This window comes from Cyprinodon tularosa, unplaced genomic scaffold (assembly GCF_016077235.1).
Source record: "Cyprinodon tularosa strain WSP-4 unplaced genomic scaffold, ASM1607723v1 ctg673, whole genome shotgun sequence".
NCBI lineage: Eukaryota > Metazoa > Chordata > Actinopteri > Cyprinodontiformes > Cyprinodontidae > Cyprinodon > Cyprinodon tularosa.
The window spans coordinates 30,534-164,282 of record NW_024039422.1 but is presented as its reverse complement, the minus strand read 5'-3'; the positions used below and the strand labels follow the sequence as shown (position 1 = coordinate 164,282).

Below are 133,749 nucleotides of genomic sequence, written 5' to 3'. Positions count from 1 at the left end.
GTAATATAGGAGGGATATAAAGCAATTTCTTCATACACAGTGTGAAGCTCAGAACTGAAGGATCCAGTATTCAAGGTGGGCAAAACAGATTTCTCAGAAAGTCTATTGAAAACAGAATCGGCGTAAGTTGCATCGGCATCTATGGCAGGAACCTCTACGGGTGCAGACTGCAGGTTAGGTACCAGGTCTATCTGGGAGCGAATGATCACGAACGAGTGAGTAACTAACCTGGTCTTACAGTTCAGTCCGAATCCAGAGATAGGGCATTGTTTTACAGCCGACGTGTGGCAGACTCTGAGGAGGGTCAACCCGCGGAAGGCCCCAGGTCCCGACAACATACCTGGGCGGGTGCTCAAGGAGTGTGCAGGTCAGCTAGCTGGTGTCCTCACGGACATTTTTAACACCTCGCTGGAGCAAGCCACAGTGCCAGCATGCTTCAAGTCTGCCTCCATCATCCCAGTGCCAAAGAAACCTCAAGTCACCTGCTACAACGACTACCGGCCCGTCGCACTGACTCCCATCATGATGAAGTGCTTTGAAAGGCTGGTAAAGGAACACATCGTCTCCAGTCTCCCCCCAACACTCGACCCGTTCCAGTTTGCCTACCGGCGAAACCGCTCCACTGAGGACGCCATCTCCTCTGCTCTTCACCTGAGCCTGGCCCACCTGGAGGAGAAGAACACCCACGTGCGGATGCTGTTCCTGGACTTCAGTTCAGCGTTTAACACCATCATCCCACAGCACCTGGTGGGAAAGCTGGAACATCTGGGCTTCAACACACCCCTTCGAAACTGGCTGCTGGACTTCCTCACCAACAGACCTCAGTCAGTCCGGGTCGGTCAGAACACCTCTGATGTCATCACCCTCAGCACGGGCTCCCCTCAGGGCTGCGTCCTGAGCCCCCTGCTGTTCACCCTGATGACATATGACTGCGTCCCCAGGTTCACCACCAATCACATCGTGAAGTTTGCGGACGACACCACGGTGGTGGGCCTCATCAGGGACGACAACGACCGGGACTACAGAGAGGAGGTGGAGCAGCTGGTGGACTGGTGCAGTGAAAACAGTCTGATCCTGAACGTGGAGAAGACGAAGGAGATCATCGTCGACTTCAGGAAAAACCGCCCCCACCATGCTCCACTGCTCATCAACAGCTCAGCTGTGGAGGTGGTCAGCAGCACAAAGTTCCTGGGGGTGCACATCACAGACAACCTCACCTGTACTGTAAACACTTCATCTCTGGTGAAGAGGGCACAGAAGCGCTTGGACTTTCTGCGGAGGATGAGGAGAGCCCGCCTGCCCCCGCCCATCCTCACAACCTTCTACAGAAGCACCATAGAGAGCGTTCTGACCAGCTGTCTCTCTCTGTGGTGTGGAGGCTGCAGAGCTTCTGACTGGAAGAATGTGAGGAGGGTGGTGAGGACAGCGGAAGGAATCATTGGGGCTCCTCTTCCCTCCATTAAGGACATTTCATCACAGCGCTGTGTGTCCCGAGCCCGTAATATCATCAAAGACCCCTCACACCCCCACCATGGACTGTTCTCCCTGCTGCCCTCTGGAAAGAGGTTCCGCAGCATCCGCTGCAGATCCACCAGGTTGTGCAACAGCTTCTTCCCCACTGCCATCAGACTGTTGAACCTTTGATCCACAATCCGAACTCTGCACCTATTGCACATTATCGGGCATCAAACGCTGCTGAACTTTTAACTTTTAGCCCTTTAAATTGTTCATCTCATTGTATTTTTCAATAACGCATTTTTTGCACAAATGCCATTTTGCACTGAACCACTGCAACTTGCACACTGTCTCTTATCCTCTGCACTGTTCACACTTTGACCACTGCTGCACTTTTTGTATTTTTCTATAACTCGTGCCATTTGAAATATCAATGCAACGTTCATAAGCTGTATGTAACGCAATTTCGTTCTGTATGCACCCTGTGCATACAAAATGACAAATAAAGAAGTCTAAGTCTAAGTCTTTTAGTCGGCTGGCTGCCAACGCGGCACGGGAGATGCCACACAGAGAATCCCAGATGCCGATGTATCCAGAGAGCAAACCCAAAGCCGATGTTGGCACCAAGGTCGGTTGCCAGAGCCAGGAGATCAGAGATCCGTTGAGGTGCCGAAGGAGAATCCAGGACTGACAACACAGAATTTTCACAAAATAGGAAGAGATGGTTGGATTCACAGAGACACTCTGTCCATCAAAGAGACAGCCAAGGGGGAACAAGCTATGGCTCTGTAGCCCCAACTTGTTGGTAAGAGTCTGAACAGTTTATGTCCAGGATGTGTGGGGTCTGTAAAGATTTCAGCTGATCCTAGACCTGTACAAGTCAGCCCTGATGAAACTCTGCAGAACGAATTGTTTGTTGCAACACAAGTTTGTGGTTTGAAGGTTTTCTTTCTTCACACATCTCAAATGGATTTAATTTCAGGCATATACCTGAACACCCAAAAATACATCATCTTATATTTTTGAAAGTCATTTAAAGTTTGCTGCTAGTCTTGAGCCAGAGCAGAAACCTGTTAGCTTGCTGTTATTACTGACCCTGAGATGGAGGTCAGAACAGACTTTCAAGTTCAGGATTTTCTGGTAGAGAGCAGAACTCATGGCTCTGTCTGTCATAGCAAGACATCCAGGAGCTGAAGCAGCAAAGCAGCCCAAGACCATCACACCATGTTTGACTAAAGGTGTGATGTTCTTCTGCTTATGTGTTTGTTTTGTACCAGATCTGATTCCTATCTTGTAAAAAGTTCTCAGTCCCCCTTTGAATATTGCCACAAATGGGAATCATCAGAGTTTTGCTCAATGTGAGACGGTCTGTTGCTTTTCTTTTTGGTCAGCAGTTGGAAGTCTTTAATGGATGGTATTTTTGCTCATTCTCTTTGTTTTTGAATCATTAACCAGCTTATTTACCATGAACATCATTGTTAATTGTTGCTGAGTCATGAGCTAAATGCAGAAATCTTGCATAGTGATCGGTAGAGTTGGTCTTTATCTCAGCAGAGGCATTGGTTTTCCTTTTTTTTTCAAGTATTTCCAGGACATTTGAGCTCAGGTCAGCTGGTAAACAGGAATCCTGTTTCTAATGGAAGTCCTGTTTCTGCTCCGGTGGGACTGACACACACCACACACACACCACACACACTGCCCCACTCAGTCACTCACACCTCGGCCAGCTGCTCAGATTGATTGCAGCTGCAGAGCTCTGAGGCCTGAAGGCTCGCTGTGATCCCTGGATGCTACCCGGACTTCTCGGCTACATCAGTAAGCACTTTGTCACCCTTCATGATGATGCACGCCTCTCTCACACATGCATAAACTTTTCCTTTTCTCCAAACTCACAAAAAAATGACATTTAGAGTCTGAGTGCTTTCACTTTTCTTTTTCTTTTATATAAGGGACATATATTGTCTCTACTAAACTGCTAAGGCACCCACAAACCGTTCAGAACATTTTCTGTACCGTTAAATGTGTGTTTTCTGTGAAAGCCTTCCTTTTTGGACTCACCCACATGCTTCAACCACAGGAACAACAGAGTGGCTTTTTTGTAGGTAGGTAATAAATTCATTCCTTTTCTCCCAGGTTGGTGGGTAATGATATAAACTCACTAGTTCGTTGGAGCTGCAAAGGCGTTTTGGAGACAGATTTTAAATAATTTCTTCTTTCCAACTCAGCTGAGATTAAATAGTGCAAAAAGCATCACATTTTATAACTCCAAAAGGAGGGTTCACATACATTTCTTGCTAATAAAAAACAAATATATTAATTTGCATTTGCTTCCTCCCCTTTTTACTCTACTAGCCCTGAATAAAATCCCAATCATAGAGTCCACCTGTAGAGAAACTGTGGCACAACTGATAATCTACTGACTCTCTGGATGAGCTGCACAGATCCACAGCTCAGGTGGAAGAATCTGTTCACATCCCAAACATCAGCTGTAGAGCTTTAAAAAAGGAAAGTCTTCATAAAAAAGCAGTAAGACAATAATGTTAGGTCTTCTTTGGTGTGTTCCACAGCAGACATTTGGAAGAAGGGGCTTCAAATAGGACCAAAACAGAGACACCAGAATCACTCGACATATGGCAGCATTATGCTGTGACAGAAGAAGAAAAAAACTTTTAATAAAGTAGGCAAAGCCTCAGATAAGCAGTAATTTAAAGTGTATTGCTGTATTAACATACAGATGGAGCTACATGGGATCCAAGCAGTCCACTGTTAGAACCAAATTAGAAGCAAATTTAGGAGAGAAACACCCCCAAATGATACATAGCTGTGAAACACAGCAGTGGCGTCATCATGCTGTGGGAGAAGGACTGTGGCTACATCTGCTGTTTTAGTTAGCTGGTTTTTGCTTTTACGACCAAGCTATATGTTTTCTAATATTTTTCCAATCAGTTTGGTCTGTTTTTCATTTAAAGAGTCGCTGCAGCTTCAGCAGCTAAAACATCTTTTCTCTTTATGGGCTGCTGTCATAACTGTAATGTAAATTAGCTATCTTAACCGGTGTGCAGAGTTACTGTAACTTGATGAGTCTCTTGTTTCGCTGTGGAATTAATTTACCAACTGGGATGATTTATATCCTGAGAACTGGAGAGGGGATTAAAAAAAAAATAAAATCATCAAACTGTTATTCATAAGGGGGCTTCAACGCAGCACTTTAAATGAAACTGTAATTACTTTACTGAAGAAACCAGACTGACTCAGCAACATGAAGAGTTTCTAGTAAAATGTCTGTGTTAATTTCCCTGGATGGTTCAAACCTTTGCCTCCTGATCAAGAATCTGCTGTAGATTTTACCTTCTCCTGCAGAACAGCTAACTCTACATTCAGCTGCCTCTGCGCACCCCCCCCCCCATGCAGTGATTGCAGAGCTGCCGATGGTGTGATTTATTAACCGGGCAACCGACCACTGATAACACTAACCATTCCCAAACAAACCTGGACAGAGGAGGTGCCGAACTGAAATCAGATTAAAAAAGTGCACTTTAGAGTCAGTTGTTCACTTTAAAGGATGCAGAGGAGGGATGGCTGCAGCCACGGTTTGGTTGGATATTGACAGAACATTATTTCAAAGTTGCAGCCATTAAAATGTACACGTTAAAAACTGATTTTCAATATGTAATCAAGTTGCCTTGTCCTTAAATCAATGCAAATGTGCTCCATTGTGTAATAAAATCATTTAAAATCTTTCAAAACAACTTGATGTTATTAACTGAATGTATCTGCAGACGTTTTTTTTTTTTTTATTTAAACTAGTAGTCTTAAATCAGTAGATATATTAAATGCTACCATACATCATATGAATCTGCGTTGGCTCAGCAAAGAGCAATAGATGGTTTATTCATAATGTTTTCACTGCTGCTTTATTTGATACATGAATCCCCCTCAATGCTGTGTGCACAGATGATTAAGAATGCTCTGAAAAGTCTGAGCAATGAAATTTCTACTCTACAGCTCCTTACAACAGCATTAAACAAAAAAGTCAAAATTTATCATAAATAAGCGAAAACATCAAAATAAATAACCCCATAGATACCATACACCTCACAAATTACACAAAGAGCTTAAACCTCGAATTGTATTTGTGCTGAATGGAGCTGAGATTTTCATCATAATAATAATTGAACTTTATTAATCTCACATTGGAGAAATTTACCTCTGCATTTGGTGGTGGGCTGCCATTGTGCCGCACCCAGGAAGCAGTGTGGGGTTAAGGGTCTTGCACAGGGACACTCTGGGACCCTGGGCAAGATAGGGAGCAGTAGCAACTGGCCAATAGAGGGTGTTACGCACCCACCCAATGGCCCTGATTAAGACATAAAAGATCATTATATTATTTTTATAATTTAATTTTAAATTGAAATGCAACATATTTCTAAATATATCAATATATATGTTTTAGAAGTGTAAGATAAATATTTAATCTTTAAAGTCGTAGGTAAGCCGTTGTTTCAACGGTTCCAATTCCGAATTCTCCTGGCTGGTGCACGACTTTACACAAGTGAATAAAGTGAATGTGATTGTTGTGGCAGAAGCGTTGCAAGCAAGTTGTGTTGTGGCCGGTGTCTCGGAAGCATGTTGCTAACCAGTTAGCAACTTAGTGCTCATAGGTTCCCAATGGGAAATTGCATTGGGACCAAGTAGCACTAAATTGGTGACTTAGAAACGACACTGTCAAGGAACGCTATGGACAGAAACATGCAAGAGGAGGAGAGTTTAGTGTCGGAAGTCATGGATGAGTCTCCTCCGGCAAACATTTTTTATTTAGAGCAGGAAATTGGGGACGAAGTTGTTGTGGAAGAGGATGCCGGGGCCGCAGAAGCTTGGTTTGGTGTAGAAGGCTTACAGCTGTACATGTTTGAGCCCTTGCCTCGCAACGCTGGCAGTTCTGTTAGCTCTACGCCTGCTGAAGACACAGACGTCCATCCCCATCAACACTGGGACGGAACTCAATGGTAAAGTAAATGATTCTTATTTCTTATTTCAACCATTGCATATATTAGCTGCGACATATGAATCAAGATGCTATGACAGAAAAAAAAATTGATTGACCGTTGATATATGATTGATCAAATATTAACTAACTGGCCTGTATAAGATAAGAATTTTTTATAAAAATAGAAATGTTCTAACTTTTGGGACAATATGGTCTGATAAAAAGTACATTTATATACATGTTTAAGCCAAAATAATTTGAAATTTAAATATGACTTCCCTATGACTTTAATGACTAGTAAAGCATCATTCAATTTTTTGTGGGATTGCTGGTGTATTTCCACCCTGGGGCACAAAAATCTTTACTCATTGACTCTCGTTAAAAGTGCTCAGTAGCTCCTCTGCAATACAAATGTATAGGAGAGCTCGGGGCGCAGGAGAGCTGTGCCCTAAGGTGTTCAAAAGTGTATTTGCTCACCACCTCCCACCACAGCTCAGGCGTTTTGCGGGTGATTGACAGGTCGAGTCGCGGGAGTAAGAGACGCATTGAAGAGAGAGAGATATGGCACAAGAAACGTCCTTTTCCAGGACCCAGTTTAGCAAGAGGGCTTGGCTAACTGCTTGTAGCGAGGCTAACACTTTATTCTGCTGCCTTGACAGCCTGCCTCCTTTATCAATCGTCAGGATCTGACCCAGCATGGATACAGACAGGTAGGACTGATTTAAAGCACTTTTTAGAAAAAGCAAAGAAGAATAAACAATACGGGATTCACATAGAAAATAATATAATATACTGTACTTTTTTTTTTTTAGATGTTTGTTAATTTGCATACTTGCTCATAAATAAACAGATTCTTCGAAAAATAAACAGTATTTTATATATTAAAAAAATATAAGGCTGACTAAAAACTTCTCCATTATTAAACTGGTACGTTATTTTTTTAGGTCTGTGACATTGGATCATGTAAAACACAGATTAGCCTTTACAAAGCCTCAGAATGGCAAATTTATTAATGAAAAGTAAACCTGTACATGAAATGATATTTTCAGTGTTTTTCTAATGTTTTTGCTGTTGGCATTTATATAAATATACTGGTGTAATAACTTGGGATACGTTTGATTGGTTTTTGGTATATCTGTTTTGAATCTATAGCCCCTCCTGGCTACAATGCGTCTTCCATCAGAGGTTCACCAGATTTTGTGCAAGACGGACCGCTGCAGTAGATCCTTTCTGCCCACTGCTATCAACAACTGCAACAACTCGATTAAAAACAACAAAAATAACTTATGAGCACACGATATTTAAAATGACTGCACATACTTTTGTGCTGTCATCAATGCTTCGGAATCCTTTTAATTCCTCGTCTGACTCTGTCTCCTGCAAAAGGTGCCCTTTTTCCCACATAAGCATCTGATATGGCCAAAATCTCTGTGCATCGCCAATGCAATGGTGCATAGCTTGTCAGCCAGCCTGTACGGTCTGAATAAGTTAAACACAGGACTGTGGTATATGAACAGCAGTCATAGGCAGTGTTGTTTTCCAGGAGTGAGAGGGTCGTATGGAAAGCTGCATTTACATAGTCATCAGTGGAGCAGTTCTGGTGGTATGGAAATTAAAGGGGGTCTAGTGTATCTGGGATAGCCTCTTTACTCTCTTAAAGAACTTCATTAGAACTGAGTTCAGTGAGATGGAGGTTATATTGCTTTTAGACTTTAAGCATGCAGGCACAGATGACTGGGAGAAGAACGGATTAAAAATGTCAAGGCACGGCCAGAATTGTTGTCAGAGTTCGGTAGCCTGGCTAATGTTCAAGTATTTCAGATGGTGAGGATCAGAAGGCCATTGAAATGTTTGAAATAGATCATCTCTTCAGCTGCTTTACACTGAACACACTGCAAAAAAGGGGAGGAAAACACATTTCAGCTGTCTCTGTCCTGCCTTATGTTGTGCTTAAAAGGAATATTTTCTAAGATCTTAAAATCCTGCCAGATCCACCAGATTTGTTGAAAAAAACTCTAACTGCTTCAGAAAATAAAATGAAAGTACAACAACAACTTTCCCTATGGCTTCTACACTGCTAAAAAATAAAGCGAACATATTAACAACACAATATAACTTCAAATTATTCAAACTTCTGTGAAATCAAATTGTCCACTCAGGAAGCAAAACTGGTTGACTCCACGAGGATTGTATGAGGGCCTGACGTCCACAGATGGGGTTCTGCTCACTGCCCAACACTGTGCAGGATGCTTAGCAATTCTCAGAGAACACAAGGGCCACCCTCTGCTCTTCACAGATGAAAGCAGGTTCCCACTGTCCACATGTGACAGATGTGACAGAGTCTGGAGACACCATGGAGAGTGATCTGCTGCCTGCATCATCCTTCGGTAATGGTCAGTAATGGTGTAGGGTGGCCAAAGATAAATAAATTTGATTTCCATTGATGATTTTTTTGTGATTTTTGGTCAGCACACACAACTTTGTACAGAACAAAGTATTCTGCGAGGAAATTTCATTAATTCAGATCTAGGATCTGTTATTTGAATGTCCCCTTTATTTTTTGAGCACTGTACTCAGTCTGCCTCCCCAAAGCAACATGTTTGATGGACCTGTCAATTTGGAGATTAAAGAGCATTAAAAGCTGGAAAAATGTACAATCAAACCAAACCATAATGGTCTCCTATATGTAAACATGAATTTCCCAAATCAAAAAACACCAAAGGAATACTCCATGCTTTGCCTCAGCTTCCTAATCCACCCTCTCTATTAGGTGATGTGGAGTTTGCCGTTTCCCTTTCAGAGCATTCATTATTCATACCAATGAAGGTGTTTGAATTTTCTCTCACTACGTTGAAGTGGAATAAAAATCATATTGAGAACTTTCTGCAAGACTTTTAGACACACATGCTCTCTGTACAATTTGAATGAGAATTAGTTGTTCAGTGAATATAAGACATTTCTTTGTCTCAAAATGTCCAAAGCTAGCGGAGACACAAATGACCTGCAGATGTAATTGCAATTTGTTTTCCTCTTTTTTTTTTTTTACCAATCTAGATTTCAATGTTTAAATTACATTAAAATTGTGTAATTTCCCCACCCCACTAGATGGAGGTATGTTTTTTGGAAACTCAATGATGCTTAAACACTGCCTGCTTTATGAATGGAGGATGGTTGATGATTACTTAGGCTCAGTCTGAATACTCAACATTGTGGATCCTTCCTGATGTTCCATTTCTTCATCTTTCATTGGGTCAACAGTTAGAACACTATCCAGGGAAGGAAAAGAGCTACAGACTGCTGAATCCAGACAGCCTTCAGCCTTACAAATGTCATGCAGTGGACACACACACACCCACCCACACAAAAATAGGGACTACAGCTTTCCGGACAAGAACTATGACAATTTACACAAATGTAGTGAAAGGAAGAAACTCTCCATTATAAAACCCAAAACATATGAATATGAGAACATTAGCTAAATAAATTCTGGGGGGAATTTCAAAATCGTCTGGGATTTAGGTCGACAACAATGCAGCACGTAGCTGGGCCGAGCGTCCCAGTGCTTCCCTCCGCCTGCCTTACCGGTCCCCAGCCCGCCTCCTGGCTCATGGCTCTCTGCTGAGGTCCGGTCCAGTCAGCAGACCAGCAATCAACAAAAAAAGTGTCCTCCTTTTCAGAAATCCAAATCTGATCACCCTACATTTTAAGGAAGAGAAAGATGGCAACAAGGCGCTTTGCAATCATTCCAAAGTGGCAATTACATCCACCGGAGGAAATACATCCAACATGCAGAAACCCCTGCTCACAAAAAATGGCATACATTTTAACGAATGCCATGTTTTTGATGGCTTCCGGACAGAAGCTGAAGTTACGGCCAGCATGGAAGGCAACTCTGGTGGTAAGTAGCTAGTTTTATATAACTGGCTGTGCTTAATGTAGTTCCTAATAAATCATATGCCATTTCTAAAAATAAACCAATTTCCTACCTCTCTTTGGGGTTATTAGGGGAGTGTGCCTTTCTATTTAATCCAGCCCTTCATTGCTAGCATGTTTAATTAGAACTACTGGTACCTGGAATTCTTACATAATTCTAGCTATTGCAATGGATTTAACAAAACCTGATACGAAGTTGCTCCGCAGTTCAGGGAGCAAGAAAAAGGTGACGCTTGTTTATTTAAATCAGGGGGAGATTAGTTTATTTTCCAAAATTGTACAATAATTCTTTTTCATTAGACGGACGCCTTCTCCATTTGATTTAAATGACTGTGATGAGAAACGATAAGAGAATTGATAAGAAATCGAAAACACAAACCATAATAGGAAAACACACAGAGAGAAGGTCATTACAGTGGCATAAAGAAAATGTAATTATTAAAAAACATGAATAATTAAAGTGAAATTAAAAATTGTAATTAAAATGGTAAGAGGATTAGAAAAAAGGAAGTTGGACTAAAAACTTAAACTATTATTGTTTAGATAGTACATTATAGAACATATATATGACCATTTTTGGTTCTGGGTATGCAGAGTAGATTTCATCCAGAAGACTTAAGAGGTCTGGGATATTTACTGACAGCAAGTTTGCCATTTAGTGATTTTTAGTCTAAAAGAAGTATTCTAAAATCTAATGTTGCGAACTGGGCTTATGTGCTCCACTTTCTTAGTCTTAGTGAAGACCCAAGCAGCAGCATTCTAGATCAGCTGCAGCTGTCTGACCATCTAACCTGAAAATACATCATTGTGGTAATGCCTTCTACAATGGATAAACTAACAGATTCGCTTTTTTTAAGGTTGTGTTGAGCCATTAGTCTTTTAACCCTGGAGATGTTCTGTAAGTGATAGAAGGTTGACTTCGCTACTGATATGTCAACAAGGTAGGCCTATTGAAATGAAAAAATGTTGTGTGTGCAACTGGCTGTCATCATGGAGAGTTTGGAAGAGCAGACTGGTCATAAAAAAAAATAAAGTGTGAAGCCGTGGAGTTGGAGTTCTTGGTGGAGGAGCCAAATAAACATCTGCTGTAGAAGCAGTGATCATAAATTGTTGCCAAATGTGTTTCAGAAGGCCAGCATAACCAAACGATTGCAAAGAAGTGAAATGAAGATAGCTAGACCTTCGCAGAGGAACAAAGGAAAAAATCTCCAACAACAAAACAGGCGGGGTATCGACAGAGATGAATCTCTCTCTCTCCAACTGAGCAGTAGATTAAGGTAACAATCTGTTCAGAGCAGATTGTTGGTATCAAGGGATATAACTCATTTGACCCAAACACAAAAAATATTCAATACAAACGGAACGGGCTTTGCATGGAATCTATAAAGGGAAATAAAGGGGAAAAAAAACTTTTTCAAGACCTGCAGAAATTTTGTAATTCTCAGAAATGTTTTATAGTGGTGGCCAGGTAGGGACTGATGGGGGTGTCTGATAGTGGATACACGCTAGAAGATCAGGGCCCATATATACTACAGTGTTTCCCAACCTTTTTTGACTTGTGTACCCCTTTATGAATTTTGTCTTACCATGAGTACCCCTCCGTCAAAAGTATTGATGGTCATGTAAAAGTTTCATGTACAATAACTTATTATAAAATAAAGATATTTTTTCTTTATCTTTTAATTTCAGCATTTATTTCTTAGACATTTTATTCCTTCCATCTCAAATAAAAAAACAACAACATAAATATGTGGCCTGGGAGTTGGAGGAATTGAAATAAATACAAAATAAAACCAACTTATGAAGCTGTATTTATAAAACGGGAGCTTTTCTTATTAACTCCCCTATAATCACACTTAAACTTGAGGAATTTGGAACAAAATGCAGAACAAAAATTATAGTCAGACTGACTTAATTAGTTTTACTTTGTTTTAATCAAAACACCTTAGCATAACTCATCAGCGGCATTATGAGCAGGGGGCTGGATTGGAGATGGCTGAATATGAAATGCAGGTAATGACTGGTCATTTCTGTGTTCATCAGGGGTTATAATGTGATGTTACTTATTTTTCTCTATCATTTCTGTTGTTTTCTTGTTGAACTGTTCAATTTTTCCTTTTGGCCAGTGATGGTTCTACAAAGTATGATTCTTTGCAGAGCTTCATTTATATTTCAAGTCATGCCTGTAAGAAATCATCAGATAATAATGACCTCTTGTATCCCTCGATCAGTGCACCGCAGTGCCCTTTAGGATGTGCAGGGATATTAATCATATAGTCTCTACCAATATCTGTCAGGCTATCTCACCTCATATAGCCTGGCATAAAGGAAAAAAAACTGCCACCAGATGACCCTTGGTTTCACAAAAACAATGGACAAAACACATTTTAAGTCCTAATCCTTACTAACAGGGAGCCAGAGTTTTGACAAAAAATCTTGATCTCAGTCATCATGACCTCAGTTACTGTTAAGCAATCTTTTGGAGAAAATCAACCAACCAGTTTGAACAAGTTCTGTTAAGACTTGACATTAATTACCTCAATGGTTCAGTTAATGAGGCATGCAAGGGTTTTATAATGATACTGCATAAAGGTAATATTTAGCCAAGACAGTTTGTGCATTGTAATTGTGAATTTGCAGAGTGAGTTGCAGAGAGAGTTACATTATAAGTAAAAACAAAAATTCACAAGTAAAATTTCTTACACCTGTTTAAATTTTAAGTAGAAGTACATAAATTGTGTGTTCTACAAGTTGCACATCAAAAACCTCTTACATTCTTAGTTTTGCTCCAAATAGTCCAGAACTATTGTTGCAGAAGTATTTGTGCATTGCAACTTTGGTGTTTTGTAATTGTAAAAGTACACAAATTGCTTTCTGAGAGTTGCACATCAAAAAATATCTTCCATTCAGTTTAGCTCCATTAATCTAAAAATGGTGCAAAAATAATGTAAACATGTGTATTGAAATGTTCGCAATTTTCTTTTCCTTAACACAAATACAAACCAATACTGCCACCTGTGGCCAAAACACAGAACTGCAGCCCTCTACTCATTATCTTAGATTGTGCTCATACTAGACAAGTTTTTTTTTTTTTTTTTTTTTTTTTTTTTACCTTATGTGGACTTGCCATTCGTATTTGAGTTCAGCTAGATCCCGGTGGTTTATGAGTATCCAAAAATTCCATCTTGAATATAATGCTTCGATTGTGTTCTATTGGCACCAATTTACATGAACACGTTTGACATCCCGAGCCGCAGGAATAGCACTGGAGTTACTAATCAGAAGTTAATTCTGGGAAAATTGCTTAGAGGTTTATAGATGCATCAGCGCTGAACCACTGAGGTGTGATTCTGCTCATAAATTTATATAAAGGGTCAAATAAAAAGGCTGTTTCAAAAATAATTTTCTATAAAAACTTACAAAATGTCTCTTTAATAGTCATCCTAAATGACCGTATGTGTTTTTCTGTTTGTACTGTTTGTTTTACCTCTTTATCATAATGAAATTTTGGTTGGTTTTGTAAATGAAAAACATGACAAAGACCAAGGAACTGCATTTTACAAGTTGGCTTTTGTGCATCGAACATTAGAAATGTTTTGAATTCCTTTTTAAAATGTCTAAGAATATTTCACTCACAGTCTATTGTTACTTAAAAGTGACAATATGACTCAAAAAATTTATAAATTATTATTTTGGGGCGTTTTTAACATCTGTCATGTTTAACAGCACAAATATAGATCAGCACTACATGGAAGATAATAATGTAGGATTTTAGTTTTTTTTTTTTTTTATTCATCTTAAAAATATTTGGAGCAACTTAGTGGCCAAGTGGTTTACCATGATATTCAGTTGTTTATTTCATGGGTATCCTTACAAGGTACTGTGCTTGGATTCACCAAGCATCTATGACCAAACCCCTTCTTTTGAAAATGTCTAGGCATTCTGCATGCCAAACACCTATGCCCATTGAAGTGTTTAAAAAACTACAACATTCTGTGTCTTGGTTTAGTGAGTAAACACATGGTAATTTAGTGTATGCTTAACCTCTAAGCTATTCACAGTCAGCTGCTGAATGTGCTATAAATAAAAAGTGCTGCATGTATATGATAAATAACCAGAGTATGAATTGATGTGAGAATGTGTGGATGGTGCTTTAGCATTAAGTGGTGTGAAAAAATCAATGAAGCTTGATAAGCACTCCATAACAGCAGTCTCTTTGATGTTTATCCACCCATTCTGAATTGCCTGTTCAGTTTCTTAGCAGCCTATAAAGCTGGTCTTTATTTATCGACATGTTTTTATCTGATGTTATAAGCCATTGAGGTTGCATTAAAATGTGAAACTAGTTCCACAGCCCTGTGAAAAAACTTGCTTTAGCATGTTTTGTCATGCTTTAATATTTTAGATGATCACATAGAGTGGAATATGGGGCAAAAATCAAGCAAAAATTAAAAAGCCGTTTTTAGAATAATCATTTTATTAAGAGAAAAGGCCATCCAAACCAATGTGGCCCAGTGTGAAAAAGGAATTACACTTCTTGCTAAGCAACGAACCGACTGTAATGATGCATACTTTTGATTTAAAAGTCACTAGCCACTGCCAAACCTGAAAACTGCCTGACATCTTGAGTAATTTTTGCTTTCAAATAGCCTGTCTATCAACATGGTGTAGTCTTGATCTCAAATAAAACAAAACATATTATGCCCTAGCTTCAAGAAATTCAACACTAGATGAAAAAAAATCGTGAACATCTCTCAGTCTAGAATTTGTTATAAAACAGTTTTTAGGGGTTTAGGGCTTCAGTAAAACATTTTGGGGGATTAACCACAAGAGAAAACACGACAGTGATGATCCTTCCCAACAGTGACTCTGCTTACTAAAATAACTGCAGAGGCTTATCAACCACTCCTCCAGGAGGGCATCAAAGCAATAGACTCCATCAGCTTAGTATAGCATGCAGCACAGCATGCTGGTCATCATTTTTGGGCAACAGAACAACCCAGAACAACATCTTACCGTAATCCCTGCAGGCTTTACATATCAGAGTTCATACTCAAATAACCCCCAAGATTCCTTAACATCACCAACATTTCGGCAACACTTTTATGTTTGTCCAGTTAAACTTGAATTGTTTTTTACTAACTCCACACATCTGGATTGCACCTTATGGAGAAAAAGAGCACCCATCCCTCATGCTGCTCAATTTCAAGCAGGGAAATCTGAAAGGTAATCCTGTTTATCTTTGCTCACATATTGATCTATACTCAGTGAAAGAACTTCAGCCGAGAGCCTCTCCAAAGACAACACTGGCAGAAAATGGGTAATACAATTCAAGTTTACACGATTCATAATTTAATACAGAAATCTAAAACTTTATAAAAAAAAATGTAGTGACTGTTTGATGTATATAGTTGTGTTTCACTAAATATCAATATACATGGTTTTGCAACATGGTCTGTTTAACTTTTTTCTTTCACAGTTTAATTAAAGGCAAACTATGAAAAGGATAAAAACATATTTAATGACAAATGAATTTATTGTTATTTCTGAGGTTCACTGTTTCGCATCTGTTTGTTGATGATCAACCTACTTATGTCCCATGCATGTTGAATTGTGGTGAGATTAATCTAAAAGAAAGGAAGGATAAATAAACAAATGTTACTGAGTTGAATTATTCCTGCGTCTCTTTGCAAGGAGCATGCATTTTAAAGTTTGGGCAAAAGCTAAAGTGGCTGGAGAGAGAAAAGAAAATTGACTATGTGACTTAAATTGGAAAAGAAACACTTAACCAAACTAACTTAATTCGTGGGATCTTACTATTATCAATAATTATATTACAGATGTGTTCTGTAGGGTTGCAGGGATAGTTAGAACACTGGCTCTAAAACTGCCTCTTCTCTCCTTACTACGACTTGAGACACATGGCGAATGGGCTCAAAAGCATGAGCAATGTGATTTAGATGCTCTAGTGTCTTTCAGCTTTGTCTTCCATCATATTAAATGTCTTAGGTGTTTTTCAGTTGTGAGGTATAGATTGTATTACCAATGCATTAACCTCCTAGCTGAAACAATGAACAACGCTGTGACATCATCACTCGGAGCACTGCTACATGGTGGAGCCCTTGCCAAATTATTATAAATCTATTCCACATTTTTCTTTTATATTTACATTTTTCACATTTGTAATGTAATCACTGATAATAGAAGACCCAAACTCATGAATGAAGTTAGTTTGGTTTACAATTTCATTTCCACTTTAATAAATGGGAGTTTATTTAAAGGAGTGGTGGCCTAGAGGTTAGAGCATAGAGCTTGGAAAACTGAGGTTGTGAGTTTGAAACCCACTCTCACAGACTGCCACTCTGCCTCTCTGAGCAAGTCCCTTAACTCCCCACGGCTCCCCGTGCACCGCAAATGGCAGCCCTCTGCTCCCCTAGTGGATGGGTTAAATTCAGAGAGTGAATTTTGTTGCACTATTCCTGTGACAGACAGTAAAAAAAAAGAAAAAACACTGGAAAGAATTCTGCAAAGACTTGGTCAAAATTCCTCCACAGTGACTTAAAATTGACATTTCCAGTTATTGCAAACATTTGTTTGCATTTAATGCTGACTTTTTCCACGTATAGCCAGTGTTGTCCCATAAACCATGATCATAATTTTGGACATTGAGAACCAATGTCCATGTTTCATCTTAACATGATAATTAGAGAAGATGATGCAGTTTGGCTTATGGAGCAGCCATGAGACCTCTCTTCTCTGCTACGCAACCCCCTATCAGCCAACTGGCTCCACAGGGCCCAAAAGGCACAGATTTCTAGAATGATCAAGGATAAGTCATGATGGTTGACTTTTCAGAACCAAACTGCTGCAAAAAAGACTTTTTGTAACACATTTGTCTTGAGTTTCATAACTTACAGAGCAAGGAAGTCTCCTGAAGATCCCTTGGTGTGAGCCGCATGGGACAAAGAAACCCCTCTTTTCTGTGAGCCTGCCCTGCAAAGGTGCTGGATGAAAACTCAAGCCTTCCAAAGGGACATGGACAGAGCAGCTCTGGGACAATTAGGGAGAGAATCTAGTTAAACAATATGTCTTGGATGATTTTGATCATTTCATGTGTTTACTGATGAGTAAAGACAAAGCTAACAGGATGTATTGCATGCTACGCTATGCTACAGTAATATTTTTTTTGCTGTTGATATAACATTAAAGTTCATGAGTTCCTCACATGCATTACATTTTGATTACATTTTGATTACCAAGTATGACCAAGAGTCATTTAATGGAATCCTGATGTCTATTCACTGCTAGCTATTTCAAAGAGGGTAAAGAATCATTTGACTAAAGGTTATTTGTTCCTGATGAAGCAAATCATTTAATAAAACATTATTTGGCCAAATAATGTTTTATTCACCTCATGGATTTACATTCTCAATTGATCTGAAAACATTCAAATTGCTCTAAATTAGTGAAAAGCTAATTTGATCATATCCAAAATTATTCTAGATAAACTTTGGTTTTCAAAGACAAATCCATCTTAAACTGTATTATGGTTTTCAACCATGTTTCCCCTTCCCCTTTGTACATAGTAGTTTAGTTTAGTTGTGTTTCACTAGTTTTAGTCAAGAGTTTTTACCTGAAATATGTTTGACTTGGAGCTGAATGTTTTTTGTTAATAAACTCAGATTTTGAACAGAAGTTGTGGTGAATTTATTCCATGCGTGTGCAAATTATCTCACCATGATTTGAGCTCGAATCACTCTTTCATTTATTGTTCTAACACACAGATAGTAGGCCATGTGTTCATAAACAATATATGACAGTCCAAATGATATCTGATTAAAAAGATATTTTCCACCCCTACTGGGGAGGGCAATAAACATCTTAAAGTATCAGAAATATAAATTCCCAGCTGGTTGGGAATTGAATAGAACACCAGGTTGGTTCAGATGAACAAATAAAATGTATTTAACTGGAATTGTTTTTTACGTTTTAATTGATAATATTGAAAAGAAAAACATGTCCAAAATAAAAAAAAGGGAAAAGATTTTTAAGACCCAAATACTTATTCTTTTAAAGCACTGTAAAGAAAATGATGAGGATAAATGAAGAGGCAAAGCTTTAAAAGGAACAACAAACTCTTGTGCTTACAAAGGATGCTGAGGTGTTTTCCCAAAACAACAAACTTTATCACTGAGATAAAAATTCCAGTCTCGTCTTTGAGCTGTTTGTAGTGAAGTACAATGTGACACTAACTTTCACCTCAATTTACACTTTGTTAGATTGCTTTGTTTGTTTCTCCTATCACAGGACACCGCAGGTTAATCAGATGGATCCTTTCCAAAGCAAGGTTTATTTCAGATATATTAGCATTTTATTCTGCGCACTCATCCAACACAACCCCATATGACATCAGAGGTTTTGACAGGAAGCAGGAGACTAATTGACAAAGTCTACCTTCGGCGGGAGAGTTTTTTATGCTTTATTTTATGTCAAGACTTCTAAAAACTCTGCCCTTGTGAGAAACCCAGAGCCAATATCCTGTCTTTTTCTTCCATCCATTTTTCTGCCGGTGGGTTCAGTTCAGTTGAAGATGGAGAGTGAACAAAGCTGAGGCATCAGTGACGTAAATCAGAACCTGAAGCGATGTCATCCTCTCATTGTTCATAAGGATAATTTTCTACTGGTTTTTGAAATTTGAGCCAGAAAATCTGAGGGCAAACAGCCCCACCAGTTTGTTTGTGCCCGCGCCAGAACTGACCAAACACAATCTGGCTGCCATGCCTGACCGCCGGCACTAATGAGTGTAGTTGAGAGGTCCAACATCTTGGCAGAGATGAGCGAGACAGACACAAAGAGCACATGCTGTCATAAGTTCAGTTAGAAACATGAATAATTGCCCTATTTAGCAGCAAACTACACCACAGCTAACATGTTGAAAAAAAGCCAGATCGTCAATGTGACCTGACAAAAGTAAAGGAGAAAAACTTTGGCAAATTGTCTCTGTTAGTGGTAGAGTCTAGGACTGTTTCTTTGAGTGGAAAATGGTTCAAAGAACCATAATCAGAAACTGTTTAGAAAGTGTTTATTATTATTTTTGATTAGATGGGCGGTCAAGAAGTAGCCTCTTCTCCACCTGTCAATGTCAGGGTTTGTTTGAGGTTAGAGGACCCAAATGCAGAGGCAGGGAGGCAGAGGTGAGTTTCTTAAAGATTTAGGCCCCGTCCACACGAAGTCAAAACGAACACGAAACGCTAATATTTTCCAGAACGTTTGTCGTAAAGACGGAGACGTAAAATAAATGCGATCGTCCACACGAATGCATGAAAACGCTGCAAAATGTATGCAAGGCCTGTAAGTGGCGCTGTGGTGCCAAAGCAAAAATAGGCGACGAAATGTTGGGCATGCGCACTAATATTTATACATGGTTGCCCTGCGGGTCCATTTTCGTGGTTCAGTCAAATTCAGGTGCTGAACTATGTCGTCGATATTGCTCTGTTCTTCCTGGAGATATTCCAGAAGAAGAAGATTCTGTTGTAAGCCCGACAGCAGGGTGAGTAGCATTAGCAGCAACCATTCAACACAGTACGGCGCCATTGTTGTTGTGATACTGTGTCGCGCATGCGTGTTTAGAGGCGACGTTAGGACGCATGCGTGAAAAAAAAAAATGCGGTTAGAGCTTAAAGATGGACACGCGAAAACGCCGTTTCAAAATCTTCCCACTCTGAAGGCTGAATAAAAAAAAGATCGTTTACAGACCCCCGAAACGCCAGCTTCGTGTGGATGAGAGGCTGGTTTGGTGAAAAATTTGTGCGTTTAGGCCAGGGTTCGGCTTCGTGTGGACGGGGCCTTAATTGAATGTTCATAAATAACTGAGGCAGGAATTCAAAAATCCAACATGAAAAATGTAAAACAAACCAAAACCATGGAGACATCAGGGGAAAACAATGACAAGGAGCCAAGGTAAGATGAGTTAAGATGAGGAACCAGCCTTGTGGAACTGCACGAGGAGAGTATTTATGGTAAACAGAGAGGACTAACAAGCAGATTGGGAGCAGGTGTGAAGAGAGGAGTCTAGAAAGGAGCTAGGGAAAAGAAGACCAACACAAGAAGGCAACAGAGGGCAACAGATAAAAACCTAAGAACTCAAATATATCCAGAAAACACAACAAAATAGGGATTAAACAGATAAAACTAGAAAACATGGAGCAAAGTAAAACATAACAGAACCAAGACTGTGACAGACAAAGCTAGATTAAAACTGGTTTGGAGAACATGTAAACTCCATATATAAAGATCCTGGGCAAGGATTCCAACCAAGAATCTCCATGCTGTTAGGAAGTAGTCCCCCAAACTGTGCCACCATGGAGCCTATTCACTGCTCTACAGTATATGGTTGGTTATTTTCTGACCTGCAGTTTCATGAATTCTGATGAGGTTCTGAATGGCCAGATAATTGTTCCGATAACAGCTGTTTCTTGTAAACTCCACTTGGCAAAACCTCTGACTTGTTCGTGTATCTAGATACTGAGAAAGGGTGCGGTGGAGTGATTAAGGTGAAATGGAAGAAGACTCACCCAATGATGACTAACCAACATGTAGAAGCCAAAACAAGACAATGGGCAAGAACCAAATAGAAATATATATTCATTCTTAAATTGTTCATACGGGTGATTTAGGAGTAAATTTCATATTCAGAATTGTTCTACTATTTGTAATCTTTCAGGTAAGAACAAATTTCACAATTGCTCCAGACTTGATTTCAGCTGTTATTTAAACCCAGTTCTTCACTAAATGACTATATTTGTTTTTCTTCAAAGAAGTTTTCCATTTGATCATGCTACATCATAGTATTCAATTAAATTCAGTTTATTCATAGCACCAATTCAAAACACGTCATCTCAAGGCACTTTACAGTTTACCAGATCATACAGTCAAATTGATTCAAATTTTTCTATCTAAGGAAAACCAGTGAATTGCATTGACTCTTCAGCAATCCCTCGCTCTAAGCATGCGTGTAGCAACAGTGGAGAGGAAAAACTCCCTTTTAACAGAAACAAACCTCCAGCAGAACCAGGCTCAGTGTGAGCAGCCATCTGCCAATGCCGACTGGGGTTCAAGGAGACGAAGCAGAGATACAAGGTTTAGTGTATCTCTTATACTATATCCGTTGGTTGTGCTGTTCTTTTTAAAATTTTCTCTGCGCAGGTGATGCAGCAGACTAAAGACGTTTTATTATCTGCCTTTTATCTGCTCTTTATTTAATCTTTTCTCCTTTTTCCTGTTTTTCCTGTTTTTCCTTTCCTGTTCTACTTACATTGCAGTGTCCATATAATCTGTAATATGCCCTGCATGAATTATAATACAGCAATTTATATGCATAAATGAAGCGAAACACTATGGCGATAGCTGTACTGCTCCACTTGTGAAAGCAAATTCTGTTGGGCTCTTTTATGACATAAATACAAGTATTCTTATTGCATCATTGCCAGACAGGACACTGTTAAAAAAAAAGAAAAGAAGCAGAGGTACAAAAGGCAACTGTAAAAGGCGGTTCCGTCCAGGAAACACAAGCCAGACAGACAAGCTCCGAGTTGGCTCCCATGTCAGAGGATGAAGAGAGCACATCCAGCCAATTACAGTCAGAGAAACAGGACTACACTGGAAAACAGGCCGATCTCCAGCATCTATAAACAAAGGTGTTGATGGCAGCAGCACAGCTGATACTGTATTTCTCCAGGATGGTGTCATAGCCAAACAGGTGAAGACGAGGCAAAGCTACTGTGAGAAAACGCAGAGAGAACATTACCTAAGAGATTGAACTAACAGATTCTGCAGAGTGGGAGAATAGAGATAGAATAAAGCAGAATATATATTATGCAACTCTGAAATTATAAATTTAAATCATCAATAGCTGCATGCAGCTGACATGTCTGTATCCAGATGACATTGGTTTCATTTCTTGTCATTTCGTCAATTGATAGAGCAATCAGAGATCAATCTACTATTGAAATGACATCTGGAACAGTACACCCGTGTCTTTGTATTAAAGGAGAATTAGCAGTTTTATAAACTCTTACCAATTCACAGTGTTACCAGTTAGTTAATCAAGGAAAAGAAACTGCAATTTGAGGTATCAGAATTGGAGGACTGTCATAAGCTGTAGGACCCAGAATTCAAGGCGAGACAGACTGCAGGAAAGTTTAAAACATTTATAAATACAAACAGAAACAGAGATAAGGCAGGGCATCGCCCAACACTGGTGAATGAGAAACACAGGTAAGTAACCACGATAATCTGATGGAAGATGAATATATATGAGGGTCACTTAACTGTTTTGACACTTCAGTCCAACTCCTAAGAGCGAGACAGGATCTAGCCAATGGACTGCCAGACGAGATGCGGCGGGAAGCACCCCGAGTGAACCAGATGCTGCAGCCCCAGTGAACAGGCAAGAATCCGAGGCAGGTCAGTGAAATGGTTCAGAACAGGATGGTTCTGAGATCCAGGAATCCATAACCTGGTTAGGGTTTTGTTCCAGGAATCCACAGAGCGTTCAGGCAGGTTCAGGGTTCCACGAGTCCAAAAGAGAGTTAGGGCAGACATGGTCAGATGGAAACAGGCAGGCTCAGCAGTTGAGAGGCAGAACAAGACATGACATTAGGAAAACTACAGAACTTTAAAATAGCTCCCTCCACTGAGCCAAAACTGTAACGGGGCCTGCTCAGTGGACAAGAGCCAGGACACGATCAGGAGACACCAAGACAAGACTGAGAACAAGAACATGAACTATGGAAATCAGCCATGATCTAAAACTCAAACAAACATCGTTAATGATCTGGCCCCAACTGCTGGGCTGAGCCATGAATAAAGCAGCAGGAGCAGGTGGATGAGTGATGATTATTAACCGGACCCAGAATGTTTTAGCTTGACCAGAGAGAAGCAGTCTTCCCTCCAAATATTAAAAACAATATGTGAGAAGGAGAAAGGGAGGACCTTGGAAGATAAGGCCCTAAGCCTATGTAAAAGAAAAATTTTTCTTCACAAGTGATTAAAGAAGCTAATTACAAATGCGTTAATAAATCCTATTTAACAACAATTAAAAATGCATAAAATATCACTGTCTTTGACCATCACTGTCAAAGATACAAAACAATGGAGGGGATATTCTTACATATGTTTTGGAATCGAGATATTGAGGTCATTGGAGCTTGATTCATGCTTTTATCCAATCAGTTTTGGATACACAACTTGAATTAAGCACTAGTTTTATAGTTACTTAATGACACACATACACAAAAACTGTAGGTTACCGATTTTGATTACTGCCATTGCAAAAAAATGCATTCTTTTATTTTGGAAGAATGATTCACCTCCGACTTTAAAGTTTTCCGGAATCACCAGCTTCCTTCTTACCTCTGGATAAGCTAAGCTGGAAACAATATAATGGTGCTTATTTTTTAATGATCTCTAGCTGCCCTTGCTCGATAGATTGGAGAGTGTCTAAATTTGCATTGCATTATGTTCAAGTTGCTGCCTGTTGTATTTAATTATGACTCGTACTGTCCATTTGTGTACGTGGAAATGGGAGTGTACATGGATATGAATATATTTCTTCTTTCCTTTTTCCATTATTATTATATGTATATTTTGTTTGAGTGAATGTCTGTTTTCATTTTGTTTTAGAGGGAAGGGAGGGGTTGCACCAAGGAGTACCTGTATCTACTGTGTACAACATTGTATTTCCCTTTGTGAAATAAAAATAAATAAAAATGGTTTAGCCGAACGACATGTTGGTTGATCTTGAACTCATATTAAGTGTTTAGAACATATGTTTTACCTCTTGCCTCAATCAATAGTTTTTATCAACTGTTTCTGGTTCAAAATGATTTTTCTTTTCATATTAAATTCATTCTTTTATTTTATTTTTACTTATGTAACAATGCAACCGTGGCATTTATAGCTCTTGTAATTTATTCCTCACTGCTTGGATTATTACTGGTCCTTTAATTGTGCTGCTGAGCTCTCAGTCAGACCTCGGCTCGTTCCACAAAGCTTTAAAGTTGCTCTTCTTTGTCCTCAATGTCATTTGTATGAATTTTCCTTCACAGAGGCATGAGAATTTGTAGCCTTATATGGAATAACCAGGACGGTAATTATAGAGATTTACATTTCTCTGGAATGCATGCTTACATACGCACAGGTGAAGTGCATGATGTTGATGAAGATCATTTACTACCGCTAACAATGTTTGTTGAATATGATGTGTCGCATTTGTAAAAAAGCCAACGTTAGGAAAAAAAGTAAAAGTAAAAGTAATTTACGACAAGAATAAGAAAGTGTTGTTGCATAAGGCCCAATGTGCCTAATTGAACTATTTAAGCCCAGATCCAAGTGGTTAACATTCATTTTTTGTTTCTTTTTTCTACTGGAATCATCTGCCAGCACTCTGCCACTTCCTCTCTGGAAAGACCACCTTGAGAGACATATTCAGAACTGTCCAGTTCAGAAAGCCTGGTTCACTGAAAGGTGACCCAACCAGACTCGGGCAAACCGTCCCTACACTTCCCCTGATCACACTGCGTTTGCGTGTTCCTGCTGAGGGTCTGCCACATTAAGTACCATCCCAAACCTCATAGTGGGTAGGGTGAATGGACTGTTCAGCCCTTAAAAAGCAAGTCTGCATGCATCAATGTTGGCTTGCTGGAATTCGGCAGCGGGCGATACGATGACATAACAGCGGAGGCAACACCTGCATCCATAAGTTCTGCCGGTTCGCTCTATTTTTGTCACACTGACAGAAAATTACAGATAAGGAAGAAATAAAAAAAAACACGTCATTGATTTCCAAAGGTGAGGTCCTCTTTAAAATAGTTTTGTTGTCTGTATAATTATTTTTTAAGACAAATGTTTGATTGTATGACAACGTGGGCCACAGCTGCACACGTGGTGTCACTGTGCTGCCATAGTAACGTCTGTTTTCCTTTTACATTGGAGGGAAGAAGCTATCCCTTTTTTTTTGTACCTCCCACTTTTAATGAACGGGCCCACCACAGCTGGTAGCGTGATTTCACTGGGAGTGACACTTGATAGTTTAGGGGTAGTGCTTGGGGGGTGGGGCCTAAGAGTGAGGTATCCTTTCAATCTGATGTGATCACTCTTCAATGAGACTGATGTGATGTCTCACTAAATGCATCATGTATAAGGTCTAGCTGTCAGACATTTACTCAACTGCATTCACATTGCATAAGTTAGTTTTATTTATTTGGTATAAATATCCAGTCAATCTAGGTTACTGAGAAAATAAGGTATTACTCAATTGTTGAGTCACAAATTCACTGAGTGAACAGTTTTCAATTCAGTTCAGTTCCTTTATATAGGGCCAATTCTGTCATAGTTTTGGTTCCGTTGTGTTTTCTTTTGAGTCCTCAGTTTTACTTTGCTCCATGTTTTCTGGTTTTAGTTGTTTAATTATTATTTAGTTGTGTTTTCTGGTTATTTTCAGGTTTTTATTTGTTTCCCTCTGCTGCCCTCTTGTGTTCTCCTTTTCACCTAGCTCCTTTCCTGTTCTGCTCTGTTCACACCTGCTCCCAATCTCATCGTTAGTCCTCTCTTTGTTTCAGTCTCCCATAAATACACTCTCTGTTCAGTTCCTCTGTGGTGGTTTCTCATCTAACTTCCTCCAACTCTGTGTCTTTGAGTCTTCCTCCTAGTGATAGTTTTCCCCCTTTACGTCTCCATGGTTTCTTGTTTGTTTCTTTGTTTTCATATTTGACTTTTTTGGATTTTGGATTCCTGCCTCAGTTGTTTGTTTACATTTCATTAAGTCATTAAATCATCAAGAAACTCACCTCGGCCTCCCAGTCTCTGCATTTGGGTCCTCACATCACAACCTAATCCTGACTAATTCACAACACAAGCCACATCTAGATCTGCCTTCTGCCAGGCCAGTAGACTGAAGGCCTAAATAAATAGAGTCTCAGTCTTACAACAGAAGGGAAGCTTGATGATAAAACAGCAATAAACCATACCCTGATCTAAAGAAAATTAAGTACAAGTTGACTGCAAAACAGCCAGCTAATCCATCTCATAATGGCTCAAAATACCTTAAAGGTTTCCCATCCATCTATTCATCCATTTTCTTTCACGCTTATCCAAAGCGGGGCCGCAAGGGGTGCTGGTGCCTATCTCCAGCTGTCTATGGGCAAGAGGTCGGGTACATCCTAGACAGGTCGCCAGTTCATCGCAGGGCAGCACAGAGACAGGAAATACAACCATTCACGCACACACTCACTCCTATGGAGAATTTAGAGAAGCCAGTTAACCTACAGTCATTGTTTTTGGACTGTGGGAGGAAAGCCGGAATACCCAGAGAGAACCCATGCATGCGCAGGGAGAACATGCAAACTCCATGCAGAAAGACCTCCAGCCGGGAATTGAACCCAAAACCTTCTTGATGCAACAGAGCAGCCTGTTAAGGTTTTAAAGTGGCCTATTTAGTTTGAACATAAATTACATACAGATGTGTCATTTAAAACAAAAAGAAACTCCAGTTCCTCAACTGTGATGTTTTAAATAGACTAATTACCAGTTATCACAAATGCTTGATGGCAGCTGCTGCCTCTCAGATGGTTCAACAAGTTATTTTTTTTTAGTTTAGACTGCCTTTCCAGACAGCCTTGGATCGCTTATTTCTGTAATTAAACAAGATCATTACTGATGTTTTATTAACCAGTCAAAGTCTAAAATAGTGCATCAAGCAGTTTTCTCCAAATGTTTATCCTTTTTTTTTAGCTCAAATTCCCAAAAACTATAAAGTTCTGAGAAAATAAATAAGAAACCACATGTTGTTTTTATATTTTTCACAGTAATACGTCAGGTTTCTTGTTCTTTACTCCACAGGTGCAGCCAGGCATGGTTGTTTCATCTTTATTGCTCTTAATAAATCTAGAGCACACTCACACACTCTTATGATTTGTCCGTGTTGGAACTGGGGTATTACTTATATTGTTGCTTTTTGTTTTTTTATTTTATATTTTGAAGATCACTGCACCATCTCCCGGCACCTCCAGCCTCCCCTCTGTCCTGCAGCCCTTTCACTTCTCTGCAGGGAGCACACATTTTCCCTTACAATCGATTTTTATCCCCCACTTCAAGGATGAGTCATTTTCGCTCTCTTTTTTTTTTTTTTTTTGCTTTCTCCGCCTCCTGCCTCTGTCTCTCTTTCTATTTTGTCTACTTATGTAATTATCTAATTGCTTCCTTGTTCCAATCACTCTGGTCAGATCAGATTAAGCCAGATTTCAGAGCGCCCTGTTTGTCGACGAGAAAATGTTTGGCACAGGGGTGTAGGAGACATTCACGAGGCAAATTTAAAAGACAGAGCTGAAACTTTTAACATTGTGCTACTACCGGTAATAGGATTGACTGAAGTGGGGCAGGCGCTGGGAACAAGGAGAAACACTTCCTAGGTCCATGAAGATGACTCATTCATTCACCACACTGCCTTCACTACTGCTTTACCTACAACTATTTAACCCAAAATCATACAATTATTCTTGAGTTCGCAATAAAAAGCATGTAGAAAACATGCATTTACCACTTTTATTTACTCAATTATTGAATTCACTCAGAGACCTTAGTGAAAACTATTGTCTGTGAATGGAGTGCTCATTACAGCACACATTTCCACAGGAGGAGTGGTCTCAAATCTATCTGACCTGATGCAACCAATCAAGTGCTTCTTTAGCTGCAGCAGGTGAGCTTAAGATGTGAGACATTAAACGCCTTTGTGCTAGAAATAGGATCATGTTTAGATAAATGACCACATACAGTAGTTCAGAGAAGAGATGCTCTTTTGAAACAAGGAACAGGATAAAGTAGCAACCGTAACCCAACACAATCTTTTGGAGATCTGGTTTAACACACAGTTTCTTCAAGTTCAAACTAAAATGTACCATGGCCCCTCCACCTGGTGGCAGAAAGGGGAAGCTGCAGTGCAGTGAGGTTTCTGTTTCATCTTTTGCGGACTTTCTACTGTACATCAAGACCATCACTGACCACAAAAAAGACAGGTTTGATTCACTCACAACCATACAGCCACATAACTCTAAGAGGTTTTTGCAGAACACCAAGTGTTGTTACAATATTGTTTTACTTCTTCTGGCTCTGAAAACTTGCAGCAAATTGAGGCCAAGATCTTTTCAATCGAATATGAGGACATCCTGTTAGAAAAAGCCAAGCGCTCTGTGAGGATTCTGAACAATGTCTCTGCTTGAGGTATCTATGTTCTGAGCATAACTTAGTTATGCCAAATGTTGCTAAGACAGTATATGCATCATTTTTCATTTTATACTCTTTGCCACTTTTCCTGCTCAAGATTCTGTAGGCTGAATCCCAAACCACTCCCTAACCACTAACACTTAACTATCAAGTCTCACTCACAATAAAGTCACACTCACAGCTTTGGAAGGTGCCTTGATTAAAGCTGGGGGGGTATAAATAAGAATGGGAGAGCCTCTTTTCCTCTACGGAAAAAGAAAGCAATCGTTGCTAAGGCTAAACAGTGACATCCCATATGCGTCGATGTAGCTTGGGGCACAGGGTGACATAAAATCAAACATTTGCCCCTTGCTTAAAACAAATGTATATGGACTAAAGAAGGACTAAAGAGGACTCTTTGAAATAATTAAGAGCAAAAGAAAACCAGCAGAACTTACATTTAAATGCAAGTGTTTCCTTTGCCATCAAGCCACCGTTGCACCTCCTGCCAAATTCCAGCAAGCCTGCATTTATGCAGACTCACTGTTTAAGGGCTCAACGGTCCACTTGCCCTACCCATTACATGGTTTGGGATGGCACTTAATGTGGCGGACCCTCTGTGGGAACACACAAACGGAAGATTAGTGCTCAGGGTTAGTGCTTGGGAGCCAGTTTGGGATAGGGCCATAATGTTCAGTCTCCTAAAACAGTGCTAAAGTATACTTGAGTGGGAATCAAAGACCCATTCCCCTTGCATATTTTAACTGCGTGTTACTGCTGAGTGTTCCAGTGTGTAGTGTGTCCCAATTCTCCAGAGCAGGCTTTGGCCGCACCCCCTATGCGTCCCTGACCCGCACTCGAGCTTGGAAGGCATCAAAGCAGACTTCACTGAAGTGAATTGCCCACAATTCATTGCTGCGTGTGATGTTTTAAGTCATAAAGTGGAAATGTGGTGACGATTCTGCACCTGTGACTTACAGTTTGATCTTGATAAACATAAAATTCCATCTAAATCATCCACAATTCACAAACAAAATCCTTTTTGCTCTCTTCATTAATACTCAAACAATAATTCTTCTCCACAAGCTCCTGTTTCATCCAGGGGATAATTGGCAACAAAAAGTTAATTTTCATTAAGATCAGGGATTAGGGGAATAGGTTTTGTTAAATATTTATTAGGTGTTAATGGTAATTTTTAGATGACTTAACCAACCTAAATAAAGATGTCGTTAGGTATAATAAAATATGCAAAGCCCTTAAATTCAATTAATCAAGGTTAGTTTGTTTAGATTCATCACATTTTCCTAACCTTCTAAAGGTAACAGAAATATTTATGACATGTATTCTGGTATATGCGTTACGTAATTGGTGATCGTGATTGATAGCATATAACATTTTTATTTGGCTCATTGACAGTCTATAAGTTGAACCTTTGATTTTCAAATGTTCATTGCTGTAAATGAAAAGTAATAACGTCTTATTAAAATATGTTTATGATTTTTAGATGTTTATCTTCTATCAAAACAGTAAAAACATAAAAAATGCAAGGAAAATTTGTAAATATTTTTTTCTAAAATGCCTTTATTTTAATTTCTTCCATCTATTATTTTGATCCAGTTAGACATATTCTTCCGTAGGTTCCTTTTTGTATAGTCTGATGTTTATTTTTGTATCCTTTCCTTATTTCAGATATGTCTTGTACACTGCTAATATTTTTACTTGTTTATGGTAAAAATAAGGCTAAAGAAAATTAGCTCCAGTGCTTGTGCTGAATAACACTTATTTTCAGGTGTACTTATAAAAATAATGAATGTTTTAGTGTAAATGTGTGAATTTAAAAGCATTTCTCATAAAGGTTTAGCAGTAGCATTGCAAAAGCAGGGAATAGGTCCTGTAACTGTTGATGTCTGTTACAATATGCTTGTGACCCGCACATTTGAACCCTTAAGTGAGCTTCCTCCATGTGCAAACTTCATAGAGTGTGAGTATTGGGACTGAGCCATAGTTGGTTGACTATTAAAGTCATTTTAGGATTTGAGAACAGTGGCTGCAGCATGCAAACCCAAACAGAGCAGCCAGAATACTTTTTGTATTTTTCTATAACTCGTGCCATTTGAAATATCAATGCAACGTTCATAAGCTGTATGTAACGCAAAATCGTTCTGTATGCACCCTGTGCATACAAAATGACAAATAAAGAAGTCTAAGTCTAAGTCAGAAGCTGATATATAGCTCATTGCAAATCGCATTTGCAACAGGATCAATAAAATGTTCTCTACAAAGTATTAAACATAGTAGTCATAGAGTTTAAGTAATTTTGTTTTTAAAAAGGCAGATTTGTGTTTAATAGAGAAATCACTTCTAGCTAATATGTTGTGTTAAACTAATTAGATGATGGTTCATGGCTGGTTTATTGTAAGCTACTGCTGATCAACATCGCTTCATTATTTCTAACAATATATTATTTAAAAGTGAGCTCCACTATTCCTGCATTTCCTACACATTGAATAATATGCTTTGAATACTTTTAAGAGAATGACGTAAACAAGAGGTAAAATCCTCTCTGTTCGTGGTTCGGGTCACAACAACCAACTGTGTGTAATGCGTTACTGGAACAGGGTCTAAAGGTCTAATACAACACGTACATCATGACATGACACCATGAAATTGGAGCACCAGACTTCTGGCACATGTCAGGGCACAGTGGGAAATTTCAAGTTTAATTCTTGGTTTGAAACCAGGAGTTTCTACGGTCTTCTCTCTGTGCTGATGCTTCTCCTCTTTAAAAAAAATACCTCCTTACATTATTTTCCAAATATCCAGCCTGACCTGGTTCTAGATGAATTACTATTCTTAGTTATGGCCTCAGATTCATCACCTTTCTTTGAGGTCAATCTTGCGACCTTACGCTTATGGAAGTTTGTCTCCTGACGGTCCTCCGTGCTTCAATAACCTCAGATTGCAAAGACATGAGGAGAAAATAGCTTGGGGGGACTGCTGTTATTGATTGGCATCTGGCTAACGTTCCTTGCCAGGATTTGTTCTTTCCTTCAGGTGGAGGAGAGTTAGATTGTCTGCCTGCTCACCATCCTCTGAGATGTCTCAGGCTTTATTCAGCTGCTGTTAGGTGCTTATCTGCTTCCTCATGTTATTTGCTCATCTATACAAGCATCTCTGTGAGCTAAAGATGACCAGGTCTCACTAATAAACCTATATGGCTCATATTGGAAAATGTTCAATACATTCAGGTGTATTTCAAGAGATAATTATATTATGTGTATTTTGAAATGTACCTTTTTGTCCAGATTAGACCCACACAATATATACAATCACAATAGTCATTACTTTTATTGGAGTTGAAAAGGATTTCTTGAATGCAATACATTGGTCGAATAAAATGGTTAACCTCTTAACATCCACCTAATTTTGGGTAATCCTCGCTTATTTTGCATACCCAAATGGAAAAGCAGATAACTTAGGAACTGTGAGCCCAAATTACATGTGCAATACACTATTTGAATGCTAACACCCTCTAGTTTCCTAATATATAAATATGATATAAATTTGGGTGACTAGAACACAGATAAACCTGCATCAGTTCAAACATGACTCAAAGTTGTTGTTTTTTTATTCTCCGAAATGATAAGTCTTTTTTGAAGAAAAAGCAGGTTTCATTGTATCATATTTGTTCTACATCATGTCAACCACATATGCAGAAAATGTCAGACCTCTAGCTATAACAGTTCCAGAGCTGTGGAGTTTGGAACTTTTGGTGTCAGTTTGGAGCTGCGCACAATGGCTCCACCTGCTGGTAAAAAGTTTACCAGTGAAATTCTATGCATTCTGAGTTATTACCTACACTTAAGATAGGTAATAGATAATACCACTGATATGGTTTCAAGAGGTTAATGTATTAATGTTGTGCCATATGTCATGTCAATGATTTTTGGACATTGAGAACCAGTGTCCATGTGTCCCCCCAGTGTCCCCCCCCCCCCGCTTTTCCACACACTCCCACAGAGGTGTGACTTGACACCTTGACACAAATATTGTGAATTGGTCTGAAAACATTCCGATTTCTCAAAATTATTTAAAAGCTAATTTGATCAAATCAAATAAACTTCTTAAAGTATCAGAAATATAACAGTTATTAACAACATAAATATGGCATCCAACCTGGATTGGCATTGAATATAAATCCACAGCAATGTTCTGCGTTTCTATGGAATATTTGGCCAGATGAAGATTTCCTTTTTAGTTGCAGAGAAGCTAAGCGCACAGAGAGGTGTGACGGCATTATGTACTGTATTCATAATGACCTGTGTGATTTTTTTTTCTTTTAAAAAAATTATTGTGATTAAATATTTTCTGTAAGTTCTCTATTCACCTGGATACCTCTACTGATGTTAGATTCTAAAGAAAGTTTGATGTTAATGTGACAATTTCCTATTCACATTCTTAATTAACACTTTTTAGATTTTAATTTTCTCATCACCAGTGTTGAGGGTAGCCAACTAGTCATTTCTTTAATTAACTTTAAAGCACACTTTTGTATGCCACAGCACAAACAGATGGCTGTGCAGGCACTCCTGCAGATTCATCTTCGCTGATATGAGGCATTGTCTATTTCCAGAGTGTAGATTGGGCATTGAAAATAAAACATTTACTTATTTCCGGAAGACTCAAAAGATTAGAACTGGTTCGCTTATTGATTCTGGATGACCAACATGCTGTTTCTGCTGTTTCTTATGCAGAAACAGCATCAGATTTACACAAAGCAGGTTCTTTTCAAAGGCCAATACATTTATAAAAGTTGAATCGCACATTGCATTGACAGATTTATTTGAACAAAATTGTAATCTAATAGACATGAAGCTTAATATGCATAAAATTAGAAAAAAAACGATCGTATTTTCACGACTATAAGGCGCACTTAAACGTCTTTTTTTTCCCCTCAAAATGTGCGGTGCGCCCTTTGGTGCGGTGCGCCCTATGTGTGTTGTAACTGCGACTTTTGAGACCACCTCATTGAGGAGATGATGAAAGAGTGGCTGAATGTAAGGAGACCAGGTGTTTTTTTTCCACTCATCACCATCGCTGTTAATCTGTAACTCCATGCGTGCCCATCTCACAGCTGATGTGAAAAACATGGGGAAACAAATTAACGCTGTGCTCGCTGTTCAACCGCTCGACATCGGTGTGAACCGGACCCAGCAGGTGCAGCAGAAGCAGCGAGTTTACATGCAAAGTCAATGGTTGACACGCGTATAGGCGCAGCAGAAGGTCCCGCAGCGCATTTTGAGCAGCAGGCGCAGCGCCTCGGGAGCTTCTGACGCACCTCCAACGCGCTGCTGCTGCTCGAGATGGAAAAATTGAAGTTTTGCTGCTGGAAGCGCCGCATCAACCAATCAGAGAAGCTGATCTGGGAGCTGACAGCGAGACAGACACAGCGCTCTGATGACATTAACGCAAATGAAAAAGGCTGGATGGATGAGGAGATGATGAAAGGCAGGTGTATGTGAGGAGACCAGTTGCTTTTTTCCACGCATCACCATCGCTGCGTGCCCATCTCACAGCCGATGTGGAAAAAAAAGGTGAATCAAATGGATGCTGTGCTCGCCGTTATCCCGGGGGTCTGACAAAGGAACTTCAACCGCTCGACATCGGTGTGAAGCGGCCGTTCAAAGTAAGGCTGCGAGCGGCGTGGGAGCGATGGATGACCGACGGAGACCACAGTTTCAGGATAAGTGGAAGGCAGCGCCGGGCAAGTCACGCCACCGTTTGCGGATGGATTGCAGATGCTTGGACTAACGTGTCTGCTGGCTCTGTTGTTCAAGCTTTCGCAAAAGCCGGTGTCGTGCCAAACGAGTTATCCCCGACAGAATTTGTATCCCCTGCGTCGGGAGCGCGCATTCAGCTCCGCCTCATTACCAACACATTAGGCGTGGAAATAAAGATATTTTTCACTTGTTAGTGCTATCGTAAGGGATTCTGCTTAAAACTAGACTAATCACTAAGTATAACACGTTCTGAGAAAGCAAACGGCTCTGTGGTATTCTCCAGATGTGTAACGAAAATATAAGGTTTATGTTATTCGATTGTCGCATGACTGTCGCATGTCTGTCTGTTGAAAATAAAAATCGACCTTTCTGAGTCCATCACAGCTGTCTACTTTTTCGTTGTTATTTTTGTGTGTGGATAGAACCGCATGAATGTATTATATAAAGCTAATTTCAAGTTTGAATAAATGAATAGTGAAGAAAGTTACTGCCAAAATGATCAGATCTAATGAGATTTTAATTCAGCCAAGAACCATATGAAGAACACAAGATGTGTCACTTAAAAAAATAACAATATATGAGGAGTTTTTAAAAAACTACTTTATTGCAATTTTATTAGAATAAGATGTTAAAAAATATTTGGACTTCACATTAAAAGTTTTATTGTTTTCAAGCACTGCAGCCCATTGTTATAAATGCTGACCAGATGGTGTGTCAAAAAGTTTCCTCTCTAAGGAAACCCAGCAGGTTTCAAGTCTCTCTAAGCAGCATTCTCTCCTCCTGAAAGATTGTAGAACCACAGTGGATAGATGTCTGCATTTTTGATGTCTTAGCAGCAATCACTCATATTGAGCATGCATGAAGTGACAGTGGTTTCATATTCATAAGTTACACTGCTATCCTTAGGTTGGGAGAATTGATCTTTGCATATCTTACTGGGTTTTTGAGGCACAAATGGCTCATTTTTTTAAAGTAGGCTGACAGGAAAGGGGTTATGAGACGGAGGAAGAAATGCGGTAAAGGACCTTAGGCTGAGGACTAGGGCCTCTGTATGTAGCACCTGCTGAAAATTTGAAGCTGTTGGCTCTTTCAATGTAAAAGTTACGGGGGGATACAAAAAATATCAGTATCAGCCTGCCAAAATATGTATCCCCTTCTAAAATGAACTGAGAGTATCCCACATTCTAGATTTTTGGCACATAAACACCTCTTATAATCAGCAACAACTGTAGGAATTTTGAAGCTGTTGGCTCTTTCAATGTAAAAGTTACGGGGGGATACAAAAAATATCAGTATCGGCCTGCCAAAAATGTGTCATCCTTTTACAGAGCACAGAGAGTGGTTAAACTGCATGTGTTTTTCAACTGCATCTATATGAAATGCCAAAAACCTTTCAAACTTTCAACAACTGTAATGTTTATTTATTCATATAAACTATATACAGAATAGTCAGAACTACTAAAAATTTTCTAACAAAAACAAGCAGGACAAACAAAGGCCTTCTCTGGTGATGGGTTATTCATGCAGATCTGGCAGGCTGATACTGATATTTTTTGTATCCCCCTGTAACTTTTACATTGAAAGAGCCAACAGCTTCAAATTTTCAGCAGGTGCTACATACAGAGGCCCTAGTCCTCAGCCTAAGGTCCTTTACCGCATTTCTTCCTCCGTCTCATAACCCCTTTCCTGTCAGCCTACTTTAAAAAAATGAGCCAATAGTGCCTCAAAAACCCAGTAAGATATGCAAAGATCAATTCTCCCAACCTAAGGATAGCAGTGTAACTTATGAATATGAAACCACTGTCACTTCATGCATGCTCAATATGAGTGATTGCTGCTAAGACATCAAAAATGCAGACATCTATCCACTGTGGTTCTACAATCTTTCAGGAGGAGAGAATGCTGCTTAGAGAGACTTGAAACCTGCTGGGTTTCCTTAGAGAGGAAACTTTTTGACACACCATCTGGTCAGCATTTATAACAATGGGCTGCAGTGCTTGAAAACAATAAAACTTTTAATGTGAAGTCCAAATATTTTTTAACATCTTATTCTAATAAAATTGCAATAAAGTAGTTTTTTAAAAACTCCTCATATATTGTTATTTTTTTAAGTGACACATCTTGTGTTCTTCATATGGTTCTTGGCTGAATTAAAATCTCATTAGATCTGATCATTTTGGCAGTAACTTTCTTCACTATTCATTTATTCAAACTTGAAATTAGCTTTATATAATAAATTCATGCGGTCCTATCCACACACAAAAATAACAACGAAAAAGTAGACAGCTGTGATGGACTCAGAAAGGTCGATTTTTATTTTCAACAGACAGACATGCGACAGTCATGCGACAATCGAATAACATAAACCTTATATTTTCGTTACACATCTGGAGAATACCACAGAGCCGTTTGCTTTCTCAGAACGTGTTATACTTAGTGATTAGTCTAGTTTTAAGCAGAATCCCTTACGATAGCACTAACAAGTGAAAAATATCTTTATTTCCACGCCTAATGTGTTGGTAATGAGGCGGAGCTGAATGCGCGCTCCCGACGCAGGGGATACAAATTCTGTCGGGGATAACTCGTTTGGCACGACACCGGCATTATTTCTGAGGAGCCGCGCTGCACGGAAAGTGACTCTGACAGCGAAGAAGGGGAAACTGGCATGTCTGATTTAGCGCAGCTGTTTAATTCAGAAACAGAGGATGATGAGTTTGATGGGTTTGATTAATACTTTGTAATAAATACATGAATAAAGCACAATCATACTCAGTTTTGCTCCCGCTCTATTTTTCTACCTGAAAACTTAATTCAACAGCAGCCTCTGGGCCGGGTCTCCTCCTCTTCACCGCGGTGGCTGGCAGGTGTTTTTTCATCTAAATAATCTAAATCTTGCAGCTATATTTGCTGTGATCAGTGGGAATAAAGTAGTTTTAATATGTTTTTAAGTGAGAAAGTCCACCTGAAAACTTAATTGCAGTCAGTTCATCCAGATTATCTATTTCTGTCGGAGGCGCTCAGACCCCCACATGCCAGAGGTGCACCGACAGAAATCCCTTCAACAGCAGCCTCACACGGCGGCTGGCAGGTGTTTTTCATCTAAATAATTTAAACTACAGGCACCAGGATACCGGCAATAAAAGCGAACATATTCCGTCGGCAGGTTTCAGGATTTTAAGTTAATTTAGGAGTGATCACAGCGCTGTGTCATCTGCGATGTGTCTGTCTCATGGCCAGCTGCCAGGTTTGATTAATACTTTGTAATATACTATATATATATATATATATATATATATATATATATATATATATATATATATATATATATATATATATATATATATATATATATATATATATATATATATATATATATATATATATATATATCCGAATGGTTGGCATTCTGTATTAAACAATTTAAGGACTGACTTTGTGAAACTTTGTGTCCAGAAACACTCCAGATCATTTACCCTCTGCAAAACTGCTCTCCATCTCTGTCCGTCTCAGTAGTCACATAGCTGCTCTTCCCAGGGGCCAAAGCGTCCTCTCCTGAACCAAAGATTGGAGACCAAACTCTGTCTGTTGCCCCGTTGGTTCATGTGACTAATTACGTGGATAAATTGATTCTGATGCTTATCCCATCCAGGCCGTTCACGGCTAAACCAAGCCTCCCGGCGGAGCCAGGGAGAGGACCTGAGGAGGACAGAAGAGACAGAGAATGAAAAGACACAGCTGCATCTCCCTCTATCTGTCCAACTCTTTTTTGTATCTGCAATACCTTGAAACCCTTGATTGAAGGTTATGTGCTTTGGCACTGGTGTCTACTCAGGCGTCGGCTTTAGTGGCCTGGCAAAAGAGGAAATCCTTCAAATAGAAAACTAAAAGCATTTCTTTTTGATCTGAGTGAAAAATGTCTCCCATCTCACGCAGTTTGAAGGGGAACCAGATTTGATAAAGGGGGCATGTGAGGCAAAAGCATCTGAGCTTCAAGGAAAAGCTTATAGCCGTTTACTGGATGATCTTCACAAACATGACATCTTTTAAAACACTAAGTCGGACTCTCCCCTGAGACTTTTAGACAGTTGTTCCTGTTCTTGCCTCAAGGAATAAAAGAAAACATTTTCCCGTGGAATTCCTTTCAAACCGAACGCTTTAGAAATGCTTTCATTCACAATGAGCAGGTTACTTAGAGAAAAAGACTTGATTACTATTGAAAGAAGAAAGAAAAGACAGATGGACAGGATTTTATATTTTTACCTTTTGGTTTAAAAGATGCTTAAATTTGGTGACGAGACAAAACCCCATGAGCTAACACTTATTTTCTTAAATTTCTATTTTAAATTTTAAATGACACTTAAAACACCTAGGTGACGGCAACTTTTGATTTTTTAGTTTATTTCATGTAAAATACATTTCAGGGCACTGATAATCTTTGATTTATATTCTGAATTATTCCTAACTCAGAATTGAAAATATATATTTTATTTCATTTTTGCTTTTTCTTTTTTGACTTTGGTCAATGTTTTAGTTTTCCTTCCACCAGCTTTTTATTATAGTTTGCTGGAATTTGAGTCCATTGTTTCTGACAGAACCAGCGTGATCCGGTCCTGCTTTTAGGCATGTTTTGATTGACTTTTTTAAGCTTTGAACACAAAGTTTTAATTTGACTATTGGACCCAATTGCAATGATAAATGTTTGTAGGAGTCAAGGTTAGGTTTTAATAAACAGGAACCCTACCAATCTGGAGTATTTTGCTGATATTTTATTGGTGCATTGCGTAGATAAAACATAAAATTATTGAATTCTTCTGCTTTAGGACAAGTCCCTTATCCTAAAACACGACAATGGACTTGAAGGGACACTTTGGAGGCTTCAAAAACCCCATAGAAATAATTTTTCACTCCAAAGTAAAATTTAGACTTTCTTTAGAGACTTGGACAACTTTTATTGTCATTTCTTTTGTACAGCTTTCAAGACATTTCCATTTCTCAAAAGGGTCATAGAATGATTATATAGTCCTAATGAAAGCCTGGTTAAAAGGCCTAGAAGGAAGCAACAGGTTCTCTTCCTTTTATAGTATGCTCATAAATATTTAGATGAGCTGCGCACTGATTGGTTGGTTTACAGCGAGCGAAGCTGCTGAGGAAAGACGCCTCATAGCAACAAGCACTAACTCACTGAATTGTTAATATGGTAGAGTGACCAGATGTCCTCTTTTTCCCGGACATGTCCTACTTTTCATACCTAAAGAAATGTCTGGGGGAAATTTCAAAATTGTCCAGGATTTTGGTCGACTACAGTGCAGCACATAGTCGAAACACACCGGGAATTCGAACCAAGCTGTCAGCTCCGGGGCTGGTCCAGGAACCCTGGCAGGAAAGCCTGGACATAGGAGGCCCCGTACTTCTCCCCTGCCTGCCTTACCAGCCCCCAGCCCTCCTCCCCCGGCTGAGGATGGACAGCTCATGGCTCTCTGCTGAGGTCCGGTTCAGTTAGCAGCCCAGCAGTCAACACTTCACACCCCCCCTCCCTCGGGGAAGTGAACCAGTGGGCCCTTCTGTATGTCAATTTCGGGGCGTGACAAAAGCAGGCCAGAACCAAATAAGGCAACATCCCAGAGTTTACGTCATTTCCTTGCTTCGTTTGGATTCGCCTGTTTTATGGTGGAAATTTAGAATTGTGAGATTTGCAGAGAAAGGTGTAGATTGGGTTTGAACTTCTCTGTACGTCCATTTCACCCACTGAATTATCATTATTCATCTATGACAATGTAAACTCAGTTTTGCATTCTATGACCCCTTTAAAGTGAAACAGTGAGGGTGAAAAACCATAGTGCAAAAAAAGGCATTGATATGGAAGTTCAGAGGATTGATATATATGGTGCAATCATAGTTTAGTCTGTGATTGGAATTAGAGTTTTTTCAACAGTTCAGATATGGCGGTGGGTAAGAAGCTGTTTCGGAATCTGCTGGCCCTGCAGCGAATGCTGTGAAGCCTCTTCCCAGAGGGCAGCAGGGAGAACAATCTATGGTGGGGGTATGAGGGGTCATTTATGATGTTACGGGCTCGGGACACGCAGCGCTGGGATGAAATGTCTTTAACGGAGGGAAGAGGAGCCCCGATGATCTTCTCTGCCGTTCTCACCACTTTCCTCATGTTCTTCCAGTCTGAGGCACTGCAGCCTCCACACCACACAGTGAGACAGCTGGTCAGAACGCTCCTTATGGTGTTTCTGTAGAAGGTGGTGAGGATGGATGGGGGCAGGTGGGCTCTCTTCATCCTCTGCAGGAAGTAAATGCCCTTTTTGGCCTTTTAACCAGTGAGGTGGTGTTTACATTCCAGTTGAGGTTGTCTGTGATGTGCACCCCCAGGAATTTGGTGCTGTTGTTTACAGCTGAGCTGTTGATGAGCAACTTCTTCCTGAAGTCGGCATTGATCTCCTTCGTCTTCTCTACATTCATAACCTCAAAACATAACTTTGAACCAAAAATGTGTAAGTGATGTTAGGTCTACTCAGTACCATTGCATCCTAAGCCACTTGAAGCACTGATTTAACATCTAAATTATAAATGATATTTAATCCCATATTAAGCAAAGTCTTTCTCAACATTTCTTTTTGCATGGGGGGAATGTTTATTATATTTATTCAGCTAAATTCTTCAATCTGAATGCCTAAAGTAATACCACACCACCAGTATACAACAGCATTTGTGCCCACAGCGGATCATTTGTTTAGTTTCTTCATATCTTTTTTCTATTAAAAGTACAGTTCAAATATTTTATAGAAACTACGGGTCTTTATTTCATAAAGTAGGCAGAAATAGTATCTGGTGAGAAGGGGAAAGCATGTGACAAAGGTCAACGGGTCGGGACTCGAACGTCAAAAACTAAAGCCTTAAATGGGACTTTTAAATGCTGCTCCCTAAAATTGCAGTTTGGAAAATATTCTGATGAATAACACAAACCCCTTTAAGTATGTTCACCACTGTATTACTGCAACCACTAATTATAGACTTGTTTCCCTTTGAGAGTGCATTAGCATACACAAATAGATTAATTAAGTAGCTAAATACATCCACCATAAAAGAATCAACATGAGTGCACATACAATTATATAAGCCAACAAATGATTTAAGCACAATATTGAGATCCTTTCTGGTAGCAGTTCATGGAAAATGTTTTTTGATTATAAACTCTTTACTGTAGGAGTGTAGCAGTACAACCTGCTCTGTCTCTTTCTATTGGCTTTTGTTGATTTACATTTAGCATCTCTTTGTTGAAGTGCCCAAGGATAACATTTAACAAAAAGAAAAAGCTTTCTACACAAAAATGTTTTTGTGTAGAAGATTTTTTTCATACAGACTTTGAGGCTTGAAACTGCAAAGGTTAAAAAAGATTATTTCCAGTTTTTGTTTTTTTGCTCAGGATATCAGTGACTGCTAGAGGTTGGGAAAATGCTTCACATTCACAAAGGGAAGAGCACTAATTATATTTATTATAGTGTTTTACAAATACAGGAAGCTTTCCTTTATATGCACGTGCAGATTACCTGTATCAAATGTGGACTGACCCTATAAATTGGACAAATGCATTGATTCTGACTGCCTCCTAGTTTCTGGGAGCATTTATACTGGAATGTAAGAGGACTGTGAGTGAGTATGTTCATGCACAGTTGTTCCCTCTGTGTTTCCCTGTCATAATCTGTTCACCCGTCAAAAACATAACTTTGGCTTCTTTTTCCCTGGTATCTATACTTTAACTTACTTAAATGGCTTCTCTCAGCAATACCTTTTCTCTCCCTTTTGCAAAAAGGCCACATTTCAAGAGTGCACATAAAATATAGTACAGGTTAAAACTAACTATTAATCTGGAAACTTACTTAAAAATATGTTTTCTATCAGGTGATTTAATTTATTTATGCATTTATTAAATTATAAAAAAAAAAAATTATAGAACTATTTTTGAATAGTCATCCCTACCCTTAAACATGGGGAGGGTATAAAAAAGGTTTTGAAATCTTGTTTTGGGATTGCGCAAAATTCTATGCTGGTGAAGGTTTCCAACCAGGACATGGAAAATCCAAAAGGTTTAGAAGAACAATAACCAAAAACACCCAAAGCTTGGCTTCGATTTGTGAAGTCGAAGACATTTTGGTTATTGTCTGCAGAGCTTCCTAAATAAAGTTGTTTTTTTTTCTCTCCTGGATATTTTACAATTATATTCTCACTGATTGGATTTTACATATTACTGACATTCCCTTAAACCTTCATCACTTCCTATGAAAAGTAGAGCTCTTTCTCCTCTATGTAGATAATCTCTCTCTGCCCTAAAAGGTTTGAAAACAAAACGGCACATAACAGCCTTCTAGAGTTTCTCAATATTTGGTAAATTGGTTGATTTGGTTTATATAACTGAGGTAAGAAACTGCCAGTTTATACAAATACCCCTAAAATGAGAGAAATGTTGCTCCTTGCTTACATAAAGGGATCTATAAAGTATCTTAAAACTTCTTACACTTATTCAGGACTAGGTTGTAATGGCAGCAGTCTCAGCAGAGACTAGCTCTGCTTGGGAAAGCATGAGGTGCTCCCTGGTCAGCACGGAAAAAACAATCCGTCTACCGTGTCCTGGCTCGTCCTTTGGGCCTCCTTCTTGTGAGAAGTGACTGGAACACCTCCCAAAGGAGGGTCCAGTTAGCATCTGAAGAAGATATCCTTGCCACCTCTCGATGTGGACTCATCTCCTCCACCTTTCATACTATTCCAGATATTTTTTTCCACCACTGATTTGAACCAGTGATTGCTTTGTCCAAGTTTTTTTCAAAGTTTTAACCCAGAAAAAAAATCACCCAGCTTTGAAAACTGTTGAAAACTGGCCATGGGGTGAAAACACCCTGCAAATTAAGAGTAGCAAAGTGCAAACGAACTGCAAACACACACATGACGCTAACACTAAAATACAGGAAAAGAGAAAATGTTGCAAGTAGCAAATACAGCTACAAATAGAGATAAGCTGAAAAGAAGTGCTAAATACAGTGAGTGAGGTGCTCAAGACCACTAGGAGGAGAAAATCATCATCTTATCTGTGACCTGACCTTTAGCAAGGCATAAATGAGATGCTCAGAGAGATTAAGTTTATTAAAAGATTCAGAGAAATTTTACCCCGCATCCTGCTTATATTGCGTTTCGTCCAAGTCACTACCGGATTTGTACCTGAAGCACAAATCAGGGACCATCTACCCATATCCAAATGTGCAAGATCACTATTGATCATTCTTTTTCTTTGCAAGCCTAACTCTTGTCTTGTAGACTTGCTTTGCATGTACGTGTTTGCATTGTGTTTGCACCCTTCAGCTATGGTAGTATGCTCAATACATGACAGAACATAAAAAACTAAATTTAAAAGCAGCTATCCCTATTTCCACTTAATATGTGCAAGGATCAGTGGGTACTAAAAATTTCTGTCTGTATGTTGGATTCCTAAACGCTTCAATCCTTTTAATACAAGAGGCTGCGGTTTTTGAGATGCACTTACAGCTCCCCTGTTGTGATCATATGTCCACCCCTCCTTACCCTCCACAAAGAAAAACTATGGTTACGCCATCTTTGAGCAGAGAATACCAGTAAATCCCTTACATATCAAATGTTTGAACCAAATTATCATTATTTATTAATATGTTTACTTTTATTGGTAAAATTCCTAATTTTGACTGAATATCTATCAATGTTTTAGCAACAATTAGACAGCTATGTTTAAATTATTTTCTTGTCCTTGCAAACAGAAAAAAATATATATTTTGAGGACATGGCCCCTGTATTAGCATACCTTTTGTTTTGTTTTTTCTGATTTTTTCATCTGATAAATTTCTATATCCATGCTGCTTCTTTTCTGAAGCACAACACCAAATGGATTTACTGTAAGAGAGTTGGTCAACAAATCAGCTTTCTTAATCACTCCTTTAATGAGACATTCAACTAATCACTGATGCAATCATTGCCTTGAAAGGACCCTGGTGGATTTTAATTTGGTGTGATTTTAATGACGGGGTACAACACATTTACTTTTCTTTCTATGATGTCGCTCTTCAACAGCTGGTTGAAGCACTTTCTCTGATACAACTTTTAGATGTTTTTTCTTTATTTTTTCCCGATATTTCTGCAGATTTGCTTCAGTTCATCATGATTTTGTTTTAAATAATTACTTCTACACAGCTTTCTTTAGGTCCAACTTGGCATGCCAATCAGACTGAGGTCTAGACTTTGACACTGCAGCTACTTTATATTTATTTTTTAAGGCATTTGGTTGTAGATATATTTACTGCTGTGTTTGGGATTACTCTCCTACTGATGACCAAATCAGAAAGATTTAACTAGTGAATATCATCATATAGGGCTGCACAGTCGCACAGTATTCTTTCTACATGCAGTTTGCATGTTCTCCCTGAGCATACATGGGTTCTCTCCGGGTACTCCAGCTTCCTCCCACAGTCCAAAAAGATGACTGTTAGATGAATTGGCCTCTCTAAAAATTCTCTTTAGGTGTGAGTGTGTGCATGAATGGTTGTTTGAAGTAGATTAAGGATAATAGGCTACAGGTTTATAGATGCATCAGAGACTAACTACTGAGGTGTCAGTCTGCTCATCAAATGATGTTTTAGTCGTACAGTAAAGGGTCAAATAAAAAAGGATATGTTAGAGATTTTGTTCAAACCCAAAGCTTAACGTCTCTCTTGTAGAGCTCTTGGGTTTTTTAAACCATGCCTCAGAGAATTGCACAGTCAGACAATAGGAGACATTCTGGGAGATGTTCACACCTGGAAAGATTGTCTTTTATACTTTTGACCCAACTTAAAGGCATATTGCAGACTTTGTGACCTAAAGAGTTGATGCATATGAGTTATTTTAAATGATTCCTCAGGCCAATATACACCGATTATCTAATTTGGGAGAAGACGCACCGTTGTTGGTCAGGTCATGTAACCTGGAGAAACGTATCTCTTTATGGCAGCAGGCTCTTATATTGTCATGGAGCTTCGAGTGATGGCTGAGGCAAGGGAAAAGTTTAACCCTTCTGAGAAGCTAAAAAGAGAAAACGTGAAATGGATCGTTTGCGAGGAAAAACAAGAGTCATCATGGAACCGAGTTTATTCGTTGGCACAGGCTGAAATAAGCCGGATATAAAACAACTTTATTACTAGACCGGTAAGTTCACACTTTGCTCTTAGGATACATTCATATATCTTTGTTATTATTTTTGATGTTTAGTAGAAGCAAAATACGGACAGTTATAGGTCTAGTGCCCCTAGTGGCCAAAAGTTACATGGTCTGCCTTTAATGTTTCCAACCCTTGAATAATGGATACAAACAATTTGAAAAGGTGTTGGACCCTTTGTAAATTAATAAGCTGAAACATCTGCTTTTATGACATTATTTCTGACACTGTTCCAACTTGCTGTGGTGTTTTATAAAGATGGAAACCTTTTCTGCTGATGGCTGACTTGAGCTGCTAGTCTATAAAATCCTTTTAATAAAAAAAAAGGTAAGTTGATGATTGTAAATTTTCAGATTTCTGATACCCAAAAGTTTCTTTTTCCCTATGTTTGGATTAGATTATGTAGAGATGCTGTTAGTCAGAAGAATGTTGACTCATTTACGGATTTTTTTTAGAGATTGTGAAAAAAAAATGGTATTTTTGAGTTACCCCGGTTTGTTTTTGCCAGATGTTTGGCTGTAGGATGAAGCCATTTCGTTTGGCACTCCAGGATGTCTTTGATTATTATGGAGGAGTTTAAGCTTTGATGATTTCCTCTGAATGTCAATAAACCTCCTGCTGACAAATTTCCTCATCACACAAGCTCACACTCGCAATCATTTGGCGCATATTTGCAACTCTTCTAAAAAAATGTTTCAACTTCAAGAAATTCCTAGAAGCCACAAAGTTCCAGGTTATGGAAATTCTTTGAAGGTTTTTGCTTCTGGCACATGAACATTTTTTATTTATTTTTGACAGCGACATTTATTGAATTACAAGTCCAACCTGTAACACAGGTTTGTTTTTAAATGTTCAAAATAACAAACTTGATATTCATTTATTCCGTCTTATAATAACTACTGTTGGAGAGAAGAGACAGTTTTTGATGTGTTAATAATCTCATTTTCATTCATTCGCGCTTACAAAGAGCTGAAAGTTGATGGTATAAAACTTCTAAATAAAATAACACATTCCCAACAGGGATTTATTTTTCTAAAGGGATTAGGAATACTTTTGTATTTCAAATTGTGCCTTTCTCTATTCTTGGATCAACAATCTTGATTCATTTTTGATTTCATCCCAATGGGGTAACCCCTCTTTAAGCTAAAAACAATCCTTGTTTTTTGTTGTACACCGGAAAAACTTTTATGTTGTGATGTGCTCCATTTGTTCTCGATAGTTGGAAATTTCAATTGTTACACCACTGCAAATAGAAATGAATGGTTTGAAAGTCTGAGCAATACGTTTATACCCAACTTAAGGTGACCAGATTTCTGCAATCTAAACTGGGGATATTTCATGCTTGTAGATGAAAATAAATACATATCATGAACATTGAAATAGGAAACAGGGACGATGATGATTTCATCCATTTTTATATATTTATTAATGTTTAAGCAACAAAAATCAAATGTAAAAAAGACAGCAAACAACTTATAAGTATACAAACGATAACTAGACAGACAGACAGTCATGATGTAACAAAGTTCTGACCCAAAAATGCAGAAAACCGAACAGAGATTCCAGGGAAAAGGTTTAACAGGTTTTATTGAAGAAGTAAAACTGGAGGAGAAGTATTGCTCTGAGCACTGCTCAACCGGAAGTTTCCAGTGAGGGGAATACAAAGCGGTTAGTTCAGGCTCAGTGGGGAACCTGACTCGTGAAACTTGGAGAAGAGGTTTTGGTTGCTGACTCACGTTTCCAGTGAAGTTGTTGTATCCTGGACTCCTGTCCGTGTGCTGTGGGTTAGAGACTGACATTTTTTCGGGAATCCCACGGGTCACGGGATTCCCGTGGGATGGGAGTCAGTATTAGTAACGATCACGTGATTGGGACGGTACAGGATTAAACATTAACGGGAGCAGACGGGAGCGGGCGCAAACCAATAGTAACTTAAAAAAACTAGGATCGATGCCAAAAAATTTAATAAAATAGAAAGAAAAAAAATCCAGTACTGGCGCCGCCATTTTGTAGTTTTTTTCCTTGAAGCCTACACTATAATGCAAGTCAAAAAAACTACACGACCCAAAAACCATTTATAATTATTATTCCTTTTACTTTAACTGACCTTTACTACAGTTAGAAACAGGAACTTAACTGACCCTTCATAGAAATTCAGATTCAATGTATTGGCAGAAATTTTATTGAAGACAACAAGAATAGGAGTGGTGCAGGAGAGGGAGTCATTCTGAATGGGAGCGGGATGGGAGTGGGAGTAATATCACCAGGAGTGGGACGGGACAGGAGTGAAAATCCACTCCCGTGTCAGTCTCTACTGTGGATTCAGTGTTTGTCTGATTCGGTGGAGAGCGGAACAGGTTTTACCCAGAATGCGGTTGATAGTTGGAGAACGGAGATACTGACTGCTACTCAGATTTCCTGCAGTACTTGAACGGGTCGTAGTGGAGAATAATCCCTTTCTCAGTGGAAAGTTCAAACAATCTCTTGGGGAAAGTGGATCCAAACCTTCCGTTTGAACCCCAGCTCAGTTTGAAGCTCAGTTTATCATCCAGGGTGTGAAGGTCCGAGAGATCCAGTTAGCAGGACAACTTCCTGCCAAGAGGCAAAGACAAAAACAAAGTTAAACTCAGGTTGACAAAAACTCAGCTTGACTCAGCAAACACAGCCTGGCCAGAGTACACTAAACTGGCAAACACTCTGGCGTCGAAGTAGTGGCAGTCAGCAGCTTAAGAGCACTCCGTTTAATTAAGAAACCATCCGCAGGTGTGTGAGGAGGCGGATCAGAACCGGGCGCCTCCTGGTGGATGGAGGGAGACAAACACAGAAAAAACAGACACAAAACAGGAGTCCTGACACAGATTTTATTTTGTCATTTTGTACACACAAGTGTTAACAAAAATACATTTTGTTAAGTACAGCTCTCTGGACTATATAGTTTTTTTTAAAGCAACAGTGATAAAAATATTGTGATGAAAAAAAAAGTGATGTAAACATATGACTGTATGGTTCCAGTTGCAACATTCAGGTATTTTTTTTATTTTTTTATTTTACATTACATTCAGCCTTCTAAGGGCAGTGGCGAAGAAACTGTTCCGGAATCTGCTGGACCTGCATCGGATGCTTTGAAGTCTCTTAATATCTAATGTTATATATAACTATCTGAAGATATAAACTAAAGGTCACCAATCAGTTCTAAAACATCTTTAGATGAACCCTTGTTTATCCCTGGAGAACCACTGAACCAGATTAGCTCCTCACAAGGAGTTTTTAATCATTCTGTTTAATTTTATGAGTCTATTTACTCATCCCAGCTGCAGCCAATGGTCTGCCTGACTTTTTGTTGATTAGCTTTGTTTATATTACATTTCCAGTCCTAATTTTTAGTTAAAAAAAACAACACATCAAAGTCCAAAACGGTGACTGTCCCCGGAAATAGGGGATGTCTTGTTACTTTGATCCAACCTTCCTGAAAAAACGATGTCCGTCTATCTTAGTTGCCTGACATTTTGTCAGTCTTACACATTTTAACTTTTCGCATTGTATTTACGCTCAGAGTAGCATCTGAACAGTGTTTTTGTCATTGTTCATGTTGTAACAGAGACCTTGATGGTCATGTAGCCTATAAGCATTAAAGAGTAAAAAAAAAAAAAAAAAAAAAAGAGAATAACAGAAGCGGAAAATAGGAACGTTACTTAGAGTTTTAAGGGTAATGGTCTACAGCTGAGGTCTTCAACGTTTTCCCTGCCAAGGACTCCCAAACTGATGGCGAGATGGAGCAGGGACCCCCTAATTATATATATGGTATGAAATTGTGTTATATCAAACTGGTCCTATATTCACTCTAATACAGATGGAGTCATGTAAGAAAATCAATTTCACCCTGGGATTATTAAAGTACTTCTGATTCCTGGTTGATGGGACAGTTGTTGTGAATGAAATGGTGTCCAGCTTGAAAGAGCTCCTGTGTGTTGCTGAATGTTTGCATTGATGACTGAAAGGCATCTTCTGCCTCCATTTATCTGTTTACTACAAGGGTGTAACTTTGTGTTGAAAGTTGGTGGGGACGGCTCATAAGGAAAGGGGGCTACCTGCGCGACGCCTTTTTTTTTTGTTGGAAAGGATAAAGCCAAAAGAATTTGAATAACATTTATCAATTTAATGCTTACAGTTGAAAACATAACTGTTACAATATTCACTTATATATTTTGTGCAAAAAATATCACATAAATCTAAACAGACAGTACAAATCAAAGAAATCAAATAAATATATCCATTTTGTAGAACATTTATTGACGGTGAATTTTAGGTCACTTTTTAAAATTTATTTACTTTTAAACCAGGACTCGGACAAGATCTTATGGGGCCTTAAGCAGAATATGATTAAGCAACTCAATCTTTCTGTCAAGAACATCCACCAGCAGGGTATCCAGGGGGGGATTTACCATTAGGCAATACTAGGCAGTTGCCTAGGGCCCCAAGTTCCTGGGGGCCCCATAAAACTCTGTTTACATGTATAGTTAATACAACTAATCCTTATTTGTGCACATTAATTATGTTTTTGATAAAACTCCTTTGGCTAAAATGCCATCAGAATGCTGATAAATAGAGAGGAAAAAGGGACAAGAAGAGAGGGACAAAACCTAGAACAAATAATGGATGTCTATTCTATTAACATTTCTCTATCTGTAGAATGGGTCTGTTTTATGGGTTTTCTTCTCAGGGGGCCCCCTGCCTGTCTTTGCCTAGGGCCCCAAATTTCCTAAATCTGCCCCTGAGGGTATCAATACTGATTTGATAGAATCTGGGAGAACGGACCATGTTCAACCATCCATTTTCTTTAACCTTATCCCTCAGTGGGATCAGGAGGTGCTGGTGCATATCTCCAGCCACGTTCTGTGTGAGAGGTGGGATCACCCTGGACAGGTCACCAGTCTGTCGCAGTATGTTCAACCAGCTTAAAAGTAATCAGTAATCAGATTTATTATTTGCACTTTTACTAAGTGAACTTTCTAACTCCCTTAAATCTGAAATTACAATGCCAAAATTGTTTAAATCTTTTATCTTTGGACCCCCTGCAGAGTGACGCCACACCTGCAAGATCCTATCCTTACCTTCCTGCTAGATTGCAAAAAGCAGCTTGCTGATGAGTTGTCAACATAACACGCTAAATCTTAAATGTACGTGTACATATAAAAGAAAAAGTGGCGCAGTGCTTGCTACTGAATGGCAACACTATCAAAGTCAGGAAAAAGTTTTAAGTGAAGCCGGGATTAAAACAGTAGCTACAAGAAGCTTCAAATAAAAGGTGTTCTTTATGTTCAACCTAAACACCAACTCCGATAGACCATCAGTAGAGCAGGTGTTTAAATTAATCAATCACTGCTGCGAAAGCTTATAGCAGTGAAAGCTAATATACCACAGCCATCACTTAATAAACGCAAAATAAACAACCCTCTAAAACGGAAAACTGTAATGGACCGAAAGTCCTGTTTTTTATGTGGGAAATTATTTGCGTGTGTTTTAGTATAATTCTGATATATTGGCGCTGTTGTCTGTTTCTATGGCAACGATACTGAATGTAGTGTAGCTTAGAGACCTGCATGGGTCGAGTTTTACCAACCCGCACCCGCCCGAACCCGTTAGGATGACTACCGAACCCGACCCGTCCCGTTGATATTTAACCCGCAACCCGACCCGTTAACACATCATAGGCTATTGGACGCTGCGCTGCAGACAGTGCCTGATTAATATAACATTTCTGATGTCCATAACAACACACACGCATAAAAAAAATCACCAACTACCCGCCCGCACTAAAAAAATATCCGCCCGATGCCTGACCCGTTTATTTTTTTTAATGTATTTTTCGCGGGTACCCGACCCGTTGCAGGACTCTAGTGTAGCTGACATAACAGCGCCGGAAAAGAGTGGTTTGAGTTTTTTTTCCCAACGGTTCAGTTATATTTTAAATACAGTATTAACTTATTTTTACACTATTCTCTATTCTTTTACTACTTTAAGTCTCTCCTGACTAAAATTAGGTCTTAATATTTCCACAAGTCCCTCTCACCTGCAAGTCTGAGTCCACTGCTGTCCCTGAATGGGTTAGCATTTTTGGAGGGAAGCGACAGGTGTTATGGGGAGAGGGTGGAGGGGGGTGATGGGGAGAAAGCGAGAGGCAACAGATTCTTTTTTTCTGAGTTTTTTTTTTTGTCGGGGTTTGTGGACGGTGAGCAGCGGGGAGAACTTTTTTTATTTTCTTTCTGAGGAGCGGCATGAATTGGGTTTTAATCAGATATACACAGCACCGAAAGCAAAATACGTGTACAAAATATTGGTGGGGACTGTCCCCCTACCGGTCAAGATTGGTGGGGACATGTCCACACCAGTCCTTAAGGAAGTTACGCCTATGGTACTACATTGTGTTGAATTCATGTTAATGTGTATTTAAAGACATCTCAATTAGTGGGAAAAAAAATGCAGGGGGGAATATATTAAAAAAAAGTCTAATCAACCAAAACCTTTGCGACCCCCATGCAGTACCTCCGTGGACCTCCTAGGGGTCACGGACCCCCTGTCGCAGAGCTCCTGTCTACAGCATTTTCGATAAAAACAATACCACTATGATATAAACCTCTGCATAACTTCAAATTGATATACACTACACTGAAAAGAATAGTTTATATTTTAAAGATGATCTAGAAATAAGTTAACATTTCTTAAATTAAGGGTATTTACCCTTAATTTGAGTAGATAAATAAGATGATTTCCCAATGGAATTAGTATTTATACTCTTAAAATTAGATAATTAGATAATATACTCTTGGAATAAGACAAAGCAATTGTTTATTTCTTATTTTAAATGTAAATTGTCTTGTTCCATTGGCAAAGTGTCTCACTTACCTCCTCAATTCAAGAAAAAAATCCACTTATTTGAAGAAAGAAGAACTTATTGAGATTTTTTCCAGTGTAATGTCTACTGGGTTTTTAGATAGCTAGTTTTCTAAAATACTGTGTCAGCTAGCTGTGCAGAAATGCTTGAGAGAAAGATCCTGTTTATTCATTTGTATTTTTGTCCCCATCATGGTAAACCTATAAGTTGTGGAACTTTTGATTGTTACCTTTTTAGTTATCTTACTGCTAGTGGCTACCTGAGCTGTGGGGCTAAAGGTACCTGTAACATAAAATGAAACCAGTTATGCTAATTGAATTATTGGCTCTTGTGTCACAACCCAACTCTGCTGCAACAAAAAGGGAGACAGACAAGGTTTAGTAGAACTCAATGTAGTTTTGTTTTATTCCCACAAAACAAAGCTTAGCAATGAAAACAGTCTGCATTTGTGACTGTCCCCATAAGTGAATGAGAGTAAGGAAACAGGCACCTGAACACCAAACGATCAATGAGGTCAAAAGAAGGCAGAGGCCTAACTGGCTGGAAAGGAGCCTTTTAACACCTCACAGGTGTAGCTCGATCAGGCTGACGAGCCCTCTGCTTTGCTCCCTGCAAAAGAAAAGAAAACAACACAAGCTTGTCACACTGACTTGATCTGAGATATAACCAAACCATAAACAGACCACCACTCAGCGCTTAACTTTAGCAGTGCCTATTGGGGTTTCAGACTGTGACATTTCTTCTTTATTACAGCAAGTAGCTGTGATAATATGCCAGCATTAGCTTTCTGCACAAAGAAGCAACGGATGGACAATCTGTTTTTATCTTATATTTCACTTTTCTATCATTCTTGAAGCACTAAAGAGATTTAAACAGTGCAACAAATATATTTCATACTTTTAAAGATGAAACTGATTAAATTACTAAACCTTTACTTTTGAAACTCACGGTGGCTGTTAGCTGAAGAGCTAGATAAAAATCATTATAGCGAAATCTATTTGGACTGTGCTGTTTCATTCATCCTGTAAAAGCATATATTTAAAAAAAATGGTCATCATCTAACATCGCCATTGGTTAAATGTTATTTAAAATAACTGAAGCTCAACATGAAAAACATAAACAAGTAAGAATGTGTATTTCATTTAAATTGTGTCTGTCTCTTGTGCTGCAATAAAGAAACTTTGCCTCTTAGATGATTAAGTGTTTTACTTTATTAGACCTAAACAACTTTTATTGTCATTTTGTGTACGCAGTGTACACTAAAGGAAATTTAGCAGTGAAATGAACTTTTTCTATTTCATAAAGTGCAGCGGTGATCAAATTATGATAAATATTTGATCAATACTGATCAATACATAATCCTTAACGCATATGTATTGTGCTATTTACCTGCTACGTAGGCATACTATAAGTGGTGCTGAAGAAAGTTATTACTTTCTAAAGATGAAAACCTAATCTTCTAGAACTAAATGGCCAACATTGCCAGTGGGGGCTCTGCTACCTTTCCACCTCCCTGTAGTGGATTGCTGTGCTACGGTGCTAATGATAGCTGGAATTAAAACAGATGTAAAAAAACTTAAATTCTGTTTTAGCAGTGTTATTCTTACATTTTGGCTCTGTCCGAATGTCTGCCCTAACCACTATATAGAACACTATATAGTCTATATATATATATATATATATATATATATATATATATATATATATATATATATATATATATATATATATATATATAGAACACTATATAGTATATATATATATATATATATATATATATATATATACATATATATATATATATATATATATATATATATATACATATATATATATATATATATATATATATATATATATATATATATATATATATATATATATATATATATATATATATATATATATAAATAGAACACTATATAGTATATATATATAGAACACTATATAGTGGTTACCAACGGGAGTGAAAAGTAGCGATCATCTGTCTAAACGGTCAGTTAGCTGAGTTCCCTATAAAGTCCACTGTATATTCCCCGCTCTACAGTATATAGTGATTTAGGGATTTAATGGTTAGGGCGAACGTTCAGACAAAGCCTTTGTGTTTGTGTAAGGCAAGGCAAGGCAAATTTATTTATATAACACAATTCAGAAAAAAGACAATGCAAAGTGCTTTGCATGATTACAATATAGGAAAATGAAACAGAATCAGAGCAAGTAGAAGAAGAAGAAAAAAAAAAAAAAAAATGCAGAAACAAGAAAGAACATTAAAAGCAGTTGGACTACAGAAAATAAAAAAAATGAACTAATGATGTTTCAGTTGAACTGTTTAACTTGAACAGTCGAAAGCAATCCTAAACAAATGTGTTTTTAGTCTTGCTTTAAAGGAACTCAGGCTTTCCGCACTTTTACAGTTTTCTGGAAGCATAGGAACTAAATGCTGCTTCTCCATGTTTAGTTCTGGTTCTAGGTATGCAGAGCAGGCTGGAGCCAGAAGACCTGAGAGGTCTGGAGGGTTGATACACTGATAGCAAGTCTGTGATGTATTTAGGTGCTAAGCCATTCAGAGATTTATAGACTAACAGAAGTATTTTAAAGTCCTTTTTCTGAGATACAGGGAGGCAGTAAGGACTTTAGAACTGGGGTGATGTGCTCTACTTTCTTAGTCTTAGTGAGGACACGGGCAGCAGCGTTCTGGATCAGCTGCAGCTGTCTGATCCACTTTTTAGGCAGACCTGTGAAAGCACCGTTGCACTAATCAATTCGACTAAAAATAAACGCATGGATTAGTTTTTCCAGATCGCTGAGACATTAGTCCTTTAATCCTGGAAATGTTCTTCAGGTGATAGAAAGCCGACCTTGTAATTGTCTTTAAATGCTTTTGGAGGTTCAAGTCTGAATCCAGCACTACACCTGGATTTTGGGCCTGATCAGTGGTTACTAGCTGAATCGACTGAAGTGGTCCCTGTTCAGAATCACAGGCAGCGTTGTTTTATTTCCATATGCAGCATTTACACCATAGTTTACTTCAAGTCGTTGGATTTTCAGATCCATGATAGCTATTTTCTGTAGAAGCTTGTCAAAGATCACTGGGCTGAAGGTGGGCATCCTTTGAAGGTGGCTCTTCTCCATGTAGTAGTTAATTTCCTCAGTTTAGGGGAGGACCACTCGTCAGAGAAACCAGTCGAAGTCCTGTGTAGGTGAACGGAGACGTTTTGTGCTGACGAGGACTTGTGGTGTGATCAAAATAATATAGAAATGTTTAAAAGGTAATCCAGCCAGATAACCCTTCAAAAAACAACAATTTTGTTTAACTTTTTCTGGCTTTGGCTAAGATATAAGAAGATAAAAAATAGAGAAATATAAGCAAGCAGGGAACGAGGAAGAGATGCGTCTGAGCAGGCAGAGAGGCAGAAGCAGAAAAAAGTGTAGGTCTCTGCACCCATGTACTTTTTTATTGATGGTTAAAACAACCCAGAGTTTATAACAAAAATAAAACAAAATCTATTTCTACTGCACAATTCACAAAACATGTCAATCTCAAGGGACTTTACATAGTCAAATGAATCAAAACATACAGATTTGTAAAAAAAAAAAGAAAAAAAAAAAAGAAAGTTATTTATCTCTGGAAACCCAGCAGCTTGTATCGATTCATTGACATGCTTGTAGCATCAGTGGGCAGTTGCTTGCAATGGGCCGTTGATTTCGCAGCAATCTCTCATTTCTAGAATGCTTGCATGGAAGAAACAGGAAGAAACCTCCAAAGCAGACGTAGTGTGAGAAGCAGCAAGTAACTAGACAGAGCACAGACACAAAAGGAACAGAAGCACTGATCTAGGAGTACTTTCTACATAAGAGAAAAGCAAGCATGAAGAAACTTCTTTAGTGGCTTCATATAGAGAAACACATCAAAGCAGAAAGGCTCAAGTCTAGAAGATGAAAGCCAGCACATACAGTTACACATAATTTATTATTCGATTAACTGCTAGAAAAAACAAGATGGTAACAATGCTTTAAAACCTACACACCTAGTACACACACAGAAACACTTTAGATTCTATACAGTGCTATTTATAGCCTGTTCTTTTAATCTTTTTTTGAGGGACTTTTTAATTTTGTCAATTTACAGCCACAGAAATCTTTACATCATATTCTATTAAACAGATTAACACAATTTTATACCAATCCAGATGCAGAAATTGGATTAACTCTTGTTTTCTTTGATTAATGACGAGTTTTGAATAACTTGAAAGATTTAATATATGAAAAAGGTTAAAAACTGGAAGGGTATTTTTTTGTCACATGTTTCTATCATCACAAAGCTAAATGTTTATGATTGCATTCCTGATGAAATCTTTATTTATTCTTATGAAATTCAAGTACAGAACAGAGCTTCTTCCCTGCTCGCATTTTTATTCCCTTTTATTATTTTCCGTGAAGTGTTCAGCTTTCAGTGGAGCTTGTTTTAAACACGCACTGACACAGACATCGCTCCTACACCGCCTCCTGTTGAGTTTCTGTCCCCCGGGCGTTAAAAGGCGCAGTTGGTGATAAGAGCAGAGGCGCACTTTGAACAGGAGCGCGGCTGCAGGGGAAGGGGGTGGGGGCGGCCCTTCAGGACACCTGCCTGTCCTCTCTCAGCCTTCCTTCATTGGACCTTTGCTAAACAAAAGGAACAGGTTTAAATATTCCTCCACAGATTGCGCACCGATGCGCGCAAACTACAGCGGGAGACGCTGCCGTGCGCCATCCTGTCTCATGATGAGCTGATTGAGCTTTTGCGCACCGAGCCCGGATGGGTCCAAAGTTCCAGCAGGTCCAAACTTCGGTATGATCGTTTCCAACGGGAGCCTGGGCTGCGCGCGATGTCCCGGAGAAGAAACGACGGATGCGAGCGGAGGGATCACGGACTCTTTGCCCGCCACCTCTCTGAGTCCGACCGGGCACCTGGTGGTGGCGGTGTGCCTGGGCTGCATCGGCACTCTGGGCTTTCTCAGTAACTTCCTGGTGCTGGCGCTGTTCTGCCGGTACCGGGCTCTGCGCACGCCCATGAACCTGCTGCTGGCGAGCATCTCTGTGAGCGACCTGCTGGTCAGCGTGCTGGGCACGCCGTTCAGCTTCGCGGCCAGCACCCAGGGGCGGTGGCTGATCGGACGAGCTGGATGTGTTTGGTACGGCTTCATCAACGCCTGTCTGGGTAAGGATCACATTAGGATTTAAAAACTGAGACAGAATGAGGAAAATATATCATCGCAGCATTTTCTGTAGATCAACAGAACAGCTGTTTTTGCTCTAAATAAACCTTTTGCTGGTTTACTTAGAGCCTCAGAGTTAAATATGTACAGAATGGATATAGCAAAAATATTTTTATTATTTCCTATAAATGTGGGAAAAAGAAACACTTGGAAAGATGCTGCACGTTATTAGCATCCATCCATCTGACTTTTTTAATGTCTAATAACAGATTCAAGAAACAACAAACCTTTTGGGAAACTAAGTTTGGATATTTGAACTTCATACTTTATTGTTTTAGAGTTGGTTTTCCAGAATTATAATCAGTTTTTTTAAGAAGCTGTAAATATGGGAAAATGACTTGTGAGCCCCATTGTTACGTATTACTAAAACTTTTCATCTGCAGGCTGAACTCAAAGCTTTGCTCAACATAATCCAATTAATGTATCTTAACTAGGAAACTATAAATAAGTGCAATTTGTTGCACTGTTTAGTAAATCAATAACAACAGATTTTTATCGTCCACTCTCAGAGCTACATTATGGTGGATTATGTCATTCATAGAAGATATGAGGAATAAAATCAAACCTTTCTGATAAAAAAAAAAAAAAAAAAAAAAATCATTTATGAAACTCTTGTATAATAGATTAGCTTGATACTCTAAGCTTGCATGTTTGAATGTGTCAACCCAAACTCAATAAAATCAAACTTGTAATCTTCAGGGTTTCAGGACAGTCATTGTAATTACTGAGCTGCATTTATTGATGTGGCCCCCAGAGCTCAGGACTTTGGATGTGGATTTTCCAGCCACTGGAGCGATGTAAATTAGAGGAGAGATATGTCCGACTTTTACCTTAGATTTCCTTTATTTGTCTCTAAGAGACTTAACATTTAAGGAAACAATCGATCCTTGGGTTGCCTTTGAATAAAGACTTTTTATTTTGATAATTAAACAGGCATTAATTGCTGGTTTAGCTTCCAGGCTGTGATTTGAAAGGCATCTTACTCTGCGGTTGCTCTCTAATTACTTTATAGGATCTTTCTAACCATTTACAATAAAGATAGTCGATCAGAATTGGTCAAAACAAGGAATGAGTGCAAAAAGGAAGCTAATGCATGTAGAAAGTAAGACTTTTACTTTAAATAAGGATGAAATCTGTGAAGATCAGGGCAAAATGATTACATAAAGTAGAGAAGCAGCGGTATCAATATTAAATATGAAGCCTGTATAAAAAGATTAATCAATGGTAGAAAAAAAAATCAGAGCTAGCTATCAAGTAGTTATGGGTAGAATATTGGAATTATATAAATAAAAACCTGTGAAGTTTTGCACCCTTTTAAAAAATAAGATGAGAAAAAGTGCAAATGTCAGCCTTTAAACGCTTAGAAATAGATGCATTTTATATTTTCTGTCTTATTTAATCCTGGAAGCTGTTCTAGAGGAAGATTTAATTTATGTGTACTGTGCTAATATTTTCTTATGGTTTTCTCAATTACTTTTAATCATCAATGAGGGTAAAGAGGAACTGGTAATTACAAAAATCTCCCTAGTTTTCCTTCAACTTTTCACTTAACCAGGTGGTTATTAAAGCAGTGGTCTTAGAGCCAATCCCTTCAGGGCTGGTAAGCTGCAACATTTAGATGTACCTTACCCAGCATCGCTCAACCAAATGGCTAAACTACCTCACTATGCAGTCAAGCTATGCAGAGCTCTGCTAATGAGCTCATGTTGGAGTCAGGTGTGTTGAAGCAGAGAGGCACTGCCCCCCCCCAGAGACTTGTGTTTGAGACCACAAACACTTTACATGTTGGGAAGCAGGAAATGCAAATGGTTGGAACTAATCTCTGTAGGATAATTTCAAAACCTGGATTACATCTCATTGAATCCAATTAGTATTGATTCACAACATCTTTATATTTTAAATAGGAATATTTTGACATGCAAACAGGTCCACAGCATCACAGATCCTCCACCATGCCTAGCATTGACATTAATGCACATTTCAAAATTTATCATAGATTAATAACTAACCAGCTAAAGAGGTAAATAAAACTCCCGCCGTTTATGTTTTTGATGGTATGATAGATGACATTTCTGACATATTTCCTAATTAACCTGTTAGCATATATAGAGCCCATCTAATGGTTGTCATGGAAACTTATTGAACCAAAGATAGTCTACAAAGTGCTACAAAGTTAGAAAGATGATTATTTTAACCTTTTTTTTTATCAGCTTACATTAAGCTTATTATTTATAGATGGTGCTGGACACATTTAAACTTCCTTTATTTTAAATGCTTTATTTGTTTTGTTTTTTATAACTATATTATTTTTACATTTTCTTTAATTATAAGCACATAATATGATATCCAGATTTTAACACAGGCCCAAACAAAGTATTGCATGACTTGGAGAATGATAGATGTTTTTTTTTGTTTTTTTTTACAAATAAATTGTAAGAGTAACTTGTTTCTTTTTATTTCAATTTACTCTGATACTCCTGTATAATTACCTCCAAAACTCAGCTATTTAGTCATTTATAAGTCGGATAATCTTATGTTAAGATATGTGTCTGTTTTGTGAAAGTACGAGGATTTTAGAGAACACTGATCAATAAACAGCATCATAAAGACCCCAAAACACAGCAGGAACTTTGAATTCGGCTTCACTCATAAAAAAAAAAAAAAAAAAAAAAAAAAACAACCAACAAGAGAAAAACAAGATTTTAACATCTCCTATAGCTCTGTTCAACCCATAACCTGAAATAGGAGCAGCTATCCAGATCACTGTCCACCTAAACTGACTGTTCAGGAAAGGGAACATTATTATTCAGACCTTATCCTATGTAGGAGCAAGCATATAGATCTGATCAGATGAGACAGTTAAAAACATGATAATGACGTGGAAATGCTTTTCTTCACTGCTAACAGAAATTCTATTGGTGAAATAGACAAAGGCTTATAGAGTAGTGCAGGAATACATAGACACATATTTATATTGTTTAATAAAACATGTTAGGGATGCATGATATAATCGGCCCCCTATCGGTATCGGCCTGTATCGGCCTTAAAACTGAATATCGGACATCGGCCACCCCACTGATATTTAACCCGATATTTGATCAGCTTCTGAGTTTTTAAAGTCTAAAAAAAATAAATAAATAAATACTACTACTTCTTCTTCCTCAAAAACTTTTTTTTTACAGACTTAAAAACTTCTAAAGATGAGGGAAAAATATTGATACATTAAAATATCACAATATCTTCACATGCTGATATATTGCCATTTAATAACACCATATCAATCTCTTTTACTAATGAAATATTGCTATATGTCATCGTTATGCTACGAAATCCCCCAAAAATTCACGGAATTTTGCCATATTTTTATATGTTGTTATATGGACGCGGTATCGATCTATTTTACTAACAAAATCTCACAAGAATTTGCAAAATATCACTAGAGTTTGTAACAGAACGATGAAATTTCACGAGATTTTGAAAGTAAAATAGATCGATACCGCGTTTTAAAAAATCTATTTGATATCAGCATATGAAAATATATTTGAGTATATTAATTTTCAAAGTGTCAGAAATGGATAACAAAACTGCTATTTTCAATGTCTACTTATTTTTTTCCAGCTTTAACATCGGTATCGATATCGGTTATCAGCTACATGAGTTTTAAAATATCGGCATATCGGCCAAAATCCCAATATTGTGCATCCGTAAAACATATATAAATGTATAGAGTTGAAGTCAGTACTTTTCTAACCCCAAAAGTACTGACTTTTGTTATTGTTTGTTCTTTATCCTTGTCTGTTTTCAGAAAGGTTATGCTATTATCATTCATTTGTGTCTGCTTGGTTTTGTTTTATATTTTTTCCCCTAAAAAAAAGTTAGACGAACCAAACTTTTATGCCATATTTTTCCAATTGAGTCAGAGAACAAGCAGAGAACTACATCTATTTTCCTAGGAGGCACAAGGGAACTTTCATCATTAATTTTCTCATGGTGAATGCTCAGCACCAACTGTAGATAAGCAATAACTAAAAGCATCAGAACTGAGACTGGATCAAAGATTATTAAAGATGTTAAAGATGAGCTGCTTCAGAGAATTACTTCTGGGACCGGTGAGCTCACTGCTCCCCCCCCCAAATTTCTGAAAAAAAAAAAAAAAACCTGATATGCTTCAAAGATTTATGAAGTAGCTGGGCGTGATTGATGGCTTTAATTGGCCACCAAGTGGAAAGTAAGTCCTGGAGGGTCGAGAGGCTTTACGTGGTATTGAAAGGAGTCAAGAAGATGTTTATTTATGCATTAACTCTGAAAGCGATCTCAACATCTTTTTTTGGAGGAGTGAGCTCAGACTAGACTATGTTTAATTGCTGCCCACAGAGGAGATTTACTCGTGCTTATTAACTCTGACATTTTTGTTGGCCTGCAGACCGTTTCCCAGTTTCAGCCTTGTTAAAAGAAGAATGCAAAAGAAATTGAACACATTTCATGTCGGCTCTTGCAAATCACAAATTCAAAACCAACTTCCAAATCTAAAATAAAGAAGAAGGTAAAGCAGTAATTTACATTTCTTTTACTATAACTGCAAACATGAATTTTGCATATAAATTCCTGTCCTTGTGATTAAACTGGTATCAGAATTGGAACATTTTGTGAACCTCCACCTAAGATGAACTAAAGTCAGTTTTGTTATTCACAAATAAAACTTCATCCCCTCCAGAGCAATTACCTCAAACAGCATGGGAGCTTTTGTAGTGTGCAGTGCTGGAAGTCTGGCAAGCTTGAAATCCAGCCTGGTTAGCTCACTCTCATTAGAATAAAATGATCGTAATGAAGTCACTGAGAAGGTTTGACCTCTTTCTCTCGGTAATCTCAACTTGGCTTCTTCTGGAGCGAAACTGAAAACACTGGCTTCTTCTTTTTCTCCTTTAAAATAATTAGGACTTTTCCGAAGAAAATGAATGACAGCTCTTAAATGCATAATTCATAAAACACTATTTATAATATTGCTTAGTTTTTTTCCCCAGAGTTTTTTAATTGTTTTCTTTTCATTACTGAGCTCTTATTTTGAAACTTTGGAAATCTATAGGTCAATAGAAACTATTCAATTAGAAAAGGAAGAGTTTGATATTCTCTTTTCTAGAGTTCTTCTTGTCCAGTTAAATTTTAGCAGAGTAATACAAGATAACAGTCCAGCTCGCTATCTCTCTGTTGGCCCGTGGCTCCTATTACTGGCCTGGATTGCTCTGAAGAGCAAGAAGAGACGACTGGTATCTGTCCAACAGACTTAGATATTGGATGAAAAAAAAGTCTCTGGATCCCAGCTGGGACCCACAACATAAAGAAGAAAGGATTTATTTCCCAGGTTCATCTATAAGTACTTTTAACTCTCAAGAGTTGAACAGAAATGTCTCTTCTGAGTACAACTGCAGTTGTAAGAAGTCAGCAATGTTTTAATATTAATCGACATCCCAGCTTGGAAAAAAAAATGCATTTCAGATAAGTGAGAAACAGAAAAGAAATTATTTTACAGTAGCTGTGCTGGATGTTTCTACATTCATAACAGGAGCTCTGGAAATACAACAGATAATAAGATGCAGGGTTCGAAAATATTTTCAAAGTTAAAATAAACAATTGGAGCACAGATCGATATGATGAACTTGCGCTCAGCTTTATCGGGAGAACACCAACAAATAAAGAGTAAAATAAAGTTCTAATATTATTAAAGCAATAGATATTGCACCTTAATTCAATAAAAAAAAAAAAAACTTTTAACAGAACATTTCTGTCAATAGTGAGTCTATGCAAACCTCAGACTGAAATTGTTTGTCTTCAAAGCTTAGTGATAAATTCAGTCAAAATGTCATTTATCAATTTATTTATGTGGTGTTGATGCTATTAGATCATCCAGAAAGATTAGTTAAAATGATTTTCATCTAAGAAACAAAAAAGATTACATCAAGTCAATTTCATTCCTCCTGGAAAATCATGTCGCAGCAGTGGACAGTCGCATACATTTTATCCTTTACTTTGGAGCAATCTCTCAATGAAGACCGATTTTCTGAGCTATAACTTAAATTTAGAAAGCAAAATTGAGCTTATATGGTAAGTAAGAGTGGAACTTCAGCCACCATGTTTATGGGAGAAACAGAGTTAATCTCTGTAAGACAGGGCCAAGTAGATCATCTATAGGATAACATGAGGCTCAGTTTCAGCCCAGCCAATATCCTCTCCTTTTGGGTTTGGCTGTATTTAGGTAAAGAAAGGAGTTCAAGCAAAGAAATTAAAATAGCAAGACTTTTTCTGCTGGATATATAAATATTTTAATTGGGTAATCATTCTAAATAAGGATGACCTTAGCATTTTATAACCATAAAGGGCCAGTTTACATTTCCTTCAGTTTGTACTTTCTCATTCATAAATGTCTCATTCGCATGTCAGGTTTAATACCAAATTTTTTTTTCAATATTCTAACATTAATGAGTGAGAACACACTGTTATATAACAATTATCCGAATTATTCAGTTACTAAATTTATTTGTTTTTATGATTCACTCCCTCACTCCCGGGTTTATTGGTGCAAAAACACCAAAATGCGTTTGTTAAAATTAGAGTTACCTAATCTTATAAACCCATTTCATAAAATCAATCTTTTATGCCACTGAATAGATCAGGTTACACCAAATCCATTACTTAGAGGAGACGGTGGTGAGATTGTGCTGAGTACGGGGAAACAGCAAAACAATGACAAATGACCTGATTAGGTAGAACTACAATTTGGACTTAAAAAAAAAAGATAATTAAAATGTAACTTTAGTATAAAACAGCAAATAAAACATGCAGTGAGGTGGACAATGAAAAGAACAGAAAGGAGGAAGGGATTAAGCCAGAAGAAGAAACAGGCAGAATGAAAAATGTTTAGTTCCTCTGCTGACTCAGTCCTGGGACATTAGGTCATTCATTTCCCCCATAAATCTATTCCACACCTTTCCTGAGTTGGAGGATGAAGAATCAGGCCTTGGGTGAGAAAAAAAAAAAAACTCATTAAAATGCATGCAGGGGAATCAAAGTGGGCCATGTTTGAATCAGAGCCAGCATTAGGGACCCATATTCCCACCAGGCTCTGGGTACAAACTGAGCAATCGTCACAAAAGTTAATGGAAAACCAGCCGCTGCTGAGATAAAAACCTTTCAAACATAGACCTCCCCCCACTTCAGCACCCTGGCAACATTTCCAAACAATATTTCTCTGATTTGTTTACCCCTTAATTTCATGATGAATTTGTACCCTTTTGTTTCACTCTCTTATCTTTTCAATATCACCGTTTTGTTTTTAATGATCGCACTTTAAGCCTTCAGCAGGGGCGGATCTGGCGGGAGAGCCACCCCTAGCCAATCTTTGCCCCCCACCCCTACCAGGTAATTTCTTGTTCCCATTGGGATGTAATTCATCACCTCTGGAACAAGCAGTTCTCTTTTAAACCAGAGGGTGGCAGCAGTGATAACAATCATATATTATTTTGACACTCTAAAGTTAGCCCTGAAAACAATAATACAGCAATTCATTATTTCTACAATTATTACGATTAATAATATTCAAAATTTCCGATATGTTTTGTGTTGTATAGGTAGAGTTTGTCTCTGCATTTATCAAGGAATATTCTATTTAATTAAAGATAAAGGATAATTACTCAATCCATATAATGCATATATTATGTAGAAGCATAGCAACAGGTGCGTAGCTTTATTAGCTAGAGCCTAATGAAAATCTGCTCTTTTTTCACTGATTAATTTGGAAAATCTTTCTGTTGTACATGTTTATTTACCTGCTGGTTCACTGGGATCAGTATACCGGTAGATTGACCCTGAACAGTTTTCTGCCCTTAGTGCCCATTGGTCGCTGTGTGGCCATCCCTATAAACACTTTCTTGAACTACAACTGGTCTGCAGCCCTCCCAGTTCCTTACCCCACAAGTGACCAACAGTAATAACACTATCCTCTTAAAGGGATGACTTTCAGACTGAAATAGTCTGGAACTCCATTTTATTCTAAGCAAAGCAGAAAAATGGTTGCAGAAACCAGCACTGAACATTATTGGGGCAGCGTGGACAAAAAGCTTTGAACCATGAACAGTGGACTTTTATATATCTTTTGGTGCCTTCGTGTGGTCTCATAGTTATTGCAAATACCAAAAGTTGACATGAAAATTGCACATGAACACCCACTCATTTCATAATTTCCACTGGAAAGCGGGAAAATTCTATGATTCAACATGGCGAAGAGCAGTGAAACAATACTGGATCATTAAGTGTTCTCTACTGTTGTTTTTGTAGCCTACACAATGCTATGACATATATGTTTTAAAAAATATATATAACAATTCAAACTTGTGTCATTTCTGAAATGAGTATTATTGTTTGAATGTAGCAAGCAGTCAGTCCATGCATTTGATGCCTCCTCCTGTAGCAGATAATTTAGGACGTATATTACTGTCTTGCCCAAGTTGCAGGTCAGGATAATCTGTGGATTTAACATGTTTATTTTCTCTACAACAAAAGCACTTGAAGACTATATGCTGGTAATTTCCACTTTACAAGTGTGAAGGATCACCTTTACCAGACCACATGTAGGCAGCAATAGGTACAATCCTTGCAAAGGATCTTAAACTTCCTCACGTTAACAGTAAAGCCATGTGTTACGGGGTTTTATCTATTATTGTCTAATTAAGTGTGGCTTCAACCAAAAGCTGTCTAACTCTTTCACACGTTATAATGCTGTTATGCTACTGGAAATCATATGCATTACTACAACTGAAGCAACTTTTAGTACACACCCTGCTAAAGGGAGAGCATTTTACTGCAGGGACCTGAGGTAGAGGCATACTTGAAGCTGATTGGCTGAGGAGACAGATTGTGGGCGGGTGTTTTTGCATGTGTTGAACACAGATCGAGAGGAGAAAAATGGTGATTCACTGACAGCTGTCCTAAAGAGAAGCAATCAGTCAAGTCAAGGGCTAATGTCTGTTATTTGCACGTTATGTCGGAACAAAGATTTTATCGACGTTACTTGGAGGCATCTTTAATCCAAAGAAGCTCCGCATGTCATCTCAACTCTGACTGACAGCTGCTTGATTTTAGTAAATTGCTTGAGAGACATTATACTTCAACTTTACACCTATTTCACATGCTGTGAGCATGGAAAAATATCAATTTCTAAAAAATGCTATTTTGTTCTTTTATTCTAAATAATAAATATAATCCTATAAATATATTGCAGCTAACGATTCTCATCCTACACAACAAAATTTTGCAGATTTGTATACTAAGTTTTCAGATGTATTACCCTTTTAATTAACTATTTAATACAGTTATTAATATCAAACTTCTTAGATTGAAATTTCAGTTGTAATTAAAGTTTCAATAACAGGAAAATTATGCAAATTCTTCAACATTTTAGATTATACAATTAATGGCATAGTTACTTTTACCAGTAACAAGTTACTTTGATTGTGCAGTAACTATGTTACTAATTCAATTACTTTTTTTTTTTTAAGTAACATTCCTGACACTGCTTACAGTTCTGGGAAAAATTATTGTCTCAGAAATAAAGTCTCCAGTTTTCTAGTATCTCCTGTTTCGTCTAGTTTTAAAAAGCTTTAGTCATTTAACATTATAACTTGTGTCACTGAAGAATATTACCTTAATCCAGGGGCGGATCTAGAAAAATATTTATGGGGTGGCAAGAGGGGGGCAGGAATTTTTTAGGGGTGGCAACATATGGCATTTGTTTACACTGAATTTAATCACAGTTATCACAGTTTGGTAAGAATAGATTGTACAGTACTAGTGTTTCATGTGAAACAGTTCATATTAATAATACATCGTACAATGTGATCTCACTTAATAGGACATAGAAGAATGATAACACTACTTCTAGAGGGGCCTTATGACAGGAAAGGTATTAAGGTAAGACACAGGTGCTGAGTCACAGATGTGTGAGACTGACTGTCAGAGAGGCAGCTTTGCAGCATTTGCACAAGAAGAAACTACAGAAAGAAAAACGTACCCATCAGAGATCTATGGACTGAGCTGCAATAAAGTGAGCATAAATACACAGTAGAAATAAATGGGTCAAGGCACCCAAACAAGGTACCAGACATCTATGTATTGTTTACTCTGAAAACACATTCACCCCATTTGTTCCTCAGTAACTTGACATACAGCAGTTAAGGCAACATGAAAGGGACATTTCATGCATGTAAATATGCTGTAGATAGAGCTGTATATGGAGGACCAACTCTACCATATTTAAAAATAAATACAGAAAAAAATAAATGCTCAATAAATAAATAAGCATACAATTAATTGCCACCAAAAATACAATCAACAAATAAATGTAATTAGAAATTATATTATAATGGCAGGCAGAAATTTAAAAAGTGCAGGCAGAAATAAATAGCGGCGAAGAAATAACTAGGGTAAAAAAATACAAAGGAAGAATAAAACAGACAAAAATATTATAACATGCACATAAATAAATACTTAAAAATATAAGTAATAAAAAAATGAAGTTGAAGATAATAAATGACAAAAAAATAAATAAGGTAAATATTAAAGAGGCAAAGAAATAAAAACAGTTATATACCTTTATGACTGTTTATTTATTTTTAAATATGGTAGAGTTGGTCCTCCATACTGCTGTATCAACAAATCAACAAAAAGGCGGGTTCTGTATGTTACATCAAAATCTCCACAAATCTGAAAAGAAGCAACATAAAAATACATTTTGCTTGTAGTAGGTTCATACAGGTCATTTCTGGATAGTTTCATATTATATATACAAAAAAGAAACAACAACACTGCTTCATATTAAGCAGGATTTACACCAGTATCACATTTTTAACTTTACTTTCAACACTTTTGGTTTTATTAAAGGAAATATCAGATTTTCTCAGGTGCCAAAACAAAATGTAACAGCTCTGTAAAGGCTCACCAGAGAGCATAACATAAAGTTAACATGACTATAACAGCTGAATGCAGCGATTTCCATGTTGCTCAGCAAAACGCTTCACAACTTTATTTAGATCCAATGCCTTTGTGCGTTTTGATTTTAGTAAAACCAAACTTGATCGTCTCTTTTCTGTCATAGTTGACCGCAAATATGTCTTTCTGAGCCTGAGACGTCAGGCCTAACTAACATCATAGATAGAGAAAATAACGTTCTGCAACCTGATTTTTATCATCTCAAAATCAGCATTGTTGCTAAGCTAGCAGCATTGTGCTTTCATTATGGTTTAATTTCCCGATAGATAGTTAATCAGTTTTTACCTGTTTCATCCTGTGTCTCCTCTCCCCATGACCCCTGGCTCCCTCACTTTGCCCTATTCGGTTTTCAAAACAAAACAGTCTCAGTCGCTCTCGCGTCATCTCGTGCTGCATTCACTGCAGTCCGACATTAGAAATTAGCGGTCGTAATTCTCAAATGATCCATAATTTATAAGCCTCGCCACCCCTACCGCCAACTGGGGTGGCAAGGCTGTCATTTAGGGTGGCATTTGCCACCCTATGCCACCCCAGTAGATCCGCCTATGCCTTAATCCTAACAAAAGTCATCTCTGCTTCAACTGATCTTACATTTAATGAGGGGACTAAATAAAAAGTTTAGAAATTACATCTTGTAGCATTATAGTATAAATAGGAATAAATAAAGGAGAAGCATACACACCTATAATATTTAATAATCGTTAAACACATCTTTAGATCGTTGTTAATTATCCACAGCGGTTTTATTTTATTTATTTTTGTTTTGTTTGCTGTCTTAAGGGTTTGTAAGATGGAAAACTTGACCAGGCAGAAACAAACAAGACTAAGCACCATGGACATCTGATTGGACCCTCTGTGAACAAGTAATGTCCTTTCTTGTTAAATCTTGTAAACCGGGCGACTCTTCACAAAAACACAGTATGTGTGAAAACTTGTAATTGGTTTTTAAAATATAGATAAATGTGGAGGAGTTTCAGCTTGTTTTTCCTTGCAAAATCATCTTTAATTTTGTCACATGGGGAGTTTCTAAGTGCTCACGACCTTTTTAAGGTCTCCCTGCATTATTCTGTTAAGATTTATGTCTGAACTTTGACTAGAAACTGGAAAACCTTTTAACTACTGTTTTTTATCAAGCTTTTTGGTTTAAAGATGGCTGGTGTTCTCCTTCAGGATTTTATGTCATAGGAAAATGTATGAACCCATCAATTTTGTTGATTAATCCTAACCTTAAAGCTGCAAAGCACCTCCAGACCATCAAACTGCCATTACCATGTTTAAAGGCCAGTGCATTATTCTTTTACTACCAGGCTGATAGTTTTTCTCCAAATGTAAGGGAATAAAAACTTTCCCAAATTTAACATTATTGCAGAGAATATCTGGCATAGCTATCTGGGCATTTCACCTGTTATCCTATCTTAACCTTGTCAAGAAATGTCTTGAAATGTGAAATGCTCTGATTCCCTGTCGGTATGAAAAACAAAGTTGTGACTTTTCCTACAGTCCATCTAGTCCTGACACCATGTTCAGGGAAAAATAAAGATGATTAAAGAGAAACAGGGACGGTCTCTGTACTATTTTTATCAATTGAGAAGAAGTGGATGTAGTTCATATGATTGAATAGTTCCACTGGTCTCGTCTATAATCAGGAAAACAACAAACTGTACATTAAGGAGCTGCTGTCCTTTAGTGTTTGTTAGAAAGATGCTGCATTTCCTCTATAAGTCTGTGGGGTGATCTCCTCCTCCATCATCTGTTAAGCCAGCAGCACCAGAGGCAACGACTTAAAAAAAAGCTCAACAAGCTGTTTTAGGGACTGCTTTAGTACTATTTATAAAACAAAGAACAGCTAACTCTGAGCGTACCCTTCATTAGTCATGTGTCATCAGTCATTTCCTGCCTACAGCCATCAACATCACCTACAACTCACTGAAGAAACCAGTGTAATAAAAGTTACTAAAGCGCTTAATTTCCTTTGATTCATTTAGTCTTTTTAGTTTGTATTTGTTTCAATCACAACTATCAAGTTGTTCTACTTTGCATCAATAAAATAAACTTCGAGTAGAAAGGGAACAAAAGCTGGTCTGTAACCAGGGGCCAAAAGCCCCATAAATCTGTCCCTTCAAAGACAGTCATTGATTACTTATTAGAAGGGGCCACATTATGTCACATGTTTACAGAGAGTAGTAGCTATAAAGGAAAAGTCTGTCAATATTCAGAATTAAAACTTTTGAAAGTACTTTAAATATGAAATTATTACATACTAAGTAAAAAAAAAAAAAAGGAATTTCATTTGTTGGTGCTTTACTGGAGACGTCCATGTTTGTCAAAGAACACCACTGCCGTCTACCGGTTTGTGACGTCACTGTGCGGTATCGGCTGTTGATTAAGTCCCAGTGCTGTATCTGGTGTTTATCCAAGTCATCTTAAAAACATTCTTCATCGAAATGTTGGCTACATATGACATGTTTTTTCTCTGGCCAGAAGTTTGAAGGCAAATCCTCCCTCTTTAAGTTGGCAATCCAACCTGTCAGTGGAGGATCATGAATTGGAAAGGTGAAATAACAAATTTTTTTTTCACTTTTACCTGATGTATTACAACATCCAGCTGCCATGCACGTGGGCATTGTCAGTATAACTATAGCTCTTGTGAGTATCAACGGTGAAGTTCTCTAGAACTCTTCAATAATTGTTGTTGATTGCAGATGTGTCTAGTAGTTCCCATTGATTTTGCTTTTAAAGTGGGGGGAATGGTCCTAGGCTTAGCGCACCGTGACGTCACTGCTGGAAGATGTCAGGAGTGAGGTGTTACTATATTTGGGAAAAAATGGCCAGTCTGGTACTTAGTAATAGCGTCGAAAATTATTATTTAAATTTTTTTACTGATTAATGCTAAATTCATTAAATCACGACAAACGTATTAGTTTTTGGTATAGTTAATGATCCATGATTATTCCTTGCTGACCAGACTTTTCCTTTTAAACAGGATTTCATCTTTTTTTACCTACTTCTTCTTTTTTTTTTGGAGTTTGACATTTGGAAGTTGGTTGCTGCCAGCTTTGCTAAAATCGAAGCACTGTGAACTTTTAATGTAGAAAATTAACCAATTTTAACAGCATCACCTTTTCCAACTATAGCACAGTCTGTTGCAGAGAGATGCTGAAAACTCAACATAATAAAAGATGGAAATTTTATTTATGTCTGTTAGCCTTCATGTCGTCTGCTGAGGTCTCTCCCTCTATCGCTACCTTAAAGCCTGATGAATGACTAACATATCTCTACAAGTTATGAAGTACAGTTTTCCCCTTTAATATCACTGAAATGGAAACAAAAATTAGCCAACTTTGACACACTGGCTCTCTATTTGTAACAACCTCCATGTAAATGGGCTTTACTGTCAGGATAATCTGCTGGTTGCATTTAGCAGAGTTTGTTCTTTGATCTTTAGAAGATATAAATAATTTTTTTGAATCGTGCTAGCCCCCCCCCCCCCCCCCCCCCCCCGCCTCTTTATTGTCTGAGCTAATGACACTTCTTAAATCCAGCCTATTTAGAAACTGCTGCCTTTAAACTGCTTTTATAAGAAGCAAAACAAAATATTCAACTAAGATCTGTGTTAAGCTTGATAATCTGAAATGTGTCATATTATGGTTGATGTTTACTAAAGGTCCCTGCAAAAACTAGAGCTTAAAAAAGACAGGGATAATTTTCTTGTTGATCTCTCAAGACAGTTTATTTTTGCCTCAAAAGGCCATCTCAGTGGTGGATGAAAAATATTTCGTTTTTTAGTATTAAGGCCTGTTAACATATCAGGCGGAACCAATTCTTATCGATATAAATTAATATAAACAAGTAACTAAATGAAATTAAACCTTAGATTTGTTGAAGTTGGCAAGCTGCCTTTCCACACTTACTTCTGTTAATCTGTTTAAAGTTAGTTAGTTTATAACATTTGATTTTTAAATCAAAATTAGTTACTCTAACATGCAAAAGAGTTATGCTGACATTATACTAAAGCGGCTGTGCATGGGTGTAACTGATTATATTGTTTGAGACCATTAACTTTCAACACGTTTAACGGTTAATTTCAGTCAAACTTTGCAATATCAGTTAAAAAATATTTTTAAAAAGTGATAAATTGCTGTATCTGATTACTAAAAGTAAAAGTATGTTGTTCAAAGTGTTGAAAAAAAATTAAGTGGAAGGAAGCAGCTAAAAATCCTGATATATGACCAACAGAGAGCAGAAGCTTTAGTCACAGTTTAACTGCTTTGGTTTGTTGGGTTATTTTGTCATAAAACAACAAAGCAGTACGTATAATGGAGGAAAAAATTGGGAATTACCTACTCTTATATTTTTCTTCTTTAGATTTTGCTTTCTGACTCATTACAAGCATCAGCCTCCATTTGTAGCAGAATTGATGTGAATATCTGCAATTAAAGTCCTTGGTGTTTGAAAAGGCTGCAGAGTCGAGGTAAAGTGCCTCTAGATCAGCATTTCAGTCTGTATGTGTTGATTAACTCTGATTGAAGATTTATGGTACTTCACCAAAAATTGAGTGCACCACTGAATATGTTCATTAGTTAACAATTATCTATTAAAATGAACTGCAAATGTGTCTTCATGTGTTTAAATGCTGGTAATTACTGTAGTTATGTGTGAATGGGTCATTCTAGTTTATCTGACCTCATGTGGTGAACTATATTAATTTTGTAAAACAAGGCAAAGGAAAAAAAATCTTTAGCCAAACAGGTGATTTTTCTAAAATAATTGCCTTAATTGGACTCTTACTGCTAGTAAGAATGTTTTAAATTGCCTTTAGAAAATATAATAAATGTCTTATTGAACTAAAACACTCATTATGACCTTCTTCAGCTTTGTTAACCACCATACTTTTATTTTTTGTGGAGCACAGATGGTGGTGATTGTCGCAGTAGAGTTGAAGGGGTCATCAAATTTGTGAAGGTTTTGTTTTTATTTGTTAATTCCCTTTTTTTTTGCCTGAATGATCACACTGAACAAACGTTGCTATTGTTGTTTTCTAAGTCATTTAGTAAATATCTAACAAGACCTGAAGCCTCTTTGGGTTTCTTACACATTTAGTTCTGCCTGTATAATGAAGATGACTAAATCTACTATAAGTTTTGTAATGTCATAGATTTTTCTAAATCTGACATTTAAGGATAATAAATGTCCAAGAATGTTTCATTGTACTATAATTTGCAGTTGAGTATGTCAGTTCTTAACCTTAAATGTTTATTTGTCTCTGTAAAGTGTCTTCAGATGACATGTGTTGGGAATTGGCACTATATAAATAACCAGAATTATTAGTGTAAGAAATAGAAGTTAATAAATGAATTCCATCAGATCTGCTTAGAAGAAATAAAAAAGATTGTGCTTATCTAGATATTCTTTTTGTAAAGAGTCCTGCTCACAGTAGCTGTGACATCTTGTTGGAGTGAACGTCTGTGGACCGATTGCTGGATTGTGTATCAAAGATGTAAAACTAAAAGGCCCTAAGATGATCAAAGTGAGAGGGAAATGAACTTAATTTTATGTCTGAAGAATTTTAAATGAGTCTCTTGGAAACTCTCAGCAGTCACAAGAAAATCAATCAGTCATTATATATATATATTTCCTTATATATTTTACCGGTAATTGGTTATTGGTACCGGAATTCCATACAGCCCTCAAAAAGTTTGGATTTCAGCTACAAGTGTTTTGTGCATTTGGAAAAGAGTAAAGGAAATAGAAAAACAATTATAACCATTTCTCATCTGACCATCCTTACCTTTTCTTTTTTAATCCTGATTTTATGTTCTAAGGTTAAACGCTGCAGAAAATTCACTTGGACACTGGAAATTTGAGCCAATCAGTGGTTAATCCATGTGCTTCTTGTCCACGTCCCTCAGGCATCGTCTCCCTGATCTCGCTGGCTGTTCTGTCCTACGAGCGTTACTCCACCATGATGGTGCCCAACATGGCCGATGGCAGAGACTTCCGTCCAGCGCTGGGAGGGATCTGCTTCTCCTGGCTCTACTCCATAGCCTGGACTGTGCCTCCGTTGCTAGGCTGGAGCAGATACGGCCCCGAGGGCCCTGGCACCACGTGCTCTGTTGATTGGAAGACCCAGACTCCAAACAACATCTCCTACATAATCAGCCTTTTCACCTTCTGCCTTGTCCTACCATTCGCTGTCATCGTCTACTCCTACGGCAAACTCCTGCTTGCAGTCAGACAGGTGAGATGCTGCAGACTGAACTATGATTTCGTAAGTCATGGAAATAATGCTAGGTGATTTGTGATTGTTAAATCTAAAAACAGGTCTGCCTGTGCTGAAAACGAGTAAATGCTGATTCAAGAGAAGAAAAAATGTAATTTAGATGTTCGGAACAAGGCACACTAGCAGTGCACTACTTTATCTATGACATAAACTAAGGCAGAAGCCTCTCAGCACCTCTTAGACTGGAGGCTGGACAGCTGACAAGATAGTCAAAAATATTGCTTCAAAGATTTCAGAGAGAAACTTCAAATCTAGGAAGTGCTGTGACCGTAGAATTGGATTTGACATCTTCACAATGTTGGTATTAAAGCTGCCAGCATCCATTTTCATCTGGTCCCTAACTCTGCACCATCTGACACCTCAGCCCATTAAGCCACATGGAGATTAATAAGCGTCTGAAGCTACATCGTTAATGGCAGCGTATTTGCAGACATAACAGAAACACAAGTTGAAATGGAACATATTAAGCTTCAGGTAAGGCTTTTTAGCACTCAGATTGGACCCATTTTTACTGTCAAAACTGCTTAAACACTGTGTGGTATTGATTCAGCAGAGGTATTAGAAACATTCTTCAGAGATATTGGGCTATAGTGAAATAATGGTGTAAATTAGAGGCAGTGGATTTCTCAGCCAGGATTCAAAACTCTCAATCAATCACTTCTCAAATATGCATTTTTTAGATTGAGAGCTGCATATGTGATGGAATATTACCAAATTATTATCATGTCCTACAAACCTCTTATGCTACGTTCACACCTAAAGCAGCAAGAGCAGCAAAAACATGTGTGCTGCTTCATTTATATTTGTAAAAGTTTAACTCTGACATGCGGCTGAAGCATCTCTGCTGCTATAGCTGTGCTGTGAAAAAGTGGGTCTGATGCACGTTGAGTGGAGCTACCCTATCCTTTTTTTGTCTGTAACAGTGGCAGCTATATATGCTGTGATCAGTGGGTTAAAAAGTAGTTTTAATATGTTTTTTAGTTAGAAAGTCCACCATCATCAGTGCAGTCAGTTCATCCAGATTACCATCCTGCCTTCAAATATTATTTCGCTGTTGGAGCTGCTCAGATCCCCACATACCGGCGGTGTGCTGTCACTAGGAATCCCATTCAGCAGCAGCTTCTGGCCCGGTTGTCTCTTTGCAGTTTGCCGCGGCAGCTGGGAGGCGTTTTTAATGTAAATCCAAACTGCAGGCACCAGGATAATAAAAGCAAACATGTCTTGCCAGCAGATTTCAGCATTTTAAGGTAATATAGGCGTAATAAACTGTTTCAGTGGAGTGATCATAGTGATCTATATCATCAGCGATGTCTCTCTCTCCCTGCCAGCTCCCAGATCAGCGTCTCTGATTGGTTGATGTGGCGCGTCGAGCAGCAAAAGTTCAATTTTTCCAACTCCAGCAACAGCTGTGCTTGCAGTGCATCAGATGCTCAAACGCTCCCGACGCAGTTTCAGCTCAAACACTCAAACGCTCCCGACGCAGTTTCAGCTCAAACACTCAAACGCTCCCGACGCAGTTTCAGCTCAAACACTCAAACGCTCCAGACGCAGTTTCTTCTCAGACCTTCTGCTCAAAACGCGCTGCAGGACCTTTTGCTCCGCCTCGATGCTCGTCGAGTATTGACTTTGCATGTGAACTAGCTGCTCCTGCTGCCTCTGCTGCTTGCGGTCTGAACGCAGCATTAGATAATTTTAGCTTTGTGACATGGCTCATTATCCTGCTGGAGGTAGTACAGTAGCTTTGTAAGTTTTGGTCATAGAATATAAATATCTAGGTAGCAGAAAGGGTTTATTAGTCTCAGCTTCTGCTCTCTTAAACTGGGAATGCTAAATGCTGTTAATTCAATCCAAACAATGTATTGCATTAAGCAAATAGGCAAATATTCGCTCCACGCTCACTCGATTTTTGAAGTTTTCTTGAAGAGTTGTTCTCCGTTTAGCTTCATCCACCTTCGCATATGCTCTCACCATGATGAGGCCACTGCCATGCTGTCTCCTGAAGAGACTTATGGCTAATGAGGAAACCCCCTCATTTCAAGTTTTTTTTACCAGCAAGAACATGGTGTAAGGACTATAAATACTCAAGATCCCTAATCTCAAATTAGCAAAAGCGGACGAAGAAATGACGGAACACAATTTTTGGCAACTCTTCTCTCTAATTCATCCATCCATTGTCAGTAACCACTTATTGTAGCAGGGGGGGTCTGATCTCCACAGGTAATTGGTGGAGAGGCTTGGGTCAATAATTCATCATACCCACATATCGTTGCAGGTAGCAACTACTTTATATGTAAGTTAAAACAGGCTTAAATCAAAGGCAACCAAACCTTTGCTCAGTTTTTTGTTGTTTTTTTTGAAGACATTTCAATATGTTTCTTGTTTGCCTCTGCTCAACTTTTCTATCAAAAGACTTGCTTTTGGTTTTTATGAGTTTCACCAAAGTTCCTGAGGAAGTTTTTGCCACTTGAGGACGTTTTTGTATAGACTTGAGCTACATTGATGAAAAAGTTGGGTTTTGAAGCAGTGAATGCTGACGATAGTAAGAGCATAGTATGGAGCCACACATTACTGTTCTGTTTTTAAAGGAATTATAGACAGCAGCCTTTATACTCACTGCTGACTCCCCACATAGACCTCTTCACCCTTCATTGTCTCATCACAGAAAACAGAAACTCTACATGTCGCTGTGCAATAATGAGTCTGAAACTGCTGACCTCGTGTCAGTTGTCTAAAGGTGAAAGGGTTTTCACTGACCTCAGAAGGAGAACAAATTATGCAGCAAGGCTAATACAATCTAAGTTTAAAGATCACATTATAGGGTGTATACAACAACAATTGCTCATTCCTTCTCCTTTGGCTCTAATAACGATTTCTTGTGTCCTTTGAAGTGTATAATTAGCTTACACATAAAGGTAGGTGGGGTTTCCAGAAGCCTCAATGTATCAATTATTCACTCAGTACAGGAGTTTCTAAAGGATGGCCAAGGGGGTTACTTGCAACCTTGGAGTGACTTTGAAAAGGACTTGACCAAAAACAAAATATATTTAGTTATCCAGCTCAGGAGGCTGATACAGAATGACATTTAAAGAACATCTAACTGTGACTTTTTCATTAAAGCAATGCCTTTAAAATATACAGAAAACAAATTTAACTATTAAAAGTACAACACAATTATTCATCTTTCACCAACTATTAGGCCTGTCACGATAACAAATTTTGCAAAAAGACTAATTGTCTCAAAAATTATTGCGATAAACAATAATATTGTTTGAAGACCTTTTTACACTGATCTAATGGAAATGACGTAATAATGCATGCATTTTCCTGCAAAAAATAAAACGAGAAAAAAATTAAATGGACTCTCAGTCTCTGTTAACTTAAAATACACTTGAATAAAAACTAAACACAAGATAAAACCACAGTGAAAATAAAAACGTATATACAAAATATCACGTTTGTGATATGTATGTTTTCCTGGGGAGTTCATACTGTCTATCAAATGTCTGCAACATTTTTTGAAATGCCGGCTTTTCAACAATATTAAATGGAAGCATCTCTTTAGTAATTAAATGAACTACGCTGTCTGTGAGTGCGCTCCACTTTGCACCGTCCTTTTTATATGCTGCCTGTCGATTATTTGCTTCAGTGATGGTGGACTGTCGCAAACTTGAAGACACAGACGGGCCACCGCTTGTACATTTTGTCCCCAGCTGGAGAAACTTTGCTGGGTGGTTGTGCTTTAGGTGTATGGGTAGGTTGGTTGTACTGCTGCTCTTAGTTGCTACTGTTTTATGACAAATGCGACATACTGGCTCGCATAGGTTCAGCGGTTCGCCTCTGTCATTTGTTTTTTTTTTTTTACCTCGCTAACTCCTCATGGGGCTCTAAAGCTGCAGAAGTACAAAATGATGCGCGCTGACTACCTGATGCATTAGTCCACTCCTCAGTGGAAAGCACCGGAGTTAAGCCTTTTCATCCAGCGTCATCAATAGGAGAAAAACACAGGCAGAGACGATATAGCCGATAAATGAAATGACGTGGATAATTTTTATTTATCGTGCGATTAATTGATTTATTGATTATCGCGACAGGCCTACCAACCATATTATTTCTTTTTACAGTAAGTCCGGTTTATTGTAAAGTAGGAACACAAAGATCAATTGACTTTTACTAAAAAAAAAGTCTTAGTTTCAGCTATGTTGTAAACTTGGCTCAGTAGAATAGTTTAGTTGTTATTTTTTAAGAAAAAAATTACAAACAATCTGAAATATCCCCAAACAATCTGTAAAAGGATAAAATGAGTATTATTACTATTATATAGGACGTTGTGGGTTTATTTATTTATTTTAAATAATTTTATGATTTTTTTTTTATAATTTAAGCAAACCAGTGAGATGTTTCAGATCTTCAGTGATTCACAGATTCAATCTGACTTAACAAAAAAAAACAAAAGACATTTTTAAGTTATATATATATATATATATATATATATATATATATATATATATATATATATATATATATATATATATATATATATATATTTTTTTTTTTTTTTTTTTTTTTTTTTTTTTCTGAGCAGGTATGAATGAAACATAATTTTTGCATTTTCAATTAAAAGAAAAGCAGTCAAGATATTTTGGCATCTTAACAGTTTTGCAGCCTGTGATAAATACTTTGGACACAGCTAACTAGTACGCCTTGTTTTTAAACTCGGGTAAAGGTGGAATTAGTCGTCAGATATGGAAAACCCTAAACATTGTCATCTGTTACAGATTGCTCTTTTGAAAACAGGCACAATGTCAATAATAACTGCTCTATGTGACTTTGGCTGTATGTTGAGGTCATTGCTCTAAAAAAAAGCATTCATCTCAATTGTTACTCCCATCCGTCACAGAAGGGGAAAGTTTTGTATTTACAGAGGATTTATTCCAAGGTCACAGGATCACTCAGCATTGCCATTCTAAAAACTAATGAAATAAAAGCTATATTTAGAAACATTGCTGTTCCTAAACACTGAGTAACAAATACTTTCTTACATATTTGATAAACATTTAGACATCAAGTGACAGACTTTACACTAACATTGTTATAGTTACAAAAACCAGAATATACTCAATGTACAAACATAAATGGCTTTTTTAATCACATTAATAATGAAACTTACCTTGAAAGCACCTAATTGCTGTCATGGTTTTAGTTATGTTTAAGTTTTATCTTGGAGTTTTCATTGGTTTTATTTCCCTTTTTTATTTTTCTATTTATTTTTGATTGTATTTGAGTTCTTGTGTATTTCTTGTTTGCCCTCTGTTGCCCTCTTGTGTCAGTCTCCTTCTCCTAGCTCCCTTCTAGATTCCTCTGTCCACACCTGCTCCCAATCTGCTGATTAGCCTGGTCTTTGTTTCTGTCTCCCATTTATACGCCTCCTGCTCAATTACTGTTTACTGGTTTCTCGGCGTCATCATTTATTTACCCTTCATGTAAATTTTTCTGGGTTTCAGTATTTTGTTGAGTTTTGTGGATTTATGTTTGTGTATTTTTGCCTCAGTTGCCCTTTTTTGGATTATTAAACTTGTAAGTAATCACCTCAGCCTTCCTCTCTGCATTTGGGCTCTTCAAACGTCCAATCAACCTGACAATTGTAAGCTGTAACCAAATGCGAAATACAATTAACTTCACAGCTGCAGTTCATATTTATAAATGTGTTGTTCAGAAAGCAAGGCTTCATCAAAGTAGTTTGACATGAATCCTTGATGATCCTAAAGGTGGAGTGAGGCTGCAGCAAACCCATGATGAACACTACTGTCTGTAATAAAAGAAACCTGTTTTCATAAGCTCTGAGCCAAATGTGATGACTTGTGAAAATATAAAAAGAGATGTGGTATGAAGAACCTGTCAGTAAAATCGGTTCAAGGCTTTTTGCACCCTCTAATAAGTTTTTTCTCTGGTCACCCTGCATTAGCTCCACCACTATGGTTTCATGGTGGACTCTGGGTGAATCCAGCTTTTGTCTCATTTGACCACAGGATATTCCTCCACATGTTTGCTTTCTCTCTCTGGCTGATGTCAAACTTTGCTCCTGGCGTATAATGGATCTCTTTCAACAGTGGATTATATTTGCCACTTGCACTTTAAAGGCCAGATTCATAGCGCTCACAACTTGGAGTTGTTGCCCAAAATGATGCTCTCACCTGAGCTGTACATATCTGCAGCTCCTCCACAGTGTCAGATTGTGCGGAGGTTTTTAGAGGACCCCAATTCAGACAAGGAAACTGAGGTTGTTTCTTGCTGATTTAATAAGTAGTAGGAACAGAAGTATAAATTCTAGTAGTGGTTGACCATGACGCATCACTAATAAATCCAAAAAATAACTAATCAAGGAAAACAAGAACCAGAACAAAGGGGGACACATAGATTAAGGAGGGAACAAAAGAACGAAGAGAATCCAGCACTGAGCAACTGCAGAGGAGGAGAATAAATGCCAAACAGAACAAAAAATGGAATCAACTGATTGGAAGCAGGTGTGGACAGAAGGATCTAGAAGGGAGCTATGAAAAAGGAGATTGACACAAGGGGGCAACAGAGAGTAAACAAGAAATACATAAGACCTGAAATACAACCAGAAAACAACTAGAGTGAAACAAAATGGAAATAAAACCAATAAATTAGATAACACAGAAAGACATGAATCAAAGTGTAACTGAAAATCCAATCCAATCCACTTTATTTATATAGCACGGTTTAAATAAACACAAGGTTTCCAAAGTGCTGCACAAAAAGATAAAATAACTAAAATAAATAAAAGTAAATAACATAAAATAAAAGCACTGCCCGCACAGGATAAAAATATGCATGTGTATACATAAAATCAACATGTGTACATAAAATCAATACTCTACATGGTGTTAAAAGCCAAAGAAAAGAGGTGGGTTTTAGGAAGAGTTTTAAAATGAGACGTGAGAGGTGGCCTGTCTAATGTGCAGCGGCAATCCATTCCAAAGTTTTGGAGCTGAAATAGAAAACGCTCGATCCCCTCTGAGCTTAAGCCTTGCTTTAGGCACTGTCAGGAGCAGCTGATCAGCTGACCTGGGAGATCGGCTGAGAAAACTTAAAAAGACAAAATTAAACAAAGCCAAAATGTCCAGAATCATGACACATAGTTACCATAGGCCACCTTCCACATAACAGTGAAGCTTTATGTTGTGTTCCCACCGAAATACATAATTTCAGTGGGAACTTTACTTCAAGATCCTGGGTACAATGTGGAGGAAATGTAGACAAATTAAAGGTATACGAGCACTTTTGTAAGACAGAATATAAAATGTATGCTATGCTTTAGGCTGATTATGTGTTTCTTTTTTTTTCATTTCATGATTTCTTCTTTATGCTGGTCAGTCTACATAATGACAACTTAATGAACCAAAAGCAAAATCTTCATCCCGTGCATGTTTACTGCCTTCTTTTATTGGCATGATATATTACTTCCTTTACGCTCTTTTGTGCATCATCAGACTCCAGACCTTACTTCCTGAACTTTCTAACCCCTCTGTGCTGTATTCTTTTTCAAAGGTAAACCTCTTTTTTTGCCAATTTTTTGGTTTATGTGCGATTTTTCATCTCATGTTGTACCAAACACTCTTTCAAGAGTTTGCAAGGCTGCAATTTCAAGGACTGAACAAGATTCTAAAAACAGGAGATAATACAAAGTGAAAGACTGGCTATAATTACAAATTCCTTATCCTGAAATGCAGAAAGACACAAGGTCACATTAAAAGTTGCTAGAGTTCGGATAAAAACTTTAATATTTACCTGGCAAAAATGTTTTATAGACCTACAGTTATGTAAAAAATAGGACTCTACATTACATACACTATATTGCCAAAAGTATTTGCTCACCTGCCTTGACTCACATATGAGCTTAAGTGACATCCCGTTCCTAATCCATAGGGTTCAATATGACGTCGGTCCACCCTTTGCAGCTAGAACAGCTTCAACTCTTCTGGGAAGGCTGTCCACAAGGTTTAGGAGTGTGTTTATGGGAATTTTTGACCATTCTTCCAGAAGCGCATTTGTGAGGTCGCACACTGATGTTGGACGAGAAGGCCTGGCTCTCAGTCTCCGCTCTAATTCATCCCAAAGGTGTTCTATCGGGTTGAGGTCAGGACTCTGTGCAGGCCAGTCAAGTTCATCCACACCAGACTCTGTCATCCATGTCTTTATGGACCTTGCTTTGTGCACTGGTGCACAGTCATGTTGGAAGAGGAAGGGGCCAGCTCCAAACTGTTCCCACAAAGTTGGGAGCATGGAATTGTCCAAAATGTCTTGGTATGCTGAAGCATTCAGAGTTCCTTTCACTGGAACTAAGGGGCCAAGCCCAGCTCCTGAAAAACAACCTCACACCATAATCCCCCCTCCACCAAACTTTACACTTGGCACAATGCAGTCAGACAAGTACCGTTCTCCTGGCAACCGCCAAACCTAGACCCGTCCATCAGATTGCCAGATGGAGAAGCGCGATTCGTCACTCCAGAGAACGCGTCTCCACTGCTCTAGAGTCCAGTGGCGGCGTGCTTTACACCACCGCATCCGACGCTTTGCATTGCACTTGGTGATGTATGGCTTGGATGCAGCTGCTCGACCATGGAAACCCATTCCATGAAGCTCTCTGCGCACTGTTCTTGAGCTAATCTGAAGGCCACATGAAGTTTGGAGGTCTGTAGTGATTGACTCTGCAGAAAGTTGGCGACCTCTTCGCACTATGCGCGTCAGCATCCGCTGACCCCGCTCCGTCAGTTTACGTGGCCTACCTCTTCGTGGCTGAGTTGCTGTCGTTCCCAAACACTTCCATTTTCTTATAATACAGCTGACAGTTGACTGTGGAATATTTAGGAGCGAGGAAATTTCACGACTGGATTTGTTGCACAGGTGGCATCCTATCACAGTTCCACGCTGGAATTCACTGAGCTCCTGAGAGCGACCCATTCTTTCACAAATGTTTGTAAAAACAGTCTGCATGCCTAGGTGCTTGAATTTATACACCTGTGGCCATGGAAGTGATTGGAACACCTGATTCCAATAATTTGGATGGGTGAGCAAATACTTTTGGCAATATAGTGTATTTACAGGTGCTGGTCATAAAATTAGAATATCATGAAAAAGTAGATTGATTTCAGTAATTCCATTTAAAAAGTGAAACTTGTATATTATATTCATACATTACATACAAACTCATATATTTCAGATGTTTATTTTGTTTAATTTTGATGATTACAAATGACAACAAATGAAAATCTCAAATTCATCATATCAGAAAATTAGAATATTGTGAAAAGGTTCAAAATTGATGGCCCCTGGTGCCACACTCTAATCAACTAATTAACTCAAACCACCTGCAAAAGCCTTTAAATGGTCTTTCAGTCTAGTTCTATAGGCTACACAATCATGGGGAAGACTGCTGACTTGACAGTTGTCCAAAAGACGACCATCGACACCTTGCACAAGGAGGGCAAGACACAAAAGGTCATCGCTAAAGAGGCTGGCTGTTCACAGAGCTCAGTGTCCAAGCACATTAATAGAGAGGCGAAGGGAAGGAAAAGATGTGGTCGAAAAAAGTGTACAAGCAAGAGAGATAACCGCACCCTGGAGAGGATTGTGAAACAAAACCCATTCAAAAATGTGGGGGAGATTCACAAAGAGTGGACTGCAGCTGGAGTGAGTGCTTCAAGAACCACCACACACAGACGTATGAAAGACATGGGTTTCTGCTGTCGCATTCCTTGTGTCAAGCCACTCTTGAACCACAGACAGCGTCAGAAGCGTCTTGCCTGGGCTAAAGAGAAACAGGACTGGACTGCTGGTGAGTGGTCCAAAGTCATGTTCTCTGATGAAAGTAAATTTTGCATTTCCTTTGGAAATCAAGGTCCCAGAGTCTGGAGGAAAAGAAGAGAGGCACTTCATCCACGTTGCTTGAAGTCCAGTGTAAAGTTTCCACAGTCAGTGATGGTTTGGGGTGCCATGTCATCTGCTGGTGTTGGTCCATTGTGTTTTCTGAGGTCCAGGGTCAACGCAGCCACATACCAGGAAGTTTTAGAGCACTTCATGCTTCCTGCAGCTGACCAACTTTTTGGAGATGCAGATTTCATTTTCCAACAGGACTTGGCACCTGCACACAGTGCCAAAGCTACCAGTACCTGGTTGAAGGACCATGGTATCCCTGTTCTTAATTGGCCAGCAAACTCTCCTGACCTTAACCCCATAGAAAATCTATGGGGTATTGTGAAGAAGAAGATGCAATACACCAGACCCAACAATTCAGAAGAGCTAAAAGCCACTATTAGAACAACCTGGGCTATCATAACACCTGAGCAGTGCCACAGACTGATCGACTCCATGCCACGCCGCATTGCTGCAGTAATACAGGCCAAAGGAGGCCCAACTAAATACTGAGTGCTGTACATGCTCATACTTTTCATGTTCATACTTTTCAGTTGGCCAACATTTCTATAAATCCTTTGTTTTTATTGGTCTTCAGTAATATTCTAATTTTCTGATATGATGAATTTGAGATTTTCATTTGTTGTCATTTGTAATCATCAAAATTAAACAAAATAAACATCTGAAATATATGAGTTTGTATGTAATGTATGAATATAATATACAAGTTTCACTTTTTAAATGGAATTACTGAAATCAATCTACTTTTTCCTGATATTCTAATTTTATGACCAGCACCTGTAGCTATTCTTATTTTCAATTTGCAAAAAGTTATTTAATTACTGCTACATGTAAACACCAAATAGTAACCAAGTTTTACTCATCTATCAAAAATAGCGTTCACGACGCTACGGAAGCCGGCAGACCAAACCAGCGCATTCAGCTCGGCAAAGAACTCATGCTCTTCCTCAACACTGAAGTCCTCAGACATTTTTCTTTCATTGTTTCTTTCTTTGCACAGGTAAACAGCACATTTCTTCTTCTACGCTTGCATTATTGGCAGAGCAGACGCTGAATGCGCACTTTCATCTGGTTTGGTCTGCCGGCTTCCGTAGCGTCGTGATCGCGCATGTGCGCGCTTTCAGGAAATCCTATACACTACTGTTTATGCTCTAAAAACATTCTAAATGACTTCGTTTCGAGTAAATTCAGGACACTTGGAATACATTGGACGAGAAGTATGGAGGAATATTGAAACGTTTTTTGTGGACTTTTATGGACCTTTCTGCCTCGGGCGCCATAGACCTCCATTATTTGAATGTCAGCAGACAGCAAGAAGCCTCCCAGATCTCCAGATGCATTTGAGATATCAAAAAAGTACTCCAGGGTGTTGTTCAGCATGGGGGTGAGTAGAAAATGAAGGCTAATCATGTTTTGGGTGTACTATTCCTTTAAGTGATTATGTTCTTAGAAGGTGTCCATGGCTAACAAAAAAGAGTTTCTGCCCCTCTTCTGTAGAAGTCTATTTAAAGTAAATCCCAGTGGCTTGTTATAAAGTTTCATGTATTTTCAATGAGTGTATTTTTTCCACAAAAATATTCAGGAAATGACTTTGTGCATTTGATTCCCTGGTATGGCCAGCGAAGCCAATGATAGCTGTCTCATCAAAAACTACAGCTAGTACAATTTATATCCCAGCTGAAGTAAATTAACATAGCCATGTGTTGCAATTTAAGAAATTATCTGAAATTGTGATGTAGTTATGCTGAGTTTGCAGGGAATGTTCTTCAATTCAACTTTATCAGACACAGAACTCATCTTCAATATACTCAAATACTGAATATTGTAAAAAATATTCAACAATTTCTATCAATAGTTTCATAAAGTAAACCTTAATTTTATTTAAATTCATAACCTGTATAGTTAAATATTACATTTTTTTTCAGTTAAAATGTCATCACTAGCACTAGCTGTTAGCACTAGCTCTAATTATGCCCGGGTTTCTATTAACAGCAGTGATATCATCTTCATTGTCTCAGCTTGAGGCGGATCCCCACCACTGATCTTAGATTGATAAGATATTGCATGCAGATGTATAAGCTGTCTTAGAAGATTGAGAGACTGGGGAGAAGAAATGCAGAATACAGGACAGAAGGAAATCGATGCTGGGCTCATGTTGTTGTTCGCACCATCTGAATTAATTACAGGAGGAGAACACAGGCAGATGTAGTGAGAAGTCGCTCAGCGTGCTTCTTGTTAGAGATGGCAGGTATGTTGATGGATCCCTGTAGGTGTAAAGATGAGCAGATAATCGGACAGAAAAAGCAAAACTAAGGGAAAAAACAGCCATTATAAAGTGACAAAAAAGATTTTTCTTATTCTTAGCTTTTCTGTCTGGAGCAATTTTTTTTTAGGTCAGAGCTTAAGCCAAAACTGATTTAAGTTTCTTGATGAAGCGAAACAAATTAGTGACACAAGCACCATCCTGGACCCCAGAATCTAAGGGTGTGGGGGTGAGGAGTGAGCAAATAGTGGTCAACCATTGACTCCCAAGCTTTCCAAGGAAGGGCAAGGCAATTTTATTTGTATAGCACAATTCAGTACATGGACAATTCAAAGTGTTTTATATTAATTAGATAATAAAATAGAAGACAAATAAAAGCAGAATAAAAGCAAAAACATTTGTACAATGAATAAAACATATGGACCACAACAAAGCAGAATAAAAGAAAGTAAAAATAAAACATGATAAAGAAAGTAAAACAGCTGGATCACAAGCTAATACCTCACTTAGCAGTTATAACTTCAAACAGTCAGAGGCAACTCTAAAGAAATTTTAACTGGGTTTTAAAGGCAGAATACTTTCATTTATTTATTGATGAATTTATAGGTTACATTGAATTATACAATTAATTCTTTTTCAAATATAATACTATATGAAAAAAACCCCAACAAAATTTATATCTATTAGTTGAACAAAAGCGAAGTAAAGAGGACGATTTGTGCGAACCAAATATGCCCCAGGTCAACAGCGTATAGATTAGCTTTTAGCAGCAGCAACTTTTCTGTGGTGGTTTTGTTTATTCCTGGTAGTACAGCAGAGCAGCATGGAGAAAGGTTGGAGAAACTTTATCCATTAGTTTTACTGTTGCATTCAGGTCAGATTTGAACTTTGACTAGACCACTGGAATTCTTTAATACTTTCTCTTATTGCCATTCTGTTGTAATGTGTTTGGGTTCTTTGTCCTGATGTCCATCTTATTTTGGGGTCAATTTTCTGCTCACAGACAGATTCATTTTCCTTTGACTTTGCTTTAGGATACAGATTAGTTTTTGGTTGGGTTAATGGCTCGAAGATGCCTACAGCTTTTGTGGGTAGAGAAGGGGCCCTAAACATAATTCTTCCACCACTGTGCTTTGCGCATGGCATTATGTTTTACTGGGATATGTTGTTGTGTTTGGCTTTCGCCAAATATGTTGCTATTCTCTAATCAGGCTCATTCAGATAAAACTTTGCAAAACACGTAAAACTAAAAGGATGGTTGTTTACTATTTCCTGTAAATTGTCTGTTATTTTTTTATGAGAAAATTATCAATATAGAACTGCACAGAAGAACAGTTTATATCACAGTTGCCTTGCAACAAGAAGGTCCTGATTTTGAATCCCAGCCTGGGGCGTTTCTGCATGAAGTGTGTTTATTCTGTGCATGCAGGGGTTCTATCTAGAAAATTCAGCTTCTTCCCACTGTCCAAAAAAACACAACATCTGTGTAGCTTAAAGAAAAAAAGACAAACTCTGATCTGAAACAATGAAACAATCCAACTAAGACATACTTTTTGAAGTGGTTTCAGTCAACTTCCAGCTGGACTGGTGAAATGGATTTGCACGGTATTGGATTTCAAATGCAAAAAGTACAATTAGAATATAAAAACCAACCGGCCACCCCCCCCCCCAAAAAAAAAGTCTTCATTCCTTCCAGACCAAAACACTTTTCTGGTGTGAATAGACACCTAACTTGGTTGGTTTATCAAAACAGCCAACAAGGTAAAAGTGTGTGTGTGCATGGTTGTTTGCCTTTGTGTCATCCTGTGATAGACTGCTGACGGTCCAGGATGTAGCCCATCTTTCACCTAAAATAACTGCTGATAATATGCTATATGGCAGTTACCCAAGCAGATCGAAAATGGGTGAATAAACTGATTTTCCAAGTTCACTTTCTTGTTTAAGGCTTTCTGTAAGTTTAATGTAATTTATAATTTGAAACTTTTACATTCCTTTTTAGCAGGTCATTTCAAAAGCTTTACTTTATATTACTTTTTTTATATTAGATTTGTTAATAAGCCACATAGTTTTATACTTTTTAGTCAAATAAAGCTTAGTGTTCAAGGTGATCAATATTGAAATCTGTAAATCATCCATCCTCCCTCTTATTCCGTCAGGGTTGCAGTAGGGCCGGTGCCTATCTCCACCAGTCAATGGGCGGGAGGCTTGGTACACCCTGGACAGGTCGCCACTCTGTAAATCTGTAAATCAAGCACTTAAAGTTTGCGTTGATATCATGAATCGTCCATATATTTGGTGGAATTTCACACTTCTAGTGTTGAGGTGTTCAGCTACTTCAGCAGAGGAAGAGGATAATCCTTTGCCCACACAGCACAGTTTTTCTTTTATTCCTGTACAGGTCAAGTGCACCTATGCTGACAGAGTTTTTTTCAGACAGTTTAGTGCATGAACTCACTGTACTAAGACCAGAGATATCACACAAGAGAAGTGAAGTAGAAATATTCTGTGCTCTATTTTCTAGTAAAAGTTCCTTTAAAAGGTACTCAAAGCCCATTTGAGTAATTTTTTGTGATAGAGCAACAGTAGATTGTACATATTTGGCAGGGAGAGAGATAGTACTTCTTTCTATCAGCCAACACTATGGCCTAGTGAGTAGGGTAAGTCATCTTTGTGGGTTTGATTCCAGCTTCCTTCTGCTACATATCTTTGCCCCATGGCTCCAGTTGCTTATGAATTTGTGTATTGGGTAATACATTTCGTGTGGTGAGTGTGGCAGTTTGAGTGGTTTCTATGATGAGAAATGTGTTTTTCAGGTTAGTCCTTTTTTAAGGAAGAGAATAAAGCCATAGAGAAGGTTAATGGATGTTGTGAGGGTATATGCAGTGGGTTGCTGTCACAGAGGACAAAGCCAGGGTGAGATTGAGGTATACTGTATGATAAGTAATGACCATCTCTTAAAAGAGATTCATCATTTTCACAACACACATCTATGTAGGGCATTTTCGGGGGGTGGGGGTCAGGGCCACCGGGGGGGGGCTTATTTTATGGGCCTCACCACGGTCGGCCTCCTCCATCCCCTCTCGCATCTAGACATTGAGGGTTGAGGGTTGTCGAAGGGGGAGGGTGTGCTGGCACCGTCTATCTCCTGGAGGGGGGGTGGAGTGTGCCGGACACCCCCTCTTGGTACTCCCAGTTTTAATTGCATCTGAGAGCAACACGCAACAACACCACATTCGAGCGGGCGCAGTGAGGATCGGGGTCTTCTCACACCCCTGTTCTCCGGCTGCCGCCTGGAGTCTAGGGCCTGGAGGAAGAGCGGGCCACCTGGTCCGTGGTTTTGGCTGGGGCTGGCTGCGGGGCCTAGGTGGCCTGCTGGTGGCGGGGCTGTCACCTCTGCTCTCCCCAAAGAAGGTTGGATGGAGGGGCATGAAGTGCCTGGTTGAAGGTTTTTTTTTTTTTTTTTTTTTTTGTTCTTTTCGGGGGGGGGGGGCGGTTCTGGTTGGGTGGCCGGCGCGGGATGGGTGGGCCCCGGTCCCCGGGGGGGGCTCTTGCGGGGGGTGGTCCGGTCCGTGTGCGGGGTGGGGGGGCCGGGCTTGAAGCAGGAAAGAGATGGGTTGGTGTGGCGGTGTCGCCGCTCCCCTCCCCTCACATCCGGATTTTAGGTTCACTTATGGGGTCATCCGATAGTCCCGGGACCGACCACCGGTGTCACCGGGTTTTTGGTCCTGGTATTATTGGATGTGAGTGTTATGTGTGAATGTGTGTCTGCGTTGTTATTTTCTTTATTTATTATTATTATTATTTTATTCAATTTTTTTTTTTTTTTTTTTTTTTTTTTTTTTTTCCTGTGGTACGAGTGGGGGCACTAGGGAGGGAAGGCATGATTGAGATGGTGTGTTTTTTTTTTTCTTTCCCAGGTTGGGGTCTCAACCGCACCCTCTCCCAAATACATCTCAAGTCTCCGCTAAGTGCGGAGCCCATTCCCCCCGTCCTGCTCTCCCTCCGCTGGCTGGCGTCGGGGCTCACCGGTGCACTGGTGGAGCTGGGGGTGGATGCCCGGGGGACTGCTGGCTCATTCCTGGCGGCCTCTCCGCTGGCCCTGGCCGGCCGGGGCTTTGCTGGGGCTCCTGTCTGGGGGTGGGGTGCCCTTGGGGCCTCGGATCCCTGGGGCCTGGGACTGGATCCGCTTCGGGGTGGGGCTGGGTGTTGTTCGGGGATTTTTGGGGTCGGTGCCGGTGCCTTCGCTACGATGCCGGTTCCTGGGCGGTGTTTCTTTCCTGTGCCGGTTCTGTGGTATCGGTTCGGGGAGGGGGGGAGCTGCGCGGCATGGTGGGGTGCGGGTCTTGGGTCCTGTTTTGGGCTCCGGTTTTTCCGCTCGCACTTCTCCTCTTGCCTATTTATTTTAATTGTAATTATTAATTAATTTATTTATTTACCTATTTATTTATTTATTTATTATTTTTTTTTTTTTCTCTTCCTCGGTGGGGGGGAGCGGTTGCGGGCGGGTCGGTGTCTGGTGTCCGCTGTCGCATTGTGGGGGCCCCTTTTTTTTTTTTTTTTCTCTTTTTTTCTTTGGGGGGTTTGGCATGTCTGTTTTCTCGGGGGGCAGGCGGGCCTGCTGGGTGGGGGTCCTGCTGGCGGCGCGCCGCTGGTGTGTGGGGGTCCGGGCGGCTCCGGCGGGGGTAGTGTTGGGGGGCCGGTCTGGGCGGGCTGGCTGCGCTGGCTGGGTATTCGGGTGGGTTTTCCCTCCTGGAGGCATGGCGGGGCTGCTCTGTTCCCACTGATCGCGGCGGGTGGGGCTGCGGGGCGGGTGTGGGCCTGGGGTGGCTATGACCGGCGCGTGGTGGGGGGCCGGAGCGGCGGAGCTGCTCTGGCCGCGTGTCGGGGCCTGGTGCGGGCTGCGGGGGGGGTGGCGGACGTGGCTGGGCTGCTTTGGCATCGTCCGGTGGGGGGGCGGCGCGGTTCGCTCCGCTCTGGCTTTGTGCTGCCCCTCGGGCTGCTGGGGGGGGTGGTTGCGCCGGCTGCGGTCTGCTCCTCTTGCGGTTTTGCGCCGGGCGGCTTTTCTGCTCTCGGGCTGATTCTGTGCGCGGTGTGTTTCGTTGCGCGCTGTTGGCATCGGTCTTGGTGGGGTGGGGCTGCGCTTTTGGCCGGGGGGGGCGTTTTGGGGGGGGTCCCGCGGCGCTCGTGGCCGGTTCGCGGCGGATTTGCATGGGCCCCGGCCGGGGGCGGGGCCGTCTTAGTGTTTTCCTGGGTGGTGCGGTCGCGGTGGGTGTTGCGGCCGGTCGCCGGGGCTTGGTGCGGGGGGGCGGGGCGTGTTTCGGTGCTCTGTGGGGCTGGGGCGTTTCGGTCGGCGCCGTGGGGGGGCTGGTGTTCGGCGCCCGGCCCTACTTCGGGGTGGCCGGCTGCCGGCGGGGCCCGCGGACTCGTCCCCGCGGCTCCCCGGGGCGCCGGCATGGCGGTGGCTGGGGGGCTTCCTCGTGGCTGTCTCTCCCCCTGCCTTGGTGGGGTCTGATTTCCGGGGCTGGCCCCGCCTTGGTGCCTTCGCTTCTGGGGTCCCCTTGGGCGCCTGGGGCTTTGGGTCTCCCGGCGCTGGACTCAGTGCTCTGGGGGGTGTGCCTCTCCGGCTCTCCACAACCACTATTGAGCATTTTTTTCTATGGTTAAAACTTTACATGCACAAGTTCACCCTCACAAACAACTACAGGTGCTAGGCTTCAGGTACTTAGAGATTCACTTCCAAACAGAAACCCCACATTCATATCTTCAGGTAACACAGAGTACATGTCAGACTTAATAATATTACTTTAGTGATAGTTTCAAGGTGTTTGCTTTATTGTATATCTCGTACCATGTTTTTTGGTTGTGCTGTTCTTTTTTCTTTTTTTTTTTTTTTTTTTTCTACATCTCATTACAGGTGTTGAAGCAGACTGAAAATGTTTTGTCATTGTCTCCTTCCTGTCTCCTCTTTCTTTCATCTTTTGTCCTGTTTTTTTCTTTTTCTTTTTCCTTCTTCTTCTTCTGTTTTTCTGCTCTGCTTGCATTGCAGTGTCCATATGAACTGTAGAACTCCCTGCATAATTATAATAAAGCAATTTATATACATGAAACAGGTGGAGCGGTATGGCAGTTGCGATACCGCTACACTTGTGAAAGTAAAATCTGTTGGGCTCCTTTTGGCATCAAGACAATTATTCTTATTGCCACCTTGCCAGACAGGACACTGTAAAAAAAAAAAAAAAAAAAAAAAAAAAAAAAAAAAAAAAAAAAAAAAAAGAGATTCAGAGAGAAGAAAACATAATGAGTTAATTCGAACGAATGAAAGTAGCACAAAGGAAGTGAATAAGCTAGAATCATCTCAGGTGAAAATCAACCGAAATTGCTGCACAAAATGACAGATTATTACGTAGCAGATGGACTTAAATTCACCACCCACTGGCTCACTATGTTGGGTTCAACAGACTTTCATCCTCCGTCATGCCATAGCAGCTAGAGCTTAGTTGGCCAGGTATTTGGGATTCAGTTAAGGCTATCGCTGTGAACAGGTTTTTTATTTATTTATACATTTCAAAAACATCTGTAGTTAAGTATTATTAACAGTGTAGACCAAATTTGAATTTCAAGTTTTACAAATAAAGCGTACCTAGATAATTAAGGGCGATGGTGCTGCAAGTCGCTGGTTTGAGCCCTAGCTCTGTCTATCTCCGTCAATGTGCCCTTAGGCAAGACACTTCTTTTGCCTTGTCTTGTAATAACTGATGACGATAACTGTTGGTGGTTATAGCACTGTCACACCTTAATGATTTAGCGAGCCTATGCCGATGTACTAAAATCTGACAAAAACTCTGCCGTACGTTGGATAAGTTATGAATAAGTTTTGCATAAGCTACAGATAAGTTATGTGATCGTTGACCAGAGCATGTGAGCGGAGCAGAGCGGAGTGCTGTGCAATTCCCGCTGGCCGCTCAGGAGAATGTTCGCTCATTCGCTTCGCCGCTCAAAGTTGTGCCAGGACGCTCTGCTCAAAATCCGCTCTGCGCTCACCTTAATTTTCCTGCCGCTCCGTCAAAATTGCTCCACACTTGCTCAAATTTTCCGGAGTAGGCATTCTCTGACATTTTCCTTTCATTAAATTATGCCAGGGCCCTGGGACACACAGCATTGATTTAATGATGTGACCAAGACATGTGGATTGACTTTTTAAATTGGCTCTTAAATTATCGCACTGTTTACCAGCTGTGAACGTAACACCTCGCTCCATTCATATTGCCTCGTGTTTCCTATTTAGTTATTAATTTATTTTACTAGACTACATTAAAAAAAGATCCCATTGCAATGAGATAATAGAGTGTAATGCATGCGATCCATAAAAAAAAAATATACTCTTGCCACAACGATCACTTTATGTAAACCTACTCTGTATTGTTAAGTATAGTTAGCGCATGTTTTTATGATATTGCATCCCACTTTTTAACCACACTTAAATCAAATAAATGTTATTTTACATATTTTATAATCCAAAATTTTTAATTGACGTTGTTAGCGTATCGGAGCAAACTGGGGCGGAGCAAAATCCTCGCTCCGGCCTTTGAATTGAAATGCGCTCTGTTCTCCACCATATTTCTTCAGATTGGCTCCACTGCTCGCTCCACGCTCCGCTAAAACCCTCTGTCGTTGACAAACGTTAATTGTAAGTTTCTCATAAGTCATGGTGTCTAGCTTATTCAACCTGTATCATCCCCTTCATACGGTAAGGATGAAGGTAAGTGTGATGGATCCTCCCTGCATTCACGCCCATGGCCATGACCACGACCACAACCAACAAACTTCCTAGCAGACGTGATGCTGAAAAACACTGCAAACCATCTTTCTTTCTTTTTCTTTTCATTTATTTTTTGGTGGCAGCTAGGTCTATACTGTGACTGCGAAGTTTAGAGAAATCTTCTGGTTCTTTTTATGCAGGTTGGGCATCATGGGGATTGGGCTGCCATGCGTTATAAGTTAGGCTGTCGCTGAACATTCTGGACTTGTTATGAATACTCTATACGCCCAAAACAAACAAAAAACACATTGAAAGTTTAGCGTAGGCCAGCATTTTAGAAGATTCTGGGATGTCTCCGTACGCTGGCTAAATCGTCAATGTGTGACAGCGCCATAAGAGGGCTCATTTGCCAGCGTGTTCCATGGGAAGCTGTGGCTACAGTGTTGCCCTTTAATAATTATTTTTGCAATTATTTTACCAAAATAACTCTATTCATTCAATCAAAACAAAAGATGTAGTTGTCCTGATTTTTATGGTATTGCTTTTAGTCCCTTCTGAGTTTGACACTTGGCTATTTGAAACTTGTAACCAGACTTTGATTTGTTGATTTTAGTTTTTTCACCTTTTCCCAAACTTCAATGTACTAAGGAATGTTAGCCTGTATGGTCTGTTATTGACATGGCTCTTTTACCACTTATTAATGCATTATAGTTTGTTTTGTTTTTGTTGTTTTTCCCTGAATATGTAGCTATTTAACACAACCACTGTCCAGGAGGAAGTAAATGATAGAAATGTTCTTAGACTGTGCTTGGCATCAAGCTGACACAGCAGCTGTCACCTCAACTGAAAGGTAGTAGGTTGTTCAGGGTAACATTGAAGGTGTTATTTAGTTCAGCAAATCATTGTTCAAAAGGTGACCGCTCAGACACTGACACATGATGGACAAAAACTGTCTGTCTTAATAGAAAGAGAGGTTGTCTGATCTGTGCTGACCATTGATGTTTGATTCATCAGAAACAGAAAAGCTGGTGAGAGTTGATTGGAAGGGGGGGTTAAATACAGGACATTGCTGAAAAAACCTGTCAGTGGCTGGAGCAGAGGTTTGCCTATCTACTGCACAAAAACCAGGATTGTGCAGCAATATACAAAAGGATGCAGTTTATATTGAAGCCTGTTCATTTGTTAGAATACAGTAGTCAAAATTAAGAAATAAACCCTATGGAGAAGCTGTGGCAGTGCTTGAAAACTGTTCTCTATCCAGTCTGACTGAAGTTGAGATATTTTTCTAAAAAATAGAAAATAACTAGCTTTGAGATGTACAAAGCTGTTAAAAACATACCAAAGAGGACCCGCAGCTGTAATTTTAGCAAAAAGTGTTTCCACATAGCATTTACTTGGGCAAAAGGGACAAAAGTGGAAATTTTTCTTTGTGATACAATCTTTTAAAATGTTTTTTTTTAAGACCTACTTCCACTTAACAGTTCTCTATTCTGTCTCTATTCTCTATTCTATTTGAGACGAGTGTCTAAGGTGCAGCCTGGGGCTCATTTGCAGCCACTGGATTGGCTTTGTGCGTATTGCAATTCAGGGGTGACACAACTTTTTTCCTGATGGCACATGTGCATGACCAAGAGAACAAATATGTATTTTTAGTTAGGGATAAAGTAGGAGTGTACAGTATAGATTAATGAATTAATCTAAAGTTAATTGATCTTATTAATTAAGGATGAATTAATAAGCAATGATTTTCTCCTTACATAATGCAGAAGTATAAATCTTTTTTGCAACATGCTGATTTAAAAAATATATAATTGTTAGATTTTAAGACTATTTAGGCCATATGGCCACTGTTAGGCCATAGTGGCATTTATTTTGTATTTTTTTCAATAGGCAGACAGGAAATGAGTATAGAGAGAGGGCAAAGACATACAGCAAATATCATTAGGTTAGGAATCGATACATGAGTTACGATTAACCACTGCACCACAGCTGCGCCCGAGTCCTTATATCTTAACAGTTGATTGAGCCAGCTGTATGAATGAGTGAATTGATAAACAAAACAAATGCCTACATTTTAAACATTTTAAAAATTATACTTATTTATAATATAACAAAACAGGAAGGTTACTGACTGAAAAAAAAGATAAATCAAATTTGTAAAACACTTACATACTTTCTATTGGACAAAATATTAAACTATCATTGAAATATGGGATATGTCGCTCTGACATGCAGTCAGACTATTTGTATGTTTGTTTCAACAAAGTGGATGATAACTGTGACTGAGCTCTTTGTTTTTAAGAGTAGTTCAACAATCACTGCTTGGAGAGACTTTGCTTATAGCAGCACTTTTAAATTGGTGGTTCTGGTTGCTCTTAGTGGAATGTTAAAACTTGGCTCTAAGAAGTGCATTAACTCACAAAATGATTCCCCATCTACCATGCTTATCGCTGGTATGTCTTTTTCTGGCATGTTACATTCACTTATCTACTGTAACATCACATTTTCACCTTTCAAGCACAGCAGGGAAGTTAATGCTGCTTAGTGCAACGCAGCTAAATGGGTGCTATTTAGGTGATAATTTAAGGAGTGTATCAAGTGTTTACATTTAGAAACAGAACCACATGAAGTGCATTTTATATCCTTGTCACCATCCGGACCAGACTCTGGATTGATTCATGTTTCTTCTCTAGCATGATTTTGATATACCTTAGGTTGCAAATACTAGTAAAGCACAGTGGGGTCCTCTATTGGACGGGGACAACTTTACAACATTGGAAGAAGTGTTGTTTCACTTTAAGCTGGAGGTAGCCTCTTGTCTTCAGTTTAAATACTCATCTGTAGAACTTAAATCTAATTACGAGAATACACTAAATGTATACCGTAAATCCTCTAATATAGAACGGGCCTTTATTTTACTCAGGTACATCTTGGTCCAGGCCATTATTAGAAGGAGGCCAGAATTAGAGGCAAGCCTCTATTTCTATTTGATCAAACAGACTACCAGTGGAATGAATAAAAAGGAGATTTTGTGTCTCTCTGAACCTATAAAATACTAGTTTCATTTATTGAAAAAGTACAGTTCCCATAACGGTATACAGAACATTATTCAGACATCTTCCAGCAGCTGCAATTTTTCTGCACAGCAATACAAAAAAAAGGCCAAACTGAATTGTGAAACAAAGTAAAAAAAAATAAAAATTATGGGAACTGTTCTGCCATCACAGCAAAATTTTACTTGAGGCAGGCTACTGTAAGTGGAAGTAGGCTACCAGTATCATATTTATCAAGGGAAATTCAGAACAACGAAGGCCAACGAAATTCTGTCATTTTAGCGCTGCCTGGTTACCACCAGACCTACCGGTAATCACATTTGTCTTTCAGATCAGAACGATTGTGTAAGGTCACTACGATCTTTGTGTAAGCATGGGAATTCCCATGCTAATGGCTTGGATTTGTTACATTCGTAACATTGCCCCCTGTGGTACTTGTATGTTACTATCACAAGTTGTTGAGGACTGCCCAGGAACATTGTTGGGTCTAATTATAGAGTCCCGGCCGCTAATGGAATACAGTCCAATATTAGAGGATTTACGGTATATATTGATTTCACCGGCAAAGGGTGGGCAGTCAGGTGTGGAGCCACTTCATTAAGGATGTAATAGCTGTTGTATGAAGCATCAACAATGTTAAAGTTGGGCAGGGCTTCAGCGCCAGCAAGACAAAAAAAAAACAAATTTGAGGCAATATCTAAATCCACACCAGAGAAATGTATTGTATCTATAGTCTTGTGTTGACAGTGCTTATTTTAATTCTATAGTTCTATTTTCTGTTTCTTTCTCTTGAATCATATTTATGGTTCTTTTGAGAACTATAGTTGGACAATGCATATCCCGTGTATTTTGGTTGATACATAGCAGACATCTGCCAATATCAGATATTGGCCATTATATCGATATCGGTATTGGCCTTCATAATCCCATATCTGTGGGGCTCTGCTTTGAACCATGCTGCTTATATGGAGGTGCAGCTTTTGTGTTAATTTTCCCTAACCACCAGGGGGAGGAAGTCAAAGTTGGAATTCAAAGAAGGGGCTAGTTTTCACTTAGAACAAGCATATGCTAGCAGCAGGCATGACAGAGAGCAAATGTTCTGAATTTACACATTTTGAAATGTATTTGCCACAATAAAGCTGTTGAACCAATGAAAATACTCCTGCAGAGCTGAAATAAAGAGCTGACCCATCTGTCATTAGAATCTCTTACTGCCAAAACTTTATGTCCGAATGCATTAGAAAGAGTCTGGATGACTTTTTATTCCGGTGCATCGGTCTCTTCTCATACCTTCACTTATCAGTTCCCTATCGATTGTATCATGAGAGCCTTATCACTGAAAGGTATATAGCCAGAAAATGCTAGTCACTGTTGCCAACTCTTCAGTAAGAAAATCCACCTAAAAGTCATTAGAAGTTGCTGTTAGAAGTTGTTAGAAAGCACCTAATTTGCATATTTGGTCGTCTATTATCCCAGTCTGGAGGAAAGAAGAAAGTTAACACTAGCAAGACTGAAGTTGATTATAAATACTCTAAATATGTTTAAAACCAAAGATTAACTAAATTTCAAGTATTCATTAATATTTTATCTGAACCAAAACTACAGTACCTAAATCAATCTTATGTTATCAAATTCAGCTTAAAGACAGTTAGCAAAGGCACACACAGTGGATGAGGCTGTGTATTAATGCAATGCAAGGAACTGTTTTGAATTGAAACTTTTTAAAATTAAAAAAAATATATATTGGGTTAAATGTAGTATTTATATTCTGCCTTAGGGGGATCATTGGAAGCGTTGCACGTATGATTCATTTTCAATGGGAAACAGAGGGGAGTTGCTCCGACTGCAAGCATGACTCGCTGTGGAACTGCCCATCAGTAGCTTACAGCAGCCCTCACTGCCCACATTGGGGCTTTCATGTTGTTACCTCTAAAAAAGTCTTTAAAAACACAGAAAAACGTTGTTAAATATTTTGTTACTTTCTCTTCTGAAAAATGTCAGTTCAGAGACATAAAAAAACAGAGATGAAATTTGCTTTTAAAGCCGACAGCAACAGATGTAATGTGAGAGCACTTTGGATTCCTACTGAAACTACAATATTATCGTACTAATTTTTTGAACTTATCATAAACAAAAATGTTACATCCTGACAGGCCTATTTGGATTGATCTTTAAGAGTTTATACAATGCTATTTACCAATAAAAAATATCTATCTTTTTTATGTTGAATTCAGTTTATTTATATAGCGCAAATACTCAACACATGTCATCTGAAGGCACTTTAGAGAGACAATTCAATCAGATTATACAGCCAGACTGGTTCAAAGTTTTCTTGCAAAACTAATAGGATTGTTTGTCAAAAACGTTCAGCATCAAAGGTTTTCTGCTCCTCCACTGTGGAAAAAAAATCTTTGTAATCACAATCATGAAGAAGCAACTTGAAAGAATTCCAACTTTGATCCAAAGCAATATACACTCATGTAAAGCTCTGTTTAACTTTTAAAATGAAGTATTCATGCATAAAGAGATACTTGTAGACTGAATAGTCAGTAGATATTTCTCTCAGAGGAAAGTTGGCAGCGTTATTGCTCTGTACCGCCATTTAAAAGCAATCAAAACAAGATCGACACTGGCTGGCCCTTTCTCATTCTTTCTCTCCTTCTCCCTGTTTATCTTCTCTCTAAAATGAAAGCGCAGTATTTATGAATATAAGGTCATTTCCAAATGCAATATTCATGCTGGCAGAAGAGAGTCTGAACTTGCAGTTTTAAAAGTCACCCTCCTAATCTCACTGATAGTACAATAAAGATTCTCATAGTTTGGTTCTTATCCCAGAGAATCTGTCAGTGAGATAGTTCATCTTCAGTCTAACATACCTAAATCAAATACCTCCTCAGGCACTCAAGTTCTACAGTCCGGCTAGTAAATTAATTATTTACAGTAATGATCGGTGTTCTATAATTAACAAGGCTCCAGGGAAGGGGATCTTATGAAAGATTATTAGGATACAAAATGTTAATGGTAAAAAGACAAGTAGCATTACGATCCAAACTTTAGGAATCATTGATTTAGTTGATTAAGATTACAAATAATAGCTTACCTTTCCTAATTTAACTCTGTTGCTCCTAGACACATACTCAATGCTGATACGGTCATTGAATACTATAATGTAACACTGCAACTTTGATTTTCCGTCAGTTAAAACTCATACATTGATTAAGCCCAGGTGATTCTCACTGTTTTATAATAGAATTGCATTTTATCCTGACTATGTGTTGATAGTTTCCATATGTCGCCATAGGCACACTTAGGGTGGTAAGATGTCTGGCTTCATGCCGGACAGTCCAGATCTTCAATGCGCTGTCTGGCGTCCAGCGCAACATCCAGCCAGATGCGTATTTGTTCTCCTTTATGAGACACCAGGCTTGAAGAGCAGGGTTTTTCTTTGTTTTTAGTTTTTTTGCTGTGCTGCAGCACAATATCCAATCATAGATTGTAAGAAAAATGTATCAACTATCTGAACGTTTGCATCATGCCAAAACGCAAGACCTCATTTAACTCTGGATGGACCAAAAGAGAATGAATTAATGATGAAAAGTAGTTATGACCCATTCTACTGCTTCTGCACACTTTGTCGATGTGATGTGGAAATAAGTGGTCAACACAATGGCGTAAATATCCGTAAGCAGAGACAGCATTTGCTTACGGGCCTACGACCTCTTAGGGGCCCCATCACTGACATCTGGTAGACCCCTACGAAATTGTAGACTAGGATGTCTCATTGCAGATGTAATTGTGTGAAAAATTCCTCTTAAACCCACCTGATACTAAGGTCAATCTGTATAGTTCTTTAGAGAGTTGGTAACACATACACTAATACAATATGTTTCAAACCACAATAAAGATCTTAAAAGAATGATGCATTTAAGTATTTTATTTTTTACACTACGACTTGGAATTATGGGTAATCCAGAGCATTGATTACCATAACCGTTACATACAATATGTGAGCGACGATGGATAAAAAGGTACTTAAGCAGATGCCAGAAAAGAAAAAGCAAAGAAGAGCTGCTGGAAGAACAGAAAAACCTTCCCAAAATAAACACAAGAACCGAAGAGGGAATGGTGGACGCTGCTGCTGCAGTGAGTGAAAATTGCGACCAGGAGATGAATGGAGAGAGCGTGTGTGTAGACGAGGGGCGGTGTTTTTTTATGCGGGTGAGAGGGTGCAGACAGTACTATAATTCGTATCATGTGCTGATCAGAACTACTGCGACTGCGCAGGCACAACAAGAGAGAGCGTGGTGTGTGTATGTATGGGGCACGTTTCGGGTTGGTTAACTTCTTGGCCTATTTATGGAACTGTCCCCCTATATTCTTATCACGTGTTTTACTTCATTGGGCCCACCCAGATAATGTTGCTTACGGGCCTATTGTTGTGTGGTAAGACAAGGGAAAGCTGTAATTAAACAGCACGTGGTGACGGATAAATATAAAAGTAATAAACATATTGCAGGTACCTTTTCAATGAGGGCTTTGTTTCATGAAGTTTCGTTACTCCTGGATGCCAAAATAACTGCTATAACTGAGCTGTGCAAGGTGTACCATATCAAGGCTATACTTTTTGAGCAGTTAAATGTGTTTTTTTGTATCATTTCTTTTGTTGTTTATATATAGACGTTTTGTTTTTTTTGTTATGTGTGTTACCTGTTTAAGTGTACTACAAATTAGAGCATACAAGATTCCCATGTAAACCATAGTGATTTATTGATATGGTGCATAGTGTTCTCCTTTTTGGTGCTATAGAAATGTTCACCCTAGGCACACTTCGAGGCTTCAGTCCTGCCATTGCCATTGTGAATCACAACTATCTGAGATCCATTGATGAAGGTTTATTATATGCTTTGGCTTTTCCAAGAGTTGATTTATTCAGAGTATCTGCTTTTAACTCAGAGTAGGTTGGCCATTCTTTCTGAAACAGGGCCCTGGAGTGTTTCCTTTTATTATATTTTAAATTATAGATAGCCCCTAATGACACCCCCTATCATCCTTCTGAATGTGCAGGGGATTTAGATTTGACAGTGACCAACCATTGATGTGTGGTGGCAAAGCACAAGCAAGTAACCTTTAAACATTAGCTCACCTTGATTTTAAGTCCTTTATCGCTGCTTTCCTTCTTAGGTAATTAATGGTATGAAAGTCCCTCCTGTATTTGACATGGCATTGTTTTTTGGAGGTTACAGTAGCAGCCATTCAAAATGGCCCTTCCCAGTCAAACGCCAGCCGAATGATAGCCAACTTCCAACCACTGGACTAACCCCAACCCTCTTCTGGGCGTGCATATTTGTTTTTACTCTTGACTCCACTCTTTCACTGAATTTCAAGGTCTGACCAGGAGAAGGTGCTTCACTTTAAATCTTAATGTCCAAAAATCACGACAGAATATTTTAGTACAAAAACTGATGTTTAAAAGGGAATTGTAGGGGACCAGCCAAGGGCCCATCAAGGAAAGTGGAGAAATTTTGAATAGCTACTGCTGTATTTTTACTTCACAAGACTATAAAGTTGATTAAAACCAGAGTTTTCTATAGTTTCAGCTTCTTAATGCAAACATTTCAGACATTATCATTATAAAGCTATTTTACTATGGGCTCTTTTCTTATATCTTTGGGATTATTAATTTCTTACCAATGGAACTTATACCGGGAAATTTAGTCATTATATGTCCTCCACCTCATCCTCACCACGGCTTCCCGCAGGGCTGTGTGTTGAATCCACTGCTACACTCTGTCAGGGTTTGGTTGAGGTTTGGAGGACCCAAATGCAGAGGCAGACAGGCTGAGGAGATTTCTGGGTAGTTTAATGGGGCAAAAACAGCAACAAAGGCAGGAATGCAAAAATCCAACTAATAATCAAGCAAACCAGAACAGTGGAGACATCAGGGGAAAACCAAACACGAGGAGCCAGGGAGAGACGAGGAACGTGGACAACAGCATGGGAGGACAGCAAAGACAAGGAACCAACAAAGAGTGAGAGCAGAGGGAGAGTATATATAGGAGAGAGAGACAAAGGGAGGGCTAACGAGCAGACAAGGAACAGGTGTGAGAGGAGACAACGAGGGAGCCAAGGGGAAAGGAACATACACACACAAGAGGGCAAAAGGGGACAACAGAAAAACATGAGAACTAATATAAATCTAGAAATACAACAAAACTGGAATTAAACCAATAAATCTAGAAAACAAGGAGCAAAGTAAAGAACAGCAGAACCAAGACCATGACAGTGCCCCCCACTTAAGGGCGGATCCCAGACGCCCTAAAATGTCCAGAAACAAAAAAAACCCACCCTGGGTGGGCGGAGGGGGAACCAGGAAGGAGGGCACGAAATACAAAACCAAACGCAGAGTCCAAACAAAAACCAAAACAACCCACCCAAGGTAGGCGAGGGCAAACAAAGTCTCTGGAGGGCGCGAGGCCCGAGGCCAGGAAGAGTCTCTGGAGGCCGGCCGTGTGGCCGGAGGCGAGGTGACAGAGTCTCTGGAGGCCGGCCGTGTGGCCGGAGGCGAGGTGACAGAGTCTCTGGAGGCCGGCCGTGTGGCCGGAGGCGAGGTGACAGAGTCTCTGGAGGCCGGCCGTGTGGCCGGAGGCGAGGACGAAGGTGGGCCTCTGGAGGACGGCCGTGGGGCCGGAGGCGAGGACGAAGGTGGGCCTCTGGAGGACGGCCGTGGGGCCGGAGGCGAGGACGACGCAGTCTCTGAAGGAGGAGGGCCCCAGGAGGAGGCCGGCGGCATCTCTGACGAAGGAGGAGGGTCTCTGGAGGTCGCAGACGCCGTCTCTGACGAAGGAGGAGGGTCTCTGGAGGTCGCCGACGCCGTCTCTGACGAAGGAGGAGGGTCTCTGGAGGTCGCCGACGCCGTCTCTGACGAAGGAGGAGGGTCTCTGGAGGTCGCCGACGCCGTCTCTGACGAAGGAGGAGGGTCTCTGGAGGTCGCCGACGCCGTCTCTGACGAAGGAGGAGGGTCTCTGGAGGTCGCCGGCGCCGTCTCTGACGAAGAAGGAGGGTCTCTGGAGGTCGCCGGCGCCGTCTCTGACGAAGAAGGAGGGTCTCTGGAGGTCGCCGGCGCCGACGCCGTCTCTGAAGAAGGAGGGTCTCTGGTGGTCGCCGGCGGCGACGCCGTCTCAGACGCAGCTGCAGGAACCTTGGGGGACGCCGTCTCAGACGCAGCTGCAGGAACCTTGGGGGACGCCGACTGCGGCACAGGAACAGCCTCAGAGTGGGCTTGGAGCGCCCACTGAGGGGCCGTGGAGGCTCGGAGCGCCCGCTGAGGGGCCGTGGAGGCTCGGAGCGCCCGCTGAGGGGCCGTGGAGGCTCGGAGCGCCCGCTGAGGGGCCGTGGAGGCTCGGAGCGCCCGCTGAGGGGCCGTGGAGGCTCGGAGCGCCCGCTGAGGGGCCGTGGAGGCTCGGAGCGCCCGCTGAGCTTTATTTTAGAGAGCCTTTTACTTGTGTGCTCAGGGATATCAGGATGACTCTGAGCGGGCTCAGGGGTCCCAGGCGCTAGGCTAAACGGCCCGCTAATCGCCACAGGAGTCGCTGGCGCTAGGTTAAATGGCCCGCTAATGGGCTCAGGAGTCTCTGGCGCTAGGCTAAACGGCCCGCTAATGGGCTCAGGAGTCTCTGGCGCTTGGCAAAACGGCCCGCTAATGGGCTCAGGAGTCTCTGGTGCTAGGCAAAACGGCCCGCTAATGGGCTCAGGCACTGGGGAAGCTGCCCCGCTAATGGACTCAGGCACTGGGGAAGCTGTCCCGCTAATGGGCACTGGGGAAGCTGGAGCTAGGGAAACAGGAACGCTAATGGGGACTGGAGCTAGGGAAACAGGACCGCTAACGGGGACTGGAGCTAGGGAAACAGGACCGCTAACGGGGACTGGAGCTAGGGAAACAGGACCGCTAAGGGGGACTGGAGCTAGGGAAACTGGCCCTCTAATGGGCTCTGGAGCTAGGGAAACTGGCCCTCTAATGGGCTCTGGAGCTAGGGAAACTGGCCCTCTAATGGGCTCTGGAGCTAGGGAAACTGGCCCTCTAATGGGCTCTGGAGCTAGGGAATCTGGCCCTCTAATGGGCTCTGGAGCTAGGGAATCTGGCCCTCTAATGGGCTCTGGAGCTAGGGAATCTGGCCCTCTAATGGGCTCTGGAGCTAGGGAATCTGGCCCTCTAATGGGCTCTGGAGCTAGGGAATCTGGCCCTCTAATGGGCACTGGAGCTAGGGAATCTGGCCCTCTAATGGGCACTGGAGCTAGGGAATCTGGCCCTCTACTGGGCACTGGAGCTAGGGAATCTGGCCCTCTACTGGGCAATGGAGCTGATGGAGGTGGACGGGAAAGGAAAAGATCTTCCCTCTCCCCATAAAAGAAGGTCCATAATTGAGACTCCTCAATATGGGGAGCACTGACTGTAGGGTGTGTAATAATGAGTTTCTTTAAGGATGGGGCTAGCTGTTGGTCATGGAGGTGACGACTGAGATTTAGGGAGAAACTGACCTGGTTATGAGGGGAGCTAAGACTGGCAGCTGGCTGACCCATGGGAGTGGAGGCGTCAGGCTGACCCGCCGGAGAGGGAGTGGAGGCGTGAGGCTGACCCGCCGGTGAAGGAGTGGTGGCGTGAGGCTGACCCGCCGGTGAAGGAGTGGTGGCGTGAGGCTGACCCGCCGGTGAAGGAGTGGTGGCGTGAGGCTGACCCGCCGGTGAAGGAGTGGTGGCGTCAGGCTGACCCGCCGGAGAGGGAGTGGTGGCGTCAGGCTGACCCGCCGGAGAGGGAGTGGTGGCGTCAGGCTGACCCGCCGGAGAGGGAGTGGTGGCGTCAGTCTGACCCGCCGGAGAGGGAGTGGAGGCGTCAGGCTGACCCGCCGGAGAGGGAGTGGAGGCATCAGGCTGACCCGCCGGAGAGGGAGTGGATTTCTTTCCCCGGCGGCGCTTACGCCTGGAGGAGGCAGACGGCATGGGGGGACCAACAGCTGGTGAAGGTGGTGGAACTGGACCGGAGGCGATTGACTGCAGGGTAGGGAGGAGATGAAGAGATGGTTTGGGTGGTGGAGGTCTGCTGAGGAGCTGGGCGCTGGCTGCTTTGTAGTTCCACTCCAACTCTTCAAACAGTTCAGATAATACTGGGGGAGAAATGAGTGTGGAGTTTGAGAGGAGAATCTGTTTAAGTTGGCTAGTTGCACTCACCCTCTTCCAAGGAGGTGTAAGGTTGGATATTGAGTCCAGAGTATTGCCTAGATTGAGGAAAAAGTCCCTTAGGGTGTCCAGACTGGGCTCTGCTGGGTCCATTGTGGTTGGTTCCTAATGTCAGGGTTTGGTTGAGGTTTGGAGGACCCAAATGCAGAGGCAGACAGGCTGAGGAGATTTCTGGGTAGTTTAATGGGGCAAAAACAGCAACAAAGGCAGGAATGCAAAAATCCAACTAATAATCAAGCAAACCAGAACAGTGGAGACATCAGGGGAAAACCAAACACGAGGAGCCAGGGAGAGACGAGGAACGTGGACAACAGCATGGGAGGATAGCAAAGACAAGGAACCAACAAAGAGTGAGAGCAGAGGGAGAGTATATATAGGAGAGAGAGACAAAGGGAGGGCTAACGAGCAGACAAGGAACAGGTGTGAGAGGAGACAACGAGGGAGCCAAGGGGAAAGGAACATACACACACAAGAGGGCAAAAGGGGACAACAGAAAAACATGAGAACTAATATAAATCTAGAAATACAACAAAACTGGAATTAAACCAATAAATCTAGAAAACAAGGAGCAAAGTAAAGAACAGCAGAACCAAGACCATGACACACTCACTGTATTGCACCGCCCCCCCACCTCAGTAACACCATCATAACATTCACAGATGACACTACACTTATTGGACTCATCTCAGGAGGAGTTGAGTCTCCTGTAGAGCAGGGATATACAGACTGATCATAATCTGCACAGATAACAGCTTGACTTGATGGAAATTGAGACTTCAGGAAGGGTGGTGCGAATCCTCCTCTCTGTCAATGCTCATTGTGTTAAGAGGATTCCAGGCTTTACATTCTTAGGAATTCCCATGGAGAGCATCCATTTGTATTTCGTGACTTTGACTGGATGCTCTACAGCAGACAAAAAGCAATAAACAAAGTAATTATCACATCAAAGAAGATGATTTGTTGCCCCCTTCCATCTTAAGGGAAAATTAGCAGCTCTAGATTGTTTTCAAAAGCTACCAAGGTCACTAAGTAGATCAAGACCAGCTTCTATCCAAAAGTGAAACTAGGGGGTCTACCAGAAAGTCAGCTATAACTTGCCTATTTGGATAAGTTTTTGGTTGAGATCTTTATGTTTTAGAATAACCATGTGCAGGCAAGAATGATATCAATTGATTTGTTGTGTATAACTGCTTATCCTTGCAGGTTCATAGACACAGGGAACACCAAGGAGACATATAGAAGCCATAACTCATTCACTCATACTCAATGGCATTTTAGAAAGAGCAATCAACCTCAGCAAACAGCTTTGCTTTTTGGGAGGAAAGAAGCTGGAGCTCTTGGAGGGGACTGCATGGCACTTGATGCTCATGTAGAAGGAATGGGGTTGAACCGAGGGTCCCATCTGCTGCAATGCAACAATGTTTATTTCTAACCCACCATTCATTTTTTATTACTGTATGTTTCATTTATTCTATACTGCTCAAAGAAATAAAGGGAAAACGTAAACAAAACAATATAACTTTTATTAAATAAAGCTTCTGTGAACTCAAACTTTCCACTTAGGAAGAAACACTTTTTCACTTGCTGTTGTGTAATTGGAATAGACAACATGTGTAAATTCTTGGCAATTAGCAAGACACACTCAATAAAGGAGTGATGCTGCAGGTGGGACCACGGACGACTTCTACTGTAGGTACCTATGCTTTCTGGCTGATGTTTTGATTTTGAATGTTGGTGGTGCTTTCAGACTCATGGTTGCATTAGACAGACTCTACAACCCACACAAGTGGCTCAGGTAGTGCAGCTCATCAAGCATGGCACATCAATGTGAGCTGTGGCAAGAAGGTTTGCTGTGTCTGTCATTGTAGTGTCCAGTGGAGGGAGGCACTACCAGGAGATGTGGATTAGGCTGTAGGAGGAAAACAACTCAGCAGCCGGACCTCTCATGCACCTCCAGCTTTGTGAAAAGAGAAAGAGCCCTGCAAAGTGACCAGCAGTCCACAAATGTGCATGTGTCTGCACAAACGGATAAAAATTCCATAAGGATGTATAAGGGCCACATGAGACGTCCACAGATGGGGGTCGTTCTCACAGTCCAACATGTGCAGGACGCTTGGCATTTCCCAGAGAAGACCAGGATAAATTCACTACTGAGAACCTGTGCTCTTCAAAGATGAAAGTAAGTTCAAACTGAGCACATGTGACAGATGTGACAGAGTCTGGAGACACTATGGAGAGCAATCTGCTGCCTGAATACTTCAGCATTGGCAGTGGGTCAGTAATGATGTGGGATGGCATTTCTTTGGAGGGCTGCACAGCCCTCCATGTGCTCTCAAGTGGTAATGTAGTAGTGAATGACTGCCATTAGGTGCCAAGATTGGATACTCCGATCCCTTGTGAGACCATATGCAGGTGCTGTTAGCCCTGGGTTCCTCCTAATGCAGGACAATGCTAGACCTCATGTGGCTGGAGTGTTTCAGCAGTTCCTGCAAGATGAAGGCATTGAAGCTATGGACTGGCCCGCCCGTCCCCTAAACATAAACCTTACTTAGCACATCTGGGACGTCATGTCTCAGTCTGCCAATGTCACATTGCACCACAGACTGTCCAGGAGTTGACGGATGCTTTACTCCAGGTCTGGGAGGAGATCCGTCAGGAGACCATCCACCACCTAATCGGGAGCATACTAAGGCATTGTAGGGAGGTCATACAGACACATATTACTGAGACTTATTTTGCCCTGTTTTAAGGACATTACATCAAAGTTGGTTCAGCCAGTAGTGTGAATGTCCACATTGATTTTGTGTATGACTCCAAATCCAAGCCTCCAAGGTTTAATAAATTTGATTTAGACTGATAATGTATTTGCTATATTTCTTGTCAGCAGGTTCAACTTTTGTACAAAACAAAGAATTCAATAAGAATATTTATTTCGTTCAGATCTACGATGTGTTATTTTAGTGTTCCCTTTATTTTTTTGAGCAGTTTATTGTCATTATATATGTAAATCATTGCTGCTCCAGAGCGGAGGGGAGATTGCGCCTGAGAGTGGGCACAACAGCTGACTCATGTGCTACACAACAATGCATGTCTGACCAATTTATTCAATTTATAGTGGAGTTTTAGCCTCCCTAATATTCACCTGAGAAACAGTCACTGGTTTATATGTGTGTGATTACAATTTATCTGTCTGAGGTGTAGGGGTGTAAATAATAGTCGTTTTGTATCGATGCATCGATCCAACAGCCGACGATCTGATGCATCAATACTTCCGCAAGAGTATCGAATCATGTTTTGTTTTTTTTCTTCCGGTCTATTTTTATCCATTATCTCCTGAACGTATTTCTCCCTCCCGTGCTGCGGTGGCGCTAAACCTATTTTGCCCTCCTACCTCGCTTCCTGGTTATACTCTTACAGCAGTGTGTTGCAGTGACCTTGACGGAGACATTTTTGATTTATGCTCAATATTGAAGCGTGGTCTGCGCTACATACTGTGGGTCTAGATACGGCCGAGATGGTGAGGAAGTCGTGGCAAGTTTAGTCCGACAACGGAGGGACATGAGGGCCAAAAAGAGCGGAGATCCAGGAGGAAAAAGGGTCCCAGCGTTCTCGCGCACCTCGCTCTTCTAGCGGGTCAAATTTCAAGAGTTGTTTTCTGCAATTTCGGTCATAAAAACAAAACAAGCCGGCCTCCCGTCTGCGGCACTGTTTGCGGTCAGCTACAATTTGGGAGAGGTGTAGCAGATTATCGAAAATAATCGAATTGTTGCGTCAGGGATTCGATACTGAATCGAATCGCCATGATGGGTGTGATTTACACCCCTAGTGAAGTGTTAATGTAGGGAACTTCCTGTAAAGGCTTCCTCAAACTGTTGTAATTATCTTCAGAATCAAGGAGGAAGAAAATTTGCAGACTTTGTTTCATATGCATGATTATAAAAAAAATCATTGAATTCAACTTATATGCACTGGAAAAACTGTGACTTCTTTTTGAATTATTCAAAATGCTTTCAATCTAGATATTAAAACTTTTAGACAATGTGTTGCATTGTCTCAAAGTTTTCAGACTTTCTTAAATTATTCTTTATTGAGCACGACTAAAGATTCCAGTTGAAATACTGACACTTACTCTAAAACATCCTGTTATTTAAAATGTACTTACTCTCTTGCACTGCAGATTTTTCTCTGTTTAATGGGTTGAAAATCAAATTTCACATTCGACAGGTAGCTATTGGAAGTAAATACATGGGGAGGTTGTGTATACACACACATTCACTGCAACTGACAGAAAGACTGGGAATTCAGATGAAAGATGACTGCCATTTGAAAAGAAATCTGTGAGGATAGTTATATTAAAAATTGATATTTGGGAGAATTTTCATGAGTTCATTTTGAGTCATCCGATTATTGCAGTAAGGTGTTTTCTGTCCCGCAGGTGCGCAGAGTGAGCACAGTAGTGACCCGTCACAGAGAGCAGCGGGTGCTGGTGATGGTCATCATAATGGTGGTCTGCTACCTGGTCTGCTGGCTGCCATACGGGGTGGCGGCCCTGCTCGCCACCTTCGGCCCCAGGGACCTTCTGAGTCCGGAGGCAAGCATCATGCCTTCGCTGCTGGCCAAGTTTTCCACCGTTGTCAACCCTTTTATATACATATTCATGAACAAACAGGTGAGAGGGTCAATGCATCTGTCCAACTCTTTTTGTTTTTTTTCCTGGACATTTTTGCTGAGAAATGTTTGTTTCATTATTGATCAGAGACAAACATTTTGTTGGAATTAATATGTTTAAATCTCAATGAATGTGAAATATTCTGCCTTTAACTTCATATTCAGCTCAATAATTATTAAATTTGATTAACGGAGCATGATCTTTTAAGTTTATTTAATTCTTAATGTAAATCTTTGGATTAAATCAGCAGATTGCCTGACCAATCTAATGTCATCATAAAAAAACAAAACAAAAAAGGAAAACTTGTCTTGGGGCAATCCAGTTTTTAGAGGAAGTTAAAATTTGAATTGTACTGAATATTAGTTTTTCTCTGCTGCATCGTAACAGAGCAATGTTGAAGCATAGATTCCTCTTTCACAAAGCAGCAGGTGATGTTATGGGTCCATCCTCAATCAATCGTTAATCAGCCACCTATGCGCTTGCATAGAATAGCATAGCATAGCAACCCCTCTCTGCTGAAAGTTGCTTCCTCGACTTATAGACTGGTAATAATCTGCAAATGCTGAACAAGGCACAGAATACAGACTATAGATTGTTTTATCTTTGTTGTCATTCAGCATTTTGTAAATATTATTTGAGTTGATTACCTAGTTCTTTACTCCCATTAGCTGTTCCAGTTGCAAGCAACGTAGTTTTTGGAAGAAAAACAAAAGCAAAATGCTCCCATGTTGAATATCAGCTGTTCATTGGTGCCCTGTTCTTTGAGTAGTAATGTTGATATAAGACACGTTTTCCGCACTTACATCTCTACTTCTTCTATGTTAAAAATCCATCACAAAACTTTTGATTTATTATCTTTGCAGGCAATTTCTAATATAAATTAAATAGATATTTTGATACTCTCACTGTCTACTTACTTCATCTTCAGCATACTCTTTCTCAGCTATTTTGCATTCTTGTTTGATTTTTTTCCCACCAGCATTAAAACAGTTTTTCAGAGTGTGGGATGTCGAAACCACAACATGAATCTGTAGAATATGCATTGAGGCTGAAAATTCAAAGTCTGTTTATTGAGTATGCTTATTTCTAAACTATATCTGTACCAGCAGTTAAAATATTTATTCTGACATTCCAATGCCATAAACGACTTTTTTCAAAAATAATGAATTGAAATTAATGTTGTGTAGTTTATTTATTCAGTAAAAAACAGTTTCCACTAAGTCAGAAGCACCTTATAAAGTAGGAAAGTGTATATTTACAGATGAAAATCTAAAGCGGTTATAAAAATTCTATACTTTGAGTATTAAGCTTAAGAGCAGATTAATAGATTACTGTATTCATTTATATACAAATGTGCCCAAAGAGTATTCTTAGTAAAAATTGTCCATATCCTATTTCATGCAGTTATATTTTGCAAAATTTTGGAATGCAGTATTTACAAAAATTACCTGAGAAATCACCAAATGAAAAGGGTGTCATAGGCATCTGTTCTGTGTTGGAGAGCAGATTGCATCTAATCATATGACACCCAGGCCAGTAATTAAGTTTTTGTGTGATTTACACCCGCAGGAGGGGTGAGCAGAAGGCAGATTTCTGTCTGCTGGTGCTTCGTTTACACTTCAGGCAGAACACCCATGAAGTGACACCCCGCTGCTTTCACGGTGGCAAAGCATTGATATTCAAGGACAGAGTGCAGGGGAAAAAAAATTATAAAAAAAATGGAAATGAATCTGGTTTCCATTACTTTCATTTCTAATTGAAAGCAACACAGATATGAAGGTGTTTACTGCATGGAAGAGCTCACAATCAATAGATCTCCAAAGCAGTTAATAGCTGATTGATATAGATCTGAGCAAACAGACCGAATAGCATTGCTGACTCACGTCTTATTGAATTATTTCATTTAAAAGCAAAACATTAAAACCTTTTGAAAAGGAGACACATTAAGATAAGTTGAACATTTTAAGTTCTGGAAACAAAACACTCTAACATTACTGTTTTCTATCTGTGTTGCAAAACAGTTGTCTCTAAGACAGACATACCTATTAGTTTTAAAATGCAGTTGTCAATGTCAGTATAAAATTACATAAAATAGCCAGTTGCTCTTTGGCCTTAGCCTTCAAGTAAGAGATCTTTTAGATATGTTTTGTTGTTTCAAACTTACTTTAAGAAAAGTTTTAGATTTCCTTAATAAAGGTTTGAATGGGGATCTAAGAAAGTTTTGCACCAAAAGCTGTGGCCAGAATTAAGATTTTTTTCCCCCCAATTTTAGGAAGTTTTTATGTTTGTTTTACTGCTTTTGACCTGCAAAACTCTTGGTTGTAATGTTATTTATATTGATTTATATTGGTATGGTTTAAGGCACTGAATTAGGTTAAGTTGATGTTGTTTTTGTTGATGACTTGAGGGCTTTTTGCCAGGCTGGTTTAGGGCCCAGTCCAAGACTCAGTCCAGGATTATTTATGTATGTTTTGACAATTTTTTTATTCCAATTATTTATTTATTAAATTGCAGTTCTGAAGCAACTACAGTGGTAGGAAGTGTTTTATTGATTTAGTAATTTACTTTCTCAAATATTGTTATAAATTTTACTCTTTACTTAATTACTGTATAATAAATGTCTTATACTGCTGTTTACATGTCTAAATTTCCTAGGCAATATTTTGAAAATTTACAGCACATTTTTTGAAATATTTGCCAGAATGCCTTACTGCACGTGGATGTGGGTCCCCAAGCTTAGATCTAGGTTTCTCAACCACCATTGTTGGGATGAGGGTTTCCCCTCAGGGAAGGGGATAAACAATTAAATTAGGTTTAGGTATAAAGTCCATGGACCTTAGGTTTATGTTTCCTCTAAAATCTTCAGTGTTAGCTTTATTTATTTATTTTTTATTTGACAGAACCTTAATGGTAAATATACATACAGATAACCGATTAAACAAAGAAAAGTGTTCAAACATCTGTACAAACAGCAGCCAGGGATCATTCAAGTACAATGCTTGAAATTAGAGTACATATTATTACTTAAAATGGCCTTAGGATTTGAAATAAAAATAAAAGCGTCCCAGTTAACCAACTTTTTGTGTGCTTTTGCCATATGCATTGTAAGAATGGTGGCACCCAGCCCCTGCAGTTGGTACCTTTTGTTTGCTGCCCTCTCCAGGTTAGAAAAGGGTTACTGCATCTGATATTTGCTGTTTGTTTAGCAGAGGATGTGGTGTAGTTTACTAAAACTGATGACAGCAGCTTCATCCTGGGCAGTGGTCAATAAATTCAATGATTTCACTATAATGGGAATTGCAAATCAGTCATCGTTTTGTCCATTTTAAGGGTTAAAAATCAGCTAATATGTTAGAACTAGAGAATGTTTTTAACATCATCTGCCCACTCTAATATAATCATTTTCCATTAGTTTTGTGTCAGTCAGTCACATGACCTAAAGGTGTATGGAACGGGACAGATGGTCCCAGTATTCAAGGTGAGACAGGAGGTGGAAAGTTCAAAATGTTTATTAACAGAAAAACATAACCAGACAGAACAGAAGTGCGGAGGTTTGGATCTGAGGACTGCAGCGGCTGCAGGAGGGGGGCTGAGCACTACCCCATCACTGACACTCTGATTTAACAGTTCAGTCCATCCTCTCCAAGGAAGGCAGAGTCCAGCTGATGGACTGCCAAATGAGCTGCGGCGCAAATCTGCCCATCAGTGTCCCCTGACTGGCAGCAACCTCAGTGAGCAGCCAGGAATCCGATCCAGGTCAGGGATACAAATCAGACAGGAACAGTTCTGGAATCCAGGAGTCCGCAGCCCAATCAGGGGTTCCGATCCACACAGGAACAGACAGATCCAGGGTTCCAGGAATCCACAGAGCGTGAAGGCAGGTTCAGAGTTCCATGCATCGAGCAGCAGGCTCAGACAGAAACACGCAGGATGCAGACAGGCAGAATCCAGCAGGAGTCCAAAGATGGTTCAGGTGAACAGATCAGACGGGAGCAGACAGGCTCAGTGGTTGAGAGGGAGCAGAATCAGGGAATCAGAAACCACTAAGGAAACATGGAAACGCTCTCACCACTGAGTAATAAATAAACAATCTCTATTGGTCTCTACTGGATCTCTACTGGAACAGTGACTTGAACCTTGGACTAACTAAAACAAACTAAACAAAACCAAGACATCAAACAGAAAACCAACAATGATCCGGACCCGATAACTGGGCTGAGCCCAATATAAAGCAGAACCTGCAGGTGGACGAAATCAAGAATGATTAGGAACCGGGCAGAGTTAGGCAGGTGAGCAACATGAGCAATTAAGATCAGCTATCAGGTTAGATCATGACAAAAAATTGTTGGAGTAAAACTTTAATATTGAAGAGAAAACATAATAATAAGAAGAAATGTGTTGAAATTGGTCAAAAAGTAGTGTGCCTCATCTTTTTATTCTAAATTAATGCAAACCATGATAAATGTTTGTTTATCAAGAGTGTTAGGTTCAGAAATTGACGGTCCCCATCGCAATGTATGCACGAGGAGCAACAAAGAATCTCTGATCCAGTTCAGCTTAGAGCTGCTGGCGTTCTCCATACAACCGTCCTTTCTTTCCCAGCATTTCCGCCGTCTTTGGTGAAGATGGTGGAGAAAAATCCTACCCAGCCCTCAACCCTCCTGTAGGTTCTGTGGTCCTCCAGTCACACCTTTCAGTGCCAGCGTTTTTGAATTTCATAGATGGGCAGAAGTACGTTTCAATATTTGATTAAGACATGTTCTTTAAAAATCTTGTTACAATTAGAGGTATGGTTTGTCTTCATGATACTGCAAAATGTATTCTTAATCAAAATAAGACAAATAAAGCATCAGTTCCTGTAACATAAAGCTGTACTTGCAGACACACTTCCACAGCAGTAAGTTGTGATATTCTCTGTTCAGGGATAAAAGCTGCTTGGATACAGGTGCTGATGTAGCACAGCTACTTCCCAATGGGACACAGGTGAAAGACCATTATGTTGGGTGGCATGTGTCCTTCATAATGCATTCTGCTACAAAGAGAAGTGCAGCTCTGTCCGTTTTACTCACCAGGACATTTTGGTCATATGCTGTTATCTTATCAATCAAATCTGCATGTTGTCTAATATGGAGTGACTGAAACTGAGTTCTATTTTTTATTCCCTGTTTTGTCATTTGGATCACCTGAATGATATGCAAGTAAATTCAATTAGAAGAATGGTTGCTACCTGTGAAGCATTTTTTTGTTCATTTCATGTTTGCTGTTTATTTCAATTCAGTTAAACATGTTTTTTTTTCTGCAGATCTTATATCATCTGCAGCTCTACAAGAAACTTAATAGATGAAGAGATTTTCTAGCATGACGGTTTTTGGTTGGTTTTTCAATCTAAGGTTTTTATAGATTTGTGTCCCGCTTGTTATCATTTCAACCATATACGATTCTTTCTTTAGAACTATAATAAAGTATTCAAAAGCTTTTTTTGGCCTTTTAGGTACTGTATTGCTGCTGAACCAAAGTCTTTTAGAGAGGATACCCTATAAAAAGAGGCGTTTAGATTTACACTATTATCCTCAAATGTGTTTATTCACCAATGGTTTTACCTGAGAAATCAAAGCGTCTGATGTTATAGTCCATTTTAACAGGCTTCTTAAAATAATATTTTAAACAGATACATATTTTACATTTGTACATTTTGAAAGAATCAAAAGCTGTAGAGGAATTTTATCAAATTCATTCTAGACTAAAAAAGCTTTTACCGGGCGTGCTTAGGTTGCGCACACACGACCCATGTATGGAGGCCTTAGTCCAGACTTGTGGTCCTTTTCCACATGTCTCTCATACCCCTTACCTGTCAGCCTGCTGTACAAAAAACAGCCTCTAGTGCTGTAAAAACTCAAAAACAACATTTACCCTCCAACTTATGATGGAGCTGAAGCTTCAACAGAAAGAGAACTGATAATTAATCACCAAATTGTATTTCCACATTTTTATATATATATATATATATATATATATATATATATATATATATATATATATATATATATATATATATATATATATATATATATATATATATATATATATATATGGCTTATTCTTCTGCTAATTTGGCACCACTCAGTAATATTAATGTAAACTAAACAAATTTTAATTTTTAGAGTGAAACTTAAAACCTTCCATTATTATTTCAGTATTATGTCCATTGAATCGATATTCTTTCTCCAACTCTATCACTGAAAAGGTGAACAGTTTTAACCTCTCCTTTTTTTCAGTTTTGAGTGCACTTTAAAAGCTGAACCAAGGTTACCTGTTAAATGAAATAATTTTAAGGTCCTAAAAGGATTTGTTCTTTTCTAAAATAGAACAGCTGAGTGAGTGTTTTTCAGGAGTAATTTCATACTTTTTTACAGAGGTACAGTAGTAATAGGATAAAGAAGCCTAAGGTGCAGAGAAAAGTGCCAGCGAAGGAATCCTGAAGGCAAAGTAAAGTCATAATGGCACGATGAAAGACAGGATGGAACTGGGACTTTGGGAGTGACGATGAAACAAGAGGGAAGATGCTGTGGTTAAAAACTAGCAGATGAACAGTGAGCATTAAGATAAAGAACAGGCAGGAATCAGAAAGGTGACCGTGTGGAGATGTAGAGTTGTGTTTTATCTTCTGAAGGTAAAGCAGCTTTGATTTAGATTAGCGTGTGATGTGCCACACTTTTTGCGGATGACCTTTTCACTCCCCACCCTTCCTCCCGTTCTCCTTTTATCTGTCCCCTCCTCAGGCTGTCGCTCAGACATTCAGCCTGTCACTTTCCAGTCTATGAGACATTTAGTTTTGTTTGATGGCTGACTTGTTGTGACGGCGGGGCAAATTTTCCACCATGTTTCTAACCTGAACCTGCAGAGCTGCAGAGGAGGCTTCGCTGTGTGGCGCTTTCAGTCTTCAGTTCCTCCCAGCCCATGACTATAAACACAGTGAGTTGAGGCGAGTTGAAGACTTCAAGCGCTGTGCAGATTCACGACCCAGACCGACGAAAGCTCTAGACCTCTGACCTTGGTACCTCAGGGGGGGATTTCACCAAAGTTGCTCTGTGAATCTGCAGCTCTACTTCATCTGATGTTCATATGTTTGAGAAACAACATAAAAAAACATTTATTTAATGTGAGCAGGTAGTATGTTTTTAACTATGTTTACTCTTGTGTCATAATTCGCATCACAAGATTATCTATTAAGAAACACCACACACTACAATTAAACAGTTTTGGTCTCACGGTGCGTTCTCTGCCACTAAACGAAATCACAGCACACAAGAGCCAGTTCCACCCGAACATTTAGATATCAGACAAGAAATTTTGTCGAGCGCTTTAGATCAAATTGTGAGTTCACAGTAAACAGACATGGCGGACAAAGCAGACGCAATAATGTGTCTACATGCTACACTATAATTTAGAGGTGAGCTGTCTGTTTTTTTGGTCTTAAGAATCGTGAATGCGCAATATTTTCAGTTTAGCTTCTCTTGCTGATGGCAATTGAAATCAACTTTGTCGACATACATTCATGTAAATGATTTCAAATTTGTATTGATGTGCAGATGGACAGCTCACTGGGTCATATAATGAAGACAGACTAGGATGTGTTTTGGTATGTTGCTCGCTCAATTCAAGACAATCCTCCCTGTTGGGTTTTTTTTTTGATAAGGTTACCTCCCCGATAATCAGCGCTTTCCCTCCTAGGAGGCCCTGAGGATACGATGAAAAATGGACGGTGTTATAATGAGAAATACCTGGCTGCCAAGAATTACCTCCCGTTTCACACACTGATGAAAAAATGGATTGAACTATTAAGGAAAAAAACATATTCTTAATGTTTTCATATATCTTATTCATTATGCCCTAAAATGTAGAGATTTGGTGGCCAAATAAAGTCAAATGAATATGATTTTTACTTGTATGGGGAAAAGTTTTAGTCAATGTGCAACAGTCAGTGTCCGATGAATATATTCTCTATATTCTCTGCACAGACGATAGCCTTACCCACTTTGCAATCAACACCATTCTATATAATTTCTGACAAAACATTAAAAATATGTTTAAAGGTTCCCCTTGTCATTCATATTTCAATCTGTTTTCTCATCAATGTGCGAGAGTTTAGGGTATTGTGCACTCCCACCACAGGGGAGGAAATTCTCAGCAGGCAGGTATTTCGCTGCATTTATCTGTCCACCAAAATTCTCAGTTTTAGGACATCAATGCATAAGAAACATAAAAACATTAAGAATATGTTTAAAAGTTAACTTTTTCATTCATCGTTCGATACATTTTCTCATCAGTGTGCGATAGGGGAGGTATTTCTTGACATAACAGCGGAAGTCAGTGTGATTATCTTAGGCTCTGAACTTGGCTTAAGCTGACGGTTTAAAAACTAGACTTCAATTTTATGAAAAGCTATAATATATAGTAACTAAATTAAAACTTTGATTGGGCTTTGCTGTAATGTTACATGTGAAGGAATACCCATGGTCTTGCTATCAAACTAAGTGACTAAACTACATACTGTACTCTGTTTATATCACTGTGGAAAGTAATTTTGTTTTGGGTAAATTGTAGTCTATAAAATCCAGTTATAGTAAATATATATCACAGAATTCGACTTTTAAGATTCCTGACAAATTCTAAAGTATACTGTATTATAAAATATAAATTTTCTCTGTAAGCTCGGATAAAGCAAAGTATGTTAATTGAGTCCTCTTATTTATATTATAGAAGCTACATGTTTTTCTTTTAGAAAGCTTGTCTTCTCTTAGACATTTTGTTTTCTTTGGCAGATCACACTCACTTTTGTCAGGGATAAATTTCCCAACTTCTTCACTTTTTGCTTTTGTTTTTTCTTGTTAGACGAGGCGCAGATGCATGAAGCACAATAGAGTTTACCTTTAGTAAATAATGTTTTTTCTTATTCATGATTTAAAAGGCTTTATAATGTTTCTGACTAATAGCTGATCAAGGGCACAGAGTTTCACTGACATAAAGCCTAAGCTTTAGAAATCTTATAGCTTCTTGTACAATTTAGACACCTGGAATAGATGGTGACTAAACAACCATAAACTAGGTGTGCCATGCAAAACATTTACCTTATATAGCATTTTGTAAAAAATTAAATAAAAGCCTCTTAGTAGTCTATTAATGCCTGATTCTGGTAATTTAGCTTTACTAGTTAAAATGAGATTAAGCTCTGTCTGTCCTTTGTTTTTATGCTGCTGAAATACATGAGGTGTGCTGGTCACTCTGAGTGTTAAGTAGGTTTTTTATTTTTACTCCACGTCCTGCAGTGCCCGATAACACCCAATGACAGCTGCTGCTCTCTGCTCCATGGTGGGAGCCACACATGTAGACGCCATCTGTTCGTTCATCCGACTTGTTTAGTCTTTCTCAGCCGTAAGTTGTCGTCTGATTATCACTGCCTCCTCTGAACAGATTCTTCTGCTTTGAATCTGCTGCTGGAATCAGAGAAGTACTGATGGTGACTCCTTATCTGTACTGCTTTAAATGATCTACTCAGGAACAGCTGGAAAATTTTAAGGCGTTTTTTTTTTTTTTTTTTGTGATCTCCTTGAATCATCTCCAACATCTTGAAGAATGTCATGAGTCTCCAAACTGCCTCTGCCTGATTGAGGTGGCTTGCTGCAGGAGTTCAAAGTTTTGATGCACAGATGTGTGCTTAACTTTGAGCATTAATTTCATTCCCAATGGTTTATAATCAAATTGTTGGACTTTTTTGATTAAATAGAAGCTGATGCATAAATGGACAATAAAAAAAATTGGGCAGTTTAACAAAGAAAACGACAGCTACAGTATAAAGTCAAAGCTGAGAGATGTACCTGTGTAGATTGGTCATCATCCGAGATTTTGAAGCAGGACTGGCTGCATGTCAAAGCATCAAGCTGACAGGCCTGTATTTGATTCATTGTAGTTTTATGCCTGGCTTCTAGTCACTCCATTGGCTGCAATGTAAAGGTTTTTACCAAGCAGAACACTTCACACAGACTCAGTGTGGTTCTGTGTGTTTTTCTAACTGGGAAAGAGACCCCCACACCCCCTCCAAATTGCATGTATAGGCTAAATGCTTTGAGACTAGGGGAACAATTTACATCATATTCAGCCCTAAAATGCAAGGGAGAGAGGGAGGAAAAGTGCAAGCAGAGCGTTTGTGATGTTATTTACAGTAGTTGCAATGCAGGAAATGGAAGACAGATTCAGAGTTCAGACCCTGTGTGATCGGTTCCCAATGGTCAGTAAAAAATGCTCATTTTTCACTCGGTGTGCCAAAATGACTTCTGACTGCATCTGCAAAGGTTTCCTCACAGTTTGAACCCAGGTTGAAAATGATTGCACAAAATCTCAACATGCTGCTCTCTGTACAAAAATATTTGAATTGTAAGTTTATTAGCAACCGAATTTGAAAAAAAATGCTTTGCCTTTGCATCAAAGATGAAACTCATGGTGGAGGTGTGACAACAGTTTGTAGTGTAAAAAAAAAAAGTATGTTATAGCTTTAGGACTGTGAAACTCGGACATCATCCAAATAGCAGACTTAAAAATTAAGAAGTGGAGAAATTCAAGATCTATATTTAAGGTTTATGACACCAGTGAATTACTGTAAGAACAAAATATGAAAAATACCTACAGAGAACCTTCCTATGAGTGCCTCCAAACATTACTTCACAACTCCACCGAGGCCATGAGGTCACAAAAGACATCCAGTAAAAAAAAATCTAAATCACTCACAGCTTTTTTTCCGAAAAATCATTATTTAGAATTTGCATTTTAGATTAACGTAGATGGGCTTTATTTCTTACTAAAATTGGTTCAATATTCTTAAACTTTTAAATGTGACAAAAAAGCAACAAAGAATCTATTTTTTTAAAGGGGGTTGAAACTTTTTTTTACAGCACTGTAATATTTTAAATAATACTACAGATTGTAAGAAAAGTTTTCATCATAACTGTGGAGAATCATCATGATTTGGGCTTTATCTTAGATTTATCTAACCTCCGAAATGCTGATCTTACAGACAACATAAGTACAGCCTTGTGTTTGTGTTGTATGCCACCTTTAGTTCAGGGTGGAGTAAAATTACTCCTCTTAACAAACCTTCCTTTAAAGTCTCATCTGATTTGTTTTAGCCTACAGGTTTACAGACCAGTAGGTTTTGAGTTGCAGGTGATCGTTTGGTCTCTCATCGGCCTCAAGATCCCAATCTGTGCATCCCTCATCCTTCTAATCCCTCTTGACGTCAATCTGTCCTCCTCTTACCTCTCCCGTCTTATTTTCTCTTTCGGTTCATACACAAGACTTTTTTGTTTCCTGAGAGGTTCTATTTCACATAAATTTCTTCCCACTCTGCAGTAGAATAATATTAAGGGACACTAAATGACTTAATACTGACAGCAAACTGTGAAAGCACTATGATTTCACGATGCCCTTGGGGTAACAGAAATTAATTGGCTAATATTTGATGCACTGTCTGCCTTAAGTATCTCGGTTAAGAACCATAGCAAACTGGTCTCATTTACTCCCATAAATAAGTGAATTCTTTTTTTAGTGCTGAAGGATCAGAGCAGACTGGGTGAAAGTGAGTATTATTTTATTTCTCGCAGCATGTCACTTTAAGTTGCAGGACCGTGGGGAAATGTAGTAGACTTTCAGTATACGTGTGGAACTGATGAGTATACTAAGTACACTACGTTTATCCAGGGTACACCTGCTGGACGACAGACATGGCAGAAAGTCAACAGGGAAATAATTAAATTGGATACAAATGTAAATATTTTTATTGATGGTTTAAAAGGTCTAAGATTGTTGTGTAAACATTTAAACTGGTTCTGATCTTACTTGGCAAAGCTGAGCTATTTTGCATCATTTGGTAATTATAAATCTGAAGTTATTTACGGAGTTCCACAAGGCTCTATTATTGGGACAATTTAATTGAACACCTACATGATCCAGATCACGGAGCAATGGCTGATCCATTAAAAATACATGACAACAAAATAGTTGGAGCTCATTGTTGATTTTCTTAAAATTATTTTTATTATTATTATTACCTGGGGTGCTAAATTTGTCAGGTATGGCAGAAGCACCAGGGCATACGTTTTTTTTTTTTTTTTACCAGGGTTAGAAGAGGCTGCAGGGATTCATGACTGTAAGTTTACCAACAATGGTAAATTGAAACACATCTCCTGATATGCAAATTGATTATTTCTTTTTGGCCTGTGAAAATACAATTCCTGGTGGTTTTGCAGAAGGCCAAGACAGCAAAAATATAACATTACACTTTTAGTGTCACTTGATTGACTGCAGTAACAAGGTGCCACCAGCTAAATTACCTCCAGCTTACTGCATGAAATACTGAAAATTATATTATTACACCCCAGATTTATAGTGTGCTGTGTAGAACATTTCTTTTTTGGTTACATTGTTGATTTTTTCTGATGCTCTTATCTTTGCATCTTATATTGCTTAATTTAAAACAATCTATTAATTCATTCATGAGTGTCTCAGTCAGAGACTACGGGATACATTTAGAGAACCACTCTTCCTAGTCCTCTCCTGACTATCTGCAGTTGACTAGTTATAAGCAGGTCACCACAGACTACTTCAGGTCTGCTTTAAATGATTATGCTTTGAATGCATTTATAATCCTTGTAAAAGAAATAAAAGGGGAAAAAAGGAAGAAAATGTCTTTATAGCAGTTTTTTTTTTTTCACTTAGCATATAGTCTTGTTGAACTTAAGAGTGCAAAATAAAATCATTTAAAAAATGCTTGTGGAAACGGAATATCGAGGCCTGGCTGTGTCTGGAGTTCCGTTTCCACTCATTTATATCCGAAATGTCCCATGTTAATGTCGCCAGTCAGATAAGGGGACCCAGTATTCAAGGCAAGACAGACAGTTGGATTACTCAAAAAGCATTTATTTAAAAATTGAGCTGTGGTAACAGCTGCTTGGGTGTCTAGGGCAGGAACTTCTGCAGAAAGGAAATGAAGGTTAGTGACCCCGTAAACCTGGCGGAGGATTATTATGAACGCGTGAGTCACTAACCTGGTTTAAATACTTCAGTCCATGCCCAGAGAACAATGTTGATTCCAGCCAGTCAGCTGAGAAGACGCAGTGTGTGCCGCACAGAATTTCCAGATGCTGAAGCCTTGAAGACTACAGAACTGGCAGGAAATCAGATCCAAGCAGATGAAGGAAGGCACGAAAATCCAGAGGGCAAAGTCAAAGCTGATGTCAAGGATGTGCTCAGGATTCAGAACCCGATCAGAGGTCCGAAGCGTTTCCGAAGGGACATCCAGGTCGGTGACAGGAATCAGTTCCAGGTTAGGTTAACAGGCAGAAACCAGCAGCAGACGAAGACAAGTCAGACAAACAGAGCAGAACAGGAACAGGCAGGCTCAGAGGCCCGAAGGCAGAACTGGTCTGGATAAGGGAATAGGAACACACTCAGGTAAGCTAGAGAACTTTCACCAAGGGGAGTGTTGGCCTTGTGGTTAAAGTAGTGCGCTTGTGCTCTGAGATGGATGAAAGTACCCGGTTCAATCACCACAGCCTCCACTCTGGGTTCATGAGAAAAAACCCTTAACCCAACACTCCTATCTGGGCACCACACAAAGGGATGGGTTAAATGCAGGGAGTGAATTTCATTGCTCTCTACTTGTGACAGAGTAATGACAATAAAAGCTTTGGGAAATAAAGAATAATCTGGAGGTAGAGGCAAGAGCAGGTGAAAAATTAACCCAGTCATCAGCACCAAAATCATGACAGTTGCGAATCAGTAGATTTATGATGAGATCCTCTTTAGACGTATTGCTTATTAAAATTAGACTTGGCCAATTTATTTATTTTTTAATAAACACATTCATCTCCGTTAGATTAAGGGTAATTAATTTGAATACACTCAAACACCATCTAAATCTCTGTTGAATGGTTCCACATGGGCATGTTAGATCAAAATGAGTTTATACTGAATTTATTTGAGAATATTTCAAATCTTTAGTGCCGCAGTTTACATATAGAGTTCCAATTTCCATTGGTTCAAGCAACATAAAACTGCAATTATTTTTTTTTTTCTTAATGAAAACCTGGTTATTTAATCACCACTTTAGAATTTATTTAGTAGAGTATAGAAAAACAGAATAAAAAATAATATTTTCTAAGATTGTTAAAATTAAATTTGTAAATATGTACCTACTTAGTCTGATTATATAAGAGTATAATATGTTAATCTTTAGTCAGCAGGAGATCTAAACAAAAAAATGTAATTAACAATGAAAAAATCAAGCAATTTAGTTTCATTAAAACATTAAATGAATTGCTTTTCCAAAGCTGCATCAGTCATTTATAATCAGCTGGCGTACCCCCTGCCTCTGCACCTGCAGCTGTTAAACACTGAGGGTTTTGTGAGACTTTGGGCTCTGGCAATGCGATAAGAAAGCCCCCAGGGTTTATTGGGGTTAGGCCAGTTTGAAGCATGGTGGGTGCCTGGCTAGTGCACCATAGGTTTTGGGAATGTGTTGGTCTGGCAGTGGGCCATAGGAACCATTTTAGGCTCTGATAGGGTGGCCTTCCTCCTGGGCTACCAGGTGCTACCTCACCAAGCGGAATTACACCTTGCCCTCTCCTTCTCTGCTAGCATTCTCCTCAGTGCTATGTATTCCAGCTACTGGGGGATTATATGAGCACTAGCTTACCGAGGTAACCAGACATCCGGACTTAGTCTGCACTATGGTACTGGCTGAGAGAGTCTGTTGCTCTACCCAGGGGGCATAGAGTTATTTTGTGGGGGGTTTTGGTGGCAAATGTTAAATGCCAAGCTGCTCTTTAGCACTTAGTGTTGTAGGGCTTTATACACCTCGCAAACCCACACACATAATATATAGTCCAATGTATCAAAATATAGTTTTTTGTTCATTTAAGTGGCTTGTTTACTTTGATGCCGATCAGTCGTGTTTTAATAAATGCAAGCTAGTAATCTGAATGTCATCTTGCAATATTCTTTTTTAGAGATACATTTTCCTGACTTGTTTGGGAGAATAGTTTTTCCTCATTGTTTGTCTTAAAATCCAGGACAGGACACACAGGGGAACTAAAATACCCAACTTATTGCGTTATCAACCAATAGTAAGTCTTGAATTAGATCTAAATGATTTTACCTCAAATATTTAAAACTTTTAATTATTATAATTTAAAGCAATTCCTTCATATTCTCTCTCATGAATTCCTTTAACCTAGAAACAGTTTAAAATCCACAGGAACATTGATTGAAAACTCTCACCTTTCCACCTGCTGCTGTTTGTGTTTTTGTGCAGTTTCACAGATGTTTTCGGGCCTTCTTCTCTTGCTCCGCTCCAGAGCGAGGCTCCACCTTAAAGACTTTTTCTCGGCCGACAAAGACATTCCGCACTGTCCGCCAGGAGAGGGACTTCCAGGTGAGCGCCCCCGCCCCTTCGACAGCTGCGCCAACACCCAACTCTGTGCAGGAGGCCTCGCAGGGAGCCAATCACGTGGCGCCGTCATCAGTGAACAGTGGCTGCGTTGCTGCAGACGGTCCTGCTGCAGAGACCGCTGCAGAGCCTGAACCTAAACTGATTCTGGTGGCTCACTACAGGGAATAAAGAGAAAAGCAACATGAGGCGAATACTGGCAGAGGAGATACAGAATAAAGGGAGCAGGTCTCCAAAATATGACAAAACATCTTCATTAGAAAAATTGACTGAAATGCAAAACAGTCTGAGGCCGTTTAATCCCAGAGAAACACCCTGCATTCTGAAAACAAGAGCTCTCTAAAGCTTTGTGTACAAAGCAGGCTGAAGATATGAAGATCAGGGCTACACGCAGTGCTTTGTGTTTACATTACACACCTTTCCCATCAGGATTTACCAGCTGAATCCCATTCAAAAGAGCACAACCATGACATTACATACCCCTGCCCGACGTTTAGGATAAAGGAGACTGGAGGGATTCACATTTATCTGTTTGGGTTCTAGTTTAGACAGATGTTTATTTTTGTTCACTTTGTGGGAAAAGATTAGGAATCCAAACACAATGGAGTTTAACAGCTGGTTGGAGAATGTCAAAAAAGTTTATGTGCATTTGATTAACAGAGGATAACTTGCTTTTAGTGTCTTTAAATATGTGATCTCTTGTATTTTTTTTACTGAATATTGTGCCTAGATTAAGCTTGCAAAAGTGTCCATGTTGCATTAGTGTTTTGCATTTGCGATTTTGCCACAAACCTCTATATCATTTTGGGGGATTTCATATTTTAGACCAACACAATGTTGTGTATAATTTATATATTTTTTTTTCTTTTAAAGAAATATTACCTCTTAAAGATGGGATGTGCACTTCTGTTGAGTGTCCTTCGCTTTCAGATCTTAAGGTAGCATCCAGTGTAATTCAGTTTCAGTGAAAAACATATGTGGTGAAGTTTAAAGCAGATATTGGTTATTAAACAGTTTCCCTGTTTAAACAGTTTCCTGGTTTGATCAATCATCCAGAAACAGAAATGGTTTAACACAAGCACAGACTTATCAAAACATGGGCATCCACATCAACCTAGAATACTAAATAGAGAAGCGGTAAAGAGGGCCATAGTAACTGTGGAGGTGTTGCAGAAATAAGCAGCTCTTGTGTTAGAAGCAATGAACGCAGGAGAGTAATGCACTTTATGAAAGGAATTTATGAAGGAAATGTTATTTTAAAGGAAATGTTGCTTAAAAGGGACACAGCATAATGTAGAAGGTGCTGAGGTAGAAAAGCAATTTATGTTTTATCGCTTACACTGCACAGGTCCCCTGAATGCGTCATTTCCAACACAATGTTGTGATCGAGATATCAAGTTGTGGGGATCCTTATTTTCAGAGAGGGAGGCTTATCAGTTTTTTGTGGCCAGAAGGATGAAGCTAAAATACAGAAATTTCCCAAAAGAAAACCTGTAAAATACCTGACAATGGAGGAGAGTCCTTAAAAAAGACTTTGAAACTGATTCTCACATAATCTTTTCAATAACGCTCGATAGGTTTAAGCTATCTTTTAAAGGGGAACGCCGTTTTTTTTACATTGGGCCCTTAATTTTATGTTATTACCTCATGTTCTACTCACCCATATGATTTTTGTGTCATTTGCTGACACAAAAATGCTGTTCTGAAGCTATTTGGTTAGGTTATATCCAAGTAATGTCTTCCTATGGGTAACGACTTGAAGGCACAAACTAAACTGTTCATAATTTATTCTTTATGGTACGCCAGCATTCATAACATGTAGGCGAATCACTGTCCCCCAGACACCCGCGGTTATATTTTTTATATTTCTATTTTTTTTTAAACAAAGCGGCGTGTGTATGACGTCATCCACGTGCGCATGCTACCGTTCATTCTTCCTGTCCGCTGAACTGCAGCTAGTTTTACTCACATGCCTGGAAGATGTCTAGTGCTACTACCACAGATGATCTCGCTCTCGAATGGAATTGAACGATTCAGATTAGCTAGCCGAATGAATAGAAGGGGTCGAGCGTAGCTGGCTGGTGTAATGTACATTCGTTAAATAAAGTAAAAAAAAAAAAAAAAAAAAACTATTTAAAAAAAAACGTTTTTTATGAATGCTGGCGTACCATAAAGAACAAATTAGGAACAGTTTAGCTTGTGCCTTCAACTCGTTGCCCATAGGAAGACGTTACTTGATATAACCTAACCAAATATCTTCAGAACGGCTCCAAATGACACAAAACTTATATGGGTGAGTACAACATGATGTAATAACGTAAAATCAAGGGCCAAATGTAAAAAAAAACGATATTCCCTTTAAAGTAAAGTAGGTTCAAATCAAGTATCTGCATGTAGAGAGAGCCAAAATGACATACAGTTAAGGTTACAACACAAGGTGCTTTTGCAAAACACCAACTAAGAATGTAAGAACGCATACAGCACAAAAGAAGTATCAAACACGCCACCATTTTTCTCAGTTAATATATTTCTACAGGTGCTACCGACGTGTTTTTTTTTGTTGTTGTTGTTTTTTTTACCAGATATCTATAACAATCCATACACTCCAGACATACAAAGATATCCAACCACAGGTGACCAGAAATTAAGTTCTTTTCCATAGATTTTCTACTGGATTCAAGTCAGGGCTTAGCAAGGTCATCCTAGCAGCTTTATTTTCTTTTTTCTGAAACCAATTGAGTTTCCTTGGTGGTGTGCTTGGGGTGATTGTCTTGCAAAAATGTCCACCCACTGTTCATCTTAAAAATACTGATGGATGGCAGCAGATTTTTATGAAGAATGTCTGTGTACATTTTTCCATTCATCCCTTCTTCAAGTATTGGAAGTTTCCCAGTACCGTCCATCCATTTTCAGTCATGCTTATCCCTTCTGGGGTTGCAAGTGGTGCTGGTGCCTATCTCCATCTGTCAATGGGCGAGAGGCAGGGTACACCCTGCAGGTCGCCAGTCTATCACAGGGCAACACAGAGACAAACAGGACAAACAACAATTCAAGCACACACCATGCAGAAAGACCCCGGGCCGGGAATCGAACCAGGAATCTTCTTGCTGCAAGGCAGCAGCGCTACCCACTGCGCAGACCAAGTTTGCCTCTACTGTATGCTGAAAAACTTTCCCATGCTCTGATGTTCCCACCTCCTAACTTCACTGTTACTATGGTGTTCTTGGGGTGATGTGTAGTGCCATCTGACCTCCAAATATGATGTGTATTATCACATCCAAATAGTTCAATTTTGGTCTCCTGACCAGAATATATTGTAAAATAATTTCACAGGCTTGTCTAAACGTAAAATTAAATTACCTTGAATATGCTTTTTCTTCAGTAATGAAGTCTTGCGTGGTGAGCAGGCATACAGGCCATGGCGGCTGAGTGCATTACTTATTATCTTTGAAGCAATTGTACCTGCTAATTCCAGGTATTTTTGAAGCTCTCCACAAGGGGTCTTTGGCCCTTGGAAAACTCTTATGATAATTATTTTCTCTCCTCTTTCAGAAATTTGAAAGGAGCACCTGGTCCTGGTCTGATTATAGTGAAATTTTGTTTGTTCTACTGCCAGATTATGGCCCCAGCTATGCTCACTGGAACACTCAGAGGAGAAGAAACCCTTCTGTAACGGATGCAATCATTTTAATTTGCAACATTAGGGTTGTGAAGGTCTTGAGAACACTCTTTACTTTTACCCATCACGAGATGTTTCTTTTGTGATACCAGAGACAACTTTTTATAGGCCATCATTTGGGACTGAACCAGCTGAAATTAATTTGCACTGACAAGGGGCAGGATTGCTTTCTATTTACTGAGAGATTTCGGCTGGTGCACCTTTTGCACCTCCCTTTCTTTACATGTGCAATACTTTTTCTCTGTGCCATTCCACATTATTACACACTACTTAATTTCGGGACATATAAGTTTTGATTTCTTTGCATGTGTGAATTATTTGGATTGTCGCTGAAATCTGGTAAAATGGTCATGTAAATAACACCTCTAGAAATATATTTACTGAGAAAAATGGTGGCGTGTTCAACGCTTATTCATTTTTTTTAAAGCAGAACATTGTAAAATAAAAAACTTCAGTAGCTTTCTGACTGTTCCACTAATTGAACATGTATTTTTATTACTAAAAAAAACTTTCAATTAATTTGCACAGTGTGTTGTTCTGGGCAGGAGAGCAGCCAAATTACTGCAATAAATTACTGAAAAAGGATTCAGCTTATCCACTGAGTGTGTTTAGCCTATTTTATTGATTTATTATGTCATAAACTTGAGGCAGGATCATTCTTTCACAGTTCCCAATTGCTTTATGTTATTTTATGTTTTTGACACTTAATGGTTCTGGCGCTGAAAGGGCACTGCCTCTAGATTCTCCCTAACTTGTTCTATGAAAGCAGGGTCTTGCTTCTCATGTTGAATTTCTATAGAGGGACACAGTTAGGCAAACAGGGAGATTTTTTAATCGTCCTTGCAAACACTTGGCTTTTTATCTAGCCAAAATTTTATTTGTATTGAAAACTTATTTTATGATGTCAGCCGGTTTCAGATCCATTTCTATAAGCAGAGCTGCCAACAAGAGTTACGCACACCGTTCCAAGCTAAATTTATATACATTTGGGAGTGTTGAGCAATACAACTCCAATTCACATCTATAAATACAGTAACAAACGATGATTCTGGACCCAGATGTACGAGGTGCATAGACCTACATTCGGACCATTCCTAAATGATGAACTTCTGTTAATCCAATCCTAATATAACTACTGAACCCCAGCCTTACTAATTAAGATATTTTTACAAAACAGATTTTTTTATACATAGTTGAAGAATATTGCTTCAGTGAACACTGTTTGTACGGATCCTTTGTAATATCCCCTGATCTCTGATCAGTATTTATAAAAAACAGATCTAAACAAATGACATAAATTGATTGGACTTTTTGGTCCCAGCAAAACTATGCCTGATCTGTTTTTGAAACATATTTCTATTAACAGCTTAGATTTATTTATAAGCACTTCTTTAAGTAACACTGTTCTAAAGCACCCCTTATATTGCCAACCACCCAGCCTTTCAGCTCCTTATGAATAGAGCTAAAATCTTGCCTGAAACAATGTTTTAGAAAGCAGAGGTTGAGTGTAACAACCTCCCTGTGTCTAAGAATAAAGAATCAAGCTACATTTATAAATCAAGCAGATAACTGTTCATTTGGATATAGTTCTATGTTGTTTATGAGCCAACTGTTACTTTTTGTTGACATAAAAACAAGTAATGGAGATTTAAAAAAATGTAAAATTTAGTGCAAATCTGAATGAAAGAGCACATCTTTCTTACTCTATTTTAATTTAAACATTATTTTATACAAAATGCTGCCTTTGTGAAAAACCATTATGTGCTGATCAGTATTTATAGACATTAGATGATGTGAGCATCTCCTTTCCAGCATGATTTATAAACACCAACAGGTGATGTAAAAACTGTTATTTACATTATACTTTAGTTAATTAAATTCAATACAGTTATGGTAAACACAGCTTCATAGATTGTCTCCCATTTATCGTGTCAAGGATGATTTTGATGAGCAATAATTTTAGAGCTTATCTGACATTTGAGCCCTTATTATACTATGGATAATTTTTATATCTGGATGTGTTTCTCCATTCTGTTTTATGGAATCTAAATAACTTTTATTGCTTATAAGTTCTTTTGACTCTGTGCTGCTCTCTGACTGGTATTTATAAATTGGACTGAAAACAGACCCTATACAGGAGTTTAAATAAAAGGAGAAGGTATTTTAAATCCTGACATTGTTTATAAATAAGTCAGAGGCTGCTTTTATAAATCTTGAAATAGTGACGTAACCACAGCTTTGCGTTGTGTACTGACCTAGATTTACTATGTAGCGGACCCTTCTTAAACTATCAGAGAAAAAAATCAGTAAAACAGAACAAAACAAATACAAAAAAAACACTTTTGAGATTTTTCTTTTATGTGTCCAAAGTATTTAACACTCTTTTATAAAACAAACAGTGGGGAAATGTGTGACAATAAACTCAGGTTAATCAAATTCGAATCCACATTTGTTGCGCCGGCAAGAATATTTTTTTATGCTAATTATTTTTTCATATATGTGTGAATTTCTGTGGCGATAAATTCAACGTTTATATGAGCAAAATGTTGT

The 133,749-nt window shown here is 39.2% G+C and overlaps 1 protein-coding gene across 1 annotated transcript; it reads left to right on the top strand.

The window, feature by feature from the left end:
• The first annotated feature begins 57,078 nt into the window (after window positions 1–57,078).
• Window positions 57,079–129,138, top strand: tmtopsb (teleost multiple tissue opsin b). Its single transcript, XM_038267435.1, has 4 exons — window positions 57,079–57,717; window positions 74,722–75,050; window positions 111,788–112,021; window positions 127,386–129,138. The coding sequence occupies exons 1-4, from the start codon at window positions 57,351–57,353 to the stop codon at window positions 127,689–127,691; spliced, it is 1,236 nt and encodes a 411-aa protein (XP_038123363.1). The 5' UTR covers window positions 57,079–57,350; the 3' UTR covers window positions 127,692–129,138.
• Window positions 129,139–133,749: the final 4,611 nt, after the last annotated feature.

Bases quoted from the DNA above. Each gene is read 5' to 3' on its own strand.
- tmtopsb (XM_038267435.1), top strand. From the start codon at position 57,351: ATGATCGTTTCCAACGGGAGCCTGGGCTGCGCGCGATGTCCCGGAGAA. The intron at 57,718-74,721 runs GTAAGGATCACA...CACGTCCCTCAG, and splicing joins CTTCATCAACGCCTGTCTGG to GCATCGTCTCCCTGATCTCG. The intron at 75,051-111,787 runs GTGAGATGCTGC...TCTGTCCCGCAG, and splicing joins TCCTGCTTGCAGTCAGACAG to GTGCGCAGAGTGAGCACAGT.